This window comes from Neoarius graeffei, chromosome 18, assembly GCF_027579695.1.
Source record: "Neoarius graeffei isolate fNeoGra1 chromosome 18, fNeoGra1.pri, whole genome shotgun sequence".
NCBI classification, from domain to species: Eukaryota; Metazoa; Chordata; class Actinopteri; order Siluriformes; family Ariidae; genus Neoarius; species Neoarius graeffei.
In genome coordinates, this window is record NC_083586.1 from 27,726,605 (window position 1) to 27,870,783 (window position 144,179).

General features: G+C 41.9%; 2 protein-coding genes across 7 annotated transcripts; both read left to right on the forward strand.

Annotated features, from left to right (window-relative positions):
- The first annotated feature begins 8,777 nt into the window (after nucleotides 1-8,777).
- Nucleotides 8,778-92,950, forward strand: runx1 (RUNX family transcription factor 1). Of its 5 annotated transcripts, none has more exons than XM_060898631.1 (8): nucleotides 8,778-8,884; nucleotides 9,140-9,280; nucleotides 64,129-64,373; nucleotides 66,389-66,545; nucleotides 77,971-78,075; nucleotides 83,653-83,820; nucleotides 87,161-87,286; nucleotides 91,568-92,950. In XM_060898631.1, the coding sequence occupies exons 2-8, from the start codon at nucleotides 9,223-9,225 to the stop codon at nucleotides 92,071-92,073; spliced, it is 1,365 nt and encodes a 454-aa protein (XP_060754614.1). In that variant the 5' UTR covers nucleotides 8,778-8,884; nucleotides 9,140-9,222; the 3' UTR covers nucleotides 92,074-92,950. The 5 variants fall into 5 exon arrangements, with proteins under 5 accessions (XP_060754614.1, XP_060754613.1, XP_060754615.1 ...); XM_060898630.1 differs by lacking the exon at nucleotides 8,778-8,884 and adding an exon at nucleotides 8,912-9,021; XM_060898632.1 differs by lacking the exons at nucleotides 8,778-8,884; nucleotides 83,653-83,820 and adding an exon at nucleotides 8,912-9,021.
- Nucleotides 92,951-98,266: 5,316 nt separating this feature from the next.
- Nucleotides 98,267-139,707, forward strand: LOC132866064 (protein downstream neighbor of son homolog). 2 transcript variants are annotated; one of them, XM_060898627.1, is made up of 10 exons: nucleotides 98,269-98,732; nucleotides 115,827-115,913; nucleotides 116,207-116,410; nucleotides 121,726-121,904; nucleotides 122,019-122,197; nucleotides 122,592-122,706; nucleotides 122,833-122,970; nucleotides 127,705-127,903; nucleotides 128,031-128,249; nucleotides 138,094-139,707. In XM_060898627.1, exons 1-10 carry the CDS (start codon nucleotides 98,400-98,402, stop codon nucleotides 138,229-138,231), a joined length of 1,791 nt encoding a protein of 596 aa, XP_060754610.1. In that variant the 5' UTR covers nucleotides 98,269-98,399; the 3' UTR covers nucleotides 138,232-139,707. The 2 variants fall into 2 exon arrangements, with proteins under 2 accessions (XP_060754611.1, XP_060754610.1); XM_060898628.1 differs by lacking the exon at nucleotides 115,827-115,913 and having other exon boundaries at nucleotides 98,267-98,732.
- The last annotated feature ends 4,472 nt before the right edge of the window (nucleotides 139,708-144,179 follow it).

Genomic DNA, 144,179 nt, shown 5'->3' on the forward strand with positions numbered 1-144,179 from the left:
GTTTCCAGTGACTTGCATGTGTTTCTTCTGGAGGGTGGAGGAGCGTCATTATATACATTTACTGGAAGGATGATGAGAAATGTGGGTGTGAGAATATTCGCATCTGTGTGATTGTTTTTCTTACTCAAGAAACACTGTTCTTTATGGGTCACAGTTTACAGAGAGAGAGATAGAGAGAGAGAGAGAGAGTAATAAACATCCCTCTGAATATCCTTGCTAGCAGACACATTTTACTTGCTGGAGTAGACAAAGGCTCTCTCACTCTTCACTGGATTCTAGGCCTTTAACTGCTGTATCATGACCAATTTTTCTTTGCTGAAGCAACTGGGTGGCTGGACAATTATTCATCACTGATATCATCAGTCAGTGTTAGTTACAGGCTTCACAAAAAATGCACTTACGGCAGCTCTGCATATGTGTTAAGATTTGCAAAGTGTGGATATGTGACATTAAAGCTGCTTCTTATGTCAATGTAAATTTCACTACTCAAATAAAAACATGAAATCCAAAACTGACTTTTTGTGATTTTATTTTATTCTTTTCTGGGGACCAAATATTCTCTCTGTGACAGGAAAAAAAAAAGACTTTTCTGAAATGTTGAGTACATTTTCCACAATTCATCAGTCCCCTGTAGAAAAACCAAGAAAGTCAAATGTTTCCTTACTTACTGCAGTGTATTGTCCAGCATATTTTTTAATCTAGGTTTAAGACATACTTCTTTTAATTTATATGATCATATCCAGACCTCCTGATATCACGTCTGGCTGCTACATCTCCCATTCTGTTAAGAGCCTTGCACTGCTGTCTTCACATGACCTCCACTGATTTATATCAACACATATTCACTCCCGTCTGCATAAGAGTAGGGTTACTGTTCAGCATCCTCTGGATATTCACAAAGGGAAGTTTTACTTCCAGGGTGATTAGAAGGCACTGGAACTAAACAGTAAGCAATATCTAATGTTAGTGTGTTCTATTTAAATCAGAATGATGGATATACATTCAAGAAGTGTGGTTTACTGCCTGGCGTATGATGCTTTGGTGGCATAAAACATGCATCTATTTTCTAACTACCATTTGGTTAAAAAAAAAAAAAAGAGCCCCTATCTAAATAATATCAGTGTGTGGGTGAAGGAGGATTTCAGACTCTGTGTGTAATCACTGTGGGTCACTCATATGCTGTTCTCCCCTGGGGTTCTCAGTGACTCAGGCGTTTTGGCTTCTTTGCATTAATGGTGGACATTTGAGAATCAAAGCAAGCCAGTTGCCTTTGTTGAGAGCACAAGGGAGAGGCGTTCTCTTATTTCTCCTCCTGTTGCTTCACCTGGTCTCACATTTCATTGTGTGGCAAGCTAGAGGCAGAGCAAATGACAGTTATTAATGTTACTGTCAGTGCTTCACACTTTGATTATGCCAGCACTTAGTAAAATGTTCACACAGACCTCAAGCTTTGCATTTTTTTTCCAACAATTTTCCATTTCTCTTTCTCTTACTGGCTTATTTACAGATACACTACATATGACCATTGTATTACTCTAGCTAAATAGTGTCATGACCGCATTGAACCTTAATCCTAACCATAGCCACATGAAATAAACGTGCATGTTTTTGTACCCATTTTGTTCCTAGAAAGAGAATAAATTAGACATACAGAATACACACATACTGTATGCTGTACAAACACAGTCACATATTTTTTCATCATAATTATCCTGCTCCACAAGACAGCATTATTATCATAATTTTTTACTTGGCAGGACTCAACATTTTCATCAGTTTTATGGGTCAGGTAAATGAACATGACTATAACTTATTCTAAATAGAAACAAGAGCAATGATTTCACTTTGTTGATTGTGTATCCAGATGATAAAATCATCTGAAATCCCAGACTGTGTTTTAAATACTTCAGGCATCATCACTGTTTGAAGTCAGAAATGGCCTGCCAGTAAGACGATTAACTTCCTGCAGAGACACAGACTGGGCAGTTTTACAATTCTGACTACTCATGTCTCAACATTTTCCTTCACTCTCATTACTCTCTGTCTAAATCAAATTTTATGTACTTCAGTTTCATTCTAAAGAATAACTGATTTGTCTGAATTAAAGTCATCATGTGATACTACTTATGAAGTACTTATAACATAACAATAAACACTGGTAACTGTAATGACCATCCATAATGATTAACATTCTTCTTCATCAGACGTATCATACTTAGACATAGTAAACATGGGCCAATTAGGTAAGATCCACACTGCCTGTTTTTACTACTCAGGAACAGACTAACGTGTTTTGCTAGACGTAAGCACTCTGACACAGTTTTAGATCATGTACGACAGATTATCTGTACCAGCTTTTATCAGTGCATGTCTACACAAAACACCCCAAGGACAAAACATTAATACTTGAAAACTATTTTTGGAGGTATTGAGTGAGTCTGAAAAACAAACCAGTTTTAATTATCTCGTCTAGAAGCTTGGGGGAAAGTCCATATATATTCCTTTTGCTCTACAGATCTGTAAATTAAAAATGATTTAAAAAAAACAGATCTGTCTTACGCAGTTGTTCTCTGGATATGCTATTCTTTCTGCCATTTTTTAGCATTAGAAGATTTACATTTTCAATTCTTATTAATATTTGCACGAGTGTGTGATGTAGACACTAGTGCAGACACTAATAGGTCTACTGTAATTTACCAACAGTGCTGCTCTTTTCATGAGGAGGCTTAATGGTGTGAACTCTGGATTGTGGATTGACAGGAACAGAGTCCAAAAGGGGAATTCTCACAGTTTGCTGTTCTGTCTGTTTCAAGATGTACACACGCTGCCAATGTCTTGACTCATCCTCCCACACAGATGAGAATCTCAGCAGGTGCTCTCTGGCTCACTCTCACTCCCTCTCTCATAAAGTCTTCTAATGCTCTGCTCTCCTACTCCCCTTCCTTTATAACATGCCTTCATCCTTGTTCTCCTCCTTTTCTCCATTTCTTTAGATTCCTCCTTTTTTTTTTTACCTTATTACCATATTGTTAAATGATGAATGTAAGTTTCAGAGAGTTTTGATCCTGGCTTTGCTCTGATCCAAGGTGAAAGTAATGCCCTCAGGCACAGTGGTTACTGTAGTGCTGTTGTTTTACAGCTCTAGGGTCTTTAGATCAATCCTGAGCCTGGGTCACTGTCTGTGCAGAGTTTTGCATGTTCTCCTCATGTTCACATGAGTTTCCTCTAGATAGTGTTGTAGTACTTTGAGACCGGTCTCAAGACCACTTTTTGAAGGTCATGGTCTCGTCTTGGAATCGACTCAGTCTTGTCTCAGTCTCAAAAATAGAGGACTTGGGATTTTATGCAGGGATTTTACTAAATTACCAATGCATTGTCTGATTTATTTGTTAACATCATTACTGTGATTGGATGTAAACTTTCCTGCTTCAAATGCGACCAATAACATGACTCATTGCTAATTTGAAATTTTTCTTTTAATAGATGTGTCACGTTCATTATGTCTTCTTATTAAATCAAATCATTAATTTTCTTTTGTTACAGACATGTAAAAGTTTTTTCCTTTACCTGACATGTTTTGACGGTGTAACTTCCATCTTGGGCGGCACGGTGGTGTAGTGGTTAGCGCTGTCGCCTCACAGCAAGAAGGTCCTGGGTTCGAGCCCTGGGGCCGGCGAGGGCCTTTCTGTGTGGAGTTTGCATGTTCTCCCCGTGTCCGTGTGGGTTTCCTCCGGGTGCTCCGGTTTCCCCCACAGTCCAAAGACATGCAGGTTAGGTTAACTGGTGACTCTAAATTGACCGTAGGTGTGAATGTGAGTGTGAATGGTTGTCTGTGTCTATGTGTCAGCCCTGTGATGACCTGGCGACTTGTCCAGGGTGTACCCCGCCTTTCGCCCGTAGTCAGCTGGGATAGGCTCCAGCTTGCCTGCGACCCTGTAGAAGGATAAAGCGGCTAGAGATAATGAGATGAGATGAGAACTTCCATCTTCATCAGAGGGTCACCAAAGGCTGTCACCCTTCCCCTGCCCTCTTCACACACACTGGTCTGGTCCTGGTCTTGACTCAGTCTCGCCCTGCCTTGGTCTTGGTCTTGACTTGGTCTCAACTTCTCAAAGTCTTGGCCTTGTCTTGGTCTCGATATATTCTGGTCTTGGTCATGACTCAGTCTTGGTTTAGGTGATCAACAACAATACTTCTAGAGTCTCTGGATTTCTTCCACTCTCCAAACGCATGCCAATAGATGGATTTGCTCAACTAAATTGCCCCTAGGTGTGAGTTGGTGTGTGCGGAAGAGGAAAGACAGAGGAATATTTAGCCTAATAAGAACTCGGCAACACCTCTTTAAATTAGTGCCGAAGCTTTAAACTTGGCTGCACAGTTTAGACCCATTTACTTTTTGTGTTTAGGAGGTGCAGATAAAAAAAAGATGTTAGTCATGTTTCTAACAAATGAAACTGTGCAAATTGTTATTTTGTGATAGATAGGAAAAAAGCTGATAGTACACAGTACAATGGTGGTTTCTCATATATGACATGTGAATCATTCTCCGTTAGCTCCCTACTAAGATCCTGACTGTCTTAGAAAAAGGGAAACACAACTCCAGAGACAGAACAAGCTCTTGTGGGAACACAGCAGGCAGCATGCACTTATACAGCTGTGTATCCTAGAGATCAAATAAGACTGTTCCAGACAGCAATGTTCTGTTTTCCATCTTTGATTTCATGTTTTTGTGTGATCAATAAAATGTAGGCCCAGGTGAACTGTTTTACTAACGTCCACCCAACACATGGCTTTTACCAAACAGATGAATCATTTAAAAAATGAAAATGAAAAATTGGTACATTAATAATGTTGTTGGGTGTTTTTCCTGCCTGACCTTTCCCCCTGTCAGACTTTAAACTAAGAATCTTCCAGGAAGCTGCAGATGCACAGTGTCAGTGTTGTGTCTTTAGAGGTTGAAAGTTCACACTGGTCTCAAAGTAGTTCCATATTCTTACTCACTCTCATAATAGATTCTTGTGATAACAAATTATATTGATGCAATATTGAACTGAAAAGATCCAGAAAAAAATCTGAGATGCCAAAAATGGTTGAAATTGCTAGTTAGTAGAGAATTTTTCTATAATTTGCTTATCATTATATTAAGCCATTCATGCATGAATTATTTAACAAAAAAAAAACCTTTGAAATGGAATGTATAATTTTGACGCTGTGTTGATTTCAGAAAACCCAAAGAAAATTAAAACTTGTGCACCAAATTCTAGTGTTTTTATTATTATTATTATTATTATTATTATTATTATTATTATTATTAAAGATGTATGCTCTACAATCATTCTGCCACAGAAAAAGAACAGTTCAAAGAAATTACTGAAAGCCCAAATATTGCCATGACATTCATATCCAAGATGACATTCATGTCACTGTATGTAAACTTCTGACCACAATTATATATATATGTATATATTATAGCGGAGCTCCCAGCGGAGCACCAAACCTAAGAAAAAATGGTAAACCCATCGAGTCGATTTTTTGTGGTTTGTCCGTGTGCGTGTACCACCAGTCATACACACCGCCTAGTGGTCAGTGTTAGTAATTACCAGTCATACACACCGCCTAGTGGCCAGTGTTAGTAATTACCAGTCATACACGCCGCCTAGTGGCCAGTGTTAGTAATTACCAGTCATACACACCGCCTAGTGGTCAGTGTTAGTAATTACCAGTCATACACGCCGCCTAGTGGCCAGTGTTAGTAATTACCAGTCATACACGCCGCCTAGTGGCCAGTATTAGTAATTACCAGTCATACACACCGCCTAGTGGTCAGTGTTAGTAATTACCAGTCATACACGCCGCCTAGTGGCCAGTGTTAGTAATTACCAGTCATACACGCCGCCTAGTGGCCAGTGTTAGTAATTACCAGTCATACACACCGCCTAGTGGTCACTGTTAGTAATTACCAGTCATACACACCGCCTAGTAGTTAGTAATTACCAGTCATACACGCCGCCTAGTAGTTAGTAATTACCAGTCATACACGCCGCCTACACGGTGGCGTAGTGGTTAGCGCTGTCGCCTCACAGCAAGAAGGTCCTGGCTTCGAGCCCTGGGGCCGGCGAGGGCCTTTCTGCGGAGTTTGCATGTTCTCCCCGTGTCCGCGTGGGTTTCCCCCACAGTCCAAAGACATGCAGGTTAGGTTAACTGGTGACTCTAAATTGACCGTAGGTGTGAGTGTGAATGGTTGTCTGTGTCTATGTGTCAGCCCTGTGATGACCTGGCGACTTGTCCAGGGTGTACCCCGCCTTTCGCCCATAGTTAGCTGGGATAGGCTCCAGCTTGCCTGCGACCCTGTAGAAGGATAAAGCGGCTAGAGATAATGAGATGAGATGAGACATACCGCCTAGTGGCCAGTGTTAGTAATTACCAGTCATACACACCGCCTAGTGGCCAGTGCTAGCCAGTAAAGAAATAAAACAAAAGAGACTGGCTATGATATAAGAAAATTCTACAACCCAGAAACAGATGGGAGCTCCGCTTTTAGGCAGTGCCTAAATCTATATATTATACAGTTAAATATATTCGTTGAACTGTGTTTCAACAAAACACAGTAATTAGAAATAAGAGACATAAGCAGTTGTGTTTTGTCTTTAAAAGAAATGTACCTCATGAATGTCTGATATTCCACCCTGGGTCACATCCTTGCTTTGTTCTTCCAGACCCAGGAATGGAAAAACACCAGTATTATATAAACCATAATATAATAAGTTGTGGGTTTTTTTTTTTTTTTGTCCTATGAGAAGGAAGTCTTTGCTCTCAGATATACAGTACCAGTGAACTGTTTGGACACACTTACTCATTCATAGTACTGAGTACCTTTAATTTTTTTATTTATACTTCTTTTGCATTGTAACTCTTTTTTTGCCATTCACATACATTATTTTTCCCACAGTATTTTCTGTTCTTTTTAACTTTGTTACTATGTGTAGCTTATTACCATTTTTGTTAGGTGGTATCTTTTTTTTTGGGGGGGGGGGGGGGGGATCTAACATACCTGTTAAACATGATACCGATCCTGAGTTTTCTTTGTTCATATTATAACACAGCCAGTTCAACGAAACACAGTTATTAGAAATAGGAGACATAAGCAGTTGTGTTTTGTCTTTAAAAGAAATGTACATCATTAATGTCTGATATTCCACCCTAGCTCACATCTTTGCAGACCCAGGACTGGAAAAACACTGGTTATTTGACTCAAAGGGGTTAGAACCCATTGTTCAGTTCTACATTGCCATTAGACATTGACAGATACTGTTAGGCGATATCAAACTCAAATGCTAATCAGTGGCATAACCAGGACAGGAAATTCTGATCCTGTATCATCCAGTTAAACTTATGAATGGCTTAAAAGTTATCTGGTGAGCTGTAACTTGTTGCCAGTGTTTGGGAGTCACAAAAAGTCTCATCTTCATGTCCGTAAAATACTACACTAATTACCCAACATGCTGTATAACTAATAAGCTGCACAAGAGCAATTCCAGTGTACTCCATACATTTTATGAAAGTTTTAGTCATTAAACTAATCAGAGGTCTAGAACCCTGAAAATATAACGCAGCTGGCCACTGAGAGTCTCCATGTCCCAAAGTGTATCAGAGTCCAAGTTGGAAACCTGAGAGGGAGGCACAGCAGCTGGCCGCACACGCTATTGCGAACTGCCACACTCCGCCCCACCATACTTGACCCCAATGCGCAAATTGTTGTGTGGAAAAGTGAGCACAGGTGTGGGTGTGTTTGGCATGTGCTGGGGGCGTGGTGGAGGTGGAGGTGTACTTGGGTACGTTACAAGTGGGGGTGTAGAGACTGGGAGTGGATGCAGGTGTCTGAGTGTGATATAATGGGCATTGAGAGTTTGCCAGAGGCCTTGCAGAACAAAATTAGTCGTTCGTAAAGAACCTATCTTCTGACAGACAGTGCTCCTGTGCAAGCTTACTCAGATATATAGTTGTCTGTGCAATATAATAAACATCCTTGCATGTTAGCGTAGATTGTGGAATAAGCATATCATCAGCAACAGGTATAAAATTTTGCACAAACGATCATGTGAATATATTTTGAGTGTATAAATAAGTAAACACGTTTTGCCTGCAGAAGAAGTTGATGAAAGCGATATGAAAAGATGACATGTAAATTCTGACAGGGTGAAACTGTCAAATGATGATAGAGACAGAGAACTAATTGTGTGCTCTCCTGGAGAGGGATTTGCATGGATAGACTGGTTGCACAGTGACTTGCCTCTCCATGACTGTGTCATTGGCATACATACACATACTCTGAAACTTTGAAACAGTGGCATTGTTTATACACTTGTACTCGTTTTTTGTTGTTGTTGTTGTTGTTGTTGTTGTTATTGCATTGTTGCATATTGCACAAAAATATATCAGTTTTTTGACTTGTCAGGTAAATTTGCACAGCATGAGAGCTAATAGACTATGCCACAACACCTGATTTGTACAAAAGAAAAGCAGATTTAAAAAAAAAGTCCAAATGAAATTGGCTTCAGTGCAGAACATGTGACCATAGTGGTCCAATGAGGCTTGAGCAGATAGGGTTAGGGTTTTTTTTATAGAAAGGAAGAGTTAAATTTGTTGCCTGGGTTGGGTGAAGCTTTCTGTGGGCCACTAAAACCACAAACCAAAACTGTGACCAGTCACGGTTCTCTGAGCCTCAGGGAAAAGTGAAATAAAGATAGAGAGAGAGAACTAGAAGGAACTGAGGCAAGGAGGCTGCTGAGTGTACGTGCAGAAGTCAGTGTGAATCACCCGGATTATTGCAAGAAAAAAAAGAAACCACAGCGACACATTTCTGCTCCTTCTGCTTTGCACAAGGGTAAGCATCAGTCGACCGCAGTCTGACCACCGATCACTATCTGCACTGTCTCTCAACCATGCACAACACCCAAGGACACAACTGCCATGACACCACAACTGGAGAAGCATTGGATAATCATGTGGCTGAGGGTGTGGGTGTGTATGCTGGGGATTTTGTTCAGATTTGGGGCAGTGTGTAGAATGGATGTCAAATTTAGACCTTTTCTGCTTTCAGCATGCGTACACTTCATGGCTGTATCTTTGATCTGTACAGGGCAAAGATCAGAGCCGGTCAAAATTAAGAGCCAGATCAAGTTAGAAGTACTGGATGGTGTTTTCCAGAAGCAACCAGTCAACATGGCTTCAAACAGCATCTTTGAGACCTTTCCGTCCTACCAGTCTTGCTTTACCAGGGGTGAGTCATTGACTTTACATTTAGTTCAGTAGCGTTGAGAGTACTTCAGCGGTGTTTGAAATTTTTTGTTTTGTTTTGTATTAAGAGGGACTGAAGAAGAAGTTGCCGAGTTTTTCTCGAGTGCACACTATGCAAAGTGATACCCATGCAAGATGGAGATGTATATGTAAAATGACTTTTCATGATTGTTGATTTGCTGTGTCAGTAGTATAGTGAAATCTTTTGGCTGTATCCGAAAACCACAGGGCTGTGGGTTAGTGAGTGCTTCACTGGTTAACCTCACTACACCATCAACAACATAGCAGCCTGTAAATGCATGCACTTGGACTCTGAGATGCTTTCTAGGGCATATGTTAATACAGAAACAAAATGATATTGTGTGAAATCTTATTGTCTGTTTAGACATTGAGGCTCAGGGGAATTGCTTATGACTGAAGTTAATTACTTTTATTGAGATTTGGATTATTACAACTTTATAGGTACTTCACTGTGACTTGTCCATTAACAAGATCAGAGGTTTTATGGAAAATATTTTCATTCAATAATAGTTTGGTCAATACTTTATTTATTTATATATTGTAGTCAGCTGGTGGATATCAGAGAGAGGTTAAGGATCAGAGTCAGTCTAATAAAGGACTTGATGAACTGCAGACTCAATAGCCATCCAATCTCATGACGGACTTGTTAAAAACTATCATCTATTACCAAAAATATTAATATTTTTAAAAATTGCAAACATTTTATGTGCTCCAGAATACCCAAACATATCTGAATGAGCTCGAGCTCGATGCAGCATACAGTACACATCATCTCAATTTGTATTACTGTAGCACAACTCAGACTTGTGTTACATATCAGTCAAATCTACTGCAACAGAAATGGAGAAGTTTTAATCACTAATGAAAAGTCCTTTAACCTCTATATATATGCTAAAAGTGTGAGTCAGTGTGCTCTTCTATGTTTTCAGCTTTACATTTCTCAAAACATTCTGTTTAACCATATAAATGACAAAACTAGCAATTGATTTGGTTGAACATTGTGTTTGTGTGAATGTATTTTGATAAATGATGGCAATATTCGGATGCAGCTTCACATTTTGGTTGCCAGAGTAATAAGTTTTAAGGATGACAACTTGTCTGTGTGCTCTTCATGAAAAGATCGAGCATGTTGTTTTTGTTTCCTGACTCTTTGGTGCATGCACATTCATGTGTCTTGCAAGCGCTGTCAGTTAACACAGGAAGTTTATCAGTCGCACCCGACTCTCGCTCAAAAACTAACAGCCTTGGAGGAACTTTTCTGTTTCTCACATACTCTCTCCACAGTTTCTTTATGAAAAGACTTCTGAAAAGGATTATTAGTTTTAGGTGGTATAGTATGACAATGTGATAACTTGAGAACTCGATATCACAGTTTTGTTTTGTTTTTTTTGCTCTATCACTTTTTAGGCACTTCATATTTCCTAATATGAAATTATACACCACATATCTTTAAATAGCAAATGCATTTGCTAAAGATTTATATTTTGGCCTAATATTGATATCTACATGTGCATGCTTGTTATTTACAGCTTGTCAGGACAGAGATGCTTCAAGATTATGATCTCAAACTGCATCCACTTCGTGGTGCTTTTGTGCATGGATTACGTCCTTTTTTTTGGTTATACTGTATATGTTGGTGTTGACAGTACACACAGTACACACCTGCGTTTAATCTGGAAATGTATAAGAATATGATTGGTGGATCTCAGTCTTTGTGGTTTCTCTGCTCTCCCAGTTTCATGCACACAAGCCTGCACACACATGAGGATTCTGTTTTTGTCATTCTGTGGCTTTGATTCATCGCTTCTTTCTTGTTCTGAAACCTACTGTATAAACACACATAGAGTATCAGTCAAAAGTTTGGACACACCTACACATTCATAGGGGTTTCTGTATTGTGACTATTTTCTACATTGTAGAGCAATACTGAATACATCAAAACTATGATATAAAATATGGAACATATATGGAATTATATTTCATATTTTAGATTCTTCAAAGTAGGGTGACACAGTGGTGTAGTGGTTCGCACTGTTGCTTCACAGCAAGAAGGTCCTGGGTTCGAGCCCAGCTCCTGACAAGGGCTTTTCTGTGTGGGGTTTGCATGTTCTGCCTGGGTTTCCTCTGGGTGCTCCAGTTTCCCCCACAGTCCAAAGACATGCAGGTTAGGCTAATTGGTGGCTCTAAATTGACCGTAGGTGTGAACAGTTGCTTGTCTCTACGTGTCAGCCCTGCAATGATCTGGTGACTTGTCCAGGGTGTACCCTGCCTCTCGCCCATAGTCAGCTGAGATAGGCTCCAGCTTGACTGTGACCATGCCCAGGATAAGTGCTACAGATAACGGATGGATTCTTCAAAGTAGCCAGCGTTTTGCACACTATTGGCATTATCTTAACCAGCTTCATGAGGTGGTCACCTGGAATGCTTTTCAATTAACAGGTGTGCCTCATCCAAAGTTAATTAGTGCAATTTCTTGCCTTCTTAATGCGTTTGAGATCAAACCGTAAATAGTAAATAATAAAAATACAGTAAATAGCCCAATTCCACAACTGTAATAATCTGTATTATGTCAACAACAGCTCAACTAAGTAAAGAGAAACAACATCCATTATTACTTTGAGACATAAAGTGTCTTTTAATTAATAAAAATAAAGAAAAAGCATTGAATTAGAAGGTGTGTCCAAACTTTTGACTGGTACTGTACACACACACACACGCACACACACACACACACTTCATATCTATACATGTAGTACCCATGAACTTGAAACTGTTGTACCATGATGTGAATCACAATTTTGTCCCAAATATTAAAAAATGTAAGCTGGTTCTCTACATATACCCACATACGATAATGATCTTTGGAAAAATACATACACAGTTCTACAAGTGATATTTCAGCTTGTAGAAATTTGCTTTGCTGACAACTTCATAGCTTAGTAATTAGACTATCACTGGAATTGTTACATGAAATTTTATTGTAATAAACTACCTTGGTGCAATAATTCTGGTTCTATCTTGGAAGGATTTTGAAGAGCTTTTGTGCACCAAAGCATGACAGCTTGCTGTTTATGTTACAGTGCCTTGCAAAAGTATTCATACCCCTTGAACTTTTTCACATTTTTTCACCTTACAACCACGAACTTAAACGTTTTTTATTGAGATTTTATGTGATAGACCAACACAGAGTAGCACATAATTGTGAAGTGAAACGAAAATGATAAATGGTCTTCAAAATTTTAAACAAATAAAAATCTGAAAAATGTGATGTGCATTAGTATTCAGCCCCCCTGAGTCAATACTTTGTAGAGCCACCTTTTGCTGCAATTACAGCTGCAAGTCTTTTGTGGTATGTCTCTACCAGCTTTGCACATCTAGACACTGAAATGTTTGCCCATTCTTCTTTGCAAAATAGCTCAAGCTCAGCCAGATTGGATGGAGAGCATCTGTGAACAGCAATTTTCAAGTCTTGCCACAGATGCTCAATGGGATTTAGGTCTGGACTTTGACTGGGCCATTCTAACACATGAATATTCTTTGATCTAAACCATTCCATTGTAGCTCTGGCTGTATGTTTAGGGTCATTGTCTTGCTGGAAGGTGAATCTCCTTCCCAGTCTCAAGTCTTTTGCAGCCTCCAACAGGTTTTCTTCCAGGATTGCCCTGTATTTAGCTCCATCCATCTTCCCATCAACTCTGACCAGCTTCCCTGTCCCTGCTGAAGAAAAGCATCCCCATAGCATGATGCTGCCACCACCATGTTTCACAGTGGGGATGGTGTGTGCAGGGTGATGAGCAGTGTTAGTTTTCCGCCACACATAGCGCTTTGCATTTAGGCCAAAAAGTTCAACTTTGGTCTCATCTGACCAAAGCACCTTCTTCCACATGTTTGCTGTGTCCTCTACATGGCTTCTTATGCCTGTCTTTCAACAATGGCTTTCTTCTTGCCACTCTTCCAAAAAGGCCAGATTTGTGGAGTGTACGATTTATACAGTAGTTGTCCTGTGCACAGATTCTCCCACCTGAGCTGTGGATTTCTGCAGCTCCTCCAGAGTGATCATGGGCCTCTTGGCTGCTTCTCTGACCAGTGCTCTCCTTGTTCGCTCTGTCAGTTTAGGTGGATGGCCATGTCTTAGTAGGTTTGCAGTTGTGCCATACTTTTTCCATTTTTGAATGATGGATTGAACAGTGCTTCTTGAGATGTTCAGAGCTTGGGATATTTTTTTATAACCTAACTGTGCTTTAAACTTCTCCAGAACTTTATCCTTGACCTGTCTGGTGAGTTCTTTGGTCTTCATGATGCTGTTTGTTCTTCAGTGTTCTCTAACAAACCACTGAGGCCTTCACAGAGCAAGTGTATTTATGCTGAGAGTAAATTACACACAGTAGGACTCTATTAACTAATTAGATGACTTCTGAAGGCAATTGATTGCACTGGATTGTATTTAGAGGTATCAGAGGACAGGGGGCTGAATACTAATGCACACCACATTTTTCAGATTTTTATTTGTTTAAAATTTTGAAGACCATTTATCATTTTCGTTTCACTTCACAATTATGTGCTACTCTGTGTTGGTCTATCACATAAAATCTCAATAAAAAACTTTTAAGTTTGTGGTTGTAAGGTGGAAAAATGTGAAAAAGTTCAAGGGGTATGAATACTTTTGCAAGGCACTGTATATGTTCAAAATTTTGAGTCATGAGAGATCTGGGAGGTTTGGGATTAAGTGGAGGCTATATTCACCCACCTTACTCCACAGTACTTTCCAGTGAAGCCATTTTCTATTATTCTGTCACTCATCTTCACCAGCTTCCTTCTCCCAAACTCTTAACATCCGTTCTGGCACCTCCAGCCCTGGTGATCAACCCATATATCTACAGGTGTCTAACTAAAGATGATGGCTGTATAAGGTGGCTTTTGTACTCCTGTGGTCCACTGCCTCCCTTATGAGGGATTTATGGCCATCACCCCGCTTCATGTCCGAGGCTTGAGGATGGAGCCAAAGAGCCTACATTCTAGTAGCCGAACGCCTGCCCATTGCTGATTCTGGTTATCAGCATCCACAGGCAGTCAAGAAGGAAATTGGCCACCCTGCCAGATCCCCACAAATTCAAATAGGGACCCACACAAGCCTATAATTCTTCCATTTGACCTTAATCAGTTGGATAACTCATGTAAATTATGCTTTATGTGCATGAATGATGGCCAGACTTACCACAGTTTTTATTATAAGATTGGGGTCTGAGTGATGTGTAATTTCTTTTAACACCTTACTTGCTGATATTGCATTAAGCATAATTTTTTATTTATATATATATATATATATATATATATATATATATATATATATATATATATATATATATATATAAAATGGAATACATTATTTGTATTATGCAATGATCCATATAAATGCTAGCATCCCCCTGTAATTCCGGTGTGCAATAAATGCTCAGCTCCATGCACTCCTTCTTGAGCAGAGGCATTTCTGGGACATTTGAATCTTTAATATCTCATTCACTTGAAAGAAATTTTTCAATAAATGCTGATGTCATCATAACAGACTCCAGTGACAGTTGGAGCCACAGAGCTGGTCAGTGGCTGGGGATCTATTGAGTTTCTTTTCCTGACTGCACCCACTGTATCACTGTGACTGGATGGATTTTCAACTCCGCTGGCCTACTTCCTTTACAGAGACTTGGTGACTGCAGAACCTGGGAACTGCTGAAATAGAGTCTGTTGTCCAGCAGACAGGCCACTATCGAGCCCCAGTCTCGGACAGCAGCAGAACAGGGAGGTAACGTGCGGCGCCACTGCTGGGCACAAGTTTCAGAGAGCTGAGTTAAAGTTGCTGGGAAATGGGTCTTGGAAATTGAACATGGGTGTGAGTTGAGGTGGTCAAGAAAAGCTAGGTGACAAATATTGTATTATATTATATGGATATGAGTGTTTTACTGGGAAATACACCACCGTTCAAAAGTTTGGGGTCACTTTGAAATTTCCTTATTTTTGAAAGAAAAGCACTGTTCTTTTCAATGAAGATCACTTTAAACTAATCAGAAATCCACTCTATACATTGCTAATGTGGTAAATGACTATTCTAGCTGCAAATGTCTGGTTTTTGGTGCAATATCTCCATAGGTGTATAGAGGCCCATTTCCAGCAACTCTCACTCCAGTGTTCTAATGGTACAATGTGTTTGCTCATTGCCTCAGAAGGCTAATGGATGATTAGAAAACCCTTGTACAATCATGTTAGCACAGCTGAAAACAGTTGAGCTCTTTAGAGAAGCTATAAAACTGACCTTCCTTAGAGCAGATTGAGTTTCTGGAGCATCACATTTGTGGGGTCGATTAAATGCTCAAAATGGCCAGAAAAATGTCTTGACTATATTTTCTATTCATTTTACAACTTATGGTGGTAAATAAAAGTGTGACTTTTCATGGAAAACACAAAATTGTCTGGGTGACCCCAAACTTTTGAACAGTAGTGTACACCACTCTTTTTTTTTTTGCAGTCCGGTTTCCATTAAATCGTGTGCTCTGATTGGCTCGCAAGCGGCCCAGAATCCTACAATCCAGACCCCGGTTACAGACCTTTGGCAACTCACTCATTCACAACAACAACAAACATAGTAGCAATTTTTTGTCAACATTTTTTGTCGCCTAGATCAGGGAAGTGATCTAGATCAAGTTTTCTTTTCGGAAAATTCCGAGCTGACGTAGCTTGTCAAACAGGTTTTTGATGAGCTTGTAGCAGGTTTGCTCTAAATATGATTTCCCTTTCGGGCACTCTCATTTTCTGTTATAATTTGGTAAAGAAAAAATTAAATATATTATTTACCAGCTTAGGCGGTACAGTGGTGTGGTGGTTAGCGCTGTCGCCTCACAGCAAGAAGGTCTGGGTTCGAGCCCCATGGCCGGCAAGGGCCTTTCTGTGTGGAGTTTGCATGTTCTCCCCGTGTCCGCGTGGGTTTCCTCCGGGTGCTCCGGTTTCCCCCACAGTCCAAAGACATGCAGGTTAGGTTAACTGGTGACTCTAAATTGACCGTAGGTGTGAATGTGAGTGTGAATGGTCTGTGTCTATGTGTCAGCCCTGTGATGACCTGGCGACTTGTCCAGGGTGTACCCCGCCTTTCGCCCGTAGTCAGCTGGGATAGGCTCCAGCTTGCCTGCGACCCTGTAGAAGGATAAAGCGGCTAGAGATAATGAGATGAGATGAGATTTACCAGCTTAGGCGGTACAGTGGTGTGGTGGTTAGCGCTGTCGCCTCACAGCAAGAAGGTCTGGGTTCGAGCCCCGTGGCCGGCGAGGGCCTTTCTGTGTGGAGTTTGCATGTTCTCCCCGTGTCCGCGTGGGTTTCCTCCGGGTGCTCCGGTTTCCCCCACAGTCCAAAGACATGCAGGTTAGGTTAACTGGTGACTCTAAATTGACCGTAGGTGTGAATGTGAGTGTGAATGGTTGTCTGTGTCTATGTGTCAGCCCTGTGATGACCTGGCGACTTGTCCAGGGTGTACCCCGCCTTTCGCCCGTAGTCAGCTGGGATAGGCTCCAGCTTGACTGCGACCCTGTAGAACAGGATAAAGCGGCTAGAGATAATGAGATGAAATGAGATTTACCAGCTTAAGGTCAGTCTGTATCGTGAAATACCATGACCTTGGCCTTGAAAATACTGACCTCGGCCCAGTGGCCTCGGTCAGTATTTTCAAGACCTTGGTTACGGTATTTCACGATATAGACCTCCCAGATGGTAAATAATATATATGTATTTTTCATACAACTACATCCAGGACATGGAGAACCAAAACCGTGACATAAATCTCTATATGTCACTCATGAGGAACTCGATGAATTGTTTTGATAAATTTGGGTACTTTTTGTTTGTGAATGTGTCTATTTAATAAAAAGAAAATCACATGTTGGCTTGAAGATATGAAGTTTATTTTCTCATGTTGAAAAACATTTTTCAGACAAAATACATTGCGGATCCGAGTGACATATTTCCTGATATTTCACTCTGATGATGTCATTCCCAGTGTTTTCCCGCTGACTAGATGTGCGTTGTCAAAATGGTGAACCAGTTCAAAATGTAAATTATTTTTATTAACTTGCGGGGGGGGGGGTTTGTGTATGTGTCCATATAATATAAAGAACATTACACAGTTGCACAAAGATATGAAGTTTATCTTCTCGTGTTGAAAATATTTTCACTCATTTGCTTCGCTCACTCTTGAATATGTCCACCACTTGAAGATAAACTTCATATCTTCATGCAGCCATGTAATATTCTCTATTTATAAATGTGTCACCTACTAGACATGTTTATATTAAAGCCTCCTCTTGTAAGGGTCAATTTTTAAATTGTGCCTCTGAAACAGAAATATCACTCTAAGTCATAGCATTGTTTACATCTGTACAAAGCATTCTGACTCATTTACTACAGCAGCTTCATTGTATGAACTAATTGTCAAGGCCTTCATGTGGTGAATTCAGGGCCAGAAACAAGGAAAACACGCATCTCAGTAGTATTGGTTGAAACTAGTGTTATGATTGAGCACTGCACTGTAACTATTCTACCCGAAATAGTTTATCCCATACTCAAAATATCAAAATACCAAAATTAATATCAATTGACCCACCATCTCATACCACTGAAGGCTCACTCACAGCACGCCGTACGTGCTACTACGGGCAGTCTATGGTAAAAAATTTGGCAAAACCGTGCTTGAAACTTGTGCAACACTTGCGTGTGTTCAGCGCCGTAGAAGGTCGCAGACTGGCCATGGAGACTTGGTCCTGCACATGCAAATTCTATGGGTCTTGCGAAAAATCAAGAACGCATACACTACGTACGGGACCCGTACTTCTTTTGTACGCCTGAACCAAGTCAGCAGCACGGCTAGTAGCATACATGTCAAGTTATACATTTTCCCCGCATTTTGTACGGGAAAATGCAATTTTTTGGCTAATACTGTGTACACTGATTTTCATACGGGAAAATTACGTTTTGTATCAGAGATTTTTTTTTCCCTTACTCCAAGAAAATTTTCTTAGCATCCACCATTTATTTTTTCAAACACGCATGTACAATGAAACGGAACTATTTTCGATTTATGTGGGTTTATAGTTGCACGTGGTTTTCTCAGTCATTTAAGTACATTGGCTCGGACTGCCCAGACTTCTGTAACGGCTGCAGAAGTTATGTTCTACCAATTTCTTGTGGAACACAACATCCTCCCGACTGTGGCAGACCATTTTTCGCAGCTAGCGAAAAAAAAAAGTTTCCTGATTCAAAGACTGCAAAGGTAAGCATTTGTGGGGTTTTTTTTTTTAAATTTTTTACTGTTTGCATGTAGGAAAGCTTCCTCCATTATCATGATAATTTAGGGAGGCGATACTGGGAGTCGCTGTTTATACAACGGCAACTGTAGTTACCTGGCAATTTCTGGTTTTGTTTCCCTAAACATTTTAATTGCTGATAGACATTATATGTACAGTAGACACAGATGACCAACACCCGTTACTACCATCAGTCGTCAGTAAACTGGGAAAGTATTGAATGAAGAGTAATGGTGGTAATGACTGTTGGTAACCTGTCTCTAAAATGTGTAGTAGGGGATGGAAGCAATTTAACACCATCTACAGTGGTGCTTGAAAGTTTGTGAACCCTTTAGAATTTTCATATTTCTGCATAAATATGACCTAAAACATCATCAGATTTTCACACAAGTCCTAAAAGTAGATAAAGAGAACCCAGTGAAACAAATGAGACAAAAATATTATTATTATTATAAAAAGTCAGCAGCGCGGCTAGTAGGGGCTTTTTGCGATGACAGTAAGATGCATGAGTGACACACGGTCATTGTACGAGTGACGTGCCTCAGAAGTACTACACAAGTATTCCACACTTGCTATTTGTATTTATAAGAATATAAATAAGTACCTTAGAGGGTTTTGCCCCAGTGACAAGCCGTTGTACCCCCAAAGGTACAATAACGTACAACCCCGATTCCAAAAGAGTTGGGACAAAGGACAAATTGTAAATAAAAACGGAATGCAATAATTTACAAATCTCAAAAACCGATATTGTATTCACAATAGAACATAACATATCAAATGTCGAAAGTGAGACATTTTGAAATTTCATGCCAAATATTGGCTCACGGCATGGTGGTGTAGTGGTTAGCGCTGTCGCCTCACAGCAAGAAGGTCCTGGGTTCGAGCCCCGGGGCCAGCGAGGGCCTTTCTGTGTGGAGTTTGCATGTTCTCCCCGTGTCCGCGTGGGTTTCCTCCGGGTGCTCCGGTTTCCCCCACAGTCCAAAGACATGCAGGTTAGGTTAACTGGTGACTCTAAATTGACCGTAGGTGTGAGTGTGAATGGTTGTCTGTGTCTATGTGTCAGCCCTGTGATGACCTGGCGACTTGTCCAGGGTGTACCCCGCCTTTCGCCCATAGTCAGCTGGGATAGTCTCCAGCTTGCCTGCGACCCTGTAGAAGGATGAAGCGGCTAGAGATGATGAGATGAGATGAGATGAGAATATTGGCTCATTTGAAATTTCATGACAGCAACACATCTCAAAAAAGTTTGGACAGGGGCAATAAGAGGCTGGAAAAGTTAAAGGTAGAAAAAAGGAACAGCTGGAGGACCAAATTGCAACTCATTAGGTCAATTGGCAATAGGTCATTAACATGACTGGGTATAAAAAGAGCATCTTGGAGTGGCAGCGGCTCTCAGAAGTAAAGATGGGAAGAGGATCACCAATCCCCCTAATTCTGCGCCGACAATGTGGAGCAATATCAGAAAGGAGTTCGACAGTGTAAAATTGCAAAGAGTTTGAACATATCGTCATCTACAGTGCATAATATCATCAAAAGATTCAGAGAATCTGGAAGAATCTCTGTGCGTAAGGGTCAAGGCCAGAAAACCATACTGGGTGCCCGTGATCTTCGGGCCCTTAGACGGCACTGCATCACATACAGGCATGCTTCTGTATTGGAAATCACAAAATGGGCTCAGGAATATTTCCAGAGAACATTATCTGTGAACACAATTCATCGCGCCATCCGCCGTTGCCAGCTAAAACTCTATAGTTCAAAGAAGCCGCCGTATCTAAACATGATCCAGAAGCACAGACGTCTTCTCTGGGCCAAGGCTCATTTAAAATGGACTGTGGCAAAGTGGAAAACTGTTCTGTGGTCAGACGAATCAAAATTTGAAGTTCTTTATGGAAATCAGGGACGCCGTGTCATTCGGACTAAAGAGGAGAAGAACAACCCAAGTTGTTATCAGCGCTCAGTTCAGAAGCCTGCATCTCTGATGGTATGGGGTTGCATTAGTGCATGTGGCATGGGCAGCTTACACATCTGGAAAGATACCATCAATGCTGAAAGGTATATCCAGGTTCTAGAGCAACATTTGCTCCCATCCAGACAACGTCTCTTTCAGGGAAGACCTTGCATTTTCCAACATGACAATGCCAAACCACATACTGCATCAATTACAGCATCATGGCTGCGTAGAAGAAGGGTCCGGGTACTGAACTGGCCAGCCTGCAGTCCAGATCTTTTACCCATAGAAAATATTTGGCGCATCATAAAACGGAAGATACGACAAAAAAGACCTAAGACAGTTGAGCAACTAGAATCCTACATTAGACAAGAATGGGTTAACATTCCTATCCCTAAACTTGAGCAACTTGTCTCCTCAGTCCCCAGACATTTACAGACTGTTGTAAAGAGAAAAGGGGATGTCTCACAGTGGTAAACATGGCCTTGTCCCAACTTTTTTGAGATGTGTTGTTGTCATGAAATTTAAAATCACCTAATTTTTCTCTTTAAATGATACTGTGGCAGCGGGGGCGTGGTCAAGCGCCGGTCTGTGACAGGAGGGCGGAGTCGGGGAAGGTAAGTGGCAGAATCGCTACACCTGAGGGTAATTAACCTGTGTTTTGTGTGTGTTTTCCCCAGTAAACCGCGCCCTACTTAAGGAAGGAGAGGGAGAGCGGAGGGGAGCTTCCCCAGAGGAGACTACAGTGTGTGTGCGTGCGTGTCTCTGACTGTTGGGTTACTTTGTCCGACTGAAAAGTACGGCAATAAAGCCTTCTGTTAACCTTGATCTCTGTCCTGCCGTCCTCTGTGCTCCACCCACACGTTATTCACGCTACAGTGGTGCCGAAACCCAGGAAGGTGGAGCATCAGTCCTGCAGCCCCATGGAATCCTCCCCATTCGTGGACTTGGTCCACGCCCTCGCCATGGCTCAGCAGAGCCAGCACCAGGCACTCGTCACGCTCCGGAAGGAGCAGAAGCGCCGCTTCGAAGCCCTGGTGCTGGCTCAGCAGGAAGATCGAGAGGCGTTCTGGCATCTCCTCGCGTCGGCGGGGTCCACCATCGCCCCGGCCGTGGGCCCGTCTCCCCTCACCTTAACCAAGATGGGCCCGCAGGACGACCCCGAGGCTTTCATCATGTTGTTCGAGCAGGTCGCCGAAGCCTCGGGGTGGCCAATGGAGCAGCCCGCGGTGCGCCTCCTCCCCCTCCTGACGGGAGAGGCGCAGCTGGCCGCACTACAGCTCCCCGCCGACCGCCGGCTGGCCCACGCCGACCTTCGCCGGGCTGTCCTCCAGCGCGTGGGGCGCACGCCGGAGCAGCAGCGCCAGCGCTTCCGCGCGCTGCGGATGGAGGAAGTCGGCAGCCCGTTCGCGTTCAGCCAGCAGCTCCGGGACGCCTGCTGGCGGTGGCTGAGGGCCGAAGATCGTGACACCGAGGGAATCATCGACCAGGTGGCGCTGGAACAGTTCATTGCCTGCTTACCAGCCGGAACCGCGAAGTGGGTCCAGTGCCACCGCCCGGCGTCGCTGGATCAGGCCATAGGACTGGCGGAGGATCATCTGGCGGCTGTTCCGGCGGCAGGACAACCAATGACATCATCTTCTCTCTCCTCTTCTCTCTCTCTTTCTCCCCCCCCCGTGTCCCGTCCTCGCCCCATTCCCCCACCACGGAGGCGGGGGCCGGCTCCACCCCAGCCGGCCCGCCGTACCCGTGGTGCCCTCCCGTATCTCCCTTCTGTGTCTGTCTCTCCCCCCCCTCAGGTGAGTGAGCCTCAGAACACAGCTGCAGAGGGAAGGCCCGGGCCGGTTTGCTGGCGCTGCGGGGAACCGGGCCACCTGCAGCAACAGTGTGCAGCGATGGAGGTGGGGGCGGTGGTGCGGATCCCCGACGCGCCAGAAGCTGCCCTCGATCGGGCCGGAGCGTATTGCATACCGGTAAGTGTACAAGGGGCTACATATCAGGCGTTGGTGGATTCAGGCTGCAATCAGACCTCGATCCGCCAAAGCCTGGTGCAAGACGAGGCATTGGGGGGAGCACAAGGGGTGAAGGTGTTGTGTGTGCACGGGGATATTCACAGCTACCCGTTGGTGTCGGTCCACATACATTTCAGAGGGGAAAAATCGATAGTGAAGGCGGCGGTTAATCCTCGCCTTACCCACTCTTTGATCTTGGGGACTGATTGGCCAGGATTTCGGGGTTTGATGGCACGCCTAGTAAAGAGTGGGTCCTGCCGATTGTCAGGGGAGGGTCCCGGTGTCACTTTGGCTGGAGCTGCGGTCGCAGAGCCATCTACGTCATCTCCGCGACAGAGTGAGGAGCCCCCGGCCCCTCCTCTTTCTATTGGGGAATCCCTCAAGGATTTCCCACTGGAACAATCGCGAGACGAGACTCTGCAACACGCGTTTGACCAAGTGAGAGTAATCGATGGTCAAACGCTCCAGCCGAACGCCACCCCGTCCTTCCCCTATTTTTCCATTTTGAAGGCTAGGTTATACCGAGTGACGCAGGACACTCAGACGACAGAGCGAGTCACCCAGTTGTTAATTCCAAAGAGCCGCCGGGAATTGGTATTCCAGGCGGCTCACTTTAATCCCATGGCTGGACACCTCGGGCAGGATAAGACACTCGCCCGGATAATGGCCCGATTCTATTGGCCGGGGATTCGCGGCGACGTCCATAAGTGGTGTACGGCGTGCCGCGAACGCCAGTTAGTAAATCCAGCGGCCATTCCAAAAGCGCCCTTGCACCCCCTACCATTAATTGAGACCCCGTTCGAAAGAATTGGGATGGATCTCATTGGGCCATTAGATCGGTCAACACGAGGGTACCGCTTTATATTGGTTCTGGTGGACTATGCAACGCGATACCCGGAAGCGGTGCCTCTTCGCAATATCTCAGCACGCAGTATTGCAGAGGCCCTCTTCCACGTCATCTCCCGGGTTGGAATCCCGAAAGAGATTCTGACTGACCAAGGCACCTCGTTTATGTCACGAACACTGAGCGAACTGTATGGGCTACTGGGTATTAAGCCGATCCGCACCAGCGTTTATCACCCACAGACGGACGGTTTAGTTGAACGGTTCAATCGCACCCTCAAGAATATTATCAAAAAATTCGTAAGTGAGGACGCACGTAACTGGGATAAGTGGCTCGAACCCTTGCTGTTTGCAGTGCGAGAGGTCCCCCAAGCCTCCACGGGGTTCTCCCCGTTTGAATTATTATATGGGCATAAGCCGCGCGGCATCTTAGATGTACTGCAGGAAAATTGGGAGGAGGGACCTTCACAGAGCAAAAACAAAATTCAGTACGTTATGGATCTGCGCGCAAAACTCCACACGCTCACCCACCTAACTCAGGAGAATTTGTGGCAGGCCCAGGAACGGCAAACCCGCCTGTACAACAAGGGCACGCGCCTTAGAGAGTTCACTCCAGGAGATAAGGTACTCGTCCTGTTGCCCACGTCGAGCTCCAAATTAATCGCCAAGTGGCAAGGACCCTTTGAGGTCACACGGCGAGTCGGGGACGTCGACTATGAGGTTAGGCGAACGGACAGGGAGGGGGCACTACAGATCTACCACCTCAATCTGCTAAAACTCTGGAATGAGGAGGTCCCCGTGGCGTTGGTGTCGGTAGTTCCGGAGAAGGCGGAGCTGGGGCCGGAGGTCCAAAAAGGGACATTGGCATCTCGTACCTCTCCAGTCCCCTGTGGAGACCACCTCTCCCCGACCCAACTCACGGAGGTCGCCCAGTTGCAGGCCGAGTTTTCAGATGTGTTCTCGCCCCTGCCTGGTCGCACTAACCTCATAGAACACCACATAGAGACGCCCCCGGGGGTGGTAGTGCGTAGCCGTCCTTATAGATTACCCAAACACAAAAAAAAGGTGGTTCAGGAAGAACTTCAGGCCATGCTCGAAATGGGCATCGTCGAGGAGTCCCACAGTGACTGGAGCAGCCCGGTGGTCTTGGTTCCTAAGGCCGACGGCTCGGTCCGGTTCTGCGTGGACTATAGAAAAGTCAACGCGGTGTCTAAATTTGACGCGTACCCAATGCCTCGTATTGATGAGCTGCTCGATCGACTAGGCACGGCTCGCTTTTACTCGACACTGGATTTGATGAAGGGATATTGGCAGATCCCCTTGACTCCATTATCCCGGGAAAAAACGGCCTTTTCCACACCGTTCGGCTTACACCAGTTCGTCACACTTCCGTTTGGGCTGTTTGGGGCGCCCGCTACGTTTCAGCGGCTGATGGACCGGGTCCTCCGGCCCCACGCCACCTATGCGGCCGCTTACCTAGACGACATCATTATTTATAGTAATGACTGGCAGCGGCACCTGCAACACCTGAGGGCCGTCCTTAGGTCGCTGAGGCAGGCGGGGCTCACTGCCAACCCGAAGAAGTGTGCGATTGGGCGGGTGGAAGTACGGTATCTGGGCTTCCACTTGGGTAACGGGCAGGTGCGTCCCCAAATTAATAAGACAGCAGCGATTGCGGCCTGCCCGAGGCCCAAGACCTAAAAGGGGGTGAGACAGTTCCTGGGGCTGGCTGGCTATTATCGTAGGTTTATACCTAATTATTCGGACGTCACCAGCCCGCTGACTGACCTCACTAAAAAGGGGGCGCCAGATCCGGTCCAGTGGACGGAGCAGTGCCAGCGGGCTTTCTCTGAGGTAAAGGCTGCACTGTGTGGGGGGCCACTTTTGCACTCCCCTGACTTCTCTCTCCCTTTTTTGTTGCAGACGGATGCGTCGGACAGAGGGCTGGGAGCCGTTTTGTCCCAGCGGGTGGAGGGAGAGGATCGCCCCGTCCTATACATCAGCCGAAAGCTGTCAGTGCATGAGGGGCACTACAGCACAATCGAGAAAGAGTGCCTGGCGATCAAGTGGGCGGTCCTCGCCCTCCGTTACTACCTGCTGGGGCGCTCTTTCACCCTCTGTTCGGACCACGCGCCCCTCCAGTGGCTCCACCGCATGAAGGATGCCAACGCGCGGATCACCCATTGGTATCTGGCACTCCAACCCTTCAACTTCAAGGTGGTCCAGGGGGCGCAGATGGTCTTGGCGGACTTCCTCTCCCGTCAAGGGGGGGGGGAGTCAGCTGCGGGCCGGACGGGCGCCCGGCCTGAGTCGGGCGGTGGGGGTATGTGGCAGCGGGGGCATGGTCAAGCGCCGGTCTGTGACAGGAGGGCGGAGTCGGGGAAGGTAAGTGGCAGAATCGCTACACCTGAGGGTAATTAACCTGTGTTTTGTGTGTGTTTTCCCCAGTAAACCGCGCCCTACTTAAGGAGGGAGAGGGAGAGCGGAGGGGAGGGGAGCTTCCCCAGAGGAGACTACAGTGTGTGTGTGTGTGTGTGTGTGCGCGTGTCTCTGACTGTTGGGTTACTTTGTCCGACTGAAAAGTACGGCAATAAAGCCTTCTGTTAACCTTGATCTCTGTCCTGCCGTCCTCTGTGCTCCACCCACACGTTATTCACGCTACAGATACATTTTCTCAGTTTAAACATTTGATAATGTCATCTATGTTCTATTCTGAATAAAATATGAAATTTTGAAACTTCCACGTCATTGCATTCCGTTTTTATTTACAATTTGTACTTTGTCCCAACTTTTTTGGAATCAGGGTTGTACTTTATTTTCTGAGAGTGTACTGTCTAACCAGATGCTACCTCATCAATCTGAGTGTTAATGGAATAGAACAAAAATATGTCACTTGTCATGTTTCTGACAAACGGCTGAAGATGTGTCAGAAAGCCGAAAGTTACAACTTTTCAACTGACTGTTTACAAAGTGCTGACTCTGAAGACTCCTTCCAAAAATACTCATAAACATCTCCTCACTGAGAACATCACCATATCTATAATTACAAGCACAAAGCATCCGCCATAGAAGCCTCTGTGAATTAGCTCTTACAATACAAATATTAACATACATTTTTAGAGCAAGTGCATTTATATACATTACTGTGTAAAAGTCTTAGGCACATGTAAAGAAATGCTGTTGACCAAAAATGGCTTAAAAATAATGAAATGAAATGTTTCAACATTTAAAAAATACTATAAACAGCAATAAGCCATAATAAATGAAACAAAGTCAATATTTGGTGTGAGATGAGCCTATGCTTTAAAAAAGAAATAGTAGTCTCAGGTACACTGAGTGCAGTTTTATAAGGAAATGAGCTGTAGGTTTTACTGAGCATCTTACAGAACCAGCCACAGTTCTTCTGGACACTTTGACTGTCACACTTGCTTCTTAATTTTGCAGCAAAACCCAGTAGCTTTCATTATGTTTTCTTTTTTAATCTGAAAAGTGCTCCCTTATGTAATATGCTGCTCAGATACAAACTTTTTTTTTTCTGTAACATTTAATTTTGTGCTGGAAAATGAACGTTTGGACTCTAAAATGCTTTTGTACTGACTTGATAATGTAGAAGTCATAAAATAGAAATATATGTATAACAAAGTTTCTATGAAAAAATAGGGTGCCTAAGGCACAGTAAAACTGTCTGAATTGCACTATCTATATAATAAGTGGCAAAGTTTGTTTGTTTGTTTGTTTGTTTGTTTTGTTTGTTTGTCTTGAGCTAACGTTGCCATTTCTCGACGGATTTTCACCAAATTTGGCAAGTATGTCTGGGGATGACCCAGAATTTTGCAGATATAAACAAGATTCATGTATTGGCCCCAGGGAGGTCCCTGGGGGGCACAATATCCACCCACCCCCTCCCTCAATGCCTTTCACATTACATTTATCAACACAAATTCTTGACAGATCTTCACTAAACTTGGCACATAGGTACAGCAGATAGCCACAATTTGGCAGAACTCAGAAATTCCATATATGAGCCCCAGGGGTTCCCTGGTGGGCCCCTGGGTTGTGGATGTTTGGATTTTTGTTTGTCTTGGGTTAACATCACCATTTCTTGACAGATCTTCAACAAATTTGACATGGAAGTCTGGGGCAACCCAGAATTTTGCAAAACCCGGGCAATGCCAGGTAACCTGCTAGTAGAAAAATAAGTCCACATCTTATGAGCAGTTCAATTCAGGAATTTAACAGTGCTGTAGTATAAAAGGAAATGTGCTGATGTCCTCAGAAAAGCTAGTTTTATCTATTAGCTTCTTATATCAGAAAATTATGGAAAGCCAGATGTGACAATTTAAAGCAGTTGAACAGACAGCATTCTCTATGTACTGCAGGCGCTGGGAAATTTCCTGACGCAGCAGATGCCATCTGATGATATAATGGCAGATCAAATCTGCTGTTAAATAGCGGTTACTATTATTTTCCTTCGAACAAAACGGTGATGTCTCTTTAATCATTTTTGTGTATTTGAATCATTTAGACTTCTTTCAGATAGGACACATCTCTGCTGGCAATGTTAAACACAGCACATGTGCAAAACAATTTGATGCCATCTAATGCTATTTCATGCCAGGGGAAGCCATGGCCTAATGGTTAGAGAAGCAGCTTTAGGCCCAAAACGTTGCTGGTTCAATTCCCTGGACCAGCAGGAATGGCTGAAGTGCCCTTGAGTAAGACCCCTAACTGCTCCTCAGGCTAAAAAAGAACAACTATATTGTACATCACTCTGGATAAAAGTGTCTGCTTAATGTGTGTTTAAGTCCTTCCCACGCCATGTGGTGCATCGGGCAGCACCAATCTCCATAGCCCTCAGCCTCTCGCCTATTACATAGCTAGGGTTACAGTGGGAGGCTAGTCCTCTGGTAACCACAAGAGTTTAACTCCCCACTCACATCTGTATTGCAGCATGCCTTGCCAGATGGTAGTAGGTACCATTTTTATGATGGGCTTTGGTATGACCCAACCGTGAATAGAACTCACAATCTCCCAATTGAGAGGCGGACACGCTACCACTAGGCCACTAGCCAGTGCTAAATGTGTGTAATGTAATGCAATCTCTGAAAAAAGGAAAACCACCTTAGAGTTGGCTCTCAATGTTCACCTGAAAGAGATAGCTCAAAGAGTCAACATACTGTATAACTAATGACTGGTTTCATTCTTTTTTTAATCTCAGATCAAGAATCAAATACAGAGCTCCACACATATAAGAGTCCATGAACTGCTCATCATGCAATCCACAAAATGAGCTTGTATCCCATAAATATTCAAGAATGTGAATTTTCACCTATTCTCAGTTGAAAGTACGGCTGAACATTTGGCAAACACAATTTCAATAGTGTTATAAAAGTGCAGGAGGAGAGTTGGGCTCGTCATTGCAAGCTCAAATGCACAAAACCACAGAGAAGCTTTTGCTGGTGCAGATAAGGGTTTCTGAACTTGGACTGCATTTCACCCACCCCTCCCCCCTTCCTGTCACCCAGCAAGTACGGGCTACATGGAAGATGTTGTTTTGTTGAAAATAACCGTATTTCTGTCAGTCAGGATTTTTATGAGTTTGTGCTTTCACACCTAAGTCCTGATTAAAAAAAGGGGGGGGGGGGGGCAGGGCTCTATTTAGAACCTTCACAGGAAGCAAAAAAGGTTATCGCTGTAAGATACACGTGTGGTACACAGGATCATTGCTTCTTTTTGAACATAAGTGTGATGTATGGAAGTGACACATGCATCATGATTTATATCTTTTTTTAAATAGTGAATATGGTGCCAACAAATTGTTAAGCTTAAGCGGCCTTAAATTATATATTTCTTTCAATGTTTAATAGTGTTGAACAATGTCTGCAGTCCCTTACTCTATCATGCTCTGTGGCAAGCCTGTGGTAACATAGCAATGACTGCGGCTACGTGACCAGTCTCAGTGTTTAACCAATATGCAAAGTAACCTTACCATAGGCTCATTCATCCACAAACTGTTAAACACAGAGACACATGCAGCAGGCTAGGAACTAAACACAACTCATAGAGACAGATACTCACATGTGCACGCAGATATTATTCACAATGAACATCTGAAAACAATATATTTAGTTGAATTTAGAATTAAGTTTAGCTGAATGACTAATACTGACCATAGATCAAAGGTCGACCGCTTTACATATTGTACAAGTGATGATGGCTCTGGAGCCTATGCTAGTCTCTGGGTCACACACTGACACACACAAGGTGGAGGTTTTAGTTTATTAGTTCTAATATTAACTAACATGACTAAAATGTATAATGCTATTGCATATACAGTATTTCATTATAAGTATGTGATCAGTGGTGCTGAAAAAAAATTATAACTGGCAGGTTTCTTTAAATTCAAGGGTATTTCCTTGTAACATGTCGTCATCAGCACCTCTGTTGTTAACCAAAGTGTGTGTGTGTGTGTGTGTGTGTGTGAGAGAAAGAGAGAGAGAGAGAGATGTCACAAGGAACCTGTCAGTTAAACATAGGCAGAGTTCCTAACGGTATCCTTACATCTGTGGCTTCCTTCCTCCTCAGTATCAACTGAAGAAGACGAAGACAAAATGGCATAAATTTTAAATCGTGATCTTACAGAGCTTCTACGGACTCTGGTACTTAAAGCTGTATTAAAGTAATCTCCAAAACCAGATGTGAGTTTACATATTTATGTATATAGTACATGAAGAGTGTGACATCACAGAATTGGGGTTAAAAAGTGTCTGAAAAGTGACTACTGTGGATATGAGCCCATGTATCCTTTTCCATACAGCATTGATTACCTTATATTATTTCATTATCATTCCCTTTCCCAAATGCTGCCTGTCATTTTATCTCCAATTAGATTTGTGACTAGAACTAACGCTGACCACTGTTTCATTCCTTAACACGGACTGCCTTCCATGAGTTACATACCCTTCATATAACTCACGCTTCAGTGGGCAGCCTGTGTGTGGTGTTGTGTAAATGCTCCATTGGCAGCACTGTAGCTCTGTGTCTGCTGGAGCAATTATGTCGCTATGATTCAGCTTCTCTCAGCCCATTTCCTGGATTCAGTTAACACCACCTGTTTCCAGCACCGTCACCTGGGCGCCTGACATTAGTGCTCATGTGCATGGCATGAGGTATGAGATCGGGGGAATGGAGAAAGACGGGTAATCTATGCTTAGTCAGCGAAACATCACAGATGAAAGCATTACAGTCAGATACATTTAGTTACAGAGCCTCATAGTTTAGAGTGCCAAGTTTTCCAACTGAGTACAGTCAGAAATCTTGAGTTCAGCCTTATGAACTGGAATGTGGTTTTCCACTGGCAGATCACAGTCTGGATGTGGAGTGAGTAAAGCATTTCTTTGAAAGAACATTCTGAGTATTTGAAACAAATTAAAAAAAAAACTGTAGCAGAGCTGATACATGTATAGCAAGTTCAGAGACTCTACTTTTCTAAATATGAACCCCTGCTCATCATCTGTGGCAGATCCCCTGTTGTGGCTCATCCAGTCCCCTACATTTATATAAATCATTGAACTAAAGGCAGACCATCAGACTAGAGATTTAACATCATTCGTCTCCAGAGCTGAGCTACAGGACAAAGTAGAGACACCATGTCAGAAAAAAAAGAGCATTTTCACAGACGTTTCATTTTATTCACCTTTTCCGCTTCTCTCTAGCAGCTTCTTAGAAACCAAAAACAGAAAGGCGATTGAACATGCGTTATGTGTTTATTAAAATCTACAGGTCTATTCAAAACATAACCACTTAAAATGGTCTTATTATAGCCATTACTTAATTGTTAAAAGATAACTCTTGTCACCATTCAGTCATGTTAGATGTTTACTCAGACCAGCACAAATTGTATTTGAATACTTACACTGTAAAAAAAAAATTAGCCAAGCCAACTTAAAAATGTAACGCAACCTGCTGCCAAAGGATTTTGAGTAAACTCAACTCCGGGCCAAATAGTTGTGCTGACTTGCTCTTTTAAGTCGACACAGATGAGTATTTTATGTTGACCTTACTTTATTTAGCAAGTTCAGTGCATTCAAATTGTGATGTTGAAATAAATTGAAATAATCATTCCAATTAACTTGGAAAAGCAAGTTGGCACAAAAAACATTAAGTTATCCTAAATTCTTCAAAGATTTTTTTGGGCTTTTTCCACCTTTATTGGATAGGACAGTATAGAGACAGATTGGGAAACTACCTCAGGTCAGAATCAAACCCAGGTCCCCAGATTTATGGCATGACACCTTATCCACCTGAGCCACAACACCCCAAAATGTTCTTTTAAGTTCACATAGAAGAGTATTTTATGTTGAGTTGACTTGCCTTGCCTTTAGAAGTTCAGTCCAACAAATTGTTTAGTTGAAATAAATTGAAATAATAATGCCAATTAACTTAGAAGAACAAGTTGGCACATCATGGTTCTAAGTTGAGTTTACTCAAAATTCTTTGGCAGCAGGTTGCATTAAATTTTTAAGTTGGCTTGACTATTTTTTTTTTTACAATGATTTAGTGTGCATTACATTTTTTAGTTAACACAAACCTCTCAACACTTAATTTCTACTTCACTTTGCCTATTATTACACAAACAGAAACAAATACCGACATACAAGGAGGGAATTCCCTGGCCTCTGTTGAGGAAAGCTTAGTCTAGACTCCTATAGAGATCTTGCAGTCACGTGACCAGAAAGTACACAGCCGCCATCTTGTCGGTCAACAGCACAGCTGAATACTGCTGCACTCGTGTACAGAATGGATCAATTTCAACCGACGGACTACACGGCTCATTTTTCAAATGAACAGATAACTAGATATATGTCTAAAATAAACAATCTACAGATTAGTGACCCTTATGGCTTACCGGATGGAGTTTTCACGACCGTGTCAGTGGATATGGAACTGCCAGAGGTGGAATACCCAGACGTGTATAATTACCTCATCAACTTTCCCTCGCTGTTCAGTGGTGAAGCACTGCGTGCTTATAAATCTCTGGACAGTTATCTTTACAGAAATTCAGGATTTGTCAGCGACTCAGATGTGGCATCTTGTAAACAAGAAAATGATCCTCACTGGATGGGTAAGTCACTTAAGTATTGAGTATAGCACTGACCAGCCGATTATAGAATAGAATAAGGTAATTCCAGCTGTAATTCCAAATCGTCTGTCTTGTTTACCATGGATCTGGCGTTGGAGAGGTAGAGGCTTAGCAGTGGAGATTTGAGTGGCTGTTTTCTGAGCTTAGTCAACAGGCCGGCTCTGCCTGCAGCCTCGCTTTTGCTTCCACTCCCGGCGCCGCCTCCTTAGCTTTGCTTCCAATAACAATCCACGGAGACCCCGCTGGTCTCGCTATCTCGTCCGGAATGTTTTTTTTTTTTCTCGTCCGGAATGTTGTGCATGCGATGGAAATCGCTACAAACCGTCATTTTCTGCTGGAAACCAATGTCCAGTAAGTCCATACGGTTGTAGTGGATATTGAAGTCCGATACAGACGAACAACACGCAAAAATACACACAAAAAACATAAAAAACGTGCACAGGTAGGGAGAGCTTGTAGCCGCAGCCATTGTAGTAGAATTGTATATAGTAGGGTTTTCCAGAAGAAAAGGTAGAAGTAGAAGCAGAAGTAGAAGGCAGAAATATGGCGTTTGACCGACAAGATGGCGTCTGTCACAATCTGGATCGGCTGTGACGTCACATGCAAGTGCTCCATACAACGTCTCATGTCAGTTTCCACGGACTTCTCACTCCACCTGACCGTTGAAACTTTCGAACTTGTGAAGTGCGCATGCGCAGTGGCATTGGTTAAGGGGCGTCAATCAGCACTTGAATATATAAGTTCACTTAACTTAATTTTCCAATTCCTATGAACTTGTGGTGAAGGAAAGGCGTCTCAACTATTTTTTTAGTTACTTGAACAATTAGAAGGAAAATTTGTTCATTCAACTTAGAATCCTTTTTTCACTCAACAATTTTGCAAGTTGCATTTTTTACTGTATGCTATAGGAAATTTATCAGCGTAACCACTAAGATTCAGGAAATTGAGGCAGACAAAACGACAAATGCTATATAATGAAAGGTGCAATGAAAGGGAAGTGCTCTGTTTGTGTATGTGTGCTTGGCTCACTTGGACCATCTCACTCTGTTAACCCTCCAACCCACACACAGACATTATCACAGACATTATTAGCTGTGTCATTGTCTAACATTTGCATATCCGGGGAACAAGACAGTCATTGTTGTTAGACAGTACTCACATCAGAGGGACTTTTCACACCTTGAGACTGATTTGAACACAGCCATGAAAACACACCACAGCTATGAAAACACATCATATTGTCTAGGCTTGAGGGTAACACTGCTTTCCTATTATTTTGCAACTGATATCTCTCTTTACATGTTACAATAAGCAAGTCTGCTCTAGAATAACTGTGCCTCAATATGTAAAATCAAGAGATAAGTGGAATGGGGCTGGAAAAAAAAACTCCTTCAAGAGACCCCTGTAACAGCATGTGTTACTTCACCTGTGTAAAGCAACTTTTCTGTTTCTATCCCAGCTGACTATGAGCGAGAGGTGGGGTACACCCTGAACAAGTCACCAGGTTATCACAGGGCTGACACAGAGACAAACAACCATTCACACTCACACCTACGGTCAATTTAGAGCCACCACTTAACCTAACTTGCATGTCTTTGGACTGTGGGGGAAACCGAAGCACCCAGAGGAAACCCACGCAGACATGGGGAGAACATGCAAACTCCGCACAGAAAGGCCCTCGTCAGCTGCTGGGCTTGAACCCAGGACCTTCTTGCTGTGAGGTGACAGTGCTAAAGTGCCGCCCATGTGCAAAAGTCTTAGGCACCAATTTTTTTTCATACAAAATTTGTTGTAGATTTCTATTTTATGACTTCTACATTATTGAATCAGTACAAAAGCATTTTAAAGTTCCAAACATTCATTTTCCAGCACAAAATGAAATGTTACAGAAAAAAGTTTGTATCTAAGCAGTATACTACACAAGAGAGCACTTTTCAGATTAAAAAAGAAAACATAATGAAGGCGGCTGCACGGTGGTGTAGTGGTTAGCGCTGTCGCCTCACAGCAAGAAGGTCCACGATCGAGCCCCGTGGCTGGCGAGGGCCTTTCTGTGTGGAGTTTGCATGTTGTCCACGTGGGTTTCCTCTGGGTGCTCTGGTTTCCCCCACAGTCCAAAGACATGCAGGTTAGGTTAACTGGTGACTCTAAATTGACCGTAGGTGTGAATGTGAGTGTGAATGGTTGTCTGTGTCTATGTGTCAGCCCTGTGATGACCTGGCGACTTATCCAGGGTGTACCCCGCCTTTTGCCCGTAGTCAGCTGGGATAGGCTCCAGCTCGCCTGCGACCCTGTAGAACAGGATAAAGCGGCTACAGATAATGAGATGAGATGAGATAATGAAGGCTACTGGGTTTTGCTGCAAAATTAAGAAGCAAGTGTGACAAAGTGTCCAGAAGAACTGTGGCTGGTTCTGTAAGATACTCAGTAAAACCTACAGCTCATTTCTTTATAAAACTGCACTCATTGTGCCTGAGACTACTATTTTTTCTAAAGCAAAGGGTCGTCTCACACCAAACATTGACTTTGTTTCATTTATTATGGCTTACTGCTGTTTATTGTATTATTTTAATGGTGAAAATTTTCATTTCATTATTTTTAAGCCATTTTTGGTCTACAGCATTTCTTTACATGTGCCTAATAATTTTGCAGAGCACTGTATATATAGGTTCTTGGCTACAATTTATATCTATCTATCTATCTATCTATATATATATATATATATATATATATATATATATATATATATATATACACACTGTGTCTGTGGGTCTGATGATCCAAGACCCGAAACACCCCGTGACCCTGGGTTTATCACTGAGGATGTGTCCAAGCTGCACCATTCAAGGTGTTTCTAATAACTAATATATATATATATATATATATATATAGAGAGAGAGAGAGAGAGAGAGAGAGAGAGATGTCCCCCTCTGTGCTTGGAATATGTTTTTCTTTGTGCCAAGCTTAGTAATAATATCAACAGAGTTTCATGTGGAACTCTAGATTTCTTCTTCTCATCTCATTCTCTCTAGCTGCTTTATCCTGTTCTACAGGGTCGCATGCAAGCTGGTGCCTATCCCAACTGACTACGGGCAAAAGGCAGGGTACACCCTGGACAAGTCGCCAGGTCATCACAGGGCTGACACATTGACACAGACAACCATTCACACTCACATTCACACCTACAGTCAATTTAGAGTCACCAGTTAACCTAACCTGCATGTCTTTGGACTGTGGGGGAAACCAGAGCACCCGGAGGAAACCCACAGGGAGAACATGCAAACTCCGCACAGAAAGGCCTTCGCCGGCCACAGGGCTCAAACCCGGACCTTCTTGCTGTGAGGCGACAGCTCTAACCACTACACCACCGCGCTGCCCAGATTTCTTCTCATCAAAAAAAAAAATTAACACAATGTTGACTTTTTTAATAATTTCAAATATTCTCAATTCCAAACAGTAGTGGGGTCGTACCTGAGACCTGTCTCAAGATCACTTTTTGAAGGTCTTGGTCTCATCTTGGAATCGACTGCATTTTTACTTGGTCTTGTCTTGGTCTTGGACATAGAGGACTCTGGATTTTATTTCAAGACCAGACCAGACCAGACCACAACTGCAGGGATTTCACTAAATTTGTATTTTCTCATTTATTTGTCAAAAAAAAATTAAATTATTAATAATAATAATAATAATAATAATAATAATAATAATAATAATACATTTTATTTAAGGCGCCTTTCAGGGCACTCAATGTCACCTCACCATACACATAAACAACAATAAAAAGAGCAAAAAAGACACAACAATATAAATGCAATAAAATCAGAAATCAGCAGTAGTGGATGACAAGTTATAGTGAGTAGGCAAGTTTGAAAAGGTGGGTTTTTAAATGAGTTTTGAAGATGGATAATGAGTTAATGTTCCTGATGTCAGGGGGGAGGGAGTTCCAGAGGCGAGGGACAGAGTGGCTGAAGGCTCTGGACCCCATGGTGGACAGACGGGCAGAGGGCACAGTGAGGCTGATGGAGGATGCTGACCTGAGTGTCTGGGAGGGAGTGTTGATGTGGAGAAGGTCAGAGAGGTATGGGGGGCGAGGTTGTGGATGGCCTTGAAAGTGTGGAGCAGGATTTTAAAGTCTATGTGAAATTTGACAGGAAGCCAGTGGAGTTGTTGAAGAACAGGAGTGATATGATTGATGGATGGAGTTCTGGAGACAATACAAGCAGCTGAGTTCTGGACCAGTTGGAGCTTATGGATGGACTTGTGGGGGATACCGAAGAGGAGGGAGTTACAGTAGTCTAGGCGGGATGTGACTAAAGTGTGGACCAAGACATCATTACTGTGACTGGATGTAAAACTTCCTGCTTCAAACACAACTAATAATGTGACTCATGATTAACGTGAATAACATGATTTTTGTTACTGTTAATGGCTGTCACCCCCCTCCCTCCACACCCACTGGCCTGGTCTTGGTCTTGACTTGGTCTCAACCCCTCAAAGTCTTGGTCTTGTCTCGGTTCCAATACACTCTGGTCTTGGTAATGACTTGGTCTCAGTTTAGGTGGTCTTGACTATAACACTACCAAACAGTTCAGGCAACTTCTCCATTTCACACTCTGGTAGTCCCATGTAATTTATTTGTATTTGTTACTTGCAGAAAAAATCTGGGATGATGTTTTTTGATGAAGTGTGGAGACACTCAGTCATTTGTTGCTCCTCCTCTGTCTTGTGCTCCTTTTTTCTCCATGACTCCACCCCCAGGCAAGTTTGAGACATGTGCAGGACTGGCTAGTGATCAGAGGGGCAGCTGCTGTTTGATCTGCATGCTCACTGCTCCACATGACATCCACGGAGCAGAGAGAGGATTTCTAAAAAAGCTCCTTCATTTCCTTTTATTTTCAGCTCTTCTTCATGATTTCTTTCTTTGGTCCATTTACTTGGACTTATATTTATTCTAGTTTGTGTTTTCTCATGACTGGACTTCCCCCCACTTTTCCTTTAGAGCTTAGGTGTGAGGCCTAAACTTCATCTCATCTCATCTCATTATCTCTAGCCGCTTTATCCTTCTACAGGGTCGCAGGCAAGCTGGAGCCTATCCCAGCTGACTATGGGCGAAAGGCGGGGTACACCCTGGACAAGTCGCCAGGTCATCACAGGGCTGACACATAGACACAGACAACCATTCACACTCACATTCACACCTACGGTCAATTTAGAGTCACCAGTTAACCTAACCTGCATGTCTTTGGACTGTGGGGGAAACCGGAGCACCCGGAGGAAACCCACGCGGACACGGGGAGAACATGCAAACTCCGCACAGAAAGGCCCTCGCCGCCAGGACCTTCTTGCTGTGAGGTGACAGCGCTAACCACTACACCACAGTGCCGCCCCGGCCTAAACTTGATTAGGACAATAATGCCGCTTTTCTACTACAAACGCGGCTGAGTCGGGCTGAGCCGTGCCGTGCTGAGTCAGGCTGAGCGGGGCTGTTGGAGTTGCATTTCGACTACAACCGCGCTGAACCGTGCTGGCTGGAAGTGGGTGGACACATTGGGTGGAGTTAGCGAAAGTGGGTGGACGTCAGGTGATGTCGTTAAGCAGCGCAAACAGTGACATCAGTGACCTTTTAAGCGGTAGTCTCACGACCCGGATAGTAAACAATAAACATGGAGTCGTTAGTGTTGCTGGTCTTGGTGCTGTGGCTTGTTGTCACCGACAACGCGGGCAGATACTGGCAAGAGCGTATAGATGAGGCGAGGCGCATAAGGCTTCAGAAATTCTCGTAATTCGTAATTCTTCTCCTTCCGGGTTTGCGGTGTTTACAGATCCCAGCGCGCTTGCGGGGCGTGTGTGGGCATGTGAGGACACTCCTCCTCACCAATCAGTGCACAGGGGAGTGTCTCCTCACACCCCTAGCCCCACTCGGCTCGGTTTGGCTCGCTTCAGCCCCACTCCAAAACGGTGCGAGTTTTAGGGGCTAAGCAGGGCTGAAACGAGCTGAGTCGTGCTGGTTTTTGGTAGTCGAAACGCGAGCCGTGTCGGGCTGAAGCGAGCTGAAGTGAGCTGAAAAAGGGTAGTGGAAAAGGGCCATAAGATACTTAATTGAGTGTAAATGTTGCACTTGTTGTGGCTAATTTGATATTGTGTAGTCTACCACACTTGGCCTCAGCTGCCTAGGAAAGATATGGTATTGGGAACATAAGCATGGAACAGCCCATGCCAGACTGGAGATATTGATTTGTGTTTCATAAAGCGTGAATAGACTGGGTTAGACAGAGATCAGGACAGGAAAGGTAGGTGTTACCATTGATTGCAGTGTCTCTTGATCAGAGTCTCTTTGTTCCTCTTTCAGACTGTAACCAAATGCGCTAATCGCTTCACATCCAAAGGTTTGTCTGCTGCTGTATAGACCCAAATGATTGTTAAATGACTGGTGCTGTATGTGGTTACAAGTTGCATCTAATCACCTCAGGAGTGATTGTTGGTAGTAAGTAAGAATAAGGACTTCTTGTTTTGTTTTGTTTGTTTGTTTGTTTTTTCGACAGAGCCAGAAAAATTCCCCCAACCATAGCAAGGGAATTAACACTATGCTATATTTAACAATTATTCACTGAAGGCGAAGTGAATATTGGTGAATAATAACAGAGACAAAGTTGAGGTTATTATTCACCAATATTCACTGAGTCTGAGGCGGATAACTGTTTTAGTATAAATACACAGGTGATTATTTCAAAAATATGTTTTTAAAAAGTATTTAAAAAATCTTTTTTTTCAAACTTCAAAAGCTGCATGCAAATCTAATAATGGCGCATGCAGATTTGTGTCACTTATTTATGCTGGTTCACATAAAATACTTTGTTTTGAAATAGATAAAATAAATCAAAATTCCACCTTACCTTTGAATAGTTTTAGACCAAACTTTGTAGCATCTTTAGTGTTTTTAGGAACAGCATTTCCTTTCATACATTGTAATTCTTCCTCACTTACGGTGACAAAGCGATTGGCCACCATTTTGCCGAGTCGCTCGAGGTAATTATCAAGAAATAGTCCGAATTTCTCAACCAGTCAGCACGTGCGATTTCCTTTAATCACCTCCATATTTATACTAAAAGCATATGCAAATACAGTATGAAAAGGAATCCTGAAAACAACTGCAAAGGTAGATGTAGTAAACTTTCAGCATGGTACACAAGCATTCTTCATCAGCTGTGCAAGCAAATTGATTCTGAAGCTGTAGCAGGTGAAACCAGTCAAAAGTTTGGGCACACCTTCTAATTCAATGTTTTTTCTTTATTTGTATTCATTAAAAGTCACTTCATCTCTTAAAGTAATGATGGATGTTGTTTCTCTTTACTTAGTTGAGGGGTTCTTGACATCCATCCATCCATTATCTGTAGCTGCTTATCCTATTCTACAGGGTTGCAGGCAAGCTCAAGCCTATCCCAGCTGACTATGGGTGAGAAGCGGGGTACACCCTGGACAAGTCACCAGGTAATCTCAGGGCTGACACATAGAGACAAATAATCATTCACACTCACACCTACAGTCAATTTAGAGCCACCAATTAACCTAACCTGCATGTCTTTGGACTGTGGGGGAAACTGGAGCACCCGGAGGAAACCCACACAGACAGAACATGCAAACCCCACACAGAAAGGCCCTTGCTGGCCGCGAACCCAGAACCTTCTTGCTGTGAGGCAACAGTGCTAACCACTACACCACCGTGCCGCCCCAGTTGTGAAACAGGGCTATTTACTGTATTTATATTATTTACAATTTACTGTTTAAAGGCAGCAGAATGGTGGTGCAAGTGGTTAGCACTGTCGCCTCACAACAAGAAGGTTCTGGGTTTGAGCCCAGCAGCCGATGAGGGCCTTTCTGTGTGGAGTTTGCATGTTCTTCCCGTGTCTGCGTGGGTTTCCTACTGGCGCTCCAGTTTCCCCCAAAGACATGCAGGTTAGGCTAATTGGTGGCTCTAAATTGTGCATAGGTGTGAGTGTGAATGGTTGAGAGGAGAAAACCTCTATAACAATCTGGTAGAAGGCAATAGAAAACCACTGCTGTAATGTTCCCTAGAGACTTTGATGGCTGAAGCTGTCAGAGTGGCCATGGCACTGTAGTGATATGCCAAAATGGCTGGATGGACTGTTTGAAGGCAAGAACCTAGTACACTAACTTTTGATGAGGCACACCTATTAATTGAAAAGCATTCCAGGTGCGTATTTCATGAAGCTGGTTAAGATAATTTCAATAGTGTACAAAGTGTCATCAAGGTAAATGGTGGATCCTTTAAAGAACCTAAAATATGGAACATTTTGTTTTTAACACTTTTTTGTACATCTATGTTCCATATGTTATTTCATAGTTTTGATGTCTTCAGTATTGTTCTACAATGTAGAAAATAGTCAAAATACTGAAAAACCTATGAATTAGAAGGTGTGTCCAAACTTTTGGCTGGCACTGAATGAAAAGGGGTCATTCCATGTCAGTTCACACACCCTCCCCAGTGACACCTCTTCAATTTGCCTGATATTTATTTTATTAGTGCCTTATGATGTCAAAAGAAATAATCCAAAATTTTAGCTTCCTAGCTGGAACGGTTTTTGAATTTTGGCCCTTCAAAGTTTGGGTGCCACGCCCACTTTTGGGGTCCGGGAATTGTACACTTAATTTGCAAGCATTTTTGGAGGCCCATATCTTTTGTTCTAAGGGGAATATAGACCTGTAAATTGCTATATCTATGTAATCTGGCCCTGTCTATCTGATTCTGCACCTAAAAATAGCACAAGTTTACTAACTTTAGAGATATTAACCCCTTAAAAGTGGATTTTTTTAATGACACAATTTTTTTTTTTTGACATTTCAGGGGTCCATATCTTGGAAAGTTTTTGTGTTGATAGGGTTTAAACTGATTTATCATCATATTTGGGAACTCTGCTGTGTACTTAGAGAGTTTCAGGGCACTCAGAGCTTTGGTGGGGGTACAGGAGGGCCACAAATATGGCTTCGGGACAAAATTACCATTTGGTGCGTCCTACTTCAGGCCATTAGTTGGCCATGTGGGCACATGATGACTGGAATGAGCCTTTAACCCTATCAACAGACACCTTTTATCAAACTTTTAAGCCAATAAAAACTTTGATTATCCAACTCCTTCAATATAAAATAAGCATTTGTATATGGTACTGTTTTTGCATATTTTCTGAAAAATCCTAAGTCCGGAAAGTAGGTCAACTGTTGTTTTGACTGCCTGTTCATGTTTAAGGTAGTAAAAGCACACCCATATAGTGATTTTAATCTATGGGAAGATTATTTATACCCAATACCCCATTAGTTATATTGACAATTACAAGGGATAAACCCTTTCCTGGCTGTTTCACGATGCTGTTTTTTTTACATTTGACACCTTTCCCTGTATCCAACCAAACTCTGACCACTATACACTTAATAGTTAAATGCATCTTTCAAACAGGAAAGGGAAAGATGCAAACAAGGGGATGATCCCAAGAAAAACATCCTGGTTGCTTTACTACATTTGTTCTGACATCCGATCTGGAAGTTAAACCTAGACTCATCAGGGTTTTTTTTTTTTTTCAAGAAAAGGGGAAGGGGCCCCTAGCCACTCATGTGGGGAACATTAGCATATCAATTAGTACTAATTGATATGCTAATGTTCCCCACATGAGTGGCTAGGGGCCCCTTCCCCTTTTTTTGAAAAAAAAAAAAAACCCTGATGAGTCTAGGTTTAACTTCCAGATCGGATGTCAGAACAAATGTAGTAAAGCAACCAGGATGTTTTTCTTGGGATCATCCCCTTGTTTGCATCTTTCCCTTTCCTGTTTGAAAGATGCATTTAACTATTAAGTGTATAGTGGTCAGAGTTTGGTTGGATACAGGGAAAGGTGTCAAATGTAAAAAAAAAAAATGGCATCGTGAAACAGCCAGGAAAGGGTTTATCCCTTGTAATTGTCAATATAACTAATGGGGTATTGGGTATAAATAATCTTCCCATAGATTAAAATCACTATATGGGTGTGCTTTTACTACCTTAAACATGAACAGGCAGTCAAAACAACAGTTGACCTACTTTCCGGACTTAGGATTTTTCAGAAAATATGCAAAAATAGTACCATATACAAATGCTTATTTTATATTGAAGGAGTTGGATAATCAAAGTTTTTATTGGCTTAAAAGTTTGATAAAAGGTGTCTGTTGATAGGGTTAAAGGCTCATTCCAGTCATCATGTGCCCACATGGCCAACTAATGGCCTGAAGTAGGACGTACCAAATGGTAATTTTGTCCCGAAGCCATATTTGTGGCCCTCCTGTACCCCCACCAAAGCTCTGAGTGCCCTGAAACTCTCTAAGTACACAGCAGAGTTCCCAAATATGATGATAAATCAGTTTAAACCCTATCAACACAAAAACTTTCCAAGATATGGACCCCTGAAATGTCAAAAAAAAATTGTCATTAAAAAAAATCCACTTTTAAGGGGTTAATGTCTCTAAAGTTAGTAAACTTGTGCTATTTTTAGGTGCAGAATCTGATAGACAGGGCCAGAATACATAGATATAGCAATTTACAGGTCTATATTCCCCTTAGAACAAAAGATATGGGCCTCCAAAAATGCTTGCAAATTAAGTGTACAATTCCCGGACCCCAAAAGTGGGCGTGGCACCCAAACTTTGAAGGGCCATAACTCAAAAAACGTTCGAGCTAGGAAACTAAAATTTTGGATTCTTTCATTTGACATCATAAGGCACTAAGAAAATTAAAATAAGGCAAATTGAAGAGGTGTCACTGGGGAGGTTTTGGGCATTTGTGTGAATTGACATGGAATGACCCAAAGGGATGTTTATGGCTCTGGCTTGTGTCAGGCCCCATCACACCACCACATCACTGATCATAACAGCATATCCTGTTGTGTTTTATTTCTTATATACAAAAGGCGGGGGGGGGGGGGGGGGGGCATTTAAAAGGAAACTGGCTTGTTGTTTGTTTCAAGCTTATTGAAGAACCTGACAGAGTTCTTAATTTATATCTGTAACATATAATTTTTTAGGGGGAAATGAATTTTTGGCAATGGAAAGCTGCTCTTAGTGAGGCAGAAGTCTCGTTTGCACCAATCTTGCTCGGTGCATCTTTGTCCCTTACTGGCCTAATACAGACATGGGGTAGTGTTGCCATCTCACATCTCCAGGGTTCTGGGTTCAAGTCTGAGCTGAGATTATTGTCTATGTAGAATATTTGTCTACATGTTTTTCATCCAGTACTCCAGTTTCCTGGATGAATCAGCTACTCTAAATTGCCTCAAGGTGTTATTAAAGGACTAGAGGTCCATCCAGGTTGTTTTGTGCAACATTTTTTTTGCAGCATAGGCTCTGGATTCATGACAACCTTGACAAAGATAAAATTGTTACTGAAGATCAATGAATGTTCCTCCTGGGATGTGTTATGGACAACAGCACTAGTCCGTCGGACATCAATCAGTCTCAGAAGCCATTCTTTGAAATAGGAAGTACTCACAATTTATGTAGGAGCATGTGTCCTGGGAATCTGATAAGTGATTCCCCCTCGTAAAGCCAACCATAAATTGGTGGCCTTTATTCTGGCTCAGAGCAGCTCTTCATGAGACTGACCAGTCTTTTCTAGGTTTCTGTGAAAGCAAGTGATTAGTCCTACTTTTATGATTGATCAAAAATATTAACAATTACATAAGCCTGTTAGAAAGGTTTTGAATAATTTCCAAGCGTACCAGGGAAACCTACAAATTGACTCAAGAGCGTTATAATTTTACACATGAATCTGTCAGATATTTTTGCAATACAGCCAATGTAGGATTGAGACAGTTACTATAATCTTATTTTTGGACCCAGTGATAAGTAACAACAAATCCACCAATGCAGGTTAATTGAATTTGTTTTAAGATCCAGTTTAGGATTTGGTCGCACCTTTTAATAATGCATAGAGGCCATACTTTACCCTTTTGACAATAGAGGCTCTAATGCCCATCCTCTTTGCTCATCCTCATTTATAGCTATGCCACCTATTGTGGATATGTAAATCTGCTACACCTGAAGTCTTTATATTCAAGGACCAGTAAGGAGTAAGGAAAAGAAAACTTCAGTGCAAACCCACACGGTTGTAAGCTTTATTCTGTTACTTTCGGTAGACAGATGTGCTGATGGTGATGGGTGGGGGCATCCCAGAACCCTGTAGTGTTTCAGTTCCCATCATGCTTTTCTCCATTGCCATTACTGCCCCTCTGCTGTGAAACCGCAACAAGAAACGGCAATATAAGGGTCAATACTGTGAAGGTACAGGTCTGAGTCTGGGTAGGGCTTTTTGTGACCACAGAAACTCTTCCAGAGCTTCGTGATGAAGAAATTGAGGCCGCAGTAAACCCAAAGGGAACTGTCCCCAAGTGGAACTCTACAGAACTTCATCAGTGTGGTAAATAAGGTTGAGATGTAAATGGTGTCTGAAACACATTTTTCCTTTTCCAGCAGGCCTGCTTTGTGAGACTTACATTCAATGGCTGCTAATTTATTTATCTAATGCCAGTTTTCTGTACATGGCTTTGTGGATGAGCATACCTATTTTCCTGACTGTTTTTCTGGGTTATTAGACAGAGGCCTCAGTTGGACAATGGTCCGAATACACAGTAGGTGAATGTGACTAAATAGACATGTAAATCGAGGAACCATCTAAGTTATGTATGTGCTCAAGCCCAGGCCTTTCTGAGTTATTAATTAATTTTTCTGGCCAAGTTTTTAATTGAACATTTTCCTTCTGTTCCTCTAGGAAGAACAGCCAGTTGCCTGCATCACATGTTGTGTCCTAGAGTTCCAGCCTTCCAAAATAGTGATAAACCTTTCTCTTGTCACCAAATGTACTGTACAAGAATCACAGAGAGTGAAGGCTAGCTAGCAAGAAGGTTAGCTTGATTCCTGTTTTGCTTTTAATATTTAGGCATATAGCTCCTTGTAAATCCTTGGTCACTACACTGGAAAACTCATCTCTAGTTTGCAGAGGAGAATCACAGCAGAAACTTTAATTGACTTTCTTTGACTTTCTACTCATTCATAGGTTTTTCTGTATTGTGACTATTTTCTACATCATAGAACAATACTGAAGACATCAAAACTATGAAATAGCATATGGAACATATCTGGAACTCATCTCATCTCATTATCTCTAGCTGCTTTATCCTGTTCTACAGGGCCGCAGGCAAGCTGGAGCCTATCCCAGCTGACTACGGGCGAAAGGCGGGGTACACCCTGGACAAGTCGCCAGGTCATCGCAGGGCTGACACATAGACACAGACAACCATTCACATTCACACCTACGGTCAATTTAGAGTCACCAGTTAACCTAACCTGCATGTCTTTGGACTGTGGGGGAAACCGGAGCACCCGGAGGAAACCCACGCGGACACGGGGAGAACATGCAAACTCCACACAGAAAGGCCCTCGCCAGCCACGGGGCTCGAACCCAGACCTTCTTGCTGTGAGATGACAGCGCTAACTACTGGTACTACACCACCGTGCCGCCCATATCTGGAACTATGTAGTAAATAAAAAAAAGTGTTAATAAAACAAAATATTTCATAGTTTTTATAATGTTTCATATTTTAGATTCTTCAAAGAAGCCACTGTTTACCTTGATGACGCTTTGCACACTATTGGCATCATCGTAACCAGCTTCATGAGTTAGTCACCTGGAATGCTTTTCAGTTAACGGGTGTGCCTCATCAAAAAATAATTAGTGTAATTTCTTGCCTTCTTAATGCGTTTGAGATCAAACAGTAAACAGTAAATAATAAAAATACAGTAAACAGCCATATTCCACAACTGTAGTAATTATGTCAATTATGTCCATATTATGCCCATATTATGTCAAGAACTGCTTGACTAAGTAAAGAGAAACGACATCCATCATTACGTTAAGACATGAAATGTCTTTTAATTAATAAAAATAAAGAAAAACCCTTGAATTAGAAGGCGTGTCCAAACTTTTGACTGATACTGTATATATAAAAATAAGAGTGACACACGTGGAAGAATAGAGAAAAAGGAGGGGGAGGGATTAAATAAATAAATAAATGGCAGGGATCTAATAAAGATTCCATTGAAAGGAGTTGAGGTCTGAATACTGAATGAGTGTATAAGAAGGCATTTGCTCATATCTAACAACAACTGATCCATATTCAGCCACCAGCACAGCTGAGCCGAGACACAAAACAAAGCCACTCATTTTATTGCTATTACATGGTCCATAGTTGCCTGATAACTTCGTGTGATGTGTCAGTGGTATGAGCTTGAATTTTGTTTCTCACTCTTTCCAACTACAGAAATATAGAATCTCTTTTCCACCAGAAGAAAAAAATATATATATTGCATATACTGTATGCTGTATGTCAATATTTGAATTATTAATTGTGTTTCGATTAACCTGCTTAATGTGCAATTTGAAATGGCGAACTCAGAAACAAGCAACGGAAATGTGAATTTCGGGAGGAAAAACCCTCTCAAACATCACAAAAAGTTTTTGCACTCTCATGAGGTGCTTTTTCAGAAGACTTGACAAAGCAATATTTCGCAAAATTGAAATGGAATTTTTTTTTTTTGCATTGAAGTCACATGCATGAAATGAAGAGGAAATGGAAATGCTACCTTTCTGGAAACAATACATTTTGCAAGAGCAGCAACCCGAGGTTTAATCGCATAACTTCACTTCATGGAAGCACAGACCCTTCACAATTGTGTTTTGACAAAATATTTTAAATATCGCTTCTGTTGTGCTCAAAAGTGCAATGGAAACCCAGTTATTAACAGCATCACTTCTGTGTCCATCTCACACCATGTAAACACTGTTTAACAGTGGACTTGTAGTATTCCCCAAACATTCTATATGGATAAGCAGGCCATGTGTATTTTCCCATGTAATTTCCACCCAGTTCAATGTTTGCCAAAATCCATGATTCCCCTGTCCACATCATCAGGACACATTAAAAAGTTCAGAAATCGTTTTCTAGCTAATTAAGTATGAAAGCAGTGAAATTTCCTTATAAATGCAGCATCTCACTCAACTGGCCAGCTGAAAACCAATGTTTTCATATAGTCAGCAATTCTCACACAATGAGATCTCCATTATCCGTAACTGCTTATCCTGTGCAGGGTCACAGGCAAGCTGGAGCCTATCCCATCTGACTATGGGCAAGAGGCAGGGTACACCCTGCCAAGTTGCCAGGTCATTGCAGGGCTGACACATAGAGACAAACAACCATTCACACTCACACCTATGGTCAGTTTAGAGCCACAAATTACCCTAGCCTGCATGTCTTTGGACTGTGGGGTAAACCGAAGCACCCGGAGGAAACCCACGCAGACACAGAGAGAACATGCAAACTCCACACAGAAAGGCCCCCATCGGCCACTGGGCTTGAGCCCAGAACCTTCTTGCTGTGAGGCAACAGTGCTAACCACTACACCACCGTGCCGCCCACAATTAAATATCTTACAGTGAAAAACACTTAGATTTTAGCTGTTGGTTTCCTGTTAGATGCCTCAAATCCCTCTATTATATGCTGATTTCTGCTAAGATCCTGTGAATGGCTTTAGCTGCCACACTTTATATGTTCACATATTTTTCTCCTTTTCCTGACTGTAATTTATTTTCAGAATATTAAATTAACCTAAATGTAACCACTAAAGTACTATTAAATAGGATAATAATTAACAATTATTCACCAAGGGTGGCATGGTGGTGTAGTGGTTAGCGCTGTCGCCTCACAGCAAGAAGGTCCGGGATCGAGCCCCGTGGCCGGCGAGGGCCTTTCTGTGCAGAGTTTGCATGTTCTCCCCATGTCTGCGTGGGTTTCCTCCGGGTGCTCTGGTTTCCCCCACAGTCCAAAGACATGCAGGTTAGGTTAACTGGTGATTCTAAATTGACCATAGGTGTGAATGGTTGTCTGTATCTATGTGTCAGCCCTGCAATGACCTGGTGACTTGTCCAGGGTGTACTTCGCCTGTAGTCAGCTGGGATAGGCTCCAGCTTGCCTGCGACCCTGTAGAACAGGATAAAGTGGCTCCAGATAATGAGATGAGATGAATTATTCACCGAAGGCGAAGTGAATAATAACCAAGACGACATTTAAGTTATTATTCCCCAGTATTCACTGAGTCTGAGGCAGATAATTGTTTTAGTATAAATACACACGTGATTATTTAAAAATTTTTTAAATTATATTAAAAAATGTTTTTCAAACTTCAAAAGCGTCTTGCAAGTGTAATAACGGCACGGTGCAGGCTTGTGTCATTTATCTACGGCAACTCACATAAAATACTTTGTTTTGAAATGGATAAAGTAAATGGCGGCACGGTGGTGTAGTGGTTAGCGCTGTCGCCTCACAGCAAGAAGGTCCTGGGTTCGAGCCCCGGGGCCGGCGAGGGCCTTTCTGTGTGGAGTTTGCATGTTCTCCCCGTGTCCGCGTGGGTTTCCTCCGGGTGCTCCGGTTTCCCCCACAGTCCAAAGACATGCAGGTTAGGTTAACTGGTGACTCTAAATTGACCGTGAGTGTGAATGGTTGTCTGTGTCTATGTGTCAGCCCTGTGATGACCTGCCGACTTGTCCAGGGTGTACCCCGCCTTTCACCCGTAGTCAGCTGGGATAGGCTCCAGCTTGCCTGTGACCCTGTAGAAGGATAAAGCGGCTAGAGATAATGAGATGAGATGGGATAAAGTAAATCACAATTCCACGTTACCTTTGAATAGTTTTAGACCAAACTTCGAAGCATCTTTAGTGCTTTTAGGAACAGCATTTTCTTTTATCATTTGTAATTCTTCCTCACTTATGGTGACGAAGTGATTGGCTGCCATTTCGCCGAGTCGCTCGAGGTGATTATCGAGAAATAGTCGGAATTTCTCGACTAATCAGCGTGTGCGATTTCCTATAATCACCTGTGTATTTATACTAATAACAGATATAGAATAAAATAAAAAGAGGAAAAGCACATGAAGAGTGCACAAGAAATGTATGCATAAACTTCTTGCACAGATAAAATGTAAATGTAATTATGTCACATTTTAAAAGGTGCATTGTTTCCATGTGAGTTGAACACACAAGTCTTCCAAAGTGTCTTTGATTTGACGGCAGAAAAACCATATTCATAGTTACAGAATGTACTCAGGTAACCAAGGCCATATTACTTAAAAGTATTTTTACGAGAAATCTTTGCATTCCAAAGTATTACTGGAAGCCCTTATTTATGGCAATTGTACAGAGAAAATGAAATTACTTGTGCTTTGTTTGTATTGCTTTATGATCCATAAAATCATTTATGACCCATCAAAGTCAGCCATATAAGCCATGAAGAAACACAAAGTATCTTTAATTTATACATTTGAAGAGAGAATGTTTTGTATGCCTCACTATGCATGCTTTCCCCTATTACAAATATATTTAACTGTGTGTGTGTGTGCGCGCACGCACTTCTGCTTCACTGAGTCTCCTCATCTGCTCATCAATTCAACATTTCACTAAATGGTGCCTGAGGCACATCTCCAGTGGGTCTGTTAGCTCCCACGCATGATGCTGTCTTGGAGCTCCACCACACCCCAATCATATCAAAGGTTCATGACAGTCTTATGGAAAGACTTTAAGTTAGCTATGACTGGACTAAATGTTTTAGGGCAAGATTTCTCCACAATCTTGGATAGTTAGGGTTCTTCACTTCCTGAGCAGTTCTAGACAGCACTCTGTCTGGTAGAGAAACTCACTGTTATAGGGATGTAATAACCTCAGGCAACTTTAAGGGTTTCCCAGAGGAACAAAACCAAAGAACTTGTTAGGTATCTACATTTAATCTTATTTTATAAGAGTTTAGTTTATCAACGTATTGACAGTCTAGAAAGTACAGTATCTGTGCCAATAGGTATTCTATTTGTTTATCATTCCATAAACCTAACACAATGCACATTCATATTCATCTTTTCTGAACCAGGATGGAAGACTTTCTGAGATCCAGTGTTTACAGCGGTATCATTTTGTAACTGCTGCATCATTGTAGTACAGTGATCTGCTGCTGTCTGGATCATTTAAGAATCTTATTAATAGTTAGGTGGGCGGCACAGTCGTGCTGTGGTTAGCATTGTCACCTCACAGGAAAAAGGTTTGAACCTGCTGGTTGTGCATGGCTTTTCTGTGTGGCGTTTGCATATTCTCGTTGTGCCTGCGGGGGGGGGGGGGTTCCCTCCGGGTGCTCCAGTTTCCTCCCTGAAAAAGAAAGATTTCTTTTTCTCATCTCATCATCTCTAGCCGCTTTATCCTTCTACAGGGTCGCAGGCAAGCTGGAGCCTATCCCAGCTGACTACGGGTGAAAGGCGGGGTACACCCTGGACAAGTCGCCAGGTCATCACAGGGCTGACACATAGACACAGACAACCATTCACACCTACGGTCAATTTAGAGTCACCAGTTAACCTAACCTGCATGTCTTTGGGGGAAACCCACCATTTTTTTCAGAATGAGATGAAGCTACTTCACCAAAAGGTGGATATTTTTTCTAACCCCTTTTACTAAAGAGGTGCCAGTAATTGTAGATGGCAGTGTGTGTGTGTGTGTGTGTGTGTGTGTGTGTGTGTGTGTGTGTGTGCGTATGCATGCGTGCGCAAAGATAAGATAAGATCCTTTTATTATCCCACAAGGGGAAATTTACATTGTTACAGCAGCAAAAATACAAGAGAAAAAGATAAGACAGTGAAGGAGTAGTGCAAAAGTACTAAGTATACAAAAAGGATATATATAAAAGAAATAAACTACAAATTAGAAATAAAAAAATAACAAATTTGCATAAATTAACAGGTTTGCAGATATATAGTTAATATAAGTGTATTACAAAGGTGGTATTCCATGTGTAAGTATTGCACAGGCATTATTACCAGTATTACCCAGATAGTATTGCACAAGTAAGTCGGTATATTGCACAAGAGCCAGTTTAACCATGTGTAGCTAGCAGTTTGCTGTAAAGTACTGATGTTGATAGTCAGTGCACACAGTATACGTTCAGAGGGGTTTCTATGGATGTAGACGTGATCTGGACAGTATTGTTGATTATTGTGAGGAGTGCCTGGTGCTGTGCTTGGTGAGGTGCCGGTTGTACAGTCTCACAGCAGTAGGGAGGAAGGAGCTGCTGTATCTCTCGTTAACACACTGCAAATGGAGGAGCCGGTCACTGAAGGAGCTGCCCAGTGCTGCTACTGTCTCCTGCAGTGGATGGGAGATGTTCACCATTAAAGTGCATATCCTGGACCAAATTCTTTTTTTTTTATATATATATATGAAAGAATGTCCCTTTACACACTCATCCAGAAGGGTAATTTTGCACAAGGCCATCTGTCTACAGCAGAAAAAAATAAAATAACAAAACGCATCTGGAAAAATCCCAAGGGAGTCTGGAGCCAGATTCGTGACGTCACCTGCAGAAGCCCCAGCAGGCTGCGAGAGCTTGCATGGTTTCAGTGCACAGCTCGTGTAGACCAAGTTTAGCAGCTAGCAATTTTGCATTGAAATATGGAATTGTCACCTGAGCACAATGTTACTTCACCTTTGGATGAAGAATGTAATGTTGCTACACCCTCCTACGATACATCTGTTAACCATTTTAATAATTACATGATAACGTTGAAGAAATTTGCAGAAAACCACCAGGTCTTTTTCTCATAAACAATCCATCACTGACGTAGGATTCGGAGGGAGGCGTCCCGCACGTGACGTCACGAAAATCAATGTTTGCCGGGAAATCCAAATGCCAAGTTTTTCAGAGGCGGACCAATTCGCCTCAAATGGCTTGATTTCAACTGAATTTTTCTGGTATTGCGCAAGGTAAAAAAAATTGCACAAAATGCAAAATGTGACAGATATTTGACCAACGTTTTATAAAAAATAGGAGAATTACATTGATCTTACTCCTGAATTTACCCGTGATATGCACTTTAAGGATGACAACTTGGCCAACATCCTCTTCTCCCCCACTACATCCACTGAGTCCAGTACACAGCCCAGGACAGATCCTGCCTTCCTAATCAGTTTGTTCAGTTTTTTCCTCTCTGCTGTTGTGATACTGTTTCCCCAACAGACAACTCCATAGAATATGTCTGATGCCACCACAGAGTCATAAAAAGAGTCCAGAAGTGGATCCTGTACTCCAAAGGCCCTGAGCCTCCTCAGCAGGTGGAGTCTGCTCTGGCCTTTCTTGTACAGGGCGTGTGTGTGATCAGTCCAGTCCAGTTTATTGTTCAGATGAACACCCAGGTACTTGTAGCTCCTAATGATCTCAATGTCCTTTCCCTGAATGTTCACTGGGGTAGGTGAAGAGAACCTCATCCTGCGGAAATCCACCACCAGTTCTTTGGTTTTACTTGTATTGATCTGGAGGGAGTTCCGTTGGCACCAGTCCACAAAGTTCCTTGTCAGTTCTCTGTACTTGCCATCATCCCCATCTAGGGTATAGCCCACAATAGTATATATATATATATATAGTGGGCGGCACGGTGGTGTAGTGGTTAGCGCTGTCGCCTCACAGCAAGAAGGTCCTGGGTTCGAGCCCCGGGGCCGGCGAGGGCCTTTCTGTGCGGAGTTTGCATGTTCTCCCCGTGTCCGCGTGGGTTTCCTCCGGGTGCTCCGGTTTCCCCCACAGTCCAAAGACATGCAGGTTAGGTTAACTGGTGACTCTAAATTGACCGTAGGTGTGAATGTGAGTGTGAATGGTTGTCTGTGTCTATGTGTCAGCCCTGTGATGACCTGGCGACTTGTCCAGGGTGTACCCCGCCTTTCGCCCGTAGTCAGCTGGGATAGGCTCCAGCTTGCCTGCGACCCTGTAGAAGGATAAAGCGGCTAGAGATAATGTGATGTGTGTGTGTGATATATATATATATATATATATATATATATATAATCCACATTCACTGAGCAATCGCACAATCTGATTGGCTACTCTACTAGGCTATCAGCTCATATACCATGAGTAGAGAAAAACAAAATAGTGGAGCGTGTTGCTGATCCAGCCTAGGATGAAATAAAAACTCTACTCAAAAACAAAACCCCAAAAAATACAAATAAAAAAACAAAATACGGAATGAAAGTATTTGATGGGGGTGACACGGTGGTGTAGTGGTTAGCACTGTTGCCTCACAGCAAGAAGGTCCTGGGTTGAAGCCCAGTGACCAATGAGGTCCATTCTGTGTGAAGTTTGCATGTTCTCCCCGTGTCTGCATGGGTTTCCTCCGGGTGCTCCAGTTTCCCCCAGAGTACAAAGACATGCAGGTTAGGTTAATTGGTGGCTCTAAATTGACCGTAGGTGTGAATGGTTGTTTGTCTCTGTATCAGCCCTGCGATGACCTGGCAACTTGTCTAGGGTGTACCCCACCTCTCACCTATAGTCAGCTGGGATAGGCCTGCGACCCTGTAGAACAGGATAAGTGGCTACAGATAATGGGTGGGTGGATGGAAGTATTTGATGGTGAGAACTTTTTTTTTCATTTTTCAAGAATTATTATTATAGCATTTTTCACAAAGTGCTATTGTCATTTTGCTGGTTTGTTTACATGCTTCATTTTTAAGCATTAAAATTTGTTGAATTTTTTCAGACTGGTTCAAAAGCTCAGAGAAGTTTGAAGTGAACAAGTTGAAATTCACAATGGGACCATTACACTGCTGTGTTCAGGGACAGACCAATATCCTTGCCAGCCCTTTCATCAGTCACCATGTGGCTGCTGATAGAGCTTTTATCTTAAAACCCCTGCAGACAGCTGTGAAATATTTACTTAAGATCTTCTGAGATCTTCTAAATTGTAGGTCTGCAGTTCACTTTTTCTTCAAGGCCCTGTATTAGAAATGGTCTATTCATTCATTCATTCATTCATTCATTTTTGTATACACTCTGGACAGATTGCCAGTCTATCATGGGACTAACACAGAGAGATAGAATTGAAAGAGAGAACCATTCACACTCACACCTTTGGACAATTTAGAGTAGCTAGTTGACCTCATCTCATCTCATCATATCCTGTTCTACAGGGTCGCAGGCAAGCTGGAGCCTATCCCAGCTGACTACGGGCAAAAGGCAGGGTACACCCTGGACAAGTTGCCAGGTCATCACAGGGCTGACAAATAGACAACCATTCACACTCACTTTAGAGTCACCAGTTAACCTAACCTGCATGTCTTTGGACTGTGGGGGAAACTGGAGCACCTGGAGGAAACCCACATGGACAACATGCAAACTCCGCACAGAAAGGCCCTCGCCAGCCACGGGGCTCAAACGTGGACCTTCTTGCTATGAGGCGACAGCACTAACCACTACACCACCATGCCACCCTAGCTAGTTGACCTGATCCGCATATCTTTGGACTGTGGGAGAACAACAGAGCACCCAGAGGAAACCCACGCAAGCACGAGGAGAACATGCAAACTTCACACAGAAAGGCCCTGGGTAACGAGCAGGTTTAAATCCAGAATCTTCTTACTGTGATGCGACAATGCTAAACATTGCACCTTTGGACTACTTACCTGTATATGCAGCAGTGTCTAACAGTGATGTACACTGAGTGAACTAAAATCGATGACCACAGTAGGTTACCATCAGTAATGTATTAATATGCGTAAAGTTGGATAGATTGTGTGCCTTTGTAGACTGCCAGCACAGAGGCAACATCCACATCCACACACACACACACACAACCAGTGATACACTCTCTATGTGATAGTGACCCAGTGTCGTGCTGTGTGTATCTATTAGCTAGCCTAAGAGAACAGGGCAGAGTACTTTGCTCTGTCACTTCGCTGAGCTGCTAACTGATATGTCAGAAAATCAATTAATTACTTTTAAGTAGCAGTTAACGGCATCCACACAATACAGCGGCATTAATTATTGAAGAGGACTGAAGCTGAGTTATGTCTCCTCCCCCTCTCTTAACTAAAAGGCCCACGGAGTGAAGGGAAATAAGAGAAACAAGAGGGAAAAGAAAAAAATAGAGGATGAAGATGGGAGGAAGGAGGGCCACTGGGTATAATTATGGGTAAACAAAAGGTCATTGGTGGCAAAAAAAAAAAAGCAAAGTTTCTTTCCTGGCATCAAAAATGCATGGCTTCAGAAGCTATTCTGATACTTACTGTAACTACTGATATCTTTCTGTATGAGAAAATGAATATGAGACACTGAGTATTTGATTCTGACAAAAGGTATAAAGCCTGCATGCCTACTGGTTCGGGTAGCATTGATTGCCTAAGCCCCAGGAAGCTCAAGGGGCATTATTGATCCTGTATGCCCAGCACTCTTGGCCTCAGGGTCTCCTGTCTCTGGGGGCCTGAAGGGGACAGACTGCCTCTGGCCAGTTTAGAACAGGACTTCTTCATCTGGGGCAAAATACTGTAAGTGCATGGGCAAGCCACTTTGTGTGGCACACTAACTGTTTTAACAGTAGCAATGGAGATTTCTGGTATGTGTCACTCTGCTGCTCCGTGGCCAATCAGCATTCTCCCTGTTTGACGACTACCGTAAGGTTGGCTTCTCTCCAGAACTTTCGTTGTGGGATCAGTGAGATAACTGATGCTAACCGATACTTCTGTCATGGAATAGCTGGTGTTTGGGAAATCTCTGTGGCGTTCCTGTGTGGCCACTGACTCCAAAGGAAGTTTTATTCGCATGGGTATGAATCAGCCCTCAAGTAAACTCTGTATTCATTTATTTAACAGCTAGATAATTTCTTCAGACTGCTTTTTCACTACACTTCTCCTGAAGTTTTCAAGACTGTGACCCCAAACCAACTTCAACTTGTCCATCCTGTGCCCAAATAGTGTACTTGTACACAAAGTTTGGAAAGACACACTATTCTCTCATTTTTCTCATTTTTTATATCATTTTTTTCCCCACTGAACTGAATAGAGTTTCTGAGTCGAAGTCTTCCTACTGATCATACTCCATCAAAGAGCCAAAAAAAATTAATATGACACCTCAGGACAACTCATCCGACAAATACATGAAATCAGCTATGACCCATATTTGACCCACTACATTTCGCATAGTGATATAGTGGTCAGCACTGTTGCCTCACAGCAAGAAGGTTCTGGGTTCAAACCCAATGGCTGACGAGAGCCTTTCTGTGTGGAGTTTGCATGGTATCCCTGTGTCTGTATGGGTTTCCTCTGGGTGCTCTGGTTTCCCCCACAGTTCAAAGACATGTGGTTAGGTTAACACGGGGCAGCAAGGCACCTAACCCCCAACTGCTCCCTGGGTGCTGTAGCATAGCTGCCCACTGCTCTAGATATGTGTGAGCACTCATTGCTCACTTGTGTGTGTTCACTGCTTCAGCTGGGTTAAATGCTGAGGAGACATTTCACTGTGCTTGAGTGTACATGTGATAAAGGTTTCTTGTTATTTTTCTTGCTTTTAGTCCATCTCTTTTTCTGCCATTGGCTGCAATGCATTTTTGTCCTGATAGAAATGAATAGAGTTTAGGAATCAAAGTCTTCTTTCCTCAATCACACTTCATCAGAGAGACACCAAACTTCATTTCATAGCTCAGACCAACTCACCAGACACAACACGTCCATCTGTTGTGAGCCATACTCGTCTTTTTTGCACTGTGGAGCAATCAAACTAGCATTTTCTTCCAGAAATGCATCTCTAGTTGCCTGTAGACCTACAAAAATAACATCTCATCAATTTTCTCATGTTCTAAAAAACACTGAATAAAGGTTAATTTGATTAAAATGAATGCAGTGCAGGCTGATGGGAAGCTATATCCTATACTTTAGTGTGTATAGAAGTTGTACACCAGAATCCATCCATTATCCGTAACTGCTTAGCCTGTGCAGGGTCATGGGCAAGCTGGTGCCTATCCCAGCTGAGGCAGGGTACACCCTGGATAAGTTGCCAAATCATCGCAGGGCTGACATATAGAGACAAACAATTCACACTCACATTCACACCTATAGTCAATTTAGAGCCTCCAATTAACCTAACCTGCCTGTGTTTGGACTGTGGGGGACAGGGGCACCACCAGAAATTTTGGGCCCCATGAAAGATTAGAATTTTGGGCCCCCCAACTTTGCCCACCCTCGTCACAATTGCACTATTGTCATTATTTGACTTTTGATAGCCCATGGACCTTGAGTTTGTGACTTTGTTATTACATTTTATGTATTAACCTACCAGGGACTAGATGAAAACTGGTCAGTGACTAATTCTGGTGCATTTACAATCACAAATGAAAATTCAAGATTTTGCCACATGCCTTCTTGTGCTAGGACAATTGGTAGTGAAATGTGTGATGTGACTGCTAATAAATCACAGAAAAAGTTTTCTACCCAGCATCAAAATACCTATGGAAATCCCATGGATTGTTATGTGTTAGGTAGAAAGCTGTGTGTACTGTTCTGCAAAAAGGGAATATGTTCAAAGCAAAGTGTGTCTAGACAGAAATTTGAGCGTAAGCAGAGTTAGACTATTTGAAACCAATGGTTTAGAACGTGTGAACATTCCACACACGTAACCATGTCAAACACTTGACTGGTGTCCGTTATTAGCAACACTTTAATCTAGCAAACTGTATATGGCGCTCGCTCATTAAAAACTTCAATCCTAAAGCATTTATGGGTTGTATTGCTGCTTACCTCCTTCTCCAAAGGGGGGGTTCAGTGGTTTGGTAGGGCGGAGGTCCCCCTGAGGCTGAATCTGTGCATATTTAGGGCACCCCATTAGTTATGAAACTGGTTATTAGCACTAGTTATTAGCACCAGCATAACGTAATATTTCATCTTGTTTATCACACAAGTCAGTTCAGTTATTAAAATGGAAAAAATGTCACTGTACAAACTGTAAAAGTGTTCTCTTGATAGGATAATCCAACCACGTTCATACTGTTCATTTACCATTCGCTAATATTTTGAACACACATGTGAGCGATAGCTACCTTTCTTTGGGAAAAACTGAGTGACCAGTTGCCTGCCTCTCCGGTCCCTCTCAGCTTTCAGCTGCCTTTCTTTACGTTTTTGACAGCCACTCTTCATATTTAGCGATCATAGACTGTACGCACTCCACTGCTGGCTGGCTAGCTGCTGCACCGCGACACAGCAGCAAGTAGCGTTGCACTGATCAGCACACAGACTTAACACCTCGCGCTTCTACCAGAACTGGACCGTAACCATTTCGCAAAAGGGGGAGGGTTAAATGACAATATGTTGAAGAACTCAAGAAATAGACAACCTTGTTCAATTAGCTCATTTTACCAGATGGAATATTGCATTGTTGTTATTTCAAAAGTCTTATTAAAATCATATTATCAGCCCCTTAAAGGGCCCCATGGCAGTGCTGGGCCCCTAGAATTGTTCTAACCTTTCCCCCCCTGGCGGCGCCCATGGTGGGCGAAACCAGAGCACCCGGAGGAAACCCACACAGACATGGGGAGAACATGCAAACTCCATACAGAAAGGCCCCCGTCGACCACTGGGCTCAAACCCAGAACCTTCTTGCTGTGAGGCAACAGTGCTAACCACTACACCACCATACACCAGAACACCACACTCTTAGAAACAGTTAAAATGGACATTAAATTTTGTCTTTTCCTTTCCTTGTATCCTCATGCAAACTTCACACTGCCCTTATTTCTCAGCCATCACAGTCATGGCGTGAGGACAAAAAAAGTAGTGAAAATCATTTGAGTTGCTAAATGAAATTAGCAGGCTTGAAGTGCCCCTAGGCAAAAAGCCTGCCTTGTCTCCTGTGGCCAGAGTTAGTGAGTGAATATATTAGTTATGACTGCATCCTTCTGTAGCCTTCTTCAGCCTTTCCTTGTCCTTTCTTCAGTTTTTTTTCTACTATGTTGGAGGGTAGTGAATGAGGAATGAGGTGTATATAAGGAAAGAGGTGAAAGGAATAATCCAGAATATTTTTGAAGAAACCCTGAAGACTCCTTATTCAGATCGACTCACCCAAACTCAGATATGAACTACTTCAGTCCCTCTGGACCTCTATCCTGGACCATGTACCTCATGAGGAAGAGTCTAAACAGCAACAGGCTCTTTGGTAATGGGAGAACTGTCCTGTTTTCCAGTCTTTTACCTTTCTTTGTTGTACTTGTTTCCTCAATTTAGTTGTCTTTTTCCCCTTCAATGTAATTATGTCCTACTCTATTAATGCTGCTCAATGAGTAGAATATAATTACATTGAAGGAAATTTAATTACATTGAAGGAAAGCTTTTGGTGTTCTTGCTTTTTCCTTTGCCTCTCTGAAGGACTGTTGTGTTTTTAGGGCATCAAAATGTTTTTAAGCTGTTGAAATGGATCGTTGAAACACTGACCAGTGTGTAACCTTTTGACGCTGGTCAATAAATTTTATAGCTGACAAGCGCTATTGATCTCTCGACTTAAAACTTATCAAATGACACTAACCCACAGCTGAAGACAGGCTACAGTGGAGTCTTAGAGCTTCTTGTCTCTCTCAAAGAATGCAGATTATTAGGTGTAATTTTGTTGAATCATTGTGTTGCACAGTTCATTCCACATTACATTATTAACAGCAAAATCATGATATTATTTGAAAACCTTGGCAATTTTTTTTGGCAAAGTGAAAGTCTCATAGGAACGAACAAGGAGGTTTTATTGTAGTTAACTGTTAATAAGAATACAAATCTGCATTATTCTGATTTTGTTGTATGTAGCTATACTTCTTTATTCTTAAAAATACTATTTCTTTTCTATGTTACAGATGTTACAATTGTCGTTATTTCTATTTTAAAAAAAATTCAAATATTCTAGACAGGTGTGTAAAGTGTTTTGAAGCATGTGTCAGTTTTGACATAATGTTCCATCAGCCTGATTTTTCTCTTTGGTTAAAAAAGCAGGATTGAAGTGCAGGCATTTTCCCCAAATCTACAAGAAAAGCACAGTGCAGTTGAAATAATCAAATATAGCAATTTTAATACAACATGGCTCTGTATTGGGCCTGCATTGCCTTCTTTGCTGATTCAATACACAAACAAACAAATTAATTTATAGGTACTGTAATTAATTGTAATTTATAGATACTGTAATTGCCTCAGGTTCATTCTCATGGTCTAGCCTAAGCACTATCTCAACAAAATAAATCCAATATTCTCCTTTACGACACTAGATGATGATTTGTAGGGGGACAAAAAAATATTTGAATGAAATTATAAAGCTACAGTTCTACCATAGTGTACACTGTCAGAAATAGGGGTACAATAGCAGTCCATTTCTGTCCCCCAAGGTACAATTTACACTGATGTACCCCCTAGGGCTCATTATTGGACCTCAAGGTAACTATGTGTACCTTTTTAGGGCCAAAAAGGTACATATATGTTCCCAATCAGTATATAAATACTACAAATAAGTACCTTAGCGGGTACTGCCCCAGTGACAAGCCATTGTTCCCCGTTGTTTTCTGAGAGTGTATTAAAGTGTCTAGTTAAAATTAAACCAACGTGATATAAAACTGAAAAAGGATTTAATCTGATACGGAATAATGCCTGGTATTCTTTTTATATGTCATGTAATATTCAAGAATGACTCTGATTTCAGTTTTCAGTGTGCTGTCATCTTCTCAGTCAGACACAGAGCCTTCATAGGCTGCATGTCTGCAGGTTTTAAGAGAACTGCCAGTTCATTGCTCTGGTATCCAGGCCTGGTCTTTAGAGCCTGTGAGGTTACGAGGATAAAAATGTCCCAGTGCGTCAGGTTTTCTGCCTGGTTTATTACACTGACTGCGCTTCTCTCACTTCACTGTAACATGTGAACATAACAGCTGGAAAAGAAAGCAATAGGCAGATTCATATGCTATAAGGGAGAAGGGAAATTCAGTGTGGAAGGTATTCTTGAACGTCCACACTAACTAGTACAACGATAAGTCAAGTCAAATGGTCAGCAACATCAATACTGCATAAAGACCAGAGCATTTTTTAAGGATTTTCCACTAGGAGACCAATTGGTCTGGGCAATACAATCACAGGCCCCAGAGTCCATGCGGCTGCACCGCTGCGGCATATTCTGTGATGCAAATTGCCACATTACGAATCCTCGTTTCAGCCAGCATAATATCAACAGAGTTAATGCAGTGCCAAGTTACCATAACTTCATCATAAGTATGGTAAAATACTAAAATTACACTATGAGTTTAAGTTATTGTTTTATCAACTTTCATAATATTATGTATTTTAAGAAACAGTGAAAAATAAGAAATAAGAAAATCTTCAATTTTATTGCTCAATGTGAAACATAGTATCAAATACCTGTATATTTAGTCTATAATTTGGAAATTGGAACAGTCTTGACAACCCAACGTCAATATTTCTTAAACATTCCAATCCAAAGAAAACAGTCTTATGAATTTGGACCAGCAATTCAAGCATCTCCCATAATCCCATTTCAGTTTTACCTTTCAGCATCAATCTAACATAACTTGGTTTAAAATTTGGTCTCCCAGTGAAGCTGGTTTGGCATTGACTAGGAGACCAAATCTGGCTAACTATGTTAAAGTAACTATGTTAAAAAAAAATGCTCTGATTAAGACACTGATTCCATCAGAGGACAAAACTGGACAGGAGGCTGTATGAGGAGTAAAGGTCTACATGAGGAGAAAGTGGTAACAGGTCTTCTTCGGGCTGTCATGGAAGTCGTTTGCTGCCCCCTTTTGGCTGCGTGGTCGGGGATTAGTCACAGTTCCTGTTCGAGCGAAGGGAGAAATGTTGAGTCCCACCACACCCAGGACAATATCTGTAGGAGATGCTCTTTAGTGGGAGAACTGGGCTGACTACATTACACCAACCCGCCCATCTACTTGAAGCACTGGACCTTGTAGAAAGCTGTTCAGGTGTTCCTCAAGGTGATGAAAATGGAGGAAAGGTATTTTTGTGACTCGATATATTTTCTAACAACAGCAGCAACAAAATACCAAATCTGACACTGTAATGAGCGCACGCGCCAGACCAAGGAATTCCATTGATGGTTCTGGCTGTCACAAGTCGGACTTTCTCGCGCTCTTCGGACGTTTTTCTGATTGGTCGAGCCTACTCGAGGCAATCGTCTCTGACCAATGGGATTAGCTCTCACAGCTTCCTGCATGCAAATGAGCAGCGCTGTGCTGCATTCCTGTACTGCCCAGCACCAGTAAAAGCCAACCCCTGTCCTGGAGCTTCATTCATACGACATCATCGGTCTGTTTGCAACCTTACAGGGGCGACACACATCCCTAAATCATCAGGAACAACACGTTTCTGAAAACTAATCCCGGTCCGGACGAACGAAGAGTCGTTTCAAGACGTGAAACTGGAGCATCTGGAGCACTTTTAATATAAGTGTGCAACTCAAAAGTTGGAGAAGGACAAGTCAGGTTGCTGTGGCTCATATTTACTGACGATGTTGGGACAAACCTGGGAGTGCAAATGTTAGATTTAAACCTAGATCGTTAAAAGAAGAGGAAGAGAAAGGAGTGGTGCGTAACTTTCCTTCGCCGCAAGACGCACGGACTCAGCCAGCGCGCGCTGTCAAAGCGAGCACCAGACTAATCCCCGTCAGGTTTTGGAGATTCGACTTTACACGCGGCTCAGAAGTAAAACCTCTAATAGAATACCAATGGTTTTCCTTTGGGACGCCAAATACGGTATGACTTGTTTGAACATTTGCAACATGTTATGTTGATTCAGTTTCCTCTCCTTCTCCTCTGATTATTATTATTATTATTATTATTATTATTATTATTAAAGACTGAACTCGACTGTTGTCTCGTGCAGTGACTGTTTCCTCATTTAACTCTCGTTAAGCAGTTACTTGTTTGAGAAGTTAGTCTGAAATGAAAGTCTCCAAAAGTGCATGCGCACCTCTCTCTCTCTCTCTCTCTCTCTCTCACGCACACGCACGCTTTCACCATGCTGCTGGCTGTGTGTCTGGTGTGTTTGGAAAGAGCACAGCAGTAGTAAGCTGAGCGCAGCAGCTAAAACCTCTAAACCACACTCATGTGGCATCGATTGTGGTTGGCTGAGTGACAGGAGGCCGGTCTCACTGTCAGGAGCCGCGCCGTGGCTCCATTGCGTTCTAGCCCCTCAGAGGCCATTCTGGCACGCGCCTTGCTCAAGGATGTTCACCAGGGTAAATAAATAAATAAATAACCCCAGACAGGAGCTCTGGATAACTTTTATCCTTTTTTTTTTAAAACCCTTTCGAAATTTTAATTACTACAGGATAGAAATGAACACCTGAAAAGTGAATTCAGGTTTATTTATTTGTTGGTGTGTTGTTTTAATGATCAAGTTGAAACACTGAATCTTGTTTTTTTCTTTTCTTTAGCCGTTCAGGCTCTCTGAAACAGACTTTTCATGCAGACATGATGGTACAATTAAGGCTGTTTTCTATTTTCAAAATCTTGTGCAGCCAGAATCTGTTAGTCAGATAGAACTATTAAACTCTTATTATAGCATATGAGTAATAAGTTACAGTTTGTGTGGATGTGTTTGTTCAGACCAGGCCCCTCACCGCCGCTTCACACCGCCCTCCTCCAGCCTGGGCCCGGGGAAGATGAGCGACACTCTGCCTGCGATCGGAGCGCACGAGGGCGGCGGCGGGAAACTGCGCATGTGTGACCGCAGCATGGAGGTCCTCTCTGAGCACCCGGGAGAGCTCGTGCGCACCGACAGTCCTAACTTCTTGTGCTCGGTGCTGCCCACACACTGGCGCTGCAACAAGACTCTGCCCATCGCCTTCAAGGTACAAATGCGCACTAATGACCCTGTGTGCCCAACCTCTGCGCGCGCACTCAATTACAGACAAAAGAAATAACAGGAAATACTCCACTACTGTTCATTATTCATTAAGCTGCAATTATTCTAATTAATAAGAGTAGACATTATAGCTACATGCACAAGGCTCGACTGAATATGAACATTTACATTTCGATTTCTGTCGTGCCGAAATATTGGAGATAAATATTTCCTGCATGGGGATAATTAGGACGCTTTTACCATCGAGCAAAAAAAAAATCATCCTTGAAATTCTGTGAACAAATGAACCCCGGGATCAAGCGTTAATTCTTCAAAGAGCATTTTGTAACATAGTTACAGATTTGGTCTCCTAGTCAATGCCAAACCAGCTTCACTGGGAGACCAAATTTTATGTTTTATCATTTGGTTCAACCAGTTGCGATTAATTAACCAAGTATACATTTAACAAGGAAAACGAAGATCTATGTTATAAGATATACACACAAGATCATGTTGGTTAAGAAAAACAAAACTAAAATTTGGTTACTGAGATGGCTGATGTCAGAATCCGATGTCATTACTGTGTAACTTTGAGTGTCTTTGACATAACATTTGTGCTTGGTAATTGCTCTTGATAGCTGTGTAGTCACTGTAGTGTGTTTGTCTGATTGGTGAACCACTTTGCATCACAGAATATGCCGCAGCGGTGCAGCCGCATGGACTCTGGGGCCTGTGATTGTATTGCCCAGACCAGTTGGTCTCCTAGTGGAAAATCCTTAAAAAATGCTCTGAACCGACGGGCTGTGTTTTGTCTGAAATGCAACATTTTAAACGTACATCAGTTTATTATCATTTCCTATCAGTCAATTGAAGTTTTTTTGTTTGTTTGTCTGATATTTTAAACACAACAAAGCTGCAGTTAGCCGAACAATTCAGCAGGAAATCCCCGAGTAGATTAATTACCCCAGCGCCCTACTGGTGTCCTGCTGAAGGCTAGTGGTGCTGAAGGCGGATTTAAAATTCCATCATCGCACCGCATCAGACCTCTGCGACATGCCTGTGATCTGTCACACACACACACACACACACACACACACACACACACACACACACACACACACACACACACACACAGAGTGTCCAGCTAGACACAAATAATCAGCACTGTGAGTGTTAGAGCAAATAGAAAAGTTACTGAACACAGAAAATGTCATTGTGAGAGAGGAAGCTTGTGTGTATATTCACAAGTGAATTAATCTCTAAAGATGTTTATAATGAGATCATGCTGCCAAGCAGCAACACTAGCTTTAGGCTGAGGATGGAACAACCAAATTAATAATATTTAAACAAAAACATAATAATGATAATAATAGGTAGAAGAAGAAGAAGAAGAAGAAGAGGAGGAGGAGGAAATACGACTAAAAATAATAGTAACAATATTAACAACAACAATAATAATAATAATAATAAATATTGTTATTGTTATTAGTAGTCATAATATTTATTATTATTATTATTATTATTGTTGTTGTTGTTGTTGTTGTTGTTGTTAGCACTGTTGCTATTATTTTAGTAGTATTTATTATTATTATTATTATTATTATTATTATTATTATTATTATTATTGCACCTTGTAATGGATTGGTGTCCATGATGAAATCTCATGAGGAAATGAGAAGAAGAAGAAGAAGTACAACTAAAAATAACAGTAACAATACTAATAGCAACAACAACAACAATAATAATAAATATTGTCGTTGTTATTGTTATTAGTAGTAATAGTATTTATTATTATTGTTGTTGTTAGTATTGTTGCTATTATTTTTAGTAATTATTATTATTATTATTATTATTATTATTATTATTATTATTATTATTGCACCTTGTGATGGATTGGTGTCCATGATGAAATGTCATGAGGAAATGAGAAGACAAAGAAGAAGATAATAATAATCATCATCATCATCATAATAATAAATAGATTAGGATGAATAACGTATGATCTGATATGCCCCACGCTAGGTGGTTGCCCTTGGCGACATCCCCGATGGCACACTTGTGACTGTGATGGCAGGAAACGATGAAAATTACTCAGCTGAACTCCGCAATGCCACAGCAGCCATTAAGAACCAGGTGGCCCGTTTCAATGATCTGCGCTTTGTGGGTCGCAGCGGAAGAGGTAAGAGATTAATGACCAGCTGATGTAGATTAATGTCACTTTCGTTGTGTGTGTGTGTGTGTGTGTGTGTGTGTGTTGTTTCTCTTTCCTCTTCTCACTTTCATGCTCATCATTGTATGGTTGCGTTGAAACTCACTGAGCTAGCAGAGAAAAGACGTAACTGCTGTATTCTATATTAGTCCATTACAAGTTTTGTGTAATGCTTGCACTTTCTCTCTCTCTTAACATACAATCAAGAAGAAAGTTTATGAACGATGGCAAAATAAACATGAGCATTATATTTATAACAACGTCTGCACCTACGTGTATATTAACCCCCATATTTGCACACATGTGAGGGTATCTGATATAAAACAGTAATTTTCTTGTAACCTGGTATTTAGATTTCCATTAATAGACATTTAGATGTGGCTCTTCCAAAGTCAGGTGCAGCTGAATGCCGTCTATTAAAAACAGGCCTCTCTTTACATGAGCAGAGCGGCTATAGCCCTTGCTCAGCCTATTGCACCTCAAGCTGAACCAAACCACGGTCTGTTCAGCTCCCACACTTCACCGTTTTTATGTTTGCCAAAATAGAGTAATGTCTGTCTTTGTCTTGTACAGACTGTAGCTCATATGTCTACACAACTGTCTTATATCATAGTGTTGTCTCACACCTACAGTAGGTTAACATCATACATCTAAATGATACTTCATGAATTTTGACCATTGTTATTATAACAGGCAGGTATTAAGGCAGGAGGGCTAATTATTAGATGATAGCGGTGTATGTTTGAGCATCTCAAAATAACTGTGCTCTAGTTGCAAAGCTTAGCTCAGCTGGTGTATGAAATTTATATCCTCTCTGATCAATCAAGCTATTTTTGAAATGGTGGAAGTATATATGTAATGGAAATTCAAGCAATATAAATTAATCTTACTAGTATTAGTAACATTAATGGAGGCGTGTGTGTGTGTTTGAGATAGAGAGAGAGAGAGAGAGAGAGAGAGAGAGAGAGAGAGAGAGAGAATCTCTGTTTTCACAATGACAGAAAGATTAGTCAAAGCATTTCAGCACACACACACACACACACACACACACAGGTCTTCTGGGAAATATGGAGTCTCACAGGGGTCTATTCACAATCCTGATATGAGTGAGCTGATAGAGCCCACCTGACTTACCTGCAGCTGGCTGAAACACACACATGCCAGAGCTTGTCACGCTGAACACATGTGTTAGTGCAGCCTTTCATCCTACAGTGTGTGTGTGTGTGTGTGTGTGTGTGTGTATACACCTGACAGTTGCTGCTTTCCACTGTGGTGGAAATAATTTTAGTGTGGGTGGCAAAAAATTTAATAGAGTGTTTAAAGTAAGAGGGAGAAATGTAAACTACACACACACACACACACACACACACACACACAAAACCTTGAAAGGCTGCTGATGGTGTTTGATAAGCAGTAACAGAACAGTCCGGATCTGTCTCTCTTACTTTGCATCTATACCTCTATTTTTCTTCTTTCTCTTTGTCATTTGTTTCCTCAGAGTCTGTATAGGAATGGACTAGTGAGTCACACACAGTCCTCAGGCAATGGTCCACACACACGCACGCACACACATATAGACGCACTCATACAAACACACACAGCGCACAAACAGACTTTGTGTGTGGGGAGACATCCCCTTAAGGAACACTGTGCACTTCCTGGCTGTTTGGACAGTGAGTTTCTGCTCCTCCCAGACAGAATGTCTCTCTCTCTCTCTCGCTCTCTCCCTCCAACGTAAAACTACTCAACCACAACGTGTGTCTGTATCTGGTGTCTGTGTGGGAGTGCAAGAGTAACAGAGAGACGTGTGTTAAGAGTTTCTGTTATTATTATTAGTTCTGGGCTTGTCTGTGGTATTACGCTACACTGATATTGGATTTTACAGCTAGATGCTATTATTGACATACAGTACCGGTCAAAAGTTTGGACACAGCTTCTAATTTGATGTTTTTTCTTTATTTTTTTTATTAATTAAAAGACAATGTCTTAAAGTCATGATGGATGTCATTTCCCTTTACTTAGTTGAGCGGTTCTTGACATAACATGGATTATTACAGTTGTACAATAGGGCTATTTACTTTATTTTTATTATGTACTGTTTACTGTTTGATCTCAAACGCATTAAGAAGGCAAGAAACTAGTCCACTAATTAACTTTTGATGAGGCACAGCTGTTAATCAAAAAGCATTCCAGGTGATTACCTCATGAAGCTGGTTAAGATAATGCGAATAGTGTGTAAAGTGTCATCAAGGTAAACACTGGCTATGCTGAAGAATCTAAAAGATCAAATATATTTAGGGTTTTTTTAAACACTTTTTTGTTTACCACATAATTCCATAAATGTTCCATATGTTATTTCATAGTTTTGGTGTCTTCAGTATTGTTCTACAATGTAGAAAATAGTCACAATACTGAAAAAACGTATGAATTAGTAGGGGTGTACCAACTTTTGACTAGTACTATATATATGGACTGTTAAATGTGTAACACACCCAAATGGCCTACCTGTACCATGAGTCTCACCTTCTATAGCTCCACAAGTAGGTTTATGACAAACTATAAGAGCACTCAGAGAATGCAGACCTCCGCCAAGGACAATAATCGACTCTTCTACGTTATGCAAATCTGTAAACGCAACCACTTTATAGTGATGTCTGGATATATTTCCAAAACTATTTGAATTATGTGCCTACATGTGTGTCCTAGAGGATTACTGGTACCCATGAATGAGGATCGTGATATATATGGAGTCGTTGTATTTCTACATTGATTATGTTTTTCACAATTGAACTTTATTGGGGCAGCACGGCAAAAAGGTTCTGGGTTCGAACCTCGCAGCCGACTGGGTGCTCCAGTTTCCTCCCACTGCTTCCAGCTTCCCCTGCGACCCTGATGGCTAAATGGTAGAGATAATGGATGGATGATGGATGAACTTTACTGCCATCTACTGGAATTTAAGATGTATGGCATTGTTGAGCTCAGACTTCTGCCAAGGCCAAATGCTGTATCTTGCAACATTGACGAAAGTGAAACTAAATTTGTTGAATTTTCCCCCAACTCAGAGTCACTCTAAAATTTAATGGGTTATTCACTGGTCCATGCTACATTCTTCCACTGAATTTCAGTGAAATCGGGTCAGGAGGTTTTGCGAAATCCTATTTGCAGTCAGATAAACAAACTAGCTACACTGAAAACATAACCTCATTGTTGGAGGTAATTCAGCTGAATTCTTCAGTGCTAGATATTACTGTTCAAAATCTCACTGGAGCCCTTATTATGAACTAGTCATAACAATGCTAACATTAGCTAACCTAGTTGACTGGTGAGAGCCCTAGGCTACTTAAATTTCTAAGCTATTTAATTTAGCAACTTAAGTAACTTAAATTATTTCTGCATTTCAACTGATTTACAACAGATTAAAGCTGGAGCGTAGCAAATTTATGTGTATATCATTATAACATGAATTGTAATCTTGTGTGTTATCCAGTGCCAGGCAACTAGCTAACATGTTGGTAATTTGAAAAGAATTTTGCAAGGATTTTAAGCCATAAAATGCACACATAATTATGGTTTAGGTATGGCAAACTGAATAATCAAATGAAGAGAAAGCAGCAACACTCAACAACAACTTTCATCTCATCTCATCTCATTATCTCTAGCCGCTTTATCCTTCTACAGGGTCGCAGGCAAGCTGGAGCCTATCCCAGCTGACTACGGGCGAAAGGCGGGGTACACCCTGGACAAGTCGCCAGGTCATCACAGGGCTGACACATAGACACAGACAACCATTCACACTCACATTCACACCTACGGTCAATTTAGAGTCACCAGTTAACCTAACCTGCATGTCTTTGGACTGTGGGGGAAACCGGAGCACCCGGAGGAAACCCACGCGGACACGGGGAGAACATGCAAACTCCACACAGAAAGGCCCTCGCCGGCCCCGGGGCTCGAACCCAGGACCTTCTTGCTGTGAGGCGACAGCGCTAACCACTACACCACCGTGCCGCCCAACAACTTTCATTAGGCTTTTAATTAATAATTCAGTTATTAGGGTTATATATAATATATAATATACATACACTCATTGGCCACTTTAATAGGAACTTGTTCTTGATTTTAAGATTCCTGTTCTTGGCTGGCAGGAGTGGAACCCAATGTGGTCTTCTGCTGATGTATGCTGAGATGCTTTTCTGCTCACCACGGTTGTAAAGAGTGATTATATGAGTTACTATATCCTTCCTGGCAGCTCAAACCAATCTGGCCATTTTCCTCAGATCTCTCTTATCAACAAGACATTTCCAACCACAGAACTGTCACTCACTCAGTGTTTTTTGTTTTTCACACCATTCTGTGTAAACTCTAGAGACTGTTGTGTGTGAAAACCCCAGGAGGTCAGCAGTTTCTGAAATACTCAAACCAGTCCATCTGGCACCAACACCCATGCCACAGTGAAAGTCACAGAGATCACAATTTTTCCCATTCTGATGCTTGAAGTGAACATTACCTGAAGCTCTTGATTTGTGTCTGCATGATTTTATGCATGGTGCTGCTGTCAAGGGATTGGCTGATTAGATAACCGCAGAAAACAGCAGGGGTATGGGTGTACCTAATAAAGTGGCCAGCGAGTGTATACAGTGTCTTGCAAAAGTATTCATCCCCCTTGGTGTTTGTCTTGTTTTGTTGTATCACAAGCTGGAATTAAAATTGATTTTGGGGGGTTTAGCAGCATTTGATTTACACAACATGCCTGCCACTTTAAAGGTGCAAATTGTTATTTTATTGTGACACAAACAATAATTAAGATGAAAAAACAGAAATCTGGAGTGTGCATAAGTATTCACTCCCTTTTGTATGAAACCCCTAAATAAGCAGAGGCTCCAACTTGGGAAATTGCAAAGAGGGAGATTCTCCCTCCCTGCGAGTAGCTCGGAGGGAGACAAGTTTGAGCGCCGTAGGCACGAAGGCGAGTTTTATATGTGTGTGTGTGTGTGTGTGTGTGTGTGTGTGTGTATAATGATGTGTATATATATTATATGAATGATTCACCACATTTCGTGTCAATTAAATCTTATTAATAGTAACAGATCTAGATAAATCCAGTGACTATAGACCAAACTTTAATATGCCTAAAGTCAATGTTAATGTCAATAATGACTATTATAAATTGCCAATGGTAGACCCTCTGATGATAATATTCTTCTAATAATATTCTATTTCTAAGTCTAAGTTAGTAAAAATCAGACAAAAAAAGTCAGACAAGTTCGTTAGAATCTAACGTCTGGTCTGGTCATCTAACCTTGTCAGATATAGGGTCATCTTGCTGCCGTCCAAAATAGTCCACCATTTGTTCCTGGCGACCATCGCGACGGGCGACCCGAACTTTATCTTGGTGATTTTCTGATATTTTTTTTTTCGTAGTTTGGCTTTCGCCATTTCCACCAACGGAACTTCGTTTCATTATCTCATTCAAGAGAACATAAAGTTAAAGACAAGCAGGCGATAAATGCAGACGCAAAAAAACAAACAAAATGGTTGAGTGTCGTGGGTTTTCTCATTCTCTCGCGCGTATCATTAATAGCACCATCTGTATGCTTTATCGGTAACTGCTAAGACATTGAGTGACTCAGTATGACCCTGTGGCGGACCGAATTCCGCTCGATTCATATGCACACTTGATCCGCGCGCGCATGCCTCCGGCATTCACTCCAATCCCCCCATTACACCGATCGGTGTACCGACCAGGGAATCAGCATATACCGCGGGGTACACACTTGAGTCCACCCATACAATGTCAGACACACGAAAAGCGGAAAGTCAGCTATTAATTTTCGTCAACATAAATGTATCAAGTTATATATTTTTTAACTAATCATGTGTAGTAAGGGCGGGCGGGAGATTTTTATGTTGTCAGCGGGAGGTTGGGAGGATTTTCTAAATATTCCCTAAAGCGGGAGATCTCCCGCCCATGGCAGGAGAGTTGGAGCCTCTGAATAAGAGCTGGTCCAACTAATTCACTTCATAAGTCACATAATTAGTTCCACCTGTGTTCAATCAAAGTGTCACATGATCTGTCACATGATGTCTGTATAAATCAACCTGTTCTGGAAGGACCCTGACTCTGCTACACTACTAAGCAAGCAACATGAGAACCAAGGAGCCTCCAAACAGGTCAGAGACAAAGTTGTAGAGAAGTATAGATCAGGGTTGGGTTATAAAAAAAATCCCAAACTTTGAATATCCCACGGAGCTCCATTAAATCCATTATAGCAAAATGGAAAGAATATGGCACCACTACGAACCCTAAAAAAGAAGGCCACCCACCAAAACTCACAGACCGGGCAAGGAGGGCATTAATCAGAGATGCAACAAAGACACTAAAGATAACACTGAAGGAGCTGCAAAGATCCACAGCAGAGATGGGAGTATCTGTCCATAGGACCACTTTAAGCCGTACACTCCACAGAGTGGGGCTTTATGGAAGAGTGGCCAGAAAAAAAGCCATTGCTTAAAGAAAAAATAAGAAAACACATTTGGAGTTTGCCCAACAGCATGTGCCTGACTCCCCAAACACATGAAAGAAGATTCTCTGGTCAGATGAGACTAAAATAGAACTTTTTGGCCATCATGGGAAACACCATGTGTTGGGTTATCACCACACATGGTGTTTCATATGATGGCCAAAAAGTTCTATTTTAGAACACCATTCCTACATTGAAACATGGTGGTGGCAGCATCATGCTGTGGGGATGTTTTTCATCTGCAGGGACAGGAAAGCTGGTCAGGACTGAAGGAAAGATGGATGGCACTAAATACAGGGCAATTCTGGAGGAAAACCTGTTTGAGTCAGCCAGAGGTTTGAGATTGAGATGAAGGTTCACATTTCAGCAGGCCAATGACCCTAAACATACTGCTAAAGAGAAACTGGAGTGGTTTAAAGGGAAGCGTTTAAATGTCTTGGAATACCTTAGTCAAAGCCCAGACCTCAATCCAATTGAGAATCTGTGGCATAGCCTGAAGATTGCTGTACACCAACGCAACCCATCTAACTTGAAGGAATTGGAGCAGTTTTGCCTTGAGGAATGGGCAAAAGTCCCAGTGGCTGGATGTGCTAAGCTAATGGAGACATACCCCAAGAGACTTGCAGCTGTAATAGCAGCAAAAGGTGGCTCTACAAGTATTGGCTTTTTTTTTGGGGGGGGGGCACTGAATACCTATGCACACTCCAGATTTCTATTTTTTCATCTTAATTATTGTTTGTGTCAGGGCGGCACAGTCATGTAGTGGTTAGCACTGTCGCCTCACAGCAAGAAAATCCTGGGTTTGAGCCCAGTGGCTGACGAGGGCCTTTCTGTGCGGAGTTTGCATGTTCTCCCCGTGTCCGCGTGGGTTTCCTCCGGGTGCTCCGGTTTCCCCCACCGTCCATAGAGATGCAGGTTAGGCTAATTGGTGGCTCTAAATTGACCGTAGGTGTGAATGGTTATTTATCTCTGTGTGTCAGCCCTGTGATGACCTGGCAACTTGTCCAGGGTGTACTCCGCCTCTATCCCATAGTCAGCTGGGATAGGCTCCAACTTGCCTGTGACCCTGTACAGGATAAAGCGGCTACAGATAATGGATGGATTGTTTGTGTCACAATGGGGGAAAAAAAACAGTTTTCACCTTCAAAGTGGTAGGCATTTTGTATAAATCAAATGGTGCTAAAACCCCCAAATCCATTTTAATTCCAGCTTGTAATGCGACAAAACAGAAGAAACACTGAAGGGAATGAATACTATATAATGAGATTAGGTCATCTTTGTGATTCAGGATAAAGTTCACTTAATAAATTTTAGTCAGATACCTCATTTTTATCAAGATAAAAATAATTAACCTTTGTTCATTTCAGAATCAAATATCCAGACTGATAGAGAAAATCAGTCGTGTCAGCTTGATTAAAGGGGAACTGAAGTAATTTTGAAACTTGCTTTATTTGTTAATTAACATGTTATTCAATTACGTTTTCGGTTTTATTAACCTTATATTGTGACTTGTATTGGCATATTATATTACACTTATCAGCCTTTTCGGTTTTTAGCCATGTTGAATGTAGGAGGACGAAGGAGGACACGCGCGTCTTTTAACAACGTTGGCAGATGTTGGTCACTTTGATTCCCGCTGTACGTTTTACTTCCATCCTACGAAGTCTCACACAGGTCTCAACGAATCTCGTTTACGGCCATTGCTCTGACATATGGACTGATATATTACATAGCATATTTCAAACACTCATAACTTGCTATAGCAGTGACAAAATAGCTGTCAGAAATGCATTCCCACATTTTGTAAAATGAGATAAATAGAATTTTGATTTAAAAAAATTGCCTTCAGTTCCCCTTTAAAGCAAATAATGCAGTTCAGATCCAAATCTGGGTCTAAGAAGAATTTTATGTGAAGAAAATTTGTCATTTGCTTTCGAAAACATCGTGAGTAAAATTGACAGGGTAATTTACACTTGAATAGGAACATTGAAGTATAATTATTATACACCGTCGTGTTTGTGCATTGAGGTCATTTCTGAAAGAAGAGTTGTCAGAGAACCACAGCTGAGAATAGCACACCGAGCGCATGTTGTCGAGCTCCAGCTCTACCCTGAGCACGCTAAGCCCTTTGTGTGCAAGTGTGTGTGTGTGGGTGGGTGTGTATGTGGGTAGCTGAGGTTAGTTTATCAGATTTTTGGGAACAGCTGGGAGTTCTTCCCAGGTCTACTTGACTGAGTAATAGACGGTGCATGTATATGTTTGCTTGTCTAGTCATCTGTGTATGTCTATGTGTGTATATGTGTGTGTGTGTGTGGGGGGGGGGGGGGGGGGGGTTTGCACTGTGTCATGGGCAGCTGTGACTTTAAGTTATCGCTGGTTCTGAGTCTGCAACATCCCGGGGGTCTGTCTCATCATCACAGTGATGAGTGAGAGCCCAGAGATGGAAGAGGCGTGTCACGCCATTTGTGCAAGAATTCTCTCTTCTGTTTTTTTCTTTTTCTTTCTGTACATCTCAGAGTAACAGGACAACAGGGATTCATTCAGCAAATGAAACTGAGAGGAACCAACAAATATTTTATTGCTAGAATTATCACAAATAAACTGAATAATAATCTGATTTGTGTCTCATGTCTTACAGTTTGCTTTCGTTTTTTGTATCTTTGTCTGACTAATATCTAGAATCTTAAAGGGGCGGGTCCATGCTTCCCAGAATCCTCTGCTCTAAGAAGCGAGTCACCATTTTTGATGCCATCGATATTCCACTGTGTTACGTTTAGGAAACTACCTGCAACAATGCGGCAACATCCTAGACCACAGATCATAAATCATAAATTGTACCATGAAATTGAAGAGCTTTTGTCAAAGTAGTTATATTTCAAATTCTTTTGATTGATCCATTCCGTTTTTGTATGGTTATTCTGTTGTAATGGACCAGAACTAGACTCAGCCGTTTCGTAGGTGGCCTTGAAGGAAAGAAAAAAATCAGGCATATTGTGTTCAAAAGATCCGAGATGGATTTGGAGGGGATTAATAACAGTGAATTTGCAGAGGTTTTGCTGCACAGAGAACTAACAGCATACATGTCAACCTTTAGTTCCCCATGCCCTTACAGAATCTGTACTTTTCCCTTACATACACCCATGAGCCCTTATACACGAGAAAAAATTCCAATATATAATCCAAACCACAGATTGTTTTATTCCACATTATACACTCCTATTGTAATAGGCATATTTATCACACTGCATCAAGTTAAAGGGATCAAATAAGCATGTACTGAATAAAAAGAAATTTTAGATCCCAGAGAAAACAACTGAATTAAAAAGGACTATATGTACAGCCAACTAAACAATTATCCACTAAAGAGAATGAGTGAACTATAAACTTAATTATTTAATATACATTGTATCAGTAATACCGGAATTATTGATGTAAATTTTGCAAATAAAATGTATTAATATTAAATCGTTCATAAAAATTACACAAAGTTCTATTTGACAAGTGTTGCACCAAAGAAAATTACTTGAACTATAACAGCAGTACTAAGTAGGTATATTAATTAAAATCGTAGGTTACATGTAATAAATTATATGTGACGAGTCATGGAATCCACGGACACATGTCGGCCGAAACGAATCCGAGAAAATCGCAAAAGAAGCATTAATTAATGCTTCTTTTGCGATTTTCTCGGATTCGTTTCGGCCGACATGTGTCCGTGGATTCCATGACTCGTCACATATATAATCATGTCAAACAGTAAATGAAGGTTAGTAAAAGTTCCATTTGAGAAAAAAGTGAACAGCAAAATCCCCAGTGTTGAATTAACACTTTCAGAGTTAATTTGTGACCAGTTGGATATTATATAAACACTCTGGGTGTGAATTCAACACTGGGGGATTTTGCTGTGTGTTGACACCACAAGCAGTGTTAGATCCTACTAAAGATGACTGAACCACATCAAGTATATTATGTAAACAAGGATAAGTGAAAATATTAATAAATTATGAAGTTAAATTGAAAATCTAGGGCAGTCCGAGCCAATGCACTTAAATGACCGAGAAAACCACGTGCAACTATAAAACCACATAAATCGAAAATAGTTCTGTTTCATTGGGCATGCGTGTATGAAAAAATAAATGGTGGATGCTAAGAAAATTCTCAGAGTAACGGAAAAAATCTCTGATACAAAACGTAATTTTCCCGTATGAAAATCAGTGCACGCCATATTAGCCAAAAAATTGCATTTTCCTGTACAAAATACGGGGAAACCATATAACTTGACATGCATGTAACAGAATAGTTGTTGCGTGATTTCAAAATGCAGTGGCCTGAACGTAAACAAAACAGCGAATTGGATTCTGGGAAGAGTGAGCTGGCCCCTTTAATATCTTTGTCCAAGTAGTATTGTTTAAAAATGATGGACATAAAAGTATCTTTCTTGTAATTTTGTGCAAGTGTGTGTGTGTGTGTGTGTGTGTGTGTGTGTGTGTGTGTGTGTGTGTGTGTGTGTGTGTGGATTAGCAGAAGGATGTTTTGCATTTCAGTCAGTCTGTGTATGTGTTTATGAGGAGTAAAGACAGTCTGTGTGACTGAGTGGTGCGTCTCTCATTTCACCTCTTCTCCTTATTTCACTCATGATGTTGCACCATGTTGCCTTCTGTGTGTTTGGGGTCTGTACCAGGGACGAGCAAGCTACTCTGCACGTGTGTTGTGTGTCTGTACAGTACATATTCAATAGGAACATCCATCTGATTGAGTGTGTAACTAAGGAAGAGAGGACAGACTGTTGTTCAGAAGCATCTTTTACACACTTTAAAGCTCCATAATTTGTGTCTGTTCCCCCCCCCCCCCCCCCCCTTCTCTCTCACTCACAGGGAAGAGTTTTACTCTCACCATCACCGTATTCACTAACCCCCCTCAAGTGGCCACCTATCAGAGAGCCATCAAGATCACGGTAGACGGACCAAGAGAACCACGTCGTAAGTTTTAAAGTCTAATCTTTAGGTAGTTTGACTAAAAGAATGGCACAAATATTTGATCAAAGTTTTATCGCTTACATGTCAATATAGCTGATTTTTTTCATGCCAGTAAACATAACATTAGTCATTAGTCAACATCATTGGGATTTAAGCTGCATTTCTTGCCAAGAAATGAGTTAAGCATGTTTATAGGAGTGTGTGTGTGTGTGTGTGTGTGTGTGTGTGTGTGTGTGTGTGTGTGTGTGTGTGTGGTTCGGGCTGTTTTATTGTGGTTGATGGTTATCCACCAGCTTTTTATGCTAATGTGGTGGTTGGTGGTATGTTAATAGACACAATGTGTTGAGGTCTACACATGATTGCGGTGTATCTCTTTAAACCATTACAGCCTAATACTGATACTACTACTACTACTACTACTACTACTACTGATACTACCATTACTACTAGTACTGATACTACTACTACTACTACTGCTATGACCACTGAAACTACTACTACTGATACTGCTACTACTGGTACTATTACCACTACTACAACTAATATTTTACTAATTTTTACTGTTTACTAATATTTACTAATCTGTTACTGTTTACTACTACAACTAGTACTACAACTACTACTGCTGCTGCTGATACTAGTACTGATACTACTACTACTACTACTACTACTACTGATACTACCACTACTGCTACTGCTACTACTACTGATACTACCACTACTACTGCTGCTGATACTATTACCACTACTACAGCTAATATTTTACTAATTTTTACTGTTTACTAATATTTGCTAATCTGTTACTGTTTACTACTACAACTACTGCTACTGCTGCTGATACTACTACTGATACTGACACTACCACTACTACTGCTGCTGATACTACTACTACTATTACTATACTGATACTACTACTGATACTACCACTACTACTGATACTATGACTGTGATACTGCTACTACTACTACTACTGCGTTCTTCCAGCAGCTGTAGCAAAGATAGAACAGAGAAGAAAAGCTTCAAAGAGAAAATGTATAAAATATTGTGTTAGGTTTGAATCTGTTGACTAAATAGGCTGTTTCGTGTTTGATCAGACACAAATGGTACTGAGTTTTTCAGTTTTCATATTAATACTGCTCATTTGAAATTGGTAATGCTGTGGTTCATCCATAGCTGTCTTTATTAAAACACAAAAAAATCATTATTCTGATACCAACTTATCTAAAGAACCCACATTATATCCGTCTTGTCATAAATCATGGATATACTTTGTTTATTATGAAGGGCTGAAGTGTGTGTGTGTGTACGTGTGTGTATGTGTATGTACGTGTGTTATATGAGAGCATATCATGCCCCACCCTTGTGCTCATGGAAGCCATAGGGCTATTCCCGCTCGGTCCGTTATTCCGGCGCCTCGCCACCATATGGAGGCTTCACCACTGCTGGCTTCTTCTTCAAAGTCCTCGAAAGGCAGCTCTGGTTTCAGGAGGACTTCCTCCTTTCGTGTCGGTGTGCATGTGTCTAGGAGAATACAGGCAAGTGTGCGTGATGGTTTCGCACAGCTGAGAGACTCGTCTTTTTTTGTCCCTTTATCCCCCCTCCTTCCTTTCATCGCCTGCAATCATTAATCCCTCCTGCTTCCTGCTTGTCTACGTGTGAGGTCAGGAGCAGATATTCAGACACTCATGCTCAGTGATGAGTGGACGATGTCGAGTATACAGCACATAAACAAATTTCACATGCAGAATGCTTTTCATCAGAGATTATGCATGGAATAGAAACGCACATGAACATGTACGTTTGAATATGCAGACACGATCCGAAATGCATTTCTCCTCTCGAGCCTGACACACACACACACAGCTACACAGCACATCAGTAGTTTGAGGACACAGCAAATTAATACAAAAAAAAAAAAAATTTCAAAACATTCCTCGGTTGGTTTGCAGTAATTTACAGACAAGCTTGGTCACATATGTGGAAAGCATTTGTATGTATTTAGCAATAAATTGAAATAACAACTGCACTTTCCTCAAAAGACCTCCCTCAGCAGCTGCACACACTTTCTGAATATAAACAACGACACATTTCCATACTTCTTGCAGGATGTTAGAGTTGTGTTTGAGTTGTGTATTTATACTAATTCAAAATCAATCTCTCAAACACACATATACATACATGCACACTGTATTGTTCCTCAGAAATCTAGAAACTCGGCACCAAATGGACTAAGAATGAATTCCGCTAACTCTTAAAAGTGACATACCCTTTTTCCACGAGTTGACACAGTTTCTTGGGGTCTTAGGCCCTGTTTACATTATTTCGAATCAGCGGATCATCAGATTAACGTTTTTAAAACGATTTGCGTGCACACAGCAACGCCAATACACGGATACGCTAATCACATGACTAATTAGACGGCACGTCACATGATCCCGGTGCATATCGGGCATGCGCAAGTCACTCACCACTTGCAAGTGGAAGGATGGCAAGCGAACACCTTCTCCAGCAGATACACACACCTGGCTGTGATGTTCATGTTCTCACTGAGTTTAAGCGCCTGAAGGAGGTTGAAATGTGTAAATAAACCTCAGTGCAGCTCAGCGCTTCCTCCTGCGCTCCAAATCACTCCGCCCTGAACAGCGAGTGCCCTCTGGAGGGTGCGCACTCCGGCCCTGCGCAGCTCACAGAGAGCGCGAGTGAAGCGCACGAGTGAAGCGCACGAGCAGTGATTCGGGACTGAGCCGCTGTGTGTGTGATCCCAACGCCAGCAAATCAGGAAGGTGGATGTCACAGTGACGTTGTCCAATGACGATGTCAGCTAGAGCTCAGCACAGTGTATCCGCGTATTCTCAATGTTTACACAGCACCGGACCAGACACGATCTGGATTGAATACGTGGACCCTGGCGGATTCCCATTTCCCGGCGTTTCCAGGCGTTTTAATGTAAACGGACAGTGCATCCGCGAAGAAAACGAGACAGATACGGTCTAATGTAAACTTGGCCTTAATGAAATGTTTGTGGTATGGTTTGGTCAACATACCACAAGGATAAAGCATCACAGTTCCTTTCTCACCCTGTCTAAACAACCCTGTTCAGAACGGCTGATTTGAGTGCCTGTTCCTTTAAATGATAATGAGTCACTGTTTACCCCCCCAATCAGGTACCACTTTCCTCATGAATATTCATTCACTAAAGCCATGAGTGAAGATACTCAGATGAGGGGGCAGGTTAATGCTAATGAGCTCCAGTTGTGACATAGAAAGTGGAGCCAAATCTGAACAGCTTGTTGAAGCTCATGTTTTATGAAATAGGCAAGACAAAAGAAACTCTCCTGGGCTGTCTTATTTCAGAGTTTGTGGGTTAGTAGGCACTCCAGATACCCAAATGCATGCACACAAGCACTGAAAAAGTTTCTCATACATAATATCTCATCTCATCTCATTATCTCTAGCCACTTTATCCTGTTCTACAGGGTCGCAGGCAAGCTGGAGCCTATCCCAGCTGACTACGGGTGAAAGGCGGGGTACACCCTGGACAAGTCACCAGGTCATCTCAGGGCTGACACATAGACACACAACCATTCACACTCACATTCACACCTACGGTCAATTTAGAGTCACCAGTTAACCTAACCTGCATGTCTTTGGACTGTGGGGGAAACCGGAGCACCCGGAAGAAACCCACGCGGACACGAGGAGAACATGCAAACTCCACACAGAAAGGCCCTCACCGGCCACGGGGCTCGAACCCGGACCTTCTTGCTGTGAGGCGACAGCGCTAACCACTACACCACCGTGCCACCCTCTCATACATAATATGTCCCCTTTAATTACTATTTCTGTCTCACATTGTTTCATATTCATAATGTACACTGCCCTGCCAAAAAAAAAGTCATGCACTCTAATATTTGGTTGCTCCGCCTTTAGCTTTGATTACAGCATGCATTCGCCATGGCATTGTTTCAATAAACTTATTCAATGTCACAACATTTATTTCAGTCCAAAGCTGTATTAATTTTTCACCGAGATCTTGTCTTGATGATGGGAGAGTCAAACCACTGCGTAAAGTCTTCTCCGGCACATCCCAAAGATTCTCAATGGGGTTAAGGTCGGTACTCTGTGGTGGTCAGTTCATGTGTGAAAATGATTCCTCATGCTTCCTGAACCACTCTTTTACAAGCTGAGCCCTAATTTTATGCCCATGCCATCAGGGAAGAAAAATCAATTGCTTTGATAACCTGGTCATTCAGTACATTCAGGTCATCAGCTGACTTCATTTTATTGTCCCAGCATGTTCCTGAGCCTCGACCTGACCAACTGAAGTAACCCCAGATCATACCACTGCCTCAAGAGGTGTGTACAGTGGCCACTATGTATAATGGATGCATCGTTTCATGTGCTTCCCTTCGTACCCTGACATGCCCATCACTCAGGAATAGGGTAAATCTGGACTCATCAGACCACATGACCTTATTCCAAGCCTTTTCTCCTGATTATCCTCACTAACACGTGGTCTTCTTATGGACATACAGCTGTTTAGTCCCAATCCTGTGAGTTCTCATCACACAGTGGGTGCTGAAATGCTCTTAATTTCACTATTAAACATAGCCGTGAGGTCTACTGTCAATTTTTTTTTTTTTACGATTCGACTTCACCAAGCATTTAAGTGATCTCTGATCATGGTCAGTCAGAATCTTTTTCCAGCCACATATTTTCCACGAAGTTGTTAGTTCACCACTATCCTTCCAGGTATTAATAATGCATTGGATAGTTCTTAACCCAATTCCAGTCATTTCAGTATTCTCCTTAGTTGTTTTCTTTGCTTGATGCAGGTCAATAATTTGAGCCTTCTGCAACATTTTTTCCATGAGCACGGGCTACGTCTTCCGACGTGTTTGTTTAAGAAATGAGAAGCTACTCACTGCATCAGTTAGGGTTAAAAGAATTGTTGCCAGCTGAAACACATTAATCACTGCAGTAATTATTCAATCAAAGGCTTTTATGTCTTTGCTTATTTAAATCCAAATGGTGACTCATTTTTTTTTTTGGCCAGGCAGTGTATATAAAGCCTCTGAGGTGAAAAACTAAAAAAAAAAAAAGCATTTCATGCCATTAGTCATGACTCAATTATAAACCTTTATTATAGTCTATATACTGGTATATTCCATATGCTCAACTGCTCATCGTACTACACTATCTCTTGCTGATATTTCCATCCTTTCATCCGCTCTTCATCCCTGCCAAGTTGCTTCCTCGTCATCTAACTGAAACATTCTGTTGTGGTGCCACTACACCAGTGGGGTCCTGACAATGAGATACACAACAGATGATAGTCTGGGAGTCATTATTAACGTTTGAAATGGAATCAGAAAATGAGCTGGAAAAATCAGATGAAAAAGGATGTTATGGCACTGGACAATGATGTGATGATCAAAACAAGGATCTTTATTCGTATACGCGGGTCAGTTTTACGTGCATGTTCAGCCACCTGTCTTTGGGATGCACATGATCATCTTCCTCTTTCTTCTCATATATAAGTACGCTTCCCTTGGGGTGTTTTTGTGTGTCTTCACACAGGACATAGACAAAAGCTGGAAGAAGCTGTAAAGCCAGGAGCACTGGCCTTTTCCGAGCAGTTGAGGAGGAGTGCCATGAGGTGCAGTCCTCACCAGGCCTCTGCGCCCAATCCCCGCCCCGCTCTGAACACACCTCCTTTTGGTAGCCCCGCCCACAGCCAAATACCTGGTAAGTTAAATGAGGATTTTAAAGAAATGAATGAAAAGAGCTGCACTGTCTAAAGATGTGATCAGCTCACACATCCAATAGGATTGTGTGTCTTGAGAGGCTTCTACACACACTCTCCTTTCAGCTCAGGACAATTTTTTGGGATGCCAGAGAATACTTTTATCTATCTGTCTGTCTGTCTGTCTGTCTGTCTGTCTATTATAGTAGCTTTCGAGAAGCAAAAGTTAAAGAAGAACAAGTGAGAATATTTTCAATATAGTCAAATATTTCTAGAGTTTCTTCTTTTAAGATTAAAATAAACCAAATGGAAGCTTATTAAACCTGCTGAAATGATTAAAAGCATCTAAAAGAGGCTGAAATATTATACTGGATTTATAAATATTAGATACTATCCATTACTAAAATATAATTTTTGCAGTGAGGCCACAAACAAAGGCAGTTTATTTCTGATCATTTACTGTTAAATATGTTTGATGTCTTATTTATTCTTACCAAGTGACATGAGGATATGTAGTGACACACCATCGACGCTACAGACATAACAAATGAAGGGAACAAGGCCACCTTTGATTGCAACTTAGATGAGCGTGCCTGAGCAGGACACACACACAGACACAGACACACACACACACCAGAGTCTTGTAAAATGTAACTGAAGCCATAAAAATAATTTCACTTTGAATTTTTTTTTTCGACTGGAAAGCCCCATTTTATCCTGCTGGGTGAAAAATAGTACAACACGAGAATGTTTTCAATCACAGTTAATACACGAAACAATTTCAAAGCAGTTGCACAACAGAATCCAGTGTAGTGAAGGCCACATCATCATGCTGTTAACATATGCTTAGTATTTATACGTTAATTCTGAGTAACTGCTTACTGTGAAATGTGAGTAAGCCTTTTTTAAAACCCATTTCCCAGATGAAAAAAGAAGCCAATTTCTCGGAACTGTATTTGACTATAACAGTTAGGAATTATATTAGCATGCTAACAGAACTTCTCCTTTTTTTTTTGTTCATTGTTTTGGGTATTACCTAATTGGGGTAGTTAAACAGGAGGGCCTTTGAGAGAGATTGTTCGTTACTTTCTCTTCCTCTATGAAGGATTGTAAACGGGAGTGAGTTGTGTGTGTGTCTGTGTGTGTGCGAGAGAGAGAGAGAGAGAGAGATTGCATATGCATTCTTAGAGGAAGCAGACCAAGGAAAATAGGGAAGTGAGAATCCACTGACAGGAAGCAGCTGTATGAGAAAATCAGACATTTTATTAAAACAGACTTATGGGAATAATTCAAGATTAAGCAAAATATAAGCCCTGAAAGATTTAGCAAGTAACATTAAGAAGAATAGAGAAACTAAACAAGTCACCAAAGCAAGGTAGAACTTTAATATCACATTATTATTATTATTATTATTATTATTATTATCAAGAACGAGAGAAATTAAATGAGAGCTGCAGACCAAACATGCACCCTATAGCACATGATCAGTGAAAAAGTCAAGAAGGGTGGGACAGTTGAGTTTGGGTGAGCATGAAGAAAGGAATGAATGGAAAACAGAGGGATGAAATGAGCACAGATTAACACAGAGATGGAAGGATGGCTGGTGGAAGTGCAGAGCTCTGAAACAGTGCGTTTCCTTCTGCGTGCTGCTCTCTCCTCTCTGATCCCGCCGCCAGAAATAGCAGTGGAAGCACCGCCAGCGGAAACTGTTATTAAGTCATTCAAGAGCTCTTTCTCTGTTTTCTCCCTTCTTTCTTTCTTTCTTTCTTTCTTTCTTTCTCACTCACTCTTCTCTCTTTTCTTTTTCTCTCTGTGTTTTTCTTTTTTCATAATATAGTAAATCAGTAGCAGCTGGAACCACAGGCCGGCAGGCGTGTGTATTTGTGTGTGTGGGTGTGGGTGGGTGTGTTGAGTGTATTACAGTGTATTAGAATGTTTAAGGGATCAGTCTTTTGGAGCGTTTGTGTTGTGTTGATGTTTGTCAAAAAATTTGAGAAGTGTGTGAAGCAGTTGTTCGCACTTTGACAGGAAGTGACATAACAGTGGTGACATGTAACGAGTGTTTGGAACTGCATGAGTGGAATTTTAGGAAGTGCAGACTGAGATTTGTGCTCTGAAATGATGATGACGACGACGATGATGAGGTGTTGATAAGAATAAATAGTGACGGTGTGTTTATTCAAGAAGAAGAAGGAGAGAAAACAAATTCTACATCACTTTATGAATAGAAACCCTTTTGAAATGCACTTGTTTATTCTTAATACAATAATAATAATAATCTCCGTAGTTTAACCATGGACATGCTGATGGAATGCTCGATAAAACCTGTTCATTTTGAGCATTTTTTTCTATTCAGATGTGCTCAAAATGCCCCAAATATTTGTATATTTGTATATTAGTCTTCTGTCTGTGTCTAGTTCTGGAGTAAAAGTATAGGAATAAGCATGTTCATGTTCACTCCTCATTCTGCTCCCTCCACACTTCGTATCCACATGTGCATGTATGTGGGAGTCCAGTAAAACATGAATGAGCTTTGCCTGCACCGGATGCACAAAGACGCCTCAAGCCACCCACCCAGCCATGTGTGACTCCTGGCCCATAGCAGCAGCACTAGGCCTGGGGAGTTGGAAGGAGGGAGGAGAGGGGGGGCTTCTGGAAAAGGCCGTAGGGATTCGAGGGGGGAGAGACTTGGCAATGCGCCGCAGTCTGGCTCCACTTGAAACAATCTGAAATGCTCGCTTTGGCCGCTGTGCGTAATTTGCTTCCTCTCTGATGGCTCGCCTTCCCCTTCTGTCTGGAGGTCTGCAGGCTATCGGCGAGCCTTTATTGGATCAGAGAGAGAGAGAGAATGCCTCTTTTTTCTATCCTGTGGTGTCTTGTTTGTTGTACAGTTATGCATTAGCCCTGATGATATTGTGGGATGAAGGGAAATCCAGGTCAGACTTAACAGGCCATATCACAGGATGGAACAATTATTTATTTCCCAAAATGGTGGATTTCCTGGTAGTGACACATTAGCATGTAATGATATTATGCTTATTTCCAGGTGTACATACTGTAATCGTTCTCACAAATCCACTTCTAATGCAATATCACAGCACTGTAAGCTGGTTATAGCACGGATTTGTATATGTTAAGATTCAGACTTCAGTGTTTAATGGAGACTCTGTGGGTGTTTTAATGTTATCTGTGAAAACACAGATGAAAACTCTGAAGGTTAGGGACAAGAGCTTTAGTGTTCATAATTTTTTTTAACTAATTCAAAATGTAATAATAATATGTCAATATGTAAAATAATAATAATAATAATACTACGATGCACTGTTTTCTTGTTGTTTTCAGACTCCAGGCAAATGCAGACATCTCCGTCTTGGTCTTATGAACAATCCTATCCTTATCTGGGTGCCATTTCTGCTCCAGCTATTCACCCTACGACACCCATCTCTCCCAGCCGCAACCCAATACACTGTAAGATCTCAAACGCATCAGCATTTGATCACACATCACATCATCTGTGCATCACTGAGAGAGAATTGAGAAGGACATGCGAGTGCAATTGACCTTTTTTATAATCTAATTTGTGTACAGTTCTGGACGTAAAATGAGCCTAAAGTAATTCCACTGACAGATTCCTTATTAATTAATTTCAGCTTTGGTTTATCTGTAGGATCAAACTCACACCAGACTGAATATAAATACGGGGGGCTTTTTTTTTTTAATTGGCAGTTAAATAATTCACATCAGGATCAGTATCATCAGAAGCATGTTGGCTATAGTAAGCAGAGTAGTTTAGATAATAATAATAATAATAATCATCATAATATTAGGTGGCACGGTGGTGTAGTGGTTAGCGCTATTGCCTCACAGCAAGAAGGTCCTGGGTTCGAGTCCAGTGGCCAACAAGGACCTTTCTTTGTGGAGTTTGCATGTTCTCCCCATGTCTGCGTGGGTTTCCTCCAGGTGCTCCGGTTTCCCCCACAGTCCAAAGACATGCAGGTTAGACTAATTGGTGGCTCTAAATTGACCGTGAGTGTGAATGTTTGTTTGTGTCTATGTGTCAGCCCTGTGATGATCTGGCGACTTGTCCAGGGTGTACCCCGCCTCTCGCCCATAGTCAGTTGGGATAGGCTCCAGCTTGCCTGCGACCCTGTAGGACAGGATAAAGCGGCTAGAGATAATGGAAGGATGGATGGATGGATAATACAGTACTGTTCAAAAGTTTTAGGCACATGTAAGGAAATGCTGTAGACCAAAAACAGGTTAAAAATAATTAAATTAAATTTTTCAACATTAAATAAAATACTATAAACCTGCCATAAGCCATAATGAATGAAACCAAGTTATATTTGATGTAAGCCAACTCTTTGCTTTAAAGAAATAGTAGTCTCGAGTACAATGAGTGCAGTTTTATAAGGAAATGAGCTGTAGATTTTACTGAGCATCTTACAGAAGCAGCCACAGTTCTTCTGGACACTTTGACTGTCACACTTGCTTCTTAATTTTGCAGCAAAACCCAGTAGCCTTCATTATGTTTTTTTTTTTATCTGAAAAGCGCTCTCTTATGTAATATGCTGCTCAGATACAAACTTTTTTTTTCTGTAACATTTAATTTTGTGCTGGAAAATGAACATATGGAACTCTAAAATAATTTATTACTGACTTGATAATGTAGAAGTCATAAAATAGAAATCTATAACAAAGTTTATATGAAAAAAATAGAGTGCCTAAGACTTTTGCACAGTACTGTATATCACTCATATACATTAGAAACACATTAGACACGGCTTGAATCATTTTGGTAGCCTGATTTTCAGTGCTTGAATAATTTTGTTAATATTGAATATGGATTTGTTTTGGAATGAAACTCAGCTCATCTAAATAAAGCTTTAATTAAATCTGACTTAAGTTATGTCAGACATATTCAAGTTCTGAAATGTATAAAAACCCAACTATAAATCGAGTTTGAATAACTATCTGCAGGTGACATCGCAAAACTGGTTCAGTTTTCTGATTGTGGCCATAAACAGATTTATTAAAAATACACTTTCATAACAGGCGGCACGGTGGTGTAGTGGTTAGCGCTGTCGCCTCACAGCAAGAAGGTTCGGGTTTGAGCCCCGTGGCCGGCGAGGGCCTTTCTGTGTGGAGTTTGCATGTTCTCCCCGTGTCCGCGTAGGTTTCCTCCGGGTGCTCCGGTTTTCCCCACAGTCCAAAGACATGCAGGTTAGGTTAACTGGTGACTCTAAGTTGACCGTAGGTGTGAATGTGAGTGTGAATGGTTGTCTGTGTCTCTGTGTCAGCCCTGTGATGACCTGGCGACTTGTCCAGGGTGTACCCCGCCTTTTGCCCGTAGTCAGCTGGGATAGGCTCCAGCTTGCCTGCGACCCTGTAGAACAGGATAAAGCGGCTAGAGATAATGAGATGAGACACTTTCATAACAGTGTTTATTTGCAGTAACTTCAGACAAAAACAAAATCTAAGAAAAACTCTAACTCAGCATCTAAACCTTCTTTCATTTTGGCTTTTTCTGATTACTTTGTCTTTAATGGATCTCTATCACAACACCTACAATGGCTTGTAAAAGTATTCATCCCCCTTGGTGTTTGTCCTGTTTTGTTGCATTACAAACTGGAGTTAAAATGGATTTTTGGAGGGTTAGCACCATTTGATTTACACAACATGCCTACAGCTTTAAAGGTGAAAATTGTTGTTTTATTGTGACACAAACAATAATTAAGATGGGGAAAAAAAAAACAGAAATCTGGAGTGTGCATAAGTATTCACCCCCTTTCATATGAAGCCCCTAAATAAGAGCTGCTCCAACCAATTCACTTCATAAGTCACATAATTAGCTGATTAAGATCCACCTGTGTGCAATCAAAGTGTCACATGATCTGTCACATGATGTCTGTATAAATCAACCTGTTCTGGAAGGACCCTGACTCTGTAACACTACTAAGCAAGCAACATGAGAACCAAGGAGCCTCCAAACAGGTCAGAGACAAAAGTTGTGGAGAAGTATAGATCAGGGTTGGATTATAAAAATATCCCAAACTTTGAATATCCCAGGGAGCTCCATTAAATCCATTATAGCAAAATGGAAAGAACATGGCACCACTACAAACCTGGCAAGAGAAGGCTGCCCACCAAAACTCACAGACCAGGCAAGGAGGACATTAATCAGAGATGCAACAGAGACACCAAAGATAACACTGAAGGAGCTGCAAAGATCCACAGCGGAGATGGGAGTATCTGTCCATAGGACCACTTTAAGCCATACACAAGAGTGGCCAGAAAAAGTCATTGCTTAAGAAAACACATTTGGATTTTGCCCAACAGCATATGGCAGACTCCCCAAAAACATGGAAGAAGATCCTCTGGTCAAATGAGACTAAAATTGATCTTTTGGCCATCATGGGAAATGCCATGTGTGGTGCAAACCCATCACCCTGAGAACACTATTCCTACAGTGAAGCACGGTGGTGGCGGCATCATGCTGTGAGGATATTTTTCATCTGCAGGGACAGGAAAGCTGGTCAGGACTGAAGGAAAGATGGATGTCACTAAATATAGGGCAATTCTGAAGGGACACCTGTTTGAGTCAGCCAGAGGTTTGAGACTGGGATGAAGGTTCACGTTCCAGCAGGACAATGACCCTTAACATACTGCTAAAGCTACACAGGAGTGGTTTAAAGGGAAACATTTAAATGTCTTGGAATGGCCTAGTCAAAGCCCAGACCTCAATCCAATTGAGAATCTGTGGCATAACTTGAAGATTGCTGTACAGCAACACAACCCATCTAACTTGAAGGAGTTGGAGCAGTTTTGCCTTGAGGAATGGGCAAAAATCCCAGTGGCTAGATGTGCTAAGCTAATAGAGACATACCCCAAGAGACTTGCAGCTGTAATTGGCGCAAAAAGTGGCTCTACAAAGTTTTTTTTTTTTTTTTTTGGGGGGGGGGGGGGGGGGGTGAATACCTATGCACACTCCAAATTTCTGTTTTTTCATCTTAATTATTGTTTGTGTCATAATAAAGCAACAATTTGCACCTTTAAAAAGTTGTAGGTATGTTGTGTCAATCAAATGATGCTAACCCCCCAAAAAATCTATTTGAATTCCAGCTTGTACTGTGACAAAATGGGCCAAACACCAAGGGGGATGAATATGTTTGCAAGACGCTATACATCAGATGGATCTGAGGGTAAATTAGGATGGACCATGTGTTTATGGCATGTAAATAAGAGATTAGCTGACAGAGACTTCTTTCCATGCAGCTGAAGCTGATGCATCATTTGTGCTTAAATCACTTCTTATTTTGACGTTACACGTCTCACAAATCAGATTTGTCTATATGTCATTCTATGTGCTCATTCACTCATTTTGAAGCAACTTTGATGAGTAAATGTCAATGTCTTTTTTTTATTGTACAGTCATCAGACATTCATCATCATGTGTAAAGCGATGAACCAAGAAAGTTGGACTAAGATTCCCAAAATCATAGCAGCACAAAGCTAAACAGTTAAAACAAGCAAAATATCAGACACTTTCTCTCTGCCAGTTAAGATGCTCTTACAATTAAGTGAATTTAGCTCATATAATTTTTTTGTCTGATGCCTTTTAAAAGTGCGCATGTAGTCTAGTTTTCATTAGGAGTGTTTGGATGCATCCAGAACCCTGTATTTGTAGCTACATTTCTGCACAATACTTCCATGTTATAAAACTTCAACCCAAAACTGTTCCTTCTACAGGTTCAGACCTGTTCAGTGACCCACGTGTCGGTCTGGAACGCCCCTTCTCCTCCATCCCCTCGCTGCCAGACAACCGTTTCACCGACCCTCGGGTTCCTTACCCCACCGCAGCCTTCACCTACACCCCTACCCCTGTTACCAACGCTATAGGTATCGGCATGTCAGCCATGACTGCTCCCACTGGCCGCTACCACACTTACTTACCACCCCCCTACCCTGCCGGCTCCTCCCAGGGTCAGAGTGGACACTTCCAGGCCAGCACTTCACCCTATCACCTCTACTACAGCAGCGCTACCGGGTCATACCAGTTCTCCATGATGTCAGGAGGAGGTGGTGGGGACCGCTCGCCCCCCAGGATCCTTCCACCCTGCACCAGCGCCTCGACGGGCTCGGCCCTCCTCCACCCCTCACTGCCAAATCAGAATGACATTGTTGTTGAGGCAGAGGAAAGCCACAGCAGCTCTCCAACCAGCATGTCTGCTGAGGCCGTGTGGCGGCCATACTGAGCACCAGCTTTACTGAATAGTGGACTGACACCTTGACCAATATGAAGTGGAGCAGTGCATGGACTCACTTTACCAAAGCATGAGACACAGTTTTGTTTTTCTTAAGATAATTATGGATAATTTGTTGTTGCTATTATTATTATTATTATTATTATTATTACACCAGCTCATTCTACTTCGAAACAAATACACTGACATAGCACTGTCATCAAACTTGAATATGAAGAATTATATCATCATAGTTGAAAAATATTAGCTGTAAAATGTATATCTGCCAAAATATCAGCTCATATGCTGGGAACTCTTCATCTGTGACAATGAATTATGAATTTCGCACATGACTGCCTGTTTATTTACAATAACTCGATGAGTCTTGACTGAGCCCCAGCATATACGTAGTTCTGAGATTTCGAACTAAAACCTATAGATGGCTGTGTGTCCTGTGACTCACTGAGCTCACCACTGAGCTAAGGTTAGCATTGTGCTAACAGCACAAGCATTGGATGATTTCCATTGCTTCGGGTGATTTCCATTTAAGAGTGAAAAGAGACATGGAGCTCTGTTGCACTGGAATCCCAGGTTAATGAGGCTTTACATCATCAGTCACTGCCTTTTAAGGTCGTCTTACAGTGCAAACCTGTTTGTATTTCAGATATCCACTTAAACCAGTATAATGGACGAGTTTGGCCCTACTTTTATGTAAATAGACTGTAAACTACTTGTTGATATCACTGGTTGATTGACATTGGCTGTGACAGTGTCTTTGACTTCTACACTTGAGAAAACTAGAAATGCTCCATAGCCTATATGTTTTTTTTAAGTACCGCTTTATTTTGTGGATGTAAACCTTGTGAAGAAACTGATCATTTGTAGACAATGTCGTGTGGCGTCCTTCTTTCTCTTCACCGAGCAGTGATCAGGGTCATGAGAAATGAACGGGCAAGTGGGGAGACTGTGTCTGTCAGTGTCATCTTGTGCTGATAGGACAAGAATGGTCAGGCTCCTAAAATGGTGCCAGCTTCTAATACCCCCGCTGCCTGCCCCTGCTTCCATGTGCTATTCCTGACCCAAGAAGAATTTATACAGACAAGCAGACAAGCCCTGACCTGCCCGTGCTATTCAACACCACCTTACAGACAAATACGCATTCTCTTTATGTTCTCCTTCATCACTCGTCTCAGTAGTTCTCTTCTTTCTTTGACACCACTCTCTTCCCAGTTTCTCCCTTCTTTACTTTTGGCCGTCTAGTTTAGCTCACTTTACACATCCTCACTCATGTCACACACAGGAGAGAAAAGAGAGCATGGGGTTATATTAAAAGCACTCTGGCCCAAGAGTCAGTGCAAAGAGACTATAGAGCATTAGCTATAATCCAGACCAAGGATTCAGGCCAAGGGACATAAAATATAGTTTAAAAAAATTATATAAAAAGCAGAGGGCGTCAGAGCAGCATGACACCACTAGCCACACACACACACACACACACACACACACACACACACACACACACTAATATCCACATATAAATATAAACGTGTGTGTGTGTGTTACTTCAGTATCACATTCCCCACAAACGATAGGAAAGCACAATTCCATCATTCTGCTATTACCGCAACGCAAAGTACTTTTTGTTTGAAAAACTAAAAGAGACTTTCACGTCTTCAAAATATTTTCAGTTACTGGGGTTACAGTTAGACTTAGACATAGCAGCATTTTACAGACATGGAAAATCTGTGTAGAGAGCGTTACAAAAGTGTGTGTGCTCGCATGAGTGAGAGAGAACTAGAGACAAAGACAAACAGTTTAAAAAAAGACAAGGATACATTAACCATAGCCTAATTTGTAATGGCGCCTATTTATAGCAATTAGAATATTGTTCAAAAATAAAACTCAGCCATCAAACCTCACAGATAACAGATGTGACCCCACAGCTCTAAAACATGTTCACGATAAAAGTGACTCTATTCAAAAATAGTTAGTCACTAAAGTAAAAAATTAATGGGATGGAATCATTTAAGAGCAATATGTCACTGCTGTTGAATTGAGCAAGTAATTGAAAAAGACTTTCTCGCTTAAAATTCAGCTCCGATCTTATCACTTACCACTGATGATTCTTCATGATTGTCCAGCCCAATCTCCATATTCTTACACAATTTAGCCTAAACAGTCCAAGACTGATTAAGAGTCGAGGTCTCTCACCTATCAATTACACATCATTCATCAAATGGACGCTTCTTTCCCGCATCAGCACTGACAGCAAACAGAATCAATAGCCAGGGCACTAACCTCTGCAAACTCGTCTGCCTCAACAATTCCCATCTTCTGTCATCTCAGCTGGGTTCCGCTTGCAGATTTCACACTGTGATTAATCACACATGATCACGGTAAACGGGGGAAATTAACTGTGGTCAGAAGCAGGACACTTGCATTAATCTAAATACATGACACTGAAGGAGTGGATTAGGAGTTGAGGGAACATATTAAAAAGAAGTCACCAAATGAGTCAAATTCATGTCCCACTTATCATGGAATTTTGAGTATTCATTTCCAGCATGCAGATAAGAAGTCCTTGGATGAGAAGCACGGACTCTTTTTATGTTGCCCACAGAAAACAAGGTTTTACGCATCAAATTTGTATTCTAGAGGTCATAATTGAGTTAATATTTGCAATTCGGGGTTGACTTAACAATAACGCCAATCAGATCATATATTAAACAAATCAGATTACTATAGATAATTTTGGAGAATAGCTCATCTCATCTCATTATCTCTAGCCGCTTTATCCTGTTCTACAGGGTCGCAGGCAAGCTGGAGCCTATCCCAGCTGACTACAGGCGAAAGGCGGGGTACACCCTGGACAAGTCGCCAGGTCATCACAGGGCTGACACACAGACAACCATTCACACTCACATTCACACCTACGGTCAATTTAGAGTCACCAGTTAACCTAACCTGCATGTCTTTGGACTGTGGGGGAAACCGGAGCACCCGGAGGAAACCCACGCGGACACGGGGAGAACATGCAAACTCCGCACAGAAAGGCCCTCGCCAGCCACGGGGCTCGAATCTGGACCTTCTTGCTGTGAGGCGACAGCGCTAACCACTACACCACCGTGCCGCCCTTTGGAGAATATATAAAATGATAATTTTTATCTATCAGTTTTCTGAATGGAAATAATGTTTTAATTTGATCTGTGCACCACCACAACAACAACAACAACAACAAAGTTGACAATAATTATTATAGTGAATTATATTATAATTATCATGTATTATCATATCATATAATCGTATCATTCATTCTCTATACCGCTTATCAGTTATGGGTTGTGGGTGAGCTGGAGTCACTGACAGTGGGTGAGAGGCAGGGGAAACCCTGGAGAAGTTGCCAGTCTATCATGGGGCACAAACAGAGGTGAATAACCATTCACATTCATGGGCAATTTAGAGAAGTCAGTTGACCGAATCCACATGTCTCTGGACTGTGGGAGGAAACCAATGCAGGCACGAGGAGAATGTGCAAACTCCACACAGAAGGGCCTCAGTCGACCAGCAGGTTTGAACCCGGAACCTTCTTGCTGTGAGGTGACAGTGCTAACCACTGCACCACCATGCCACCCACCTAATAAACTGTATTATATTAATTACATATTATATTATATTATGATATTTCAATTAAGCTAGAGTATGTGCCTTTTATTACTAAATATACTGGATAATATTTTATACTTCCTCTATGATACATCCTTTATAATGTATTTACGTGGTTTGATTGAAAAGATATTTAAATCAGCATGTCAGTCAAATATAAACATCCATCCATCCATCCATCCATCCATCCAGCCGCTTATCCTGTTCTACAGGGTCGCAGGCAAGCTGGAACCTATCCCAGCTGACTATAGGTGAGAGGCGCGGTACACCCTGGACAAGTCGCCAGGTTATCGCAGGCTGACACATAGACACAGACAACCATTCACACTCACATTCACACCTACGGTCAATTTAGAGCCATCAATTAATTTAAAGTGCATATCCTGGACCAATTTCGGGGGTTTTTAACATGAAAGAATGTCCCTTTACACACTCATCCAGAAGGGTAATTTTGCACAAGGCCATCTGTCTACAGCAGAAAAAAATAGAATAACAAAACGTGTCTGGAAAAATCCCAAGGGAGTCTGGAGCCAGATTCGTGACGTCACCTGCGGAAGCACCAGCAGGCTGCGAGAGCTTTGCACGGTTTCAGTGCACAGCCTGTTTAGACCAAGTTTAGCAGCTAGCGATTTTGCATTGAAATATGGAATTGTCACCTGAGCGCAATGTTACTTCACCTTTGGATGAAGAATATAATGAGATGTCAGAATTATTTCTTACCCGGCAACAGTCAACTTGTGAATTGCCGATTTTCTTGGTCTTTTTCTCGGCTCTGCTTGGTCTTCGGCTTCGAGGGCCTCAGTGGATGCGGCACTTCGCCTGTCAGGGGAGACAAACACGTCTGGGTCCTTTGGTGATGCTGACACAGATGGAGACGGTGTTGCTTTGGGCATTCTGACAGATGGAGCTGCGTCTTTTTTCAGATCAAGTTGCTTCGCGAAGCCCATTTCCCACTGCAAATAGTTTTCAAAGTCGTCAGGCCTTGTGAAGTGAGCACTGCAAATAATGCTGTAGTCTGTAGCATGTAGCCAATTTTTCTGGGTGCCTCGCACGAAGCGCTCCCATTTCTCTCTCATTGTCCGGTCTTTTGGAAAACGATGAGTACTAATCCCATTAAGATTGGTGTTGCTACACCCTCCTACAATACATCTGTTAACCATTTTAATAATTACGTGATAATGTTGAAGAAATTTGCAGAAAACCACCAGGTTGTTTTCTCATAAACAAACCTAAATCGCCTCAAATGGCTTGATTTCAACTGAATTTTTCTGGTATTGCACAAGGTAAAAAAAATTGCACAAAATGCAAAATGTGACAGATATTTGACCAAAGTTTAATATAAAATAGGAGAATTACATTGATCTTGCTCCTGAATTTACCCATGATATGCACTTCAACCTGCATGTCTTTGGACTGTGGGGGAAACCGGAGCACTCGGAGGAACCCCATGCAGACACGGCAAGAACATGCACACAGAACTCCACACAGAAAGGCCGTCGCCGGGCTCGAACCCGGACCTTCTTGCTGTGAGGCAACAGTGCTAACCACTACACCACCATGCTGCCCCAAATATAAACATATTTTAATTACCCAAAATATTTTAATTTAGATGGGGTGGCACGGTGGTGTAGTGGTTAGCGCTGTCGCCTCACAGCAAGAAGGTCCGGGTTCGAGCCCAGCAGCTGCCGAGGGCCTTTCTGTGCAGAGTTTGCATGTTCTCCCCGTGTCCGCGTGGGTTTCCTCCGGGTGCTCCGGTTTCCCCCACAGTCCAAAGACATGCAGGTTAGGTTAACTGGTGACTCTAAATTGACCGTAGGTGTGAATGTGAGTGTGAATGGTTGTCTGTGTCTATGTGTCAGCCTTGTGATGACCTGGTGACTTGTCCAGGGTGTACCCCGCCTTTCGCCCGTAGTCAGCTGGGATAGGCTCCAGCTTGCCTGCGACCCTGTAGAACAGGATAAAGCGGCTAGAGATAATGAGATGAGATGATGAGATGAGATTTTAATTTAGATGGGGTGGTGTAGTGGTTAGTGCTGTCACCTCACAGCAAGAAGGTCCTGGGTTCGAGCCCCGTGGCCGGCGAGGGCCTTTCTGTGTGGAGTTTGCATGTTCTCCCCGTGTCCGCGTGGGTTTCCTCCGGGTGCTCCGGTTTCCCCCACAGTCCAAAGACATGCAGGTTAGATTAACTGGTGACTCTAAATTGACCGTAGGTGTGAATGTGAGTGTGAATGGTTGTCTGTGTCTACGTGTCAGCCCTGTGATGACCTGGCGACTTGTCCAGGGTGTACCCCGCCTTTCGCCCGTAGTCAGCTGGGATAGGCTCCAGCTTGCCTGCGACCCTGTAGAACAGGATAAAGCGGCTAGAGATAATGAGATTAGATTTTAATTTAGAAGTCTTTTATTATGCATCAGAAGGGACTTTGCATTTGTCGGGATTTCCGCTCTTTAAAAAAAAAAAACGATAGAAGAGAAACACCCAACTGTTTCAATCAACGCAGTATTTACGCAGCTCCAGTGATCGATAGTACTGGGAGCAGTCTGCGCAAAATAAACGCAGCCGCAGTGGTGTGTGACGTTGACGTGTTCACGTCACGCGCGAAATTCAGAACGGGAAAACAAGAGGTGGCGCGCGCCTTCATTTGGTGTCTCTAAACATTACCTAAACGCATTCAGTAATGGCGGATCAGAGCTGTTACTCCCCGAGCTTTAAGAAGCCGTGTGATGTGCTCCGCATGAGGAGAAAGCGGGCCCGGAATGACGGAGCCGCTGCAGCTGCAGGATCCAGCGGCTCGGCGGGAGCTGATAGTCGGCCTGTCAGCCCCGGAGCAGGCGGCAGAGTGAAGCGCAGAAACCCGTTCGCCAGCATCGAGAACACGTACAACAGCCCGAAGAAGAGAAAGTGTTCAGAAAACACACCGCAGTTCAGAACACAGTCTTCAGCAGAGCGGGATGCGAACAGAGGACCGTCTCTGAGAGAAAACCTCTTCATGAGCGACAGGTGCACAAAGGTGAACTCGCTCTCTCACTAACCTCAGTGTGGATGGAAATAATATGGGCATATTGTGAATAAATAAGAGTGGTTTTAGCTAACATTTAATTAGCTAGCATTAGGATTAACATGGCGCGCTGCTGCTTAGCATCGATGCTAACAACCGAGTGTTTGAGTTGTTCAGTGAACTTTACTGTGGGCGTTGTTCAAAACGTGTTTTACTTAAATATTTTAGTTAAATTAACGACTCGCTTGTTCACAACAACAACAAACAACATAGCATTTTTTTGGTCAACATTTTTTAATATAGTTTATTTATAAAATCATAAAAAATCATAAATTTGCCAGCATTTCTCAGGAGAATAGCATTAATTTTACATCATGGATAGCGATAACGACAGTCTTTACAGCGAAAGCGAGTTTTACTGCCCTGAGGAAGACAAAATAAAATAAAACATTTCAAGAGAAAGCTAAAAACCTGTAATTTGCTAACACCGAGCAAAAACATGGCTGAATCCTGAATGACTCCTATTTGTATAAATAGGGGACGACATAGGCGGCAAAATGTAGTTTTTTCCTGCCATGGAATTGCACTTGTATAGACCCTTTTCACTCACGTGACCTTCGTAAACGCGACCGCCATTTTGGACATGAAGAAATAACGGTTTATGGCACAGACCAGGCCCGGCGCCAGGAACAGTTTACTAAGGGGGCAATTAGAAATCGCAAGGGGGCAAATATTTTTCATATAGTGTGTAGTAGTGATGGCGGTCTGACAACGTGTTTCAAACAATTAACTGCGCCAACCACAAAACCACGGCCCCGAAGGTTGCTTTAGTCCGGGAAAATCATGTGATACATGACCAGGGCAGTTGCGCTTTATCAGCCCCCGTGCCCACCTGTTAACCCTCCCCTCCAATTTTCTCACAGACACGCGTTACAACCGGAAAGATGCCAAACATAAAACAACACACACAAACCTACAGGCAAGTCCTTTAAATTTAAAATACATACAAATAGCTCCGCGGCATGAAAACAAAACGTCAATGCAAGTAAGGTACTTGCCTCGGCGGCCAAAATCTCATCTCATCTCATCTCTAGCCACTTTATCCTGTTCTACAGGGTCGCAGGCAAGCTGGAGCCTATCCCAGCTGACTACGGGCGAAAGGCGGGGTACACCCTGGACAAGTCGGCAGGTCATCACAGGGCTGACACATAGACACAGACAACCATTCACACTCACATTCACACCTACGGTCAATTTAGAGTCACCAGTTAACCTAACCTGCATGTCTTTGGACTGTGGGGGAAACCGGAGCGCGGCCAAAATCATAATTTAAAAAAAATCAACAGACCCCGTGGCTGCACCAGTAATAGCCTTCCTGACTCGCACCGAGTCAACGCTAACCACTTAATCCGCGATCCCAGTTTAGGCGTGTAGGGGACTAAACACTCTGAAGTGATGAATTTTCACCCCCGCTGCATGGGGGGTGACGTCAACGACACATATTCTTACGCTATTTGCGCACAAAGCGGATCATATATGAACACATACACCAACATAAACGGAGATAAACTTAGCCTACAAAGAAAGAAAATGGATTCACAATATTGTGATTGAATTCGTTTAATTCGGTGGGGGAAAGACTACTCCCGTAAACTGACTGCATATTACAGGATATTGCAGAGTACACTTGTAAGTGTACATGTAAAACCCCCGCCCGCACGACCCCTCCCCTTGTCCTTATCACAGGTCTGTGTGTGCGCGGCTGTGTCAGCATTTCACACACACACCCACAATAACTAGTAGTCCCGAGTAGTTAGGATTGATACATATGCCTAAAACAGGGTTAATATTAAATTCAGGCTTTTTGAAATAATCCTACCTTAATACAGTTGAATTCTACGATTGCAACGTAAGAATCATAACAACCAATCAGATTTGTTCTACCGTGCCAGTTTTAGTAGTGATTTATGTGAAATGTATTTTTGTGCAATGCGCAACCACTTAATATTTCGTATTTGAAAATGCAAATTATTAATACGTCTTTCATACATTATATTTTCATAAGAAAACAATTAAGTGATCTGAGTCTCCGTTGAGGGGGCGGGGCTGTAGCCACGAGGGGGCGACGCCCCCCCCATGGTGCCGGGCCTGGCACAGACCCTTTCGGTTCTCGCTCATCTAGCTGCTACAATGACTGCTTAGACTGCAACAATAATACCTAACACACATTTAAGTATCTGTCGTAAAGACGTGAAACTCGTCGAGTGACGAGTGTGTTCATTGATAAGCTAACACAATCTAAAAGTAGACATACCATCACACTGCCCTGGCGCTGTGTACAGTTTACCTTCTATGGTTTGTGCACTCACTATTTGCCATTACTTTCTCCAACCCAGTGTTCGAACTATGCCGATATTTTCGGGGGGTCCCTTTTTTTCCCTGGGGGGGGGTGCTTGCGCTTGTCTCAGAGCGCGGATCTCCAAACACATGAGAAGCCTATCTTACGCACACATCACGCGGACTCCACATGCGCATCGCATCTGAAGTCATAACTCATCAGGGGAAATCGTGTCCGCATTGGCATGTTCAAAAAACAACCTCGCGTCAACAATGATACCACACGCAAGAAAAAAAAAAAAAACAGTCAGGCTACTCAACACATCTGATCCACAGCAGCACCAAAGCATCACTGGAAATCATGTCAACAACCAATCTTCCATTTCAACACGCGTCAACAAACAAACGGCACCACAAACATGAACGAATCGGTCAGGCTACCGATTCCAAACCCACAGCAGACAAATAATTAAATGCATCTTACCTTAAAGCAGAATCGACCACAAAGGAAGTCTGTTGGCACACTTCCTTTCTACTAGTTTGTGTCCCCAACCTGGCAGCAGCAGTCGTTGTCATATCGGTTTATTTTATCTTTGATGTAAACACAACACTTCGGATATGCAAATGCTTCCCGTTACACGCGATTGCTATGTCAATAAACATCATTTTGCCAATATTTTAGAGACCATCCATCTTCTCCGTCGGTCGGGATCCGATAAAATGATAAATCTTGCCTTGTGTGTTGATGGTTACTACATCCAGGTGCACAACAATATAATGGCATGATGGAAGTCTTGCTGAAAGTAAAAACTTTCTTTGATGGCTATATTCCTTTCGATGCTTCGCCGTCATTCCTCGTTGTTGGCTGTGGTAGACTACTGGTAGTACATGTCCAAAATGGCGGCCGGATTTGTGGTGACGTCACATGAAAAGGGTCCATAGATAGTTTTCACTGACGTCACAGCATTCCGGGGAACGCCCTCCAGCCGCCATCTTGTGGGGCAAACAAAACGGGCCATTACCGGCTACGTTATCTCGGACGAATTTATGAAGTTATATAGTCAGTTTTCTAAAATAAAGATCAATGTTGGCAAAATCAAGCAAACAGAAGTATATAGATACATTAGACGACGTCTCACGACAACGGTATGCAGCCAAACTGGCCTTGATTGGGGGAATTGACCCCTACGAAGTGGACAAAGATGCATTTTCAAGTGACTATGCAGGGCTGCCAAAGCCTGAAACTGACTTCATCAAACTTTAAAGGCTGTCTGATATATACAACTTTATATATTCACAGTGCGCCTTTTGGCGGATGCCACCTTTTTCACGGCTGAATCGCGCAGATCCGATTTTTTTTTTTTTTTTAGGGGGGGCGTTGGAGTGTGATTATAATTTCAAAGTAAATTCTGTATTAAAATTACTAAATAAGCAAATCCGTTACAGTCCATGAAACAGGAAGTATAAGGATGAGAAAAAAACAGTTTAAATCGGGACGCTGCGCACGTTTGCGCAGTCCTGCACACCGCTCGAGCTGCGCAAATGTGCGCAGCTTTCCGATTTAAACTGTTTTTTTCTCATCCTTATACTTCCTGTTTCATGGACTGTAACGGATTTGCTTATTTAGTAATTTTAATACAGAATTTACTTTGAAATTATAATCACACTCCAACGCCCCCCCCTAAAAAAAAAAAATCGGATCTGCGCGATTCAGGCAGCATTCGCCAAAAGGCGCGCTGTTTGCATCCTAAACACAAATCAAATCATACAGAGTAGACCTAAAATGTTTTTCAAAAATTACCCTTGCGTGAGTGAAGTGACAAGCTTCAAATAGAAACGTGACAAACGAGCGATATTAAGTGTACATTACAATGTAAACGTACACTCAGCGGTTCCAGTTAGGCATTCTCCAGAGATTGTTCACATGATGTTTTGGTTTCCAAAAACAAACTTAAACACAATTGATTGTTTATTTAAACAACTTACCACTTATAAAATGATTGGAGCAGACTTTGCTGTGTTTGGAAGGCTGATAATCCTTGCGGTTGATTCTCGCAAGCCATAGATTTTTCCTTTGTATGCCGAGTTTTTGTTTGCTCGCCTTCGTGCTCCCGTACAGTGGGAATTCCATAAAAGCTCCGCTTGACGTCATCATCTGACCTATTACGACAGCCGTGAATACAACAGGTGTGCACCATTGCTAGCTTTAAATAGCCTGCTTGGGTTCTTTTGAAGACTTTGTACTCGCGCGTTACAATGTGTGCTCAGTGACCCATACGGTAAGCTTGACCCGCAGGATGGCCGCCACTAGGGAATCCCCGACTCTGTGACGTCATGTGAAAACTATCTATACCGAGGAGGAAGCAATTTGCATTACAGCCGTGAATGAGGATTCAAAATGGCGGCTCGGCTCGGTTTTCCCTTTCGGGTGCTCTCGTTTTCTGTTAGAATTTGGTAAAGAAAAAAATTAATGCTATTCTGACGAATAATATTTATTTTACATCATGGATAGCGATAACGACAGTCTTCACAGTGAAAGCGAGTTTTACTACCCTGAGGAAGACAAAATTAAAAGAAAATAAAACATTTCAGGAGAAAGCTAAAAAACCTCTAATTTGCTAACACCGAGCAAAAACATGGCTGAATCCTGAATGACTGAATTTTGTATAAATAGGGGACTACATAGGCGGCAAAATGTAGGTTTTTTTTTTTTTTCCCTGCCATGGAAGTGCACTTGTATACCGAGGAGGAAGCAATTTGCATTACAGCCGTGAATGAGGATCCAAAATGGCGGCTCGGCTCGGTTTTCCCTTTCGGGCGCTCTCGTTTTCTGTTAGAATTTGGTAAAGAAAAAAAAAATTTTCAGAATAGCATTAATTTTACATCATGGATAGCGAAAGCGAGTTTTACTACCCTGAGGAAGAAGAAAATAAAACCTTGTAGGAGAAAGCTAAAACCTGTAACTTGCTAACAGTTTGATCTCATTAACTAATGAGGCCCATTTTGGAGCATGTTATCCTAATACATAATATTACGTTAGGTAAAAACTTTAAACCAGTACAATCTCTTCTTCGAAGTTTCACCAAATGACTTTATTTATGCAATATAAAGGTCATAATACTGTATAACTTTGGTCAAGCAAAAACGTGACTCAATTTTGTATAAATAGGGGACTACATAGGTGGCAAAATGTAGTTTTTTTCCTGCCATGGAAGTGCACTTGTATACCGAGGAGGAAGCCATTTGCATTAGAGCCATGAATGAGGATTCAAAATGGCAGCTCGGCTCGGTTTTGCCTTTCTGGTGCTCTCGTTTTCTGTTAGAATTTGGTAAAGAAAAAAATAAATATATTATTTACCAGCTTAAGGTCGGTCCGTATGGTGGAATACCGTGACCTCGGCTTTGAATACTGACCTCGGCCCAGAGGGCCTCGCTCAGTACTTTCAAGACCTCGGTCATGGTATTTCACCATACGGACCGACCTTAAGCTGGTAAATAACATGTATACATATCCTGACTTGTATTTCATTTCTGCAGTGTAAAGTAAAAACTCAGGCCTTTTTTTTTTTTTTTTAACACATTTACTTCTGGATATCAGAATCACTTTATCAATCAATTCAAATTTGCAACCAAGCTCCTGAATCAAAGAAGTAAACATGTCTAAAAATAGAAGATAAAATAGTCTTTAAAAAAAGAATAAATAAAAATAAACTTAAGTTCAATAACTTAAATAAAGCAAAATGATTCCTATATACATATATTGCACCTGAGTTAAGGATACATGGTAAAGCAGTGTACCACGGTTGTACAGTGACATTGTACAGCTTGACTGCAACAGGTAGGAATGATTTCCTGTGTCTCTCAGTAGTTCATCGTGTAAGAATCAGGCGTTTACTGAATGTGCTCCTGTGGCTGATCAGCTCCTCATATAGAGGGTGGGAAGGACAGTTTAAGATTGTCCTCTTCTCCAACACCACTGTCAGAGAGTCCAGTTCCACGCCTACCTTCCTGATTGAGTCTGTTAGTGTCCTTCACCTTCAAGCTGCTGCCCCAGCAGAGGACAGCGTACAGGATGGCGCTGGCCACCACAGACTCCTAGAACATCCACAGCATCGTTCGGCAGATGTCAAACGACCTCAGCAGTCTAAAGAAAATGGAAACGGCTCTGGCCCTTTTTGTATACGTTGTCCACGTTTTTGGACCAGTCCAGTTTATTGTCCAAGTACACCCCCAGGTACTTGTATTCCTCCACCATGTCCACACTGACCCCTTGGATGTTAACAGGGCTCACCGGAGCCCTGATTCTCTTCAGATTGACCACCAGTTCTTTCATCTTCGTCACGTTGAGCTGTAGGTGGTTCTTCCTGCTCCACATGACAAAGTTGTCCACCACCATCCTGTACTCGCTCTCATCACCACTGGTAATACGTCTAACTACTGCAGAGTCATTGGAAAATTTCTGGAGGTGGCAGGTCTCCGTGCAGTGGTTGAAATCAGTGGTGTAATGAGTGAAAAGGAAAGGAGAAAGGACAGTCCCTTCCGGAGCCCCGGTGTTGCTGATCACTCTGTCCGACACACAGCACTGCAAGCGCATGTACTGTGATCTGCCAATCAAGTAATCTACAATCCAGGACACCAGTGAGGCATCCACCTGCATCACTGTCAACTTCTCACCCAGCAGAGCCGGCAAGATGGTGTCAAAAGCACTGGGGAAATAAAAAAAAAAAAAAAAGATCCTCACTGTGCTGGCTGGCTTGTCCAGGTGGCCGTAGACTTTGTTGAGCAGGTATATGATTGCGTCCTCTACTCCAAGACGGGGCTGGTAGGCGAACTGAAGGGGGTCAAGAAGTGGTTGGACCATAGGCTGGATCTGCTCCAGGATGAGTCTCTCAAGGGTCTTCATAATGTGTAACGTCAATGCCATGGGCCTGTAGTCTTTGAGGTCGCTGGGACGCAGTTTCTTCAGTAGAGGGATGAGGCATGACGCCTTTCACAGCACAGGGACCCTCTGAAGACCCAGGCTCATGTTGAAGACATGCTGAAGTACATGGGTGTAAAAGGTGTAGATATTCTGCTGTAGTCTAGGCACCAAGGAACAGTAAATAATGTCTTAATCTACAGTAAGAATGTTTGGAGGAGTGGTTGGACCAGGGTTTGCCAGTCGATGTTATATATTTGGATTTCAGCAGAGCCTTTGACTCGGTATCAATGGAATGTTTCCTAGCAAAGATCGAAAGCTATGGCATTAAGGGCAATTTGCTGCAATGGATCAATTCTTTTCTTACTGAGCATAAGTAGAGTCTGTGTCAATTGAATCAAGTCAGGATGGGCTGAGGTGAGCAGTGGAGTGCCACAAGGCAGTGTGTTGGGACCAGTACTATTCACTATCTTTGTTTATAATACATAGAATTGAGTAATTTGGCCTTGATTGACCAATCAAGGAGGGCTTTTTTTTTTTTTCCTTAACACGGGGCTGTATTTCTGAAATGCTATTGGCTAGTTCGTTGCTTGGTTACGGTTGCAAAAATTAGCAAATTTTGTCAGCAAAATGGCTGACTCAGCAATGCCTCATTTCGCTATATTTGACGAAGAAATGATAAACCAATTGAAAGCTGCAAGCGAAAATGAAAATACAAAAAAAGTACGAATTTTTGGCTTTCCATGTTTAAGAAATGGACCGCAGAAAGACAAATAAACGACTCTGTAGTGGCATATGAATGCTGTGAGTTAGATAAGGTGCTATCGCAGTTTTATGCAGAAGTGAGGAAAGAAAATGGGGAAAACTACGAACCAGACTCTCTTGAAGTAATGCAGGCTGCATTGGATCAGCATCTGAGACGAGAGAAATATCCAGGATCAATCCTGAAAGATGTTAAAATCCTGTCCCAAATCCTCATGTCGTGTCGCCATGTCATGATGAACGACGCTTTAGAAACTGATTCAAACGTGCAAGATAGTCTTGCGTCCTGATTTGGTTCAGAAAACGTAAATGACAAATGTTGTGAACTTGAATGGCTTCCGAAGTATGAATTTGGCCCTGTATATTTTATAAGCAAGTAATCGTATGGTTCTTCGTAAAATTAAGGATCAATTTCACTTGTGATTTCAAAGTTTTGAAATTGCCCGAGTCGTGAACTTCGAAATCACTCGTGAAATTAATCCTTAATTTTACTCGACCCCACATGATTACCTATACTTATAATACATGGGGCCAAATTACTCAATTCTGATTGGTCAATCAAGGAGGGCTTTTTTTCCTTAACATGGGGCCGTATTTCTGAAATACTATTGGCTAGTTCGTTGCTTGGTTACGGTTACAAAAATGAGCAGATTTCGTCAAAGATGGCTTTGCAACTCGGGCAATTTTCAAAACTTTTAAATCACTCGTGAAATTAATCCTTAATTTTACTTGGCCCCATATGATTACCTATACTAATGACATGCCAAAGGTAGTATCAAGCCACCTAAAATTATTTGCGAATGACACAAAGATGTTCGGCCCAGTCAGTCATGAGTGGGAATGTGAACCGCTACAAGATTTTTCTAGTCTACAAGGATTGGCAGGAAAGTGGCGGTTGTGCTTCCACCCTGACAAATGTACAGTGATCTGAATTGGTTCAGGACATCCTGACTACACGTATACCATGACTGATAAAACAAGACAGGGTTCTCCACTTTTCAAAAATAAAAGGTGGTGGCAGCAGGGCTCTACACTAACTTTTTTTTTTTTCAGGAGCACACGTGCTCCCAAGTTAAAAATGTTAGGAGCACAGGGAAAAAAATGGGGGCACAAGTAGGTTTTCATTTTAAAGGTTTATTGCAGCGCAAACCTTAGACACACCAACACAAAACGCAAAATTCAATTGAGGAATGAATGAATGAATGAATGAACAAACAAATAACAAACAACTGAATGAATGAACAAACAGTAGCTAAACAGAGAGCAGAGCTCAGCAGAGCTAACAACATCAAGGACAGCTCCCACCCTGGCTCTGAGTTCTTTGACTTGCTGCCCTCAGGCAGGCTTTACAGGTGCATCAAAGCAAGGACCAACAGACTCAAAAACATCCCCCCCCCCCCCCCCCCCCCCCCCCACACACACACACACACACACACAGGCCATAACCACCTTGAACAATTAGCCTTTTTCACATTACGTCACTTGCAGGGGAACTCGTATCCGTTTTCAGCCTTTTGAATGGAAGAAGAGGTATATGGCTGCAACATATGTTAACAAAACTGTGTCATTCACAGATAAGCTTGATAATAATATTGCGCATTGTTGTTTTATTATTACGTATTGTTGGCGACCATTCCAGTCACCTATCTGCCTTGTTTTGGAGAGGAAGTTTACTGACTTTCTATGGTTGCTACTTGTTAGCCAGCAGATTAGCATGCCGCCTCTTCTTCCATTCAAAAGGCTGAAAACGGATGTGAGGTTCTTCTGCAAGTGACGTAATGTGAAAAAGGCTAATTACATGCACTGACTGATGCCACTTCTGGCAGGTGCAACAATGCGCCAACAAGGACCTAAAAGGACAATATTCTCACACTTGCCTGATACAGTGCAATACTTATTACAGTGCAACCTCACAGAGCAACTTTTTAGTTTTTATAGCTTTTGTATATTTTATATTTATATTTCTACACTTTTACATCCATACCCAATACAATGCAATACCAAATACAGTGCAATATCCTGAGTTTTGTAGCTGAACTGAGTTTCTATAACTAATGTGCAATTAACATCTGCAACTCAACACGCCCAGTTATATATATTCTTTGTTTTTCTGCTGTGTTGTGACATGCACCATTTGTATATACTGTATTTGTTTTTCTGCTGTGTTGTATGTTCCCATCTAAATGTTTGCACTGGGGTGTGTGCTTTCCATCTCATTATTCTATTAAACAAAAATCATGTCACTGTCGGTTACGGGAAATGTTACGGGGGATATTCAGGGGCTTCAAAGTTTGGGAGAATAGCAGGGTACAAATAATTTACAGCAGGGTGCAAAATGGTAAAATGTCTGCCAGCGGCAGACATAATGCACGCAAAGCGTGCAGGGATAGATAGATAGATAGATAGATAGATAGATAGATAGATAGAGAGATATGCAAGTACGAATTTTTCATGGGGTGGGATGGTTTGGAACAAGCCATCTAAAATTGGGATAACATTTACCTGGGACGGGTATTTGAGGCGGGTCATCTAGCTTAAGCTTGATTAGCGTTGTTTCCCACAGAAATTTTGGAGACTATGGGGGAGGCGCGGGGGTTGTTTAAAATTGAGTGATATGTTAAATATTAAGTTATTACTGAAAAACTATTGATTAAAAAAACAAAGACACTGAGAAATGGTCCTATAAACAACTTTACCAATATAAGATTACCAGGACTACAAAAATGCAGAAAAATAGGCTTTACTTATCCAAATGCACATGTTGGTTCAAAAGTTAAAGTGCAGAGAACCTCACAGCACAACATGAAGTTACCTTAAAATATAATATAAATGCCTCAGCTTTCATGTAAGAAAAAAAAACTATTAATACTAGTGCTGTGTGCAGGCAGTCTCTCCTGAAGACTAAATTAAACAATTATAAACTAATAAAATAAATGGCTCAGGCTTCATAGAAGAAAAAAACAATTTGAACAGAATCTCACAGTATGATGCTGAAGCTGCCTAAACAATGGAAAATAAAATACCATTTTGGCAAAAACGTTGGCATCCATTAATTTCTTGTATTAAGTAAAACAATATGTTGCCAGATACTGCTGACGTTTTACAGCCCAAAACGTTCAAAACCCGCCAAAATGCACTTAAAACCGCCCAAATTGGGCGGGAAAACGCGCAATCTGGCAACACAGGCGGCAGTAATGGCTGCACTCATGTCGAGGATGTAAACAACGGACATACATGACATAGTGGATGTAATTTACGTTCACAACTTTTTTTTTTTTTGGGCTGTCAAATATTTAATATTAAATTTTGTGACTCGACTGACAGTAGCCAGCGGCATAACAAGCCATAGCCGGCAATTTGCCACCGGTGACGGCTACTTTTGAGACCGCTGGATATTTATTGTGATAGTAGGCTATTGTAGCGTCAGCACAAAAGCACCAGACTCAACTTTAACTGAATTCAGTAGCCTAAACTTATTCAAGCTACAGACCGAGAAGAATAAAAATGCTGAAATCTCATATCCTGGTAAAACGCACTAGCATGGCAGAACGGCAAAAAAAATGTAACTCGGGCGACTGGACCACCGCAAATTTCGAGCTGTGTATAACAATTTCAGGTCTAAGTTAGGGATGTTAACTGATGACTGTTTGACCGGTGGTTGACCGAATCAACGTCAACCGGTTAATTTTTTTTTTTGGTTGTTGGTTAAAAAAAAAAAAATCAATCGTTTTGAAGTTGCCGATTTTGGAGCGGAGGACTTGGAATTCTGTGTTGTAAACACTTGGGGCGTGCCATGCGGTGTAAGGACGACAGCTGATGAATCAGAAACACCCATTCAGTCATGTCCCGCCCTCCCGCCCCAGTTAAAGACGGCTAGCAAATCAGAAACACCCGTTCAGTCATGTCCCGCCCCAGTTGAACACAGCTGCCACTCGGCGAAAGAAAAAAGTGTAGACACAGGCTTTTTAGCTTACAAATTACTATTATTTTTATTTTTTTTTTTTTTTAATTATTATTAGAAGGCACATGGAGTTTAGTCCTGCCTTGGCCAGTGCATTCTGAAAGTATGTTTCGGTCTGTAGCCAACAATGCATGTTACTGCAGATCATATCTCTCCACACAAACTAAAGGCGCAGATGCCGACTTTTTCACAGCTGAATCGTGCAGATCCGATTGCTTTCCTTTGAGCATACAGAATTTACTCTGATGAAATTATTCAGACACTCCAACGCCCCCCCTAAAAAAAAAAATCAGATCTTTGCACGATTCAGCCGTGAAAAAGGCGGCATCCGCTAAAAGGCACGCCGTTTCATCCCTGTTTAAACTCGTAGGTTAACCGACTTTAACCGGCTAATGAGGCTCGGTGGTCGGTCAAGATTTTTTTTTTTTTAGTTTTCGCCATCCCTAGTCTAAGTGCATGCCAGTAATCTCTATAATTCATAAGCAAAATACCCAATTGAAATAAATGCATACTTTTTTACATTACACATAATTAATGTTAATTGGGTGAAAACCACTATAATCCATGCCCGAGCTGGTGTGCGTGCCCGAGACTGGCACTACAAAGCCACCCCGGCCTCCGTAGTTTAGGTCCTTTGACCCAGGAACCCGGAAGTCCTGCAGTAAACAAAGAGTGAAGCAACGGGAAAATGCAGCTCTCGCTTACACTAGGGATGTTCCGATCCGATCACGTGATCGGAAATCGGGCCCGATCACATGGTTTCAGACTCGATCGGAATCGGGTATTGCCTCCCGATCAGGGATCGGATATATATCTATATATAATATATTCTCATTTTTAACACATCAATAGCTATGCGTTGGCACACAGTGAGACCAGACCTCTTGTCTCAACACAGCAACATCAACGCGTGCGGCATGACATCACTTTGTAGCGGAGACGCTATTGGTTATTGGCTGCCTGTTGCCGGCAAAGTTGAACACGGAAGCAGTTCGAAGCGGAAAGCAAAGCATGAGATCATTTTTTTTTCATTGGATGACAAAAGAAACGGGCTCAAACCTGAAAGGGTAGAAATGCTTGTTTTCATCAAGAAAAACGTTCATTTCCTTAATTGAAATTACTGTACACCACTGTGAGATGCGTTCTTAAAAGCAAATTACCGGCACTGTGGCACTTTATTTTTTTTATTTGTTTACATTCCTGCCAGGTATTTTAAGGTTATTTTTTTAAATTTGTTATTTATTGTTCAAACTGCCTCACGTAAGTACTCTATTTGCTAACGGAGTTGTTGGATGTTAAAATAAGGTATTAAATAAAAAATGAGGAACATCCTGGATCCGTTTCTTTCCTCGTCTTTATTTTTTATGGATTATAAGAAGTATCGGATCGGGACTCGGTATCGGCAGATACTCAAAATCAAATGATCGGTATCGGATCGGAGGGCAAAAAAACCTGATCGGGACATCCCTAGCTTACACAATGACAGATACGTAAAATAAAAGACCTGAACTTAACTAGCGTGTGCGTGCATGCGCTGTTATATGATTACTGTAACTGTGTATGGTCAGAAAAGACGATAGATAAGTGTAACTGTTGCACAAGAACACTACAAACGCATGCTTGACAAATGTACAGTGATCTGAATTTACAAATGCATAACTTTGCACCGCAAAGTTAGCTGCAGCTAGCTGCTGGCTAGCTGTAGCTTGTAGCTTCCAATGTTACGTATGTGTCAGTATAGTGTAATGTGGTGCGGTGTAGTGTAATGCAGGGATAGCCCACAATCTGTACGCAGCCAGCCAGATGGTTTTCTATTGCAATCGCGTGGCCACTTCAGGTAGCCCCGTATGCATTTGTTTAATGGTGGTCTGCGTGTTAAATAGTTACAAAATTTACAATAAAGCGAATACTTTGATTCATTTGGTGTATACTGATGAAGTTACTTTTTTTTTTTTTTTTTTTTTTTTTTTTTGGCCAAGGGAAGGGTGGCGGGCCAGAATTATAATGTGGCAGTGCGCCACTTTTTAAAAGCACCTGTGGAGAACACTGCAAGAATGGTGTCATTAGCCTTCACACAACAGGAAAAAGATCTGGGGATTCTGGTGGACAACGAACTTGGTTTTAAGAACCACATAGCAGCTATAGTCTCAAAAGCCAACCAGATTGCAGGACTTGTGTGGAGATAATTTGAATACGTGGATAAAGATGTCATCTCTCTCCTGTACAAGTCACTGATACGCCCACATCTTGAGTACAGTGCCCCAATATGGTCACCCTACACGTGGAAATTGGCGGAACAGATTGAGAGTGCTCAGAGACGTGCCGCAAAATGAGTACCTGAGGGATCTTCCATATGAGGACAGACCGAAAGCTCTTAAGCTACCTACGTTAGTGTACCGCAGACTATGAGGTGATATGATAAACACCTACAAATATGTACATGAAAAATACAATACAAAGGCATGCATAACAGGAATGAAGACAAACACCAAGACAAGAGGGTATAGTCTGCAACTGTCAAGAGCAACAAAAGACTGTTTCTTCAGCAACTGAGTGGTCTGTTGGTGGAACAACCTGCCTGAGACAGTTGTTACAGCACCAAATGTTAATGTATTCAGAGTACGGTTGGACAAAAATATATGGAGGACCATCCCATGGTATACCTACAACCACAGGGCACTAGACAACCCACAGAGACCAGAAATGACAGTCAACTGAAAATAGGAGCGTCTTAACTTTGGAATACTACAATTCCTACCCAGCTGAAAGACTCTACTCTTAATAATTCTTTGCATGCAACCATGTGACAAAAACAGTGTCGGAGATGCCTACTAGTACGGATTGGCCGTATTTTGTACGGAAAAGTTATGTAAATACGATGTTATGGCAAACAGTGTTTATTCTGTACGGAATTATTATAAAGGCTTAAATTCCAGTGAGTTGTTTTTAAATGTCCAAGCGACTTTTTCAATCCATGCGTGATTCACAGCTATTTATTTTTACGACAACCGCACGTGCCGTGCGTGACATGCGCAGATACCGCACGTGCCGTGCGTGACATGCGCAGATACCGCACGTGCCGTGCGTGACATGTTGACTGTTGTAACTGAAACTCACCTTTTGTAAAATTTAGTTTTTTTTTTTTTAATTGGTAAATCTGAAAAGGTGTCTAATTATGGACCGTCGATAATTGTAGCTGCTGCTCTTATCAAGTTAAATCAGCTTCCAATATTTTTTCTTAAGTTCCACCAATTCATAAGTCATATCTCTATTGCGCTGCTCCATTTGAGAGATTTGTAACCGAGTGAGTGCTGCCTGGTAACCATTTTCAGTGTGCATCTCTGCTGCAAGGGTTTCAGGCAAGGGGTGAAAATAAACTCCTGTGCACGCAGTTCCCAGGGTTAAATGTATTTTCCACAGACCCTTTATTTATTCACTTTACTCAAATACAAAGTAAAATGGCAGTAAATCTTCTTTCTTTTCTTGCGTATTGCATCATGAGGCGTTTGGTGCATGACACATTCACACAGCTGAGCATGCTATGAATTAACAACGGCAACGGTCTGCAGTGGGGCGACACAATTACACACTCAGCCAACATTTCTCCATTTGTGTATGAAAATACACTCCAACCACTTAGTTTGGTCTCATTTACAACCAACGGTGTCTTTTGATGCCAGCACGTAATTGAACGAGAGAAGACTGGTTTACTGGAGACAAAATAAGCATCATCTCTGCTTCTGTTCCTTCCGATGTCGCCTCCGACACACTACTGCCTCCGCCGAGTGCATGCGCACACACCGCATGTCGGGGCCGCAGATGAGTTACTCTCCCTTGATCAACGAAGTCGGTGGGGAATTTGTGGTTATCGGTACAAACAGCGCGAATCACAACTTAAATGACTGCGGTTCAGTTTGACATTATTGGCAGTCCGTTAGATAAACATTTAATTTTATTAAAATCGAAAATTAATATTTAGAGCCTGTGGGCTACAAAAATAAGTCATTAAAGTAGCCGGCTGGACTTAATTGTGTAGTCGGCTGTATGGCCGGCAGCCGGCGCCTGTGGAAAGCCCTGCATTCTGCGCAGAATATAGAATTGAATCAGCTCTGCACATGTGCCGTGCGGCACAAAAAAATGTCAGCCACCATGAAGGAAGGAGATCCGGAGTTTTCAAACATTTGCTTCAGTGTGAAATCGCAAAATGGTATTCTAGCGAACAACAAAATAGTAAAGATTCAGAAAAGCAAAGCATTCAGTGATCATTTTAATAGTGTAATTTCATCCGAACTCGGCCTAACGCTCGATTTAGAACTACAAAAAGTCCGTGTGTCGGACATTTTAAGTACCTTTTTGTAAAAGTTTTGCAAATGTTGCAGTCAGCATTTAAAATGCTAACTTAAAGTTTTTGTACAAGTTTCAGTTGATTAAACGGTCATATTTTATTAAATGTCTGCTTTTGTAATAAAAATGTACTGAAAGAAAAAGCAAACACAGCATTGCGATTTCTTATCCATCCACATATATATAAAAATAAAATCCCTCCCTCCCGACTGAATTTTTTTGCTCACCCGGTGGACAGGAAACAGATTTTTATTTTTTTAAGGATGGCCTAATCAGCAGAAAACACAGCTTTAATTAGCAATGAACTCTTACCAGATATAAAGTGGTCACCACACATGCGCGTATAATTAGTTTTTTCCTTAGTTAAGTCCATGCATGTTTTTGAACCACTGCACATGCACGGTATTCTCTGGACAGCTCTTTGTCTGTTTTGTCGCCGTTTTTAATTATTTTGGGAATTCTGAAGAACCGTTTTTCTTTGCCATGAATAGCATTATTACCGTAATCACATCCCGCATGCAAAGTAGGCATTGTGTTTCTTCAAAGGCAAAGAAAATCAGCAAGCATTGCAGCAGTTCACACATGAAGTGCTGGTTCCTGGTTGTTTCTCATCCAACATGGCGGACTTCCAGGTTGAGACGTCAAGCATGATGTCACTTGCACACAGTAGTAATAGTACTGTAGTTCAATATCTTTTTAAAGATGAGGACACTACTGAGCCTTGTCGTCTTTTCATGTTCATGTAATAATTCACTAATAAGCAATTATTGTGTTTTTGTCACAGCCAGAGGGACCGGTTTTTTTCTCTGAAGATCAGTCGTTATTTGAAGAGGATGTATTTGAGGTAGAAAAATCCAGCCTTATCCTGAAGGTGTGTAAAACCTGGTCATCCTTTGAAAAATATCATTAATGTAAATCTGTCAGTGTATCAGAAGCCTGGGTGAGTGTGTGTTTGCACATTTGCAGTGTTTAGTCTGTTTGAGCTGAGAACACAGTGATCACACAACTCAATCACTACTGTCAGTGCTGTTTACTTTCCTCCTCATCACAAATGATTTGCTCAAATCAAAGTTTCAAACCTCCCCCCCCCATTGTGCTCCAAAGTTTTAATATAATGGATCCTTTTTGAATGTAATAGAGCTTGCTTTTGTTCCCTATAATTAGAGTCCAGAGGCTCCCGATCTTCGCAGTGAGTCCCGTCCGGAAGTGTGTCGAGAATATCCGGCAGACTGGAGTCTGAAGACCCGAGTGCTAGTCACCTCTCCACAGTCTTTCTCCTGGGCTGAGCATCTGAAAGCTCAAGAGGAGGCCCAGGGTCTGAGCTTGCACTGCAGGGCAGAGTACACTCCTCTACCACCGAATATCCAGGTAATATTTAGATCTAGTTATAGGCGTATGCAGTAGACTGTGATTTCATACAATATCCCTTAATCATCAGAGTTGTGTAGATTTGAGTGCACGGAATAGAGCTTGAACAAATTTGTATGAGCCATTCCACCGAATCGGTGCCATTTCCGTCCCTAGAAAATTATATGTATAAATGCACATAAAAACGTACTTTAAAATACATTTCCTTATTATGCAGAATGTCCTGCACATGATCTGATTTTAAATTTAAGATATATAATTGTAAGGATTAATAAAAACTACCTAAAACACTGAAAAGTAGCATGTGTTACCTGTCCCTGCACTCTAACTTTATACTTAACTATGAAATATTGTGATTAAAATCCTTCAGAAACAGTATTTCTTTTGCACTGTTGTGACTCCATATCCTATCCATGGTTTAAATATATATATTTTTTCATAAGAAATCCACAATATCTTAGTTAAAATACACATTTTAGTCGTGTCCCTGGGTTTTCACTCAGTCCTGTTACCCAAACATATTACCTCATCTGACAAATTTGGAACATTCCATAAATCACATGCTCAACAGGAAGTTACATCAGTTGTGTCTTCTGAAGGCCATGGGAAGACCAAAAGTTAGTTCTCTCATTTACTTTTCTGTATATTTGATTTTTTTAACTTTGACTGATAAGGTCAATGTCAACATACTGTCCTGTTACTTAAATTATTTCTTATATATTTGTTTATTTTAAAAATACAGATTTTTGGTAAATCACTAGAATGTGCTAAGTGTGGTCATGCTATTAGCGATGACGCCATGTGGCTTAATTCCATGTATATTCCATAAACAAAATACCCAATTGCAATAAATGCATACATTTTTTTACAATACACAATGTTAATTGGGTGAAACCACTCCGATCAATGCCCGAGACTGGCACTACAAAGCCATCCCGGCCTCCATAGTTCGGGTCCTTTGACCCAGGAACCTGGAAGTCCTGCAGTAAACGACCACAGTGAAGCAACGGGAAAATGCAGCTCTCGCCTACGCAGTCACAGATACGTAAAATAAAAGACCTGAACTTTGTGTGTGCACTGTTATGATTACTGTAACTGTGTATGGTCAGAAAAGACGATAGGTAAGCGTAACCGTTACACAATAACGCTACAAACACCCGCAAAGTTATTTAGCTGCAGCTTCCAGCATTACTATGTGTCAGTATAGTGTAACGTGGTGCGGTGTAGTGTAACGCAGGGATGGACCTCAATCTGCACAGCTCTGTGTCACAATCTGTATGCAGCCGGCCAGATGATTTTCTATTGCAATCGCGTGGCCACTTCAGGTAGCCCCGTATGCATTCATTTAATGGTCTTCTGTGTGTTAGTTACAAAATTTATAATAAAGAGAATACTTTATGATTTATTTGGTGTATACTGATGAAGTTGCGTATTTTTTGGCCAAGGGAAGGGCGGCAGGCCAGAATAATAACGTGGCGGTGCACCACTTTAAAAGTGCCCGTGGAGAACACTGAAATAACGATGAATCGGCTTCAACTGCGTAGAAACAAGCTCCAGCTTGCTTTTCCTTTTACTTGCGTGTCATGTGTACGAAGTGCCCGAGTTTACTCGTATCTAATTTATATGCGGAAGCAGAAGGTAGCAGGATAAATAAGTGTATGGCATGTTTGATAGAGTTACACTGCAACCCTGCTATAACAAACTCTTTGACTATGAGCTTCACATATAATGAACTAAGCTTGTGTATCCTACCTTTAAGCTATGCTGCCTTTCAGATTTTTCATGGTCATAAAAAGAATTTTCCCCGACACCCAATTATTTTTGTTTAGTGGCCAAAAGCTACTGAATTCAAATCACAGACTTCCAATTTTATTATTATTATTATTATTATTTTTTTAAATAGCACAGTTAATGAATTTAGAGCCACGTGGCCTGAAATTCTCCGCTGTTATTTCCTGCTTCACCATGACCCAATTCAAGATACTACATCATGCATGACGTGGTGGGCTTTCCCTGTTCGCACAAGGCACATGGGATACAAATTTGAAACGGGAGAGAAAAATGGAGGACGTGTGCGAATGAAACATGAAAGACTGACTACAGTAACAAAGCGAGAAGAAAATGTTATGTTGCGAAGGAAAGGAAACACAGGACCAAACTAATAAATATTGGCAGTCAGTGAGCACCTCTGTTACCCCTTTTCCACCAAATCAGTTCCAGGGCTGGTTAGGAGCCAGTGCTGGTTCACAACTCATTCAACTTGCGAGCCAGCTGAGAACCAGTTTGCTTTTCTATAGCTCACGGTGCTAAGCGGAGCCATGTCATTACGTCGCTGTATACGTCAGTTACGGCGCTACGTTTACATAAACCTTGGCGTGAATATCAAAGCAAAAACAACACGGAAGAAGCAGCAGCGGCAACAACAACAATAATAATAATAATGGATGACTTCACGTTTGTACAGCTGCTGCTTCTCGTCGCTTAAAAATGGCGATCTTTCGCGGTCTTGTTATTGTTGTTGGTCTTAACAACTCCCCCCCCCCCCCCCCCCCCCCCCCCCCCAGCTGACATAAGCGGTTCTTTCCTCTGGCCCAGCAGAGAGCTGGTGCTAGCCTGGAACCGTTTTTTCTGGCCCCAGAGCCAGTTCTTTGTCAGTGGAAACAGAAAACCCGGTTCCAAACTAAGCACTGGCCCCGAACCAGCCCTGGAACTGCTTTGGTGGAAAAGGGGCATGTGTGATCAGCTGTTCATTTAGTGACAATGATGTAACGGTCAGTGCACGGTCAAGGTAAACCTGTAGATGGCAGTAATGCAATCCTGTGGATGCCAGCTGCCATAAAACCCAAAAGAAGACAGTAAACCTGCGCACACGGACTTCCTCTGTCTGCTCGACTGTGTTAAGCAAGTGATTTCATGCACATTATTTGCTAGGGAATCCCCTCAAATTAAATAACTTCCCAGTCACAGAATTTTTTTTTGGGGGGGGGGTGAGATATTGCAGAAATAAACCTATATCACAATGACCAAATTTCAGAGGGAACTAAACTTCATTGATATTATGAAATCGAAAGGCCGTATAGTTTTAATGACAATGAGTCAGAGTCATAATAAAAATGATCACTGAGCCATACGTTCCTCTTCCCAACAGAGACAAATAAGTCATCAAGTCCGCAGTCAAGTTAATAATTCGTGTTAACGCCATAAAACAAAGGCTTAGTGAGCCTCGCTTAAGACCATTGGTGGCGGAGTTATGAATTTTTAAATTCGGGCCCACGGAGGCCCTGTTTCATAGGCTGTGTTACGATAATGTATTCGCCCAGTGTAACATATATTTGGAAGAAAATTAGAAATGGATTAGTCCCATATCATTACAATTTTTCATGAGCCATCCAGTTTGATGCTTTTGAAATGTAGATGGACAACGCAAGAATTACCGGTCAATGTCTGCCGGTCCAGCCTTATTTCCCACACTGGTATTGGGTTCATGCTTTGAGTTTCCCACAATATTCTTGAAAAGAATTAAGTGAAGAAAATGTCATTACCATAAAAATGCAGCATTTATTTTCTTTACCAAATTAAATATTTTAAGTTTTAAAGACCTTTTTTGTTTTTTTTTAATAACAAAGTATTTAATGTAGGAGTAAAATATAATGACCTATTAACTAAAACTTTCCTTTTATTAAAATGTAAAGTTAATAAATAGGCCTTTTCTTTAATAAACTTTTGTGAACATTTGTACTACCTCCATTTGCTTTTCTATTCGTTATCTTTCAGTAGTCTTTAAAGAGTTCGTTTTTCTTTTTAAATCTGTTTATACAGTCAGTCGCACAATAGTATTTTCCCATTTTAGATCTGTTTTCTTGCAGTATTAGAGCTGTGTTACTCCCACCTACAGTGAAGTCATGTGCATTCCTTCTATTGTACGTTATTGCGCACTCTGCTGTCTAAGCAATGCAATCACAGCTAGGAAAAACTAACCCTGCGTTCACATCAAAATGACCAGAAGTTCGTTTTGTATTTGTGAGAGAATTTCTTGGCAGCAAGGTCATTGTCAGTGTACTTTGGGTGGTGGGGGGCAATAAAGTTGAAGTCCAGCTAACTTTATGGTACTGAGCTATGACGTGGTTCGGTGGCAGCTAGTCAGAATTTAGAAGTGCTCCGCTCTACAGAATCCTAGAGAACACGGTTGTGTAAACTTTGGTTCCATTCAAACTGTTCCTAAATACAATGGAAGAGAAAAAAATAATTGCAGTGACTGGTTTCCCCATTATTTGTGATGTCCCTGTTTGGGTACAGACAAGAAAACAAAACAAAAAAAAAAAACTGCATGTTGAAATGACTGAGCATCAACAGTCACACCACACAAATGGCTTTTAATCAGTTTGTTAGTTGATTTTCTTTCCAAACATGTTATTGTAATTGTTCATTGTTTTCCTTCATCAATTGATTTTCATCTCGTCTCATCATCTCTAGCCGCTTTATCCTGTTCTACAGGGTCGCAGGCAAGCTGGAGCCTATCCCAGCTGACTACGGGCGAAAGGCGGGGTACACCCTGGACAAGTCGCCAGGTCATCACAGGGCTGAGACATAGACACAGACAACCATTCACACTCACATTCACACCTACGGTCAATTTAGAGCCACCAGTTAACCTAACCTGCATGTCTTTGGACTGTGGGGGAAACCGGAGCACCCGGAGGAAACCCACGCGGACACGGGGAGAACATGCAAATTCCGCACAGAAAGGCCCTCGCCGGCCACGGGGCTCGAACCCGGACCTTCTTGCTGTGAGGCGACAGTGCTAACCACTACACCACCGTGCCGCCCCATTGATTTTCTTACCTTTTTAATTTTAAATATTTCGTGATGTTAATTATACCTTACGTGTGATCAGTTGACACAAGGATACCAGTTGATGTGTGTTTGAACTGTGGCCCCTTTAAATAAAGTTTGCAAGACGAAGCATTGCGAACAAGCTTTTATCTGCCCATTTCATCTGTCACAGAGCATCCATGAACTTGTACAGTGTTGTTGGTAGGGCAGTCGGAGTGAATTTTAATGCTCTTGCCAAGTTTGTTAGCGTACCATAAGGGATTACTTAGCCTGATCATGATTTTTTTTATTTTTTTTATTTTTTTTATTTCATCGATTCAGATTATCAAATTTATATCGTGATTTATCGTCGCACAATATATCATTACATGCCTACACTGTGATCATTGTTGACGATACTCACTTTTTGTGCTGTTTGGTAGATGGTGCCGATATTGACGTGCATCAAGTCATTCTCTGTGTGGTTGGTTTATTTTTTCCAGGACCCTCGCAGCTGTGCAGAGCTCCGCTGTGGTTTCCAGCAGTGTCTGCAGTACTGGCAGCATCCTTCTCTGCCATGGCTCTCTCTGTTCCCCAGGATGGGAGCCAAGCGCAGTTTTTCTGGCAAGAGTACACCATGGGCACAGGACGCCACCCTACAGCAGAGCCTGATGAGCGAATGGTCAGTGAGGGAGATAAGCGTGTGTGCGGCTGTACCTGCTAAACTTTGTCGTGTGTGTGTAATTCCTCTTTATTTAGTTGCTATTATTGATGTATCTTGTCCTTCATTTTACAGGTCTGTGAGCTTGACTTCTCTGTACAGTCTCCTAAAGGCCAAACTCTGTCCATACTTTTACCTTTGTTCCTACCAGTTCACTGTGCTGTTCCGAGCAGCAGGACTGAGTGGAGCTAAAGGCATCACTGCACTGCTCTCCCCAACCACCAGGGGCCTGCGTGAAGCCATGAAAGCTGATGGTAAAAAGAAAAGATAAAACAAAATCTTTTTTTTACTTTTTAATGTAAGCTTCAGAGCGAAATGCACTCAAGCACTTGGACAACCAGCTCAAGAAAAGCTGAGCTCCTGAGTACAAACTATTTACAAGCTGAACTGGGACTGAAACTGTGGTGTTGGTCCAGAATAGGTTTTGCGCTTGCTTTGTCAGTGAAGTCCCAGCTTCATAAAAACTTTGAAACAGTTCCTAATAAGGAAGCATGGGTCCCTCGCAGGTTCAGGTTGTTTGAGTAAACATATTCGTTCAGTGATTCATAAACAAAGTGTGTATCTTTAAAAAGTTTGAGAATTTTGAATCAGTTGTATTTTTACATTTCATGCGTGCATGCATTGTCTGGATGTTGTGTTTGTCTGTAGGGATAGAGTTCTCACTCCCTCTACTGGAAGAGAAAAGGAAGAGCAAAGAAAACGGCTCCTCCCATCTAAATGACGACGCACAACTGACTGATGGAAATGAACCAAGTAGCACCTTGTGAGTATTAAGCTGTAGAGGGTTTGGTTTTTTTGCTTTGTAAAATCTCCTGTGTGACTTTGGATACTCTAGTACTAGAGTGCAACACTGAACCCTTTTTTTTTTTTTTTTTTTTTTTTGTTTCAGGACATCAGAGCACAGTGATAAGGAAGAGGAGCAGCAGGATGATGACGAGGAAGAGGATGATGATGAATGTTTCTCTTGGCTGAAAGAGATGGGGGTGCAAGACAAGATCAAGAAGCCTGATGCCATCTCAATCAAGCTGTATGTTAAGCCTTAGTGTGTGTGGTGTTTAAGTGGTGGTGTTTGTCAGGTCTACGTAGATCTATTTGCTGACTGTTAACTTTTTGGTTAGACTTACCTCGGCCAGAGCTTCTGCCCACAAAACATCACAACTCAATATGTATATTGGGAAACAATACCAAAATGTAGTGCATGTTATATACTGTATACCTCGATAACATCTGCCTATTCTAATATGTGCTGATGAATTCACATAAACATTACAATTCTTGTTTTTTATGTTACTTGAAATTAGCAGTTTTTCTTCCAGGGCAGCACTTCTCAATTCATATTTGTTCAGTTGCACAGATTAAAGGGAAACATTCATTGAATATCCTAGTAACCGGGCTAAAACCGGAATGTTCCTTCATTAGATTTCCAAAATCCAATAAGGTTTTTAATCCAGTTTACGAGTATTCATAATTATAGTAGATACGAATAGTGTTAACTAGACTGCATTTCCGCAGAGAAAATGCAAAGTGTGCTTGCTGAGCTGTAGCAGAACAGCTAGCATGCCAACATGCTAATGCTGACAGCTAGCATGCTAGAGTGGAGGAGCTCCTTATGACATCACTCAAGTTCTACCCATTCATTTCAATGGCACAGACTCTTGCTGAAAAATGGGAATACCGAACGACAAGGGGTAGTGCAACCATTTTAAAGGTCCCATGGCATGGTGGTTTGTTGATGCTTTAAACGGGCTCGTGGAGGCTTCTGGATGTTATATCCGCAGCCTTTCTCGAAATGAACCCTCGGCACGTAAATATAGCCTCCTGGGAGAAAGCCCCATTTCAGCGCTTTTCCCAGTGTGTCGTTTTGCTAATGAGAAGCAGGAGGCGGGGAAGGGTAGAGGGTGGGGGCGGGCCATGGGGGGAGGGGCTTGACCAAGCTGCGCATACACATACTCGCTGCTATCAGCGCCTGTAGCCACGCTGCTAAGACACAACCCCGTTCTCCCTCGGACTCCTTTCGTAAACTCAACGTGACACAGAGAGTGAGAGTGTTCGGAGTGGTAGTTTACGAACGTATAATACCCTAGGCTTGAACATGCACTCCATAACCAAAGAGGATAGAAGCAGCAACTTCAGAAGACATGCATTGCGGAGCAATAGTCAAACATAAGCTCATAAGTTAGTCAATTTCCAGACTAAACTCAGTTTAACAGAGCATGCTGCATGCTCTTTAGTTTTGTAGCGCAGATTACCTGGCTAACTGCAGGAAGCGGTTAGCTGCACAGCTAATGTAGCCATTGCTAGGCTAACGCACCGATTTTAAAACACGGCAAAACGACTAGTTATACACTTACTTGTTCGGTGTTTGTGGCTGATGCGGCAGGGATGCTTGGTATGGACCCAGGCTTCAGTGACAGTTGATGTGCAAAACCTGCCCTGTACTGTCCCAAGTTGTGGAAACATTCCTCAGGAAAATGCTTCCGACAAACATACACCGTCTTAGGTAGACTCGACGGCGTATTATTGAAGTAAATAAAATTTAAGCCACTGCGTCTTCAGGGGCTCTCCCGTCGGCAGTAAAAACAGACTCTTTTCTGTGTTGTCACATCCATATACAGCGCAATTTCCATGTTTCGCTCGCTTAGGTGATGCCATGTTGTTGTGTCCTCTATGGTCTCCTCACTACAACTGGGCGGGGCAATCCATACAGTGGGTGGGAATCCAGAGGGGGGGGCGTGGGGATCATCTCCCTTGCTGACGTAGTAAAGGGAAGAGCTTATCAACGCGCCGTTTTGACGCGCCATTCTCAAATGTTGGGCATAGTTTGGTTTACACATTATGAAATTTCTAGCCACTGGGGTGACTTAAGAAGGTCAGAGGAACTCATTTTAACGTTCAAAAACCTCAAAGTGAAAATTTCATGCCATGGGACCTTTTAACAAGCACGCCATTCCAGATCGGGCCCTACGTTTCAGCGTTGGAACGGTGTCTCTATCTCGAAAGCCCTAGGAGGAGGAGTGGATCCAAAAAACTGGTGAAAACGAATAATAAAAATAAAACTTAAGAACAATAGTGTGCTTTTGCAAGGACACTAATTATAAAGAAGTACGCATAACGCATATCGTATACAAGACACAGCATGTTATTTAACCTGTACATGACCCGTTGAATATAAAATCATCCACCACAGTGGTGCTTGTTTGCCTGTCTTTTAGTCAAGTTGGGTGTAGATGTTTAAGTCAGCCTAAACTTTATGCTGACTCTTTTCTCTTCGTTCTCATGTGCACTTGCTGATCACCCAGAAAGTGCAAAGGTGTTCCTGATCACGGCTCATTTGCATGTAGCGACACCTACAAAATCCCATAAGTTTAAGTGCACAGGCAGCTGGCGGCATGAAATGAACAATGAGGGTAAAGGTTGAAAAACTGAAGTGGGAGTTCTATAAACTCACCTCTGTGCCAATAAAAGTCTTTAATAGTGTACAGTACCAGTCAAAAGTTTGGACACACCTTTGAATTCAAGAAGGGCTTTTGTTTGTTTTTATTAAGTCACTTCATGTCTTAATGTAATGATGGACTGTCGTTAATTTTAGTTGAGCAGTTCTTGACATACGAGTTACTACAGTTGTGGAATAGGGCTATTTATTATTATTATTTCCTGTTTGATCTCAAACACATTATGCAGCAAGAAATTACATTAACTTTTAACGAGACACACCTGTTAATTGAGACGCATTCCAGGTGACTACCTCATGAAGCTGGTTAAGATGATGCTAATAGTGTGCAAAGTGTCAAGATCAACAGTGGCTACTTTGAAGAATCTAAAATATCAAACACATTTTGTCACTTTTTTTTGTTTACCACATAATTCCATATCTGTTCCATATATTATTTCATAGTTTTGATGTCTTCAGTATTGTTCTACAATGTAGAAAATACAGAAGCACATATGAATGAGTAGGGGTGTACAAACTTCTGACTGGTGTGTGTAGTGTAATAAGTACGTGCTAAATTTTCCATAATCTGAAGCATTTGTTTATGGCTCTGCGCAGACCGACCCGTCCTCCATTAATACAGCGGCGTTTCTTTTGTCAGAGTTGAAATGATTTGTTTTGTCTTAATGTAGGAGTTTGTGTTGGCTTGCTTTTATTTTTTTTATATCCTTTAATTAATGCCACTAATTAAAACGACTGGTTTTCACAGAATATTCTCAATGCTATTCTTCGTCCCTGACCTAGTGAACTAGCATGAGGCTGTGTGTTTGATCGAGACGACAAAGCACTTCTAGAAGTCGCTTGGGATTAGGGAGTGTGAAAAATACTGTAAACAATAAAAAATAAGGATGTTTAAACCTGATATATTCCATTTGCAGTAATCCATGCAAATTCTGTAATTTGAAATCAGTCAGTCCAAGGTATACGTTAGCCATCTTGCTCGCGCGCGCACACTCAGGAGCATGATTAGAACACGTATGTTTTCCGAATTTACCGGATTTTCATGAATAGCAAGTTAATTGGGTGCAGTTTCTTATGAGAATTATGAATAGAAATTTAGGAAAAGCTTGATGATAAATGAGACCCAAGGAGTGAAAATATACACGCACATCCTAACAAATAGAACATTTTAAATGGACCTGATTGAAGTTTCCAGTTATTTAACAATTATTTATCTTGTAGACCTGGATTTACCAGCTGTGGGTTCTTGTGTATAAACCAGACCTGGGCATTTTACGGCCCGCGGGCCGCATCCGGCCCTTTGGTTCATTCTGACCGGCCCGCGTAAGGTTAATTAGAAATTACAAAATAAACGTATTTTCTAATTTTACCTCACGCATGGATTGAATGTGCATTGCTTTTATTTTGAAGTTGTGTTCAACAGAAACGCAATGTGCGCGACATGAACATGACATGAAATCCCACGAAACCTAATCCCGCGATAACTATTTCCGTAATTTGTCTAGACCAACCACAAACTTGTACGTCATCCTTCAAACAGTCCAGCCAAGCACAGTGTGACGTCACTAGCAGGCGCCGGAGCCCGAGCCGATCTGTAGATCTGATACCTACACCGAATCGAAGTTGTTGCGAGCAGATCACAAGAAGACTTTAGTCCCCAAAATGTCCGCAAAAAGAAGAAAGGTAGATGCCAAATGCAGAGCTTTCAACAAAACATGGACTGCTAAGTATTTATTTACTGAAGTCAGAGATGAAGCCGTGTGTTTCGTTTGCGGAGAGCAGATCGCCGTGTTCAAAGACTACAATTTGAGTCGGCATTACCAAATGAGGTGATTAGACTACAAATGTGGGCATCATTATTATAATATGATGTATCTTGTTTGATATTTGGAGTAGAAAGACAATATTGTGATGTCTTTATTGTGTTTTGGGGTGAATGTGACTGAAAAAATGGTACAAACATTCACATTTTGTTAACTGTTTTGGGAAATTTGATTTGAATAAATGACATTTTTTGTAAGGCAACCTCGTTTTTTCCATACTCTTACCAGTCTTAGCAGCTTGTAAAAACAATGTTATTTACTGCTTTTATATAAAGAAATACAATTAATATTATACAGAATTTAGTTCAGCCTTTTGGTCCGGCCCTCCACAAAATTTTCTGTTTTTCATGTGGCCCCATGGAAAAAATAATTGCCCACCCCTGGTATAAACTGATATTAAACTAAAGCCACATGCCTTCATCTATGTTTTACAGCATTCCAGCAAGTCCAGTGTTATTAGAATAACTGCGTTATCACTTTTTGCTAGGCGTAAAGAGCACAGTGAGGTACGACTGGACCACAGGCCTGAGTCAGTAGTTCTGGTGGAGGGCTCAAACACCTTCACCTTGATCAACTTTCTCATCAACTGTAAGAGCCTGGTGGCTGCAGCTGGTCCTCAGGCAGGGTTGCCGCCCACACTGCTGGCCCCAACAGCGTTCAGAGGAGCTACGTTGCACACACTGAAGGTGAGGAGCCGCAGTCCAACTACACCAGCTAACTGTCTTTGAACAGTTATTTTAACCATTTACAGCAATTATATTCGCTACAAAACTGTTTGGATGTGGGTGTGTGTATATTTGTGCGTCACTCCAGGCACGAAGTGTAAACGTCAAGACCCAAGTGAGGACAGGTTATCAGGATGTGTTCAGTCTGGAGGTCACTGGCCCCATAATGCCCCATGCCCTACACACGCTTACACAGCTCTTGAGACCAGCCCAGAAAGGAAGCTTCTCCATGGCACTCTACACACATGAGCCTAGCGCTGTTCTAAATGTACCAGTCACCACCAAGCCATCTGAATCTGACCGACAGGTACAGTATGTTACTCTCGAGCAGTAATGTGTTCATTTTGATTGTACGTTTTCATTGGCAGAAAACAAACCATGGTTGGTTCGGTACCAGAAGTTTGGGTTCAATACGGTACCTGGCAAGGTAAAACATTAATGGTACTAGTTTGCTACCAAGGTAATATAAATAAATAATTAAATAAACAAATTCATCTCATTATTATCTCTAGCCGCTTTATCCTTCTACAGGGTCGCAGGCAAGCTGGAGCCTATCCCAGCTGACTACGGGCGAAAGGCGGGGTACACCCTGGACAAGTCGCCAGGTCATCACAGGGCTGACACATAGACAACCATTCACATTCACACCTACGGTCAATTTAGAGTCACCAGTTAACCTAACCTGCATGTCTTTGGACTGTGGGGGAAACCGGAGCACCCGGAGGAAACCCACGCGGACACGGGGAGAACATGCAAACTCCACACAGAAAGGCCCTCACCGGCCACGGGGCTCGAACCCGGACCTTCTTGCTGTGAGGCGACAGCGCTAACCACTACACCACCGTGCCGCCCTAACATCAAAAGTTGTATTCTTTAAACGCTGCATTAAATGAGTGAAAACATTGACTTCCTGCTTTTGTGTGTCTGTGGGTGACAGGTGTAGAAAGAAGTATTTATTAACAGGCCAATTTTACAAACCTCCTGACTAAGGTTACTTCTATAGCCTCGTTATTCTTTCATTCATGAATTCACGAAGGAGTAAACTGCTAAGTAGCTACGTCTACACTAATTTAAAACTCCTGTTTTAGTTTTAGAAATGCCGTATCAGAAATAATCCCCTTCCACACTTATGTCCTTTCCATGCCACAAGGCACATTGGGCAGCACCGATCTCGCCTATTACATAGCTAGGGTTACAGTGGGGGGGCTGGTCCTCTGGTAACCACGAGAGTTTGACTCCCTACTCACATCTGAATTGCAGCATGCCTCGCCAGATATCAGTAGTTCTTCCCACGCCAGGACCTGGCCTTTCCAGGCAGTCTCCTGTCCCAGTACTAACCAGACCGTTAAGGTGCATTGGGTGGTGCTGATCTCCATTTCTGTAGCGCTCTGGCTCTTGCCTATACAGCTAGGGTTACAGTGGAGGGGCTGGTCCTCTGGTGAGAGTTTGACTCCCTACTCACATCTGTATCTGGCGAGATATGCCGCAATAGCAGTAGGTACCATTTTTATGAAGGTTTTTGGTATAACCTGACTGCAAGTAGAACTCTCGATCTCTTGGTTGAGAGGTGAACACTAAACCACTAGGCCAACTCGCAGGTCCACACTAACGCCTGAAAATGTATACTGGGCATGTGCGTGCTGGTATAAACCGCTGAGGTGGTGTGTTTTCTACCGAAAAAGGGCCACGTCATAGGAGCATGACTGAGACACAATCAGGAAGTGAATGTGGGTGTCTGCGTCTTCATTTCCAAACATCTCCGTTTTCGCCCGTCTACACTAAATCGAAATCTGAGTTTTCAAACTAAAATGCAGCTAGTAATGTTTCCAGAAGTGTCTGTTTTGGGTGCTGGAAAACTCTGGAGTAGTGTGGATGCCAGGTGTAAACGTAGCAAAAGTGATGTTTTAAAACTTGTTAATGAGGATGTAGCTTAAGAAGGCAAACAGTCGTCTTGGCGCTGTTATCAGAGTCACTGGATGCCGGTTATCCCCGTGTAACTTTAGGTCGACTAAACTTGTGATACAAGCGGGTTAGTCTGAGCTAGACTCAGGATGGAGAATATTGTGAAAAGTTAACTATGGGCAAAGTTGAGACTCATGACCTGTGGCACCATTTCCACGATGTTGTGAAATGAAACTCCATCTCTCCACGGTCACTTGATATTTAAAAGCAAAATATTGCCATATCTTCACGGATGTGAAATCTCCGCGTTTCCGCGGAAATCCGCGTTTTTCAAATTGCCTTTCCGCGTAAAAAAATCGTTTTCCGCGTTTTCTAAAATTAAAAAAAAAAATATATATATATATATATATATATATATATATATATATATATATATTCGGTAAAGTCTGGCGCGAAACTTTTCCGGATTTTACTAAGCGGAAGTGACGAAAGCTCCTTACAGCGATCTGATCATTATCGCTGTGTGGAGAGGAGTCGCTATTGTACATGCACTGCTACGAGCAGACCTGCCAACCTTTACGCATTTTGCGTAGCAGATACGCATTTAGACATCAAACTACGCTGCTACGATTTAACACTTCAAAATACGCAAAAAGCCATTGATGGCTTTGAGTTCAAAGTAGAGCCCTGCACTCCCGCGGGACCCAACGCAAAGCAGTGCGGCGCGGGGCAAATTTTGAAAGCTCATTTCGGGCGGGAGGGGGAGGTGATAAGCTGCAGTCCCGCTAACTAAAAACGTGTTTAAAATAAAATTTATAAATTATTAATTTATGTCTATCATATATAATTTGTGCTGGATATTTTATTTGGCATTAATAAAAACATTTTAAGATGCCTAAATTTGCGGATGTGGTCTAATCTCGCGTACGTTTCCGATTCCTTTCCACTCTTCCGTGTTTGAGATCTCCGATCGTGGCAGAAGAGCAGAGCTCCTCTAGTGAAGCTCGCAGTGCTTCAGAAGTGCTGCTTTAAAAAGAAAGTGGGAGTGCGAGTGCGCAAAGTGAGAGCTGTCAATCAAAGTGAGAGCTGTCAATCATGAGCGCATGCAGCGCTCAACTTGGAATGTGTCAGCAGAATGTCAGAGTCTAAACAATAAACTTACAATAAACCTAACAATGCCACCTATAAATACACAACATGTAGATCTACATAACGTTATCTGTGCCATCTCACAGCAGTTTGCTTAGCTATTTTTAATCAGGGCAAATAGCCTTATAGCCAAAACTAGTATATGATGCTTTAATTTATGGAGATGCCTTTTGTTTACACGTGATTTCCAAATGAGGGGTATTGCAATTTTATATTAGTCTAAATGAACATCTACACCAAGTTGCAAGCATCAGGGGAAGATTATGGACGCACCAAATTTGGCTTAACGGTCATTTAATGGTGAAATGCCGTTCGCACTGTCAGCCAACTTCGGGTTGTTTCTCTGAATTCCAACAATAAACGAGACCATCCGAACACATCTGAAAACATCGTGGTTTGAACTGTGTTGGTTCAAATCAACTTGGTTCAGACCAAGTTGGTACTATAGCTTTGGGAAACAGTCGTTTTTTGGATGTTAGTTAGTTCAAACTTGCATCGTACCATATTGGTTTAATGCTAACTTGGTTGGTTGTTTGGGAAACGCAGCCCTGAACGTGAGCTGTAGATATTTATGCTCAAATCCACTCAAAGTAGGGGGCGGGGCACCATCACGCTGTGTCTTTAAATTATATTAATTTCTTATAGGCCTACTTGTATTTCCTAGAATGTAAATGTGAGGAGTGACATATAAGCTATGTACAATATTCTTAATATCCACTGTAGATGTTGGTAGGTGTGTTGGGTATCTCTGTAAAGCCTCAGCTGCGCATGGCGCCTGGTAACGCGCACCCTCGCTCCGTGCGCTAGGTGAAGGATCGGTCAGTGGAGAGCTCAGCTAAGCTCAGCATGTTTAATTCCCCAAGCCAATGACAAGAACTTTCGTGAGAAATAACGCGAACGTCTGCATCATGCGGGATTTGGGAGCGGGACAAAATATGGCAGGTGGGAGCGGGACTGAAAATCATAATTCTTTGCGGGAGCGGGACTGAAAATTCTGTCCCACGCAGACCTCTAGAAAGATCTTTAATATTCCGGTTCAACTGTCTGTGCATTCGCGCACTAGGCAACTCGTCTATGGGTGTAACCGCATTGACCAGCAACCTGTAGAGAAAAGAAGACTTCGACCAATCACAGCGCTAGTTTTAAACTCTTCAAATAGGCCTAGGCTATGAGGCGAAGCGGAGAGCCGAGGAGCCGTCAAAACGAAAGTAACGACATTGATTTTCATCCCTCTCGGTCGATCTTCATACTGTGACTGGTTTTACAAGGGAGGACGGTGCTAAACACCATTTTGAAGGTAAATGGGCAGGGTAAGGGTATTGTGAATAAAGCAAGGACAACCCACAGTGTTCCGCCTTATCTGAAGGAAATATTTGTTCCAGCTTGTTTTGATATTTGACCCAGGCTTCTCAATCCAAAAAATATTGCATAGCCTAAAGTGAAAATGTAGTAGCCTACTGACGTTTCCATCCAGTCGACCGATAGACGCGTTAAAATCTTCTGAACTAGGCTACTCGTGCATGTGAGATTCAATGAGCAGCGCACGAAGTGCTTTCACGTAAGTGCGTGTAGTGGATGATGTGTGTTTTGTGTATGCGCGTGCCTTGCAGTTAATAATACACATGACGTCAGATGAGGATACTGACAGAGAGGTTAGCAAATCTAAAAAGAAGCGAGTCTATGCCCCTCAGAAGTTCCTAACGAAGTATCAAGATCAATGGCCATGCCTCCGCCCCCTAAACTGCCTAATCATGCATTTTGCACAGTGTGCAATTATGATTTTGACATTAGCCATCAAGGAAATACAGGTAATAATATTGCTAACATAGAAATGCTTGCATTTATATACATAGGCCATTATTTTTTTCCAAATTAGGCCAGGTCAGTGAATATTATAAAGGCTATGTTATTGGATAGGCCAGAGTAGCCTATAATTTATTTTCAGTAAGTTTTTCTGTAAGTGTGGTTATCAGTTTGCATTTACTAAATATTAATATTGAAAAAAATATATTTATATAGGTACTCTGGAATATTCACTTTCGATGTTTAGTGTAGCGAGGAGCAACAGAATCTCTTTTATGGTCAAAACTAAATTTATGAAAAAAGGATTGTGTGTGTGTGTGTGTTTTGCAGACTGCCGGCGTCTGTTTTAAAAGACATAGGCTATAGCCCTTTGGTTTTTCTGTTATCTATACAATATAATGCTAAATGTCAAAAGGGACATAGCATGCTATTTGGGATTCTTTGTTGTTTATAATTCCCAATGTATTTAAGACACAATATGCCAAAGGCAGTACATTTATCCCTTATCTTTAAGTTTAAGGTCTGTATAAAGGACACATTTTTGGGGCACAGTTGCCTTGTGCCAAATGTCTTGGTGAAAGCATTGGAAATATATTCATGCCTTTTCATTAAGAGTTCTTGTTTTCTTCATAGTCTGCTTGTATGTTGAATAACTAGATATGGTGGTGAGTGGGAACTCTGTGCTTAGTAATACATTGTTCACATGCTCCCTCATTACAATCAATACTGATCAGCAAATGTGCCTGACCTCACGCCGTGCTGCGCTGCACCGCCACGATAAGTTGCTACTCAAAATTTTTTTCCAAGGTTGGCAGGTATGTACGAGTATGAATGAAAATGGCGGCGTTGTCTGTGAAGTCCGATGTCACGAAAATAGATTCTGGCATTGAAAATAAGTGGCGTTGGGACTGGTTAGAGCGCAAAGCTCCCGATGGAAGTGTTTTTAGTTTGGTTTTTGAAAAACTCAACAAGAAAGGAATCGCACGTTGCAAATTGTGTTGCTGTGAACTGAACTACGGACGGCGTGGATTTGTGACTCTCAGTGGACACGTGAAAAGCGAAAAACACAGGAGTCGAGTTGAGATTCAGAAGACTAACTATGCATTGCCAGGTAGGCATCAATAATAATAATAATAATAATAATGTTTTATCCTACGTATTAAAAACATTACCTTCACTGTTACTTTTTGAATGAAATTTTTAGTTCTCTGAAAATAATGTGATAATTCCAATCTAATTTATCACTAGCACATTTAATATTTACAGATACATTTGAACAATGATTAGGTTTAATCTGAAATTATATTGCAAGTATAAACTTCACAGAAAGTGTGGAATTTTATTTAGCCATTAATTTTTCAGGTGTTAGGTCTGATTGAAGAGAGTAAGTACATGTACTATGAACTGGTGGCAGGGTTTAAATTTTATTGCTAGTTATGTAAGGCCACATAAAATTATATTCTTGTTCCTCATAATCATTACAGCCCGAACCAAAAAAAATTGACCCACCATAAACATTTTTTTTTTTACACTGGTAATTTAGCGTCATGCCTCTGAAACCAGAGTCTGCTCCAACCATTCCAATTTTTCGTGTTTTATCCCCCACATAGCAGAAAAATAAAACAAAATAAAAATAAAATAAGCCCGTCCTACCCATTTTGAGGAAAAATAGTGATGAGAAACAAGAAATTATTTTCATATGGCCTAACATGACATTTGTAGTGGTGGTAGTTTGGTATCAATGGTAACATTTTTCAGACTTAAGGCCAGACACGGCACCCCAAACCTGAAACATGACACTTTTTTCTCATTTTCAAAATTTTTTTGTAAAGTTCTGAAACATGTATCACTAAAGCACCATGAAATTTGACCAAAACATTTTTTAAACTGAAATGTGCTAATTTAGAAATTTTACATTTTATGTGCTTAAAGTGTCACCATTTTAAGTCCTTTTTACAAAAATTTTCGTGGGGGAGACCCCCCAGACCCCCACCAATGGGAGGGCACACCCTCCCATACCCTCCCCATGACAACTTCGTTGTCGTGACGACCCCTTCGGGGTCGTCTGTTGAGCCTAAAAATTTTCCTCTTTTTTTAAAATTTGTCACTCACATCCCTGTATCTTGCTCCGAGTCTTGTTTCTCGACAAGTTTCAGCAATTTAATGTTCTTAGTTCGTTCAGCTTTTGCCGAATCCATAGTGTCCTCTCGAACTTAACTTGATGCAGTGTGGCAGGTCACTGGTCAGAGAGAGAGCTCTTCTACTGTTAGACTTGTGCCACGCCCACAAGCTGTTGGCTCAGTCTTAAAGGGCGGGTGAAAGGGGTGAACTCTTAAATGCACGTTTCAAAGTACAATGAAAAAAGCAACAAAATGCAGTAATGTTAATTTCAAATGTCAAATTTACCTGGAACAGTAAATTATCAATTTCAACTGATGTGCCAAGGGTCGCTTTTCTCTGTTTTGGGACTGTGTAAGATTTTTTTTCTTTTACCTCTCGGGCCCTCACCATCTCGAGATCAGTCCCCCCGTGTCACCCAGACGTCTGGGGGGGTGAGTCGCGAAAGAAAGACAGGAACCCCAAAGTAGTTCACATCTTTATTCGCAAGTCGTCCCCCCCCCCCCCGATACTAGATTGTAATTTAGTATCACACCCCAATATTCTGATCATGCATACAACTCGTATGCTTGAGTTAATCCTTGCTGTTCTTGACGGGTATTGGTGCTCAGAGGGCAGGCATGCCCTATCAGCCCTCGTCCCACCTCACCGGAGCTTAGAGAAACTCGAAACCTCTTAATTTGTCCCAAATACACGCTACTTCCTTCAGAGTAATTTGTTCTAAAACAGTGAGGGAAAATGGGATTATAGGGCATATGAGTTGTATGGTAAGTATCCCCGCCTGTCATGCGAGAGGTAGCGGGGGGGACTTGCGAATAAAGATGTGAACTACTTTGGGGTTCCTGTCTTTCTTTCGCGACTCACCCCCCGAGACGTCTGGGTGACACGGGGGGGACTGATCTCGAGATGGTGAGGGCCCGAGAGGTAAAAGAAAAAATCTTAGACTGTTTTCCTCCCTCTTGAGGTAAAACAGTACGGCCCTATGGAAACAGCCGAAGGCAAGGAGCTTTAACTAATTAGCATAACTGAAATTGCGTCGCACCAAGATGATGTGCAGAAAACATCATGTGACTGCATCAACCTTGCAGAGTTTTCAGTTGCGGGGATGTAATTTGTGATTGACATTCGCAAATGGATCTGTGAAACAAAAGACACATTTATTTTTTTCGCGGTCCGGTTTCCATCACATCATGCGCTCTGATTGGCTGGCAAGCGGGTCCGTATCATAGGATACGGACCTCTGGCAACTCGCTCGTTCGCAACAACAAACATGGTAGCAATTTTTGTTAACATTTATTTTCGCATTTCTCAGGAGAATAGCATTAATTTTACGTCATGGATAGCGATAACGACAGTGTTCACAGCGAAAGCGAGTTTTACTACCCTGAGGAAGACAAAATAAAATGAGACGTTTCAGGAGAAAGCTAAAAACCTGTAACTGTTGCTAACGCTGAGCAAAAACATGGCTGAATCCTGAATGACTCAATTTTGTATAAATAGGGGACTACATAGGTGGCAAAATGTAGTCGTCCCCCCCGCCGTGGAAGTGCACTTGTATACCGAGGAGGAAGCAATTTGCATTACAGCTGTGAATGAGGATTCGAAATGGCGGCTCGGCTCAGTTTTCCCTTTCGGGCGCTCTCGTTTTCTGTTAGAATTTGGTAAATAAAATATTTACCAGCTTAAGGTTGGTCCGTATGGTGAAATACCATGACCTCGATCAGTACTTTCAAGACCTCAGTCATGGTATTTCACGATATGACCTCCCAGCTTTCTCTGTTATTGCTTTTGTGTTTATCGTTTGTTTCTCTGTAAGATAAAAACATTTAGGTGTATAACTTCATACTCAGACTCATCAATACAAGACATGCACTGCAAATTCACCAGATTTTGCACCTGTTTCATTCTTCAGTCAATTCCAGCGGTTGATCGCTTTTCTGGCGCACTTTCTAGCTGATTTGCTTTCATATTTTCCTTTTGTTTTCCACTGGTGGGAGAGCGGAGTCCACAGTGTTTGCCCATACCAACTTGTTTTGGTTAAAAGTAGGTCAAACACACCTCATGGTGGTCACGTGATATTGTTTCTCACCTGCTTCGGCGATCTCCAGGATCGTAAAACGCGGGACGCTTTTTAACTCGGCAAAACATTTACACACAGGATACAGTGTGTGCAACAGCGAAACATCTCGAAACTTTAATAGCAATCAAACATTTTTGCCCAGAATTGGGGATGGCAAAAACTAAAAAAAAATCTTGACCGACCACCGAGCCTCATTAGCCGGTTAAAGTTGGTTAACCTATGAGTTTAACAGGGATGCAAACAGCGTGCCTTTTGGCGGATGCCGCCTTTTTCACGGCTGAATCGTGCAGATCCGATTTTTTTGGGGGGGGGGACGTTAGAGTGTCTGAATAATTTTAATGGCATTTGCTTATTTATTAATTTTAATACAGAATTTACTCTGATGAAATTATTCAGACACTCCAACGCCCGCCCCCCCCCCCCCCCCCCCCAAAAAAAAAAAATCGGATCTGCACGATTCAGCTGTGAAAAAGTCGGCATCTGCGCCTTTAGTTTGTGTGGAGAGATATGATCTGCAGTAATGTGCATTGTTGGCTACAGACCGAAACATACTTTCAGAATGCACTGGCCAAGGCAGGACTAAACTCGATGTGCCTTCTAATAATAATTTAAAAAAAAAAAAACCAGAATAGTAATTTGTAAGCTAAAAAGCCTGTGTCTACACTTTCCTCTCACCGAGTGGCAGCTGTCTTCAACTGGGGCGGGAGGGCGGGACATGACTGAATGGGTGTTTCTGATTTGTCAGCTGTCGTCCTTACACCGCATGGCACGCCCCAAGCGTTTACAACACAGAATTCCAGGTTCTCCGCTCCAAAATCGGCAGCTTCAAAATGATTGATTTTTTTTTTTTTAACCGACAACCAAAAAAAAAATTAACCCCGGTTGACGTTGATTCGGTCAAACGGTCATCGGTTAACATCCCTACCCAGAATCCAACTTTGCAATCGGAGCCTTTAAATCATTTTGTAGTCCAGTGCAAAACTAGACACTTCAGCAACAAAACATGTCATGGCTATTAGGATAAGTGGAAATTAGGGTTATTATGGTGTCACTGGTGTACAATTGGACAGTTATCACTTCCTGTCTTTTGTTTGTACAGACAAACGTGTTGGAAGACTTGAACCGGTGTGGTCTGCAGCAACACACAGTACAGCAGCTGATGGAGCAGGCGACGCTGGGCAAGAGTGCACTCAGACACCTTGACATGAGGGACTACTCATACAGCTGGAGGTCCTGATGACCACCTGCCTCGCAACTCGCCTCAGCATGCTAGATATCAACAGTCGCACAGTGGAGGCTCTGGGGATTGCGCTGGCCTGGATCGAACCCTCCCCAGTCAGTGAATCCGTGTCGCAGAAGCAGGCCGAGTTCACCATGTTAGTGTGTTCTGTGCCAAGACGGCACAAGTGAGGTAGATTTACAGCACATGCTTAATCCATGGACCTGTGGATTCTGACTCCACTATAAGTCAAACACTGCCTCCTTAATAATTCTAAAGGTTAATTCTTCAACCTGATGTGTTTTTTGTTTTAGTTCATTTAGCTGTCAGTTTGTTTTTAATAACATGACCAAGTTGATGGTGTTTCGTTGCTGATGAATTAACCAAATCCTTCAGTACTACTCATTTGATTGAAGGACTCGTACTTGAAATTCCTCTTGGATTTCCCACTCGTGAATTGTTTTTAAAGACATGCATGTAATTTAGGAATTCCGTACTGAGAACAGGAACATGTGCATGAAATTGTAGCTTTATATAATGTACATTTCATTTTAACTTTGATCAGTAGCGTTGTATATCTTGTATATTAAATGAAGTGTTTGTCTCATGTACTACTCCATATCGAGCAGAGTAATTCATGTGGGAAGTGAGAAAGTGCCCTCCACAATTGTTGGCACCCCTTGTAAAGAGTAAAAAGGGTTGGGAAGAAATACCTTATGGTGAAGTTGTTTCATGTCTTGAGAAAAATCCAACCTTTTTTATTGAAAAATTTAAATCCCTCATCAAGAAATTATTTTAAACAAAAATACATGTGCCACTATTATTGGCACGCCTGCATGTAATACTTTGAACAACCTCCCTTTGCCTATAGAGATCTTGCAGTCACGTGACCGGAAAGTACACAGCCGCCATCTTGTCGGTAAAAAACACAGCTGAATATTGCTGCACTCGTGTACAGAATGGATCGATTTCAACTGACAGACTACACGGCTCATTTTTCTAATGAACAGATAATTAGATATATGTCTAAAATAAACGATCTACAGATTAGTGACCCTTATGGCTTTCCGGACGTAGTTTTCACGACCGTGTCAGTGGATTTTGAACTGCCAGCGGAATACCCAGACGTGTATAATTACCTCATTAACTTTCCCTCGCTGTTCAGTGGTGAAGCACTGCGTGCTTATAAATCTCTGGACAGTTATCTTTACAGAAATTCAGGGTTTGTCAGCGACTCAGATGTGGCATCTTGTAAACAAGAAAATAATCCTCATTGGATGGGTAAGTCACTTAAGTATTGAGTATAGCACTGACCAGCCGATTATAGAATAGAATAAGGTAATTCCAGCTGTAATTCCAAATCGTCCGTTTTGTTTACATGGATCTGGCGTTGGAGAGGTAGAGGCTTAGCAGTGGAGGTTTGAGTGGCTGTTTTCTGAGCTTAGCAGGGGTGATAGCGTTCCGGTGCCGCGCCGGATTTCCGGCGTACCGTGGCTGGGGAAAAAAAAAAATCTAGTTCGCCCATTGTCCTGTGTCATTCTGAGATGCGCAGATAGACAGTAAAGGGAATTCGCATGATATGGAACTAGTGGGGAAAAAAGTGCCGTCACGGCACGAATTAGACCCGGGTCTAATTCGTGCCGTGACAGCACTTTTTTCCCACTAGTTCCATATCATGCGAATTCCCTTTACTGTCTATCTGCGCATCTCATAATGACACAGGACAATGGGCGAACTAGATTTTTTTTTTTTTTTTTTTTTTCCCCAGCCACGGTACGCCGGAAATCCGGCGCAGCGCCGGAACGCTATCACCCCTGGCTTAGTCAACAGGCCGGCTCTACAGCCTCGCTTTTGCTTCCGCTCCCGGCGCCGCCTCCTTCGCTTTGCTTCCGATAACAATCCACGGAGACCCCGCTGGTCTCGCTATCTCGTCCGGAATGTTGCGCATGCGATGGAAATCACTACAAACCGTCATTTTCTGCTGGAAACCAATGTCCAGTAAGTCCATACGGTTGTAGTGGATATTGAAGTCCGGTACAGACGAACAACACGCAAAAATACACACAAAAACCATAAAAACCATGCACAGGTAGGGAGAGCTTGTAGCCGCAGCCGTTGTAGTAGAATTGTATATAGTAGGGTTTTCCAGAAGAAAAGGTAGAAGCAGAAGTAGAAGGCGGAAATATGGCGTTTGACCGACAAGATGGCGTCTGTCACAATCTGGATCGGCTGTGACGTCACATGCAAGTGCTCCATAAGGCCACACCAATTTAATTAGTTGGTTCTCGGATTTTTTCAGGAAAAATATGAAGCGAGCGGGCGAAATAAAATTTAAAAAAAAAAATGCTCTGATGGTAAAATTAGCGGTGGAAATAGACCAAACAATACAGGCAAACCAGTAAACAGAACTTCAACACGCCTGTCAAAGATTTTACGCTTCTGTTCGCTGAATATCCTAACAATCACACACACAGGCTTTGCAGGATTCCCCTCCACAGGCATGTTTCTTCCACAAGTCTTTATCGAAAGTGAAAGGGGTGATTTGATTGGTTTTCGACGTCACGTGACCTTTTCTGTTGGCAGGAGTTTGATTTCGATTTTTTTTTGCATTTTCAAGTGGCGATTCCCAGAACCAACTAATTGAATTGGTGTGGCCTAAAACAGCACTGAGTCTCTCCTATAACACTTTTATGTATTTTTTATAAAAAGGTTGGAGATACAGAGCAGGCCATCTGAGACAGTCCCTCTTTACACAGTCTCTCCAGATCATCCAGGGTCCTCGGCCCTCTCTTGTGCTCTCCTCTTCAGCTCAGCCTACAGGTTTTCATTGGGGTTCAGGTCAGGGGACTGAGATGGCCATGGTAGAAGCTCGATTCTGTGCTCAGTTAACCATTTTTGTGTTTGATATGGACATACCGTATGCTTCAGATCATTGTCCTGCTGGAAGATCCAATAATGACCCAGTTTTAGTTTCCTGGCAGAGGCAGCCAGATTTTGATTTAAAATGTCCTGGTATTTCATGGAGTCCATGATGCCATGTACCCTAACCAGGTTTCCAGGGTCTTTGGAGGAAAAAACAGCCCCAAAACATCTCAACTTCCATCATATTTTACAGTTGGGCTCGGGTTCTTTTCATTATAGCCGTCCTTCAATTTACATCAAACCCACCTTGAGTGTTTCTTGCCTAAAAGCTCCATATTTTTTTTTTTTTTTTTTTTTTTTTTTTGTTTTGTTCCATCAGACCATAGAACATGGTTCCAGTCAAAGTTGTAGTAGCATTTCGCAAACTTCAGGCACTTGTTTGTGGTTCACTAACAGAAAAGGCTTCTTTTTTTTTTTTTTGTGGCATACCTTCCAAATCTGTTGGCATGGAGATGGTGTCTGATAGTGGTTTTGGAGACTTGGAAACACCAAGATTTACTTTTTTCTTGTAATCTGCCAACAATGATCCCTTTTTTTTTTTTTTTTTTTGCACGTGGGGGGCAAAATACACTTGGGTCCTCTTCCTGGCAAGTTTCTAACCGTTCCAGATGGTGTCCACTTTTTGTAGCTACTGCCTCACTATGTCGTCTTGTAATGAGTGTAACAATAGCGCACTGTGCATACAGGTGTTCCTATTAAAATGGCCAGTGAGTGTATACAATTCAGTGCACCATTCGAAATAAATGGACTAAAGAAATCGCTTTCAGACATGTTTATGCTCATTACCGAGGGAAAGTGCGTTCTAATTTTAAAATATACTCCAGGTTATCCCCCTTTCCTCGCCTTTTTCAGCCAGTGGTTCCATGTGTGATGCAGATGTGACGCACTTCCCAGTTCTTACGGGAAGTTGTCGAAAGGAGTATTAAGACCACTGAGCTCTAGAGCCAGGCCTTTTCTGGGAAATAAGTGTTTGTTATGGTGACAGTGTGTGTATGTCAGCCTCGGTTTGGAGGTTTCAGTTTCGAAAACTGTAAGAGGTAAGAGTCGAATAATATAAAGTACAGACACTTGGTATATTTTTTACTTTTTTTTTTAAATTGTTCACTTTTGGATTACACTTCATTTTTGTGGCTACTGCCTCAGAGTAAATAATATATACACTTTTTTTTTTTTTAATAAATATATATATTTTATTTATTTTTAAAATGACCATTCCCTGACTTATGAAGGTCTTCTCCATCGTCCACTTCTCCATCGTTTGATTTGTGTGTTCTCTTGTCTTTCCTATGTTGATGGATGACTAAGTGAATTTGGCCTCTGCATCACCTCATATTTGTACCCAGGTTAATCAGGAAGTCATGGATTACAGCTTGAACGTTCCCACACACTCAAATCAATTTAAATGGGAAACATTGTGTTCACTATAATTTTCCAGGGGTGTTAATAAGCGGCACGGTGGTGTAGTGGTTAGCGCTGTTGCCTCACACCAAGAAGGTCCTGGGTTCGAGCCTAGCAGCTGACGGGCCTTTCTGTGTGGAGTTTGCATGTTCTCCCCATGTCCGCGTGGGTTTCCCCCACAGTCTAAAGACATGCAGGTTAGGCTAATTGGTGGCTCTGAATTGACCGTAGGTGTGAATGGTTGTCTCTATATGCAGGGATGAGAGTTTTCTGCTTTTCGGCGGATTTCCGCTTTTTCTGAGTAAAAATCAACCTTTTTATATTATGCCAAATCCGTTTTTTTTTTTTCCATTTATTGAGGGGGTTTGGGGTATGTTCCTTCGTGATACTCAAGCGTAATTCATTCCTACAATGATGTTATATGTTTACATTTTTGCCATCTTTAGTCTCGTGGTAGAATACGTGTTCTCTACAGTGTGCCAAAACATCGCTGGCGAGAGCATGATAGCCAATCATAAGAGTTCTTACAAGAGTGTGGGAGAGAACAAAAGCCAATCATAACAGTTCTTACAAAAGTACCCGCATCTGTTCTATTTTATTGAAACTTGCACATGTTCATCGTCGCTGCGCTTCAAAAATACGTTTCTCTTTCGTATCGGCTTTTTTACTCAAAACGCTGAATACAATTGACAAGCGAGACGAAGCGAAGGTACGTGAAATCGATGCTGGTATAATAAACAGAGAGAGGACTGACAAGCTTTTGTCTTTGGCCAAAAAGCTGAAGTCGTCGTCGAAATGATTAAATGAAAATGAGAAGTGACTGTGAACTATAAATAATTGTATAAAGTGTACATAGACATTATCCCATAAACTTAGCATTCGTTTGATTTAATACATTGAACATGTATATGATGGTCAGTAAATCTGAATTAATGCTGACAGTTTTGAAAACTTAAATATTTCAAAAGACTTTTTGAAGAAATCATATGCAACTAATGAGGACATAGGGAGAAAAGGTCAGTCACCCTAAAATTTAATTTGTGAACATTTTGATAATTAATAAAACTTAAGCTTAATGTGAATTTAGTTTGTCGTTTTTGTTGATCATGAATTATAATCATACCCTTGAATGTAGAATGTGATTTTATCTTGAATTCAAACAATACTCCTATTGATTTGAAACATATTTTCATGTAAATATATAAAAAAGACAACATATATATTTTATCTACTACAGCTCAGATTGCAGGACAAGTGGTTTGTAAGGCCTTATTTTTCAAAATTTTCCGGGGGGGGCATCTTGAAGCCCCCTCGTTGGCTTCGGGAGCCATCTTGTTTTCTGCTTTTTTGATGACCACCCACTCTCATCCCTGTATATGTCAGCTGGGATAGGCTCCAGCTTGCCTGCGACCCTGTAGAACAAGTGGCTACAGATAATGGATGGAAGGGTGCTAGTAAGTGTTTGGTTTTTTTCCTCTGAATAAATGTTTCAATTAAAGATTGGATTTTTCTCTTTTTTTTTTTTTTTTCAGTGTGAGATTTCACCAAAAGGTAGATAAAAAAAAAAACCTTCACAAGGGGTGCTAATAATTGTGGATGGCACTGTAAGGAATTAAAAGCTGGCTGCTTTTTACTAGTATTTTTAT

Bases quoted from the DNA above. Each gene is read 5' to 3' on its own strand.
- runx1 (XM_060898630.1), top strand. From the start codon at position 8,943: ATGCACAACACCCAAGGACACAACTGCCATGACACCACAACTGGAGAA. The intron at 64,374-66,388 runs GTACAAATGCGC...GCCCCACGCTAG, and splicing joins CTCTGCCCATCGCCTTCAAG to GTGGTTGCCCTTGGCGACAT. The intron at 83,821-87,160 runs GTAAGTTAAATG...TGTTGTTTTCAG, and splicing joins CGCCCACAGCCAAATACCTG to ACTCCAGGCAAATGCAGACA.
- LOC132866064 (XM_060898627.1), top strand. From the start codon at position 98,400: ATGGCGGATCAGAGCTGTTACTCCCCGAGCTTTAAGAAGCCGTGTGAT. The intron at 121,905-122,018 runs GTCAGTGAGGGA...TTCATTTTACAG, and splicing joins CAGAGCCTGATGAGCGAATG to GTCTGTGAGCTTGACTTCTC. The intron at 127,904-128,030 runs GTGAGGAGCCGC...GCGTCACTCCAG, and splicing joins CTACGTTGCACACACTGAAG to GCACGAAGTGTAAACGTCAA.